This window comes from Chrysoperla carnea, chromosome 1 (genome assembly GCF_905475395.1).
Source record: "Chrysoperla carnea chromosome 1, inChrCarn1.1, whole genome shotgun sequence".
Classification (NCBI taxonomy): Eukaryota; Metazoa; Arthropoda; class Insecta; order Neuroptera; family Chrysopidae; genus Chrysoperla; species Chrysoperla carnea.
The window spans coordinates 49,578,789-49,706,390 of NC_058337.1; the positions used below are offsets into that span (position 1 = coordinate 49,578,789).

Here is a 127,602-nt window from a genome sequence, read left to right on the forward strand (position 1 = left end):
GATTCACTCATCTCAGTTTAACTGACTTATACGTGTGTATTTTTTTCAACTAGTTATAAAATTACAGCCTATTATCTTTCATTTATTTCAGATATTAGAAAATATAAAAACGATGTAATAACGGAAATGATAATACCGAAATATTTAAGAAAACAACCTCAAATTGATGACGATTTTAGGAAAGTGAGCAAATTATTAAATAAAAAAAGTGTTAGCAATGAATATAATGATGATGATATTTTTAATAGATCATTTATTAGGACTCAATCTGAATGTAAGTCTTGTAATTCTATACCTACGCACGTTTTAAATGCAGTTTTTAATAAGTTAGAGATTTATTATTTTGCCAATAATCATGCATAATACGATTAACAGTAATATCTAACTAGCCAGCGACGAATTTAGGAATTTTTTGGTAGTAAGGACTAGAAAAATTGCCGCGTCCTGCATCGTATATGTGCCTATTTTTTTGTAACAAACTGCACCATATGTCATTATGCACAAGTATCATGAATTTGTTTTTAGTCTCGGCGTTTAAATCCTGAAGTCACTAATTCTTAATTTTTTTAAATTTATTAATTGAATTTCATTTTTTAGTACGTTTTTTAAGAAAGCAAATTATATTAAGCCGTAAATTCAAAACAAGAGTTTCACCAATCAAAAAATTTCCGACAACAATATTGTGGCATTTTACAAAATCAAAAAAGAAACGTGGAACGTACTCAAAGAAATTATCTAAAATTAATACGAATACCAATTATTCTGAAACATGTGACGGTGAGAAAAATTCCGAACAGCCTGAAATATGTGGCGGCGTAAAGAATTACGAAAAAACTGAAACATTTAACGCTGAGAAGGAATAACAGTCTAAAATAGCTTAAAAATGTACCTATTAGGTAATTATCAAATTTGTGTTTGAAGATTACCAGACTATTACAATAATTTGAAAACATCAAACAAATGAGATGTTTTGGAATTATAAGATGAACATATAATAAAAACTTATACTGAACAGAAGTTAAAAATGTCTCATTGAACAGTTAAACAGCTGTAAAACAAGAAATATTTTTTCAATAAATAAATAAAATTCGCAAAAATAATTATAACATGCGTAAAATTCCGAAAACATTTTCTTGTTTCACGCAGAAACTAAAAAATGGCAATATAAGTAGTCGTGGAGGTTCGAAATAAATAAATTTAGATTTACAGAATAACAAAGGCAGAAAATGGAAATTCGTAGAATTTTAGTCAATTTGGCAGATATCGTAAGGATGTGATTAATGTTAATTTAATAGATCTCAGTTGTCATGGTGCTTTGAAATTATTTGAGGAGTTACTGAGCACGCAAAACAAGTGAAACTTCAAACTATAATTTTGAAAAATCTTGAGTAATGAGGATAATACAAATTATAACTTATTACGATATTAGCTATTTCAGCGATTTGCGTATAATGTTTTCACAACAAATAGTTATATACGATACTAGTGAGATAACAGCGTTATTAACATACGTCTGTGAAATTTGCACAACGAGTGCTTAGCACGAGTTGGGCAATCGCAGATGTACGTGTTACAACGTTATCACACGTAAATGGTACAAAACTTTATCTGCGCCTCTAAAATGTGAAAATATACGATAATTATTATTTAAAATTTGTCATGGTCATTTAATTATTATTTAAACTTTGTCATGGCTTATTGAGAAAAATAGAAAATTAAAAAGTTAATAGTAACTGAATTCATTACTGCCCTAGTGCGGGAATGAATTCATGATCAAACTAGGGCGATAATGAACTATTTGTCCCACGCATACTGAGTGAGAAAAGTACTTCTTTTCTCACGGACATAGATTAACTCATTTAGAATCTCACAAATCCAAGAGAAATAAGTATCATTCGCCGTATAAAATAGCTAAAATCCCATCAACTGATCTGGGCAAATTTCAAGAATAACACGATTTATTTTAAACGAAATTTGAAAGGAACTTTAAAAAAACTGGGAATGGGAATTGATTATGGGAATACCAACTCCCATAATAGATAACTGCACTGGTCAATCGCTACTTTAACTCCTTTAAATGGTCAAATTTTTTCGTTCTTATATGTCACACTATGCCTTCGGGTCATCATTAATTTCATATTTTAGTGGACAAGAATTAAATTAACTTAAAAGAAACAGATGCGAAATGAGGAAATAATTATGCCAATGCATTACGTAACACACATTTCATGAGTATTTCCTTTAAATTTTATTTCATTTAAAAAAAATGTAAAAAAAAAAGTGAAAAAATTATTTAACTTTATGTTTTTAATATACTTATAATATTAATTTTCTCGGTTAGTTTATATTTTATTTATTATAATATTATTCTTTTAGATCTTTCTAGTAATAAGAGGGTCTTTGTGTTACAATTTTTTTACAACAAATTGACAATATGTATTCTATGTTTAACGTAAGTCTTTAGATGTACAATTTTAAACTTACACAAAATATCACAGTAATAAAAACAAAGCATAGACTTCAAAAATTTCGCATTTAATACATTTTTTCATTAATAAATCACAAGATTATCAATATTATTATGTGACTAGGTTCATATTTTACTTTCGTCATACTACCTACTTTGGATAAAACAGTGACGGGGTTCAGATAAAAAAAGGACAAGTCACACCAACGTTTAAATCAAAGATCCTTAGTTTCAACTTTTCAACAAATTTTTCTAGTAATTATTTTTAATTTTGACATAACGTGGATAATAACAAGTGAAATTTACAAAATATAAAAAACTCCCAACAAAATCGGTTTTTTCTGTGTAGCTCTTTCAGAATTGGACCGATTTTCTTAAAAATAGCTAGAAACACTTTCGATTAAATTAATTATCTTAAAAAAAATCGGTTCACCCGTTTAGGAGCGACGATACCACAGACTGGCATTCCCTCACACACACACACAAACTTAACACTCCTCTTTTTGCGTCTGGGGTTTAAAACTGAACCGTCGTGTGAATACTCATATTTTAAACAATAAGCTATAGTAGACGTAGTTAAATTCAAAGTTATGCAGAAAATGAACAAAGATTCCATGATAAATATTATTCATATTATTTCCCTGCTTCGTTTAAATATGATTGCAGAAATGAATCAAACCATACTTTGTTTAATGATATATGTCTCACTATTGATTATGTGACCTTATTTAAATCAAGTTAAAACATTCCATGCTATCAAAATAATTTAAGATGTAATCTCATGATGACGGTCGAAGCTGTCTTTGAGCGTCAAATTAGGGTTCCGCCATCAACCTGAAATAATAGAGTTATTCCCAGCGTCAAATTGCCAGAATGAGCGACAAAAAATTTATTAATATCGAAACGGGATATCTCGAGATATGCATACTAAAAATAACCCCTAACCTCATTTTTAATAAAACGCATGGTAATGATAAGCATACAGGAGAGTTTCATTGTTTTAAATTAAAATTGTATGCAATAATTTACTTTTATGTCTATTCGATAGCTCAATATAAATTTATTAAGCAAGTACTGGCGGTGCAAAGTTTTTTCCAGTAGGCACCACGGTTCTAATTGACCGCGTAACCTGACTTGACGTTCAAACTAAGCGTCAAGTGCCAGCATGAAAATAGACCATTACAGCATGAAAATATAAAGCAGCCTCGATCTGACGCTGGTTGCGCTCGTTGAATTAAACGCTTGTGTGACTTCGGGCTTACAAGAGTAAACTACAACAAAAATAGATATGTTTAAATGAAATTAACTTCATTACTAATTTTTATTTTTAAGACTTGTTTTGCCCAAAACAGCCACCATCTTATAACATTAACAAAATAATTATTGAAATATAATAAATTACATATTCAGTATATGAGCATTTATACATAGTCTTAAAACAATCCATAGTCCAATAGTCTTAAAATAATCGTCCAATTTGGCATATTCTTGTTATATCGTATCAATGTTATAAAATTATTTTATAGTACGAGCACAATAACTGAAATATATTAATGTTGTAGATAATTATACTTATGACTTTCCACGAAAACGCCTTTTCTTAAGGCCTTCTTTAAATCATGTGTAATGAATTATTTTGCCTCATATTCATATTCATAGTGAATAAATTACATTTTTTTTATAAAAATTGATATAAACTGCACCTTTTAAAAGTGTAGCATTCCAAATACGAAGCGAACCGCTCATGCCCGCTGCACTAAGTATTTTTTCTTAAGGTTTAGGACTGTGACTCACATATTAACTGTGGTACTGTGATCGTACTATTTTGACAAAATAATGTGTGAATACAATTAAATTATTATTTGAGCCACTTGTTCCAATATGTTCAATTTAAGTACCAAGTATTTTATGACTAGATAATGTGACTTAACCATAGAGGTCTATTATTTAACAAATAGTTTTCATTATAGAAATATCACATAATTCCAAATGAAACTTCTTTAGTTCAAAGTTAAAGCTAACTAGAAGCATGAAATTTTAGTAAAATTATCTTAAATGTATTTTCAATTAAAATTGAACAGAATCACCAAGAAGATAGCTTAGGTCATAAATGAATCGGATTGACCTTCAATAACAAAAAATTGATTGAGACGAATTTACTTTGTATTGAATTTAATTCGTTTTACTCGAGTATAGTCTTAACTACAGAAGTTTCACTTAATTAATTTCGTAGCAGAATAATAAAAATTATTATCCTGCGTAATATACAATTTTTAGAATAGATGTTAACGACCAATTTTAGCACTAACCTTGCAAATAATGATTGAATATTGAAATATGGTAGGGTTGTCTTTTAAACCAGTTATCTGGTAACTGTTCTCAAAATTTGTAAGATTTAGGCTAAGATTTCTCTTTAAAAATGGAAAAATCATTTATACCCCTCAAGCTGCCGCTTTTGAAAGTTGTATACCTTTTTTAAAGTTTATACCTTTTTTAATATTCTAAATTTCTGAAAAAAAAAAATTAACAAAAGTTGTTAGAAATATTGTTTTCAACAATTTTTGTTGTGCCCATTTTTCATAAAGGAGCCATACGACGGCTATCCCTTTTATAATCCATTAAAATTTCGTATTGATTAGGTCGATACTTCATACTTGCAAAATCCATTTTAAATGTAAAATGAGAAACAATTTTTAAATTTTTTCAAAAAATTAATTATTTGAGACAATTGTTTCAAGATTGCAATATCTTCTATATGAGAAAATTATAAATGTAGATAAATAATTTTTAAGAAAACTTAAAAATTGTTTTTTATTTTACCATTAATATTTTATTTGACTTCGATCGTATTTAAAACTTAGTCATTTTTGCGACAATTTTACCGTAATAGTTGATGTCGCTAATAATTGAACTATTATGAAATGCACGAACAATATTTTCTTAAGTCTGGAAACGTGTCAAATATACAATTAGCTTGTGAACCGTATTTATTGATACGACTGATATCACTTAAATTCACATGGTATGTACCGTTACGATAATGTGTAATACTTGCTTCATATATACCATTATTTGGCAACATTAGTACTTTAATTTGATATAGATGAGATGATATGTTAACTTTTCCCGATAAATCAGCAACAAAACCATCATAATCAGCGCTTCGTTGAAATTTTAGCATATTATCGTTAGGTGATAGTTTTGTCACCCATACAATTTTATTTACATATAACTGATGGCATAAATGACGAACATGTGATGTATAATTATTTATTTTTTGTGCAAGTGAATTGGCTAATTCTTTTGCTAATTGTGTTTGTGTTGAAATTGTATCCCAATTTAGACATGTACACCAATGTGGTTCAATATATGCATCAGCACAGCTGCGTTGTTCAGGAATCTGAAATTAAAAAATTTTAAAAAAGGTATCAAGGGTTTAATTGTGTTTGATTGTTTCATTAAAAGTTTGTTAAATCATTTCGGCGATTTTCAACTTACTTTATTAAATAACGATATCGAACGTTGATTCAAATCCCCGCTTCCAAAATTATTATCCCAGTTTAGAAGATGTTTTATGGTTGGAAATATATCATATGGAGTTGTTAAACGATCAACATTTTTTTTCAAATTGTTATAAGCTACTTTATATTTTTTTCTAAACCATTTTGGTAGTGTTATTGAGAAGAAAGGTAAACGTTCCTCTTGTTTGCCTTGTATTGTGTCACGTATCTTTGCAAACCTAAAATTATGTGTAAGTTAACATATTGCTTTTATACGATATGCATGAAGTATCAAGCGTTTTCTTTCTTTCGAAGAATTCCTTTTCAATTATTTCACTTCTTTCTAATTTTTATAAAGATATAACCTCATGATGACGCTTGACGCCATAAACATATAAAGGGTTATATCTATGCTTTACGTTAGCTTTGAGTGTCAAATTAGGGTTCCACTCACAGTCATATAATATATACAAGCCATTTAACTTTTGATAAAACCATGGGTTACTTAATGAAAATGTTTTAGTTCCATTACTAAACACTAGACAGCGCCACATATTGATAATAATAATATGGCAGTGGTTTTGAATAGACCTTTTCATCGATTTGCTTTTGTTTCGGACAGTTGTCAAAAAACTATTCAACCTAAGAAAGTTAAAATTATTTTATTTTTTTCAAGCAGCGCTTTTTGACAAGGGTCGAAGATATAAGATATGTCTTTACTTGATTGAAAACAGTCCAAAATAAAAAAGAATCATTTTGTAAACTAACTCGTACATGTATAAAGGAACATATGTTCCTGATGCATTTTATATAGAGTTAACACATATATATGACTGTGGTTCCACTTAGCTGAAATATAGAGTTATGTCCAGCGTCATCGTTAAACATATATACGTATTATATACATTATGCATATTAAATTAGGTCCTTAACCTCATTTATAATAAAGCATATGATCATAATAAATAAACAATTATATCTACAATGGCTGGTGAATATGATGATCCACAATGGCTGGTGAATATCAATTGTGGGTTTGTCAATTCCAACAAATAATTTGTGAAGTGCAAATAAAGCTCTATTCTATCTATTGCATAGTTGAATATAAACTTATTTAGCTAGTTCTGTCATAATCAATTCTGAGAATAAAAATTTGAACTACGTTTAACTTTTTAGGATGTGACGCCACTAAGTTTTATTTCCCAGGTGGCAGCACGGTCGAAACTGCCCACGTGACCTAATTTGACGCTCAAAGTCAGTATTAAGCGTCAGCATAAAAATCCACCTTAAGAAAGCGTAAATATAACGATTAGTAGTTGAAAAATGGTGTTATATAAATTAAACATCATTTGTGTTTTTGATATTTTTGGTACATTTCAATTTGTGTTTTTTGATAACAACAAAAATAAAAGGAAAACTTCGTTTGTGTCGGGCTACCGGTTATCGACTCGCCTTCTTCAGGGTACAGTTTTGCATGCATACCGTTTTATATTTTTATTACAAACCTGTGACCATGATCTGACATAAACATAAACATCGTGTTATTAAATACGCCAGAAGTGTTTAATCTTTGTAACCATTCTAAAACATCATCATCAGCAGCACCAATTAGATTACATGAATCGTGTGATAATTCCCCATGGAATCCAAATAAAAATTTGTTTTTACGTTTATATGCTTTAAAAAACTGAAAAAAAAACAACAACAAAAAATAGGTTATAATGATTTGATAATGATAATAATATATTATCAAGCAATATTTGTAGTAACACGTACATCTTCAATGTAATTTAATATTATTTTATGTCTGGGTTGTGCACCAATACAATATTTTGGTGAACTCTGTACAGTTTCTTCAGCAGCTAAATAATAAGGCCGCATGTAATGATGTGTTGGTTGTTTCTGAAATAAATGTAATTCGAATTTTAAATACAAACAAATATTTCAATTAACTTTGTTGAAGAATGTTTATGCAAAATTTAAAGTAGATTGGACAAAGGAATCACGTTGTCCCATACAAACTCTGCCCCCGTTTTTCACCCACTTAGGGGTAGAATATCAGAAAATCGTTTTCAATCGGATGCCTACGTCATACAAAGAACACACCCTCCAAATTTCAAGCCTACACTTTACAATCAACGGTTTAGGCTGGGCGTTGATCCGTCAGTCATTCACAGGACAAAGCATTTTATATGTATAGATTACGTAATTATAGTGAATATTCTTTGTACGATGTCGTACAGAATGTATTACAATATAATGTATTACCGTATCCTGTTGGCGCACCCAGTATATAATGAAGGGGAAATAGGACTTTCATGATGGAGCTCTGCTGCTTGCATTTTTTTTTTTTTTTTTGGTTATGCAATTTAGTTTAGGTTATATTTAGTTAATTTTTTATTACTGAAAAGGTATTTCGACTATCAAAATATTTGAAAAATATCAGATATTTTTTTGTTTTGTCTTCAGAGAGATATGTTACACGTCGTTAATATGGTGATACTTTTATGGCGGTTAAGGGTATTAATAAAAGAGTATCTAAGTTCGGATATTAATTATGAGTAATTAACTACTTATGTTGATGATTGCTATACTGTAGCCGAAAAAGTTATTTTGGCTTCAATTGTTATACAAGATGAATTACCTGAAATCCACGTAAACGATATGTAAAAATTCCAGTTGATGGGGTGTCCTCTAGATATGCAGTTGCATAGCCCAATTTCTCAAATTCTTTCCAAACAAATGGAAACACATCAACATATCCAGCACCTGAGATACGTTTCCTTACTTCTGGAAGTTCTAATTCATTTTGTCCCGTTAATATTGGTATGAGAGCTTGTGGTGTTCCATCGCCAACAATATTATAACCATTTAAAACTTGTGCATCCAAAACTTTTGTTAAATATTTATAAGTTTTGGGTAGCTTTCGTATAAACGTATTATGTGATAATGAATCAAAACCAAATATTAATATATCCAATGGTAAAACATTTTCAGGCAATGTTTGAGTTACACGTGACCGTAATGTTGCATCATGTCGTATTCCTGTTAAAACCGATCGCCAACGGGCACCACTTGTGGCAGTACATTGTACTCTAACCTAGTAATTAAAAAATCGGATGATTAAAAATTAAAATGTAAAATTTTTATGAAGGCTTCGCCCATCTTCAAAGTTTTGAACAAATTTAAAAATTTTAATTTCCGTGGATGATTTATAAGCTGGACTTATACTACCAAAGTAGGCTATGGTCATGAATGCATAGCTACGAATGCAGTTTGGCACCATGTCGTTAGGGATTTGTAATGTGTGAAGTAAGAAGAGCTCTTATGGACGACCTTATGTATATAACAAAGAAAGAGAGACAGGTATGTAGTGTGTGGGATGCGCGCGCAATCATACCATTTGATGTGTGTTGCTTCATGTGTATACCAGTGTAGTTTTTAGAAAACTTGGTGTAATAAAATATTTGAATATTCAATCCTTCAATGTGTGTTCATTCATTCGATGTGTTCTCTTTCTTTGATTTATGTATAAGAACGTCCATAAGAATTCTTCTTACTTTATATATTACAAATGCCTAACGGGATGGTTTCCAAACTGTATAATACTATAGCTAAACTATTTCACTAATTGGATTTAATTCTAAATGTTCAGAAAAGTACTTACCACGTCACTTTCGGTTAATTGATATTGTGAACTGCTGTAGACTGTACGCCCATTAGTCAAGGAAAAATCATCTTCTCGTAAAACATCTGTAAACTGGCAATTAATTTCACCGAATTTCTTTTTTGCTTCTTCATTTATAATACAAAAGGATCCCTAAAATAAATGTTAATTTTAGAGGATGTGTAACACCTGTAACAGTAATGTCAAAGGAGTTGCCTACCCAAAATAAATTCTTACCTGAACGAGGACCCAATCGGGATAGGCTGAATTACAATTAATTGGTGGTATGTCCCAAAAGAATTTATTCATTTCAATTGAATTGACAGGTAAATTTGGATGTTTACATGATTTTCCACTGCTTTGCCGTTTTATAGCCTTTTCCATTTCTTCTCTAAAAGATCAATAGTAAATCATAGACATTAAAATTTAATTTATCATGTTATCTTTTGTATTATACACCACTGCATGATCATTACTTTCACCTATAATTTTAAACAAAATGCATGCAAAATATAACGAACGAAATCTATTGACATATTCGTATACATGAGACAAGAATCGTAAAACCCCTGTTGCCATATTGCAAGTTGTTGTATTTACCCCCTCTCTCTTTTGGGGGTTATGGAGATTACATTGCCATTTTTTATTTGACCGACCTATAATTTTTATAATTATCTATATTACTCAACTTAAAAGTAGTTTTTTCAAAATTGAGATATTACACTCCAAATATTAAAAATACTTTAATTATTATTGCCCGCTACTTCTAAACACTAGAAACTTGCAAATGTGATGAAAGGAAATGGTTCAACTCCGGGTAGGTTATTTAATATTCTATAGGCTAAAAACCATAGACATATTATCTATGCTCAAACAATTAAGGTAGTACGAGCGTCAAGGCAAGTTTAGACATGTGGTTGAAATTATTTGTACCTTATTTTCAACTTTGATGATGAGTTTTGTTATAACTTCATAAATGTAGACGAAAAATAAGAATACATTTTTTCGATATCTTCCCTGGTTTTCGAAATATCAAAAGCAACATAAATTTTAAATTTTCGATATTTTGAAAATTACTCCAGATATCGAAAAATTTTATTCTTACTTTTCGTATTATATTGTCAGTTTATAACATAATTCATCATCAAAATTGAAAATATATATTTTTTTAAATTGGTGTCCTCACTACCGTGCTCATACATCCTTAATTAGTCGGGCACAACGGGTTTCTTTTATTTTCATTAATTTATTCAGGTTTTAACTATAATTTAAATAGTTTTTTTTTAAATTCCACCGACTAGTTTTGAAGAAATCTATGAAAACATATCGTCCATCTACTGTTTTCCCATAAGGCCAATGTTAAATATGTCTGCTTTTGCAATTATTTATATATTTAAATAATCGGACAAACTCTCATCCCCTCCCGTAAGTTTTTCGAAATTGCTTTAGATTTAGTCCAACTTCATATAAAGAAAAATCAAACCTTTTATTTGAAATTTCCCTTGCGCTCGTACATACTTAAATTCACAAATAGATGACCTTACTTAATAATGATCGTGCAATGTGGTGTAATATCTGTTTTCACTTACAATGTGGCAGCTCTATCAACAATTAATATATTTTTCATACGGATAATTGCAATTAATAAATAGATACCAGAGACAATTAATATCAACGTAAAAATTTTTCTAATATTGCCCATTCTTCTAATCTTCATTATTATATTGATACATATTTTAATCAATTCATCTGTAAAATTTGGATACGTTAGAAACAATACTATTTACTATTAGAATAGTAGTAAAACTATAGTAAATTTTAGGAACTAAAAACAATAATTTAACCAAGTGAAAATAAACAATTGGCTGGGTTAATTGTTGAAATCCCCTGTGTAGACGTTGAATATCACTGCTTGCATTATTTTTTACCAATTTATTAGATTTAAAATTTATAAAATAAATAAAAAAATTATATAGGATATATTGGGGGTCTTGCGGCAGTTCCATATTTTTAAATTAAATTCAAATAAGGAAATGTTTGGAACAACATATAAAACTAATATATTATTATTAAGAAAAACGTTTAGAAATATTTATTTCTTCTTCAAGATACAATGCGTAAGAACAGGTAGAACAAGTGAAAACAAACAATTGACTGAGTTAATGGTTGAAATACCATGTATAGACAGTGTTGATTACTCTATCACATTACACATACATACATGTCACACATATATAATTAATATCCCCATATAATACATACTATACAATTTGCGCTCTCACGGTTAAACAGTGATGTTAACGAAAAAATGTTTCAAGCAAAAGTTGTTTATTTTTTTATAAGGAACATTTTTTACATTTAAGACCCAATTGACCTATGTTGCTCATTTAGGAGCTTGACCTCACTTTTTACGTCCTCAGCACGCTATAAAAATTTCAGCTTGTTATGTCTTTTCGTTTTTGAGTAATCGTGATGACAGACGGAAAGACAGACGACAGGCAGACAACCGGAAATGAACTAATTAGGTGATTTTATGAACACCTATACAAAAATTTTGTTCATAGTATTAATATTTTTAAGCGTTACAAACTTGGGACTACACTTAGTATACCTTAGTATATTTCATATACATGGTATAAAAATAAATAATAATAGATATCAAATAATTACTTAAATAATTAATAATCTCTTTCTCTATTTCTATCTCTATATATTATAAATGTGAAAGTAAGCATGTTTGTTTGTTTATTTGTTACGCTTTCACGCTAAAACTAGCGAATGGTTTTTAATAAAACTGTACAGCAATATAACTCATACATCAGTATAACACATGAGATATAATTTATAAAGATATATTAATAAAAAATTATTTTAATTTTACATTACCATAAATTACAGATTTCTGTAAAAATAGTCAAAATAAAATATTTCACGGCCATCTTTTCTGATATACTCAATGAATAATTACAACTATTATACATTTTGATGATTAGGATTCCAAATTATTAATTTATCTTATTCAGTCCAGAAATATTTTTTAGCTGTTTGGTATTTGGTTATATTTGTTTCCCATGATATTTGCTTAAATTAGTTTCCCATGGTATTTTCTTATATTTGTTTCCCAAGATGCTCTCGAACGAGTATAAATGAGGCGCGCACAACTTTATAGTCGCTTACAAGTTGTGAACATAGCAGATGTGCAATGCGTATTGCATGAAAAAATTTCCGAGAACTTATGACCTTTTTTATGGACTCCAAATTTAAGTATTTATTCAGTACTTAAGACAATGTTTAGGCCCATTTGGGTAACAATAAGTACCATCTTCTTAATGCTTTTAAACTGATGGATTAAGACACTTATCATTTTCCCGCCCACCACATAAGAATATTAATATAATATTATTACACTGTGATATCATTAATATTTTTCCAATAAGCAGTCAATGAAACTTCTAATCAATATTCCGCCTGAATGCCATTGTCCTTGTGAAATAAACATCATTATAAAACAATATTTATAACTTCTAACAAAATATGATTTGATAAAGTTTAATTTAATCTCAGTAATATTTTGTAATAAGTCACAAACCAACCAACCGTACTTCATATGACTTGTAAACATGTTTCAACGTATCTCTAAACCGGTGTACCCTATTGTTTAAATGCAATAAAAAACGAATGAGCACTGTTTTAGGAAGGTCAACACATTTATTGTAATAATTCAAATGTGCAGATGTTGACTTATTTATAAAATATAAATTATCCGGGGAATTTACTTGATCTAATACTAAAACTTACCTCCCCTTTTTATAACAATGGAATTTAATATATATATTTAACAATTACACCCAGAAAAAAATTTAAAATTGAGTTTAACAAAAATATGTTTTAAAATATGTACTTATGAAATATAGAGGTATTAAATATTTATACAAATATTTAATTTTAGAAATTATTAAATACACATACTTTTAAGTTATTATTGTGTAGGTATATACATTATATACCAGTGTATTTAAATCAAGTTTATTAAAACACACGAATTATTGATTTCAATGTTTATTGTTTATATTTCATTTTCGCCATTACTGGTTTACAAACATGGTACACACATTTACTTTAATGTTTTTTTTATGTCTTTGTTACTTCGCCATATTACTGTACAAAAAACCAACGTATCGCAAATAAAATACACATAGAATAGATATGTCGTACTATACACACACTTGCCAAGCCGGTGTGTTTATGATGTTTTTAATGGAGCGCCATTGTATTTACTTCACACATATGCAACAGCGTGGCGCCACATATTTGAAATTAAATTTGCTAAACATTTTTTTTACTGATTTATCTACTCTGACTAATAGAAATATTTTAAACTGTGATAAAATAGAATAATTTCTATGAAAAATTACTGTAATTGAACAATTTGTTATGATTAATTATGTTTGTTTATATTATTATTACTACAATCTGTCTATTTCCCGTTCGTCTGTTTATTTACCGTTTTAAATTTTATATTTGAAAATTAACGTACTTCCCGATGATATAAAGAGCTGAAAATCGCTGGATAAATATAAATCAAAATCGAATAATGATATAATGTTTATTTTGTTAAGAAATATTATAGTAAAAACCAAAAAAGAGTGAAAATCGTCTTTGCGACGACACGACACCTATTAGGCACCATTGGAATAGTACGGCATGGTGATTTCCGTGAATAACAGAAAGAAAATGATTATTGATTAACAAAGACATTTGTAAACCGTTCTACCATTGTTAATCATTACTCTCCAACGACCATCATTTTCCTTTCAACAACTACGTAATGCGACATTTGGACAAATTTTTTTAAGTTTGCAATTTTGACTCAATGTTACAGGATATACAAATTCTGAAGAACTTCCGTTGGAAAATACTTGAAATCGATGTTTTTATACCCACACACAATAATGTTTCTAAACAGCGAATATGTTTTTCTATTTTTTTAAAATGATTGGTTTTATATTCAGATGATTTTTTAAAAAGTATCCACTATTGTATTTCGAGAACGGAATGGAAAATTCTCGAAAACACGTATCGGTTTATACTTAGTGGGGATAAACATGCATTATTTACCTTTTTTATACAGGCAGGTCTTAATGAGAGCGCAAATTGTATAGTATGTATTAAATGGGAATATCAGTTACGTATGTATGATATGTATGTGTGTAATGTGACAGCGTAATCAACACTGTCTATACATGGTATTTCAACAATTAACTCAGTCAATTCTTTTTCACTTGTTTAGTTTTAAATTAAAAATTTAAATAAAAACTACTTTTTAAGGAACAAGCCTTTGTGGTGCTAAAAAGTAAAACATAATTTTCACTATGAGCAGCCTTTACAGTTATTGAAATACGAGTATTCATAGGATAAACTATTATGGAGGCGTTTAGCGGTTTCCATAATTACTGAACAGTAATTAAGCTTTTTGCATTCTCAATGCAGCGGGTCAGCGATTAGAGATTATGTAAAACATGTACAGTTGTACTTATACCCTGTATTTATGTAATATATATCAAGGTATACTAAGTTTAGGCCCTAGTTTGTTATACCTGTATCGGATATTATTTATCAAGGTATACTAAGCTTAAGCTTCAGTTGTTATACTCTGTGTATATGTAATATATATATCAAGGTATACCAAGGTTTTATACTCTGTATACACCACGGTGACCGCTCATTAGAAAATTCTGGAGAGCCAGACATAATAGAAAACTGAAAATTGGTATTCCACCATAACTGCTTGGGATAAATACGCCTAAAATATTTTCAGATTTGTGACAGATCCGGTTATACCGAAAGTTGACCCTAAAATCGTTGCGTTGTTTCAAATAGAATGCCCTATTTATTTTTACATAATTCGCTTAAGTCAATAATTTTGAGCATCTTTTGTAATAAAGTGACCCTCCTTTATCGTTAAAGTGTTCGAGATAAACGATATATTTTAAAAATTTTGTAAAAAGGCTGTAACTTCCACATCAAATTGACAAATGTCGGAGTTATTTCGGTAAATAAGAAAATTTTGTTAATTTTTTAATTCGAAGTGCACTTTTATGTTCGATCTTCGAAGCGTATTACCTATGGTTGGCATACTATCCTTTTGTTTTTTCTATTTAATCGTTTAAAAATGGAATACGAGAACCAAATAAATTTATTTTTTATGCATAGAAAGTATGAAATAATTATTAATATAACATGCAGGATGTTTAATGACCGCATCTTGATTAAATATCTAAAGCTTGAAATATTTTAGTCAACTTTATGTACACGATGTTCGATTTACATATAGGCATGTAACTATCACGAGTATGGCAGAGTTCATGCGTTAAGCAATGCAGCTAAGTGAGAGGTATTATAGGTGTTGTATGAAATTGCACTGTATAGTTGACTGTACAGTGACTTGTATAGTTGTATCGTGGCTTTGATGTCCTTTAAGGTACACGGCAGTTCTTCTGTTGCGTGTCTGCAGAGATTGGGAGTTTCAACACATGTAAATAATACCTCTCACTTAGATGTATTGCTTAACGCATGTATTCTGTCATACTCGTGATATTTATATGCCTAGATGTAAATCGAACATCATGTATATTAAATCTGCTAAAATCAGCTAGATTCTGAAAATGTGCGTTTTTCATGAAAACATATAAAGTTAGCATAGATAGGAAAGTTTATGGTATTTGATAGTTAACAGTTACAATTTAAATTTGCTGTTGAGATAAACACTAAGTCGTATTTAAGTTAAAAAAGCTATTCTCGTTTAAAACTTCTTTCTTTAGTCATAATTTTGTATTTATAAATATATACAGAATTTTCGATTTCATCTAGGGATAAAATTATCACGAGTTTGACAGAATACATTCGTTAAGCAATGCAACTAAGTGAGAGGTATTATGTACATGTTTGAAGCTTCGATATGCGTTGAGATTGTTTTAAGACGCTTGGAGAGTGGGAGTTTCTTAGTTGAATAGATGAACTACAACAGATAAGCCACGATATAAGTCACTTTTGCAATTTCATGTAACACCTATAATACCTCTTACTTAGATGCATTGCTTAACGCATGTACTCTGTCATACAAGTGATATTTATATGCCTAGATGTAAATCGAACATTCTGTATACCCAATCAAAATAAATTCTATTATCAATTTTCACATGAGCGGATTCACTTGGAGAGGGTTTGCCTAGAAATAATTTCGGTAATGATTATACACAAGTAAAGTAGAGAAAATAAATTATCAAATAGTTTAAAAAATTGAATAAAATTAACTTGTATCAAAAGGTGAATACTCAACTAAGATAAGACTCCGGACCTCCTAAGTCCTTTTTATATGCATCCGTGATTACTATGAAATTCTATTTTACGGGATTCTGACCACCACTAATTAAATAAGTATTTCGAAAATAGAAACGTACTTATACTACTTAAGGTACTACGAGCGCCAGTTTAGACTTGTGTTTGGAATTATTTGTACCTTATTTTCAACTTTAAAGATGAATTTTGTTATAACTTTAGGAATGTAGAAGAAAAATAAGCATAACATTTTTCGATATCTGGCCTGGTGTTCGAAGTATTGAAAGCAAAATAATTAAACAAAATTTAAACTATACTTATTCCAGGTATCGAAAAATTTTATTCGTACTTTTTGTCTTATATTGTCAAGTTATAACATAATTTACTATCAAAATTGAAAATATATATTTTTTTAAATTTGTGTCCTCACTACCGTGCTCATACATAATTAATTAGTCGGGCACAACGGGTTTTTTTTGTTTGCAATAATTTATTAAGGTTTTAACTTTAATTTAAATAGTTTTTTTTTTTAATTGCCACCTACTAGTGTTTTGGAGAAATCTATGAAAAATATCATCCCAATAAGACCAATGTTAAATATGACTACTTTTGAAGTCATTTATTTATTTAAATAATCAGGCAATCCCTCCCGCCCCCCTACAATTTTCAGAATTGATATATACTTAGTCCAACCTCATATAAAAAAAAAACCAAGCCTTTTATTCAAAATTGCATTGGCGCTCGTACATCCTTAATAAATTAGAATATTTGGAAGACTCGAGTAGCGTATATTAAGTATTTAATAAGTACTATACACATTGTAATTCATCATACTGTTGTTTAAAATTAATTGACAAAAACATTTTTATATTAAGATGATCTTGCCCATTACTACAATACAAAAAATAACACCCACTCCTGGATTTTATAATTGCATCTTATTATCCAGAATGTAAAATACTTATTTTATTTCTTACGAACAGTTTGAGGATTCTTATAGGCGGTATAAGTTCTAGTAATCGTTAACAAAATTTCTAACGTTCATAACAAATTATATAAGAAATAGAATTGAGTTACTTAAATAAAAGAATGAAAGCCAATTGTTGTTATTTAATATTGTTTATTATTTCTGTTACGATTTTTTATTTAGTGAGTGCTACAGCTACTGATAATGAAAATCATACCGACAATAATTATTGTTTAGATTTAAAACCACAAACATCATTAGACATGGATCAAGTAAGTTTTAAACTGATTGTTATAAATTAAATATATTGGCAAGTTGATAAAGCCGAGCAAAGTTTCATAATAGGTGCAACGATAATTCGTAAACAAATTTTCATTCGGAAAATGTGGATTAAGAGCTGGCCGAGCGAAAATCTGGTCCTCTTTTTTTTTTTTTTAAATTGTTAACTTTTCTCCTTTCTGACCCAAATGTTTCTGAAAGTGCTTTTTCTTAACAATTGAAGTGTACAATTGGAGTTTCAAAAAAATTATGAAAAAAAATTTAACACGTCAGGTACTTACCCAAAATATTTATTTCTTTAGTTTTACAAGAAAATCCTACGACAATGTTAAAACGAGTGAAATTTTAGGAATTCATAAATAAAGCTATTATAAACCCGAGAAAAAAAATTCGGCCAAATCTGTCGAAAAGTGATTTCATGCTGGTACTACCTTAAGCAATATAAGTTAAATTAAATTTTTTTTCTTGAATCAGCTACAAAAAATAGGTAGAATAAACACAATAACGAAAATAAATATTATGTGAATTATCAAATTGACAGATTTCATCTTGTTAAATTTATATTATTATAATATTGTTAATATAATATTTATTATTATTATTATTATTAAATATTCTGAACGTGAACATGACTTAACGAAATTTTGTCCGCATCGAGCGCTATGATCGTTTCAGTTGATCTGATCGACTATATGGTGTGCTCTCTGCCAATACAACTCCTCCGCATAAATATTTTATCTCTGTACTTTTACAAAAACTTTCTTAATATTCAAGAAACGTGTAATATTAACAGTTATATTAATTGAAAAGCTTTTTTTCTCGTTCGATTCGATATGTATTTGCTAACCAAACGATTTTGCGTCTTCAAGCTATATTTAATCTATAGAATACGTATATTCGAATAGCTCTTAAAATATGGGTACTAAAAAGATTTTTAGAGAATTGATTTAATGAAATCGAAACAGTCGTTTCAAATTTTCTAAAGATTTAACAAGAAATAACAGGATAATATTGTAATTATAATCCAACTATTTTAGCTAATGGGCATGTGGAATGGTGTTGAAATTATTCAACATCAACATCGTGATTATCATCAAATAGTTTCGGAACGTATTTGTCCAGTCATATTAATATCAGATTCTGCCAACGCTGAAACACCAAGTCCATATGATTATAGTGGAGGATATACAGATTATGCATACTCGAATAGTCATAATTTGCGACGTGGACGTAATCGTGGTTTTCGTCGTCAGTATTGGCGTAATATGAGTTTATTGTGGGATGAAGGATCCTTCACTGTTGAATATTTATTGCGTTATGATCAACATAAACCTGGTCTATGGATTAGTTCCGGGCCACAAAATAGTGAGTATACCTAATATTTTTTGAAAGAAAAAAAATTGTTTGTTCGATCTCTTTCTGTTTGCGAAATTATTAACCAAAGAGCCCTCTACAAAATACAAGACTATAAAATAATACATGAGTAAAAATAGAGTCTTTCTGATGAAAATCGTCCAAGTTACCTACAGTGACTTGCAAAACGATAATCCTGAAAAATAAGATCTACTAATGTCTTTAATATGTGTACACCCATCAATTCTGTGATGTATTGTTGGGAGGATCTTTAAAATTGGAAGCATAATTTTTCTGTGACATTTATCCTCGATCGAGTATTTCCAGAAAACATGGAAGCGTTTATCTCACGAAGTGCTTTAATGAAGACGTTAATCACAGAAAATCTTTAATTGAATTTTTGAAGATGTAACTTTATAGTTTAATGGAAAAAGCTATTCCTTAGTTTTCTTCTTTTCTGTACAAAGTGAAGCAAGTATTTTGAGTAAAAAAATTCGGTGTTGAATTTTGATCGAATGTATTTAATTTCAATATCCCTGAATTAAATTCGACTACTTTACTACGGTGTGTTTAGCCATATAATGTTGAAATTATGCTCGATAAAATAGTGATCTCCACCAAAAGAAACTGTGCAAATCATTTTAAATTTGTTGACTATTTTATTATTTTAACATTCATTTGATTGAGTAACATTTTTGGTGAACCACACTGTGATTAATTACGTTTTAACATTTTCTGCATCCTCTGTGAAAATTTGTTTATTCTATGTGGCTCCTACGTGACCAATTTTCAAGAGACGCTTGCTTGATATTTATTGTAATGGTATAGTAAAATGTACAGAATACGGAAATATGAATAAATGATGGTTAATTAAACGTTATGAATAAATTAAGGAGGTCATTTGTATATTTGATCTTATTATACAAAAAAAAAAAAAAAGAAATAATAATAATAATAATAAAATTAAGCAGACATAGTAAGAATAATCCAATAAAACATTAATCATATTATTTTAAAAGAAGAATAATTTAAGACTAAAAAAAATTACGTATTAATTCAATTATTACAATCTGTATCTGGGAATGAATATAAAAGACATAATATAAATATATATCTAATTGTTAAGCACATTGCCTGTGTATCTAAACAATGCACTGGTAGAAGGAATTTATCAAACCAGAAATTTCTGACTTCTGAATATACTCTATTCTACTTCTATTTTATTAATATGCAGTGTGTCGCATTTAAGATGAAGACACTCTCATACTTTCGTCATTTATAGGAATATCGATTTAAAAATTTGCACAGTCATACAGGGGGATGGGTCACATTTTTTAAGATACATAACCGAAACCTGAACCTTAAACTCAGCCTAATACAAATAGACAAATAGGGCAAATTCTTAAAATTTTGCCTAGCGCCAGAGATGGTTAGAGATATCGAAAAAAATTATTCGAAAATGTTGCTTAGAATATTTTTTTATGTCCATATACCGATTTTCATGACAAAATTTGCATTTATAATTTTTTCATTATTTTGTTCTGAACTCAAAATGATTACAAGTTTATTAAAATATTTGAATACATAACACATAACACTATTAAATTATCAATTTGTCGAGTTTTTACATTCCATAGTAATAAAATTAAAAAATAAACTTGTAATAATTTTGAGTAAAGACCAAAATAATGTAAAAATTAAAAATGCGAATTTTGTCATGTAAAACTGCCTCTAGTGATATATTTCATTTATAATATATATTTCATTTATATAATACTAACTGACCATATCACGCGTTGCTGTGGCTCAGTTTTGAAATTGGATCACGGCGGCATCTATACCATTTTATAATGTCCATACTATTTTATCTTAAACACCTACAATGGGGAATTTTAGGGGAATATCTAAATTATGATATACCGGGTGTCAAAAATCTGCGGTAGTTTAGTGGATAACACTTATTTTTCACTAAGATCTTACAAACATGATTACATATATAAATACTCTCATGAACTTGTAAATATTATACAATTATAAACAATATCATACATATAACAAACATCCCACCTTTTGAATAACAAGCTCACGACTTAAATAGTGTAAGTGTGAAGGGCGGTGAACATTATTTTTGCCCGACGCGGAAAAATAGCTAGATTTTTTATGATCCCATATTTTTTTATTTGATACTAAAACATTAAAACATGCAATTCAATAGATCTGGCTTGTAAGTTGAGAAACTTTTTACTGATATTGAAATCTACTTCAGCACTCCCAAATGTCCGCCCAAAATTTTTTTTTCTTACTCAAAATTTATGTTTGTCTACAGACACTTCTATAAAAATAAAAAATAAAAACAATAATTAAGTGGCTAGGAAATATCATATAACACCCGTAAAATTTTAACACATAATAAAATTAAGAACATTCTCATTTGAATAAATTGAATTACTTAATTTAATGTGTCTTACTTATGATTGAGTAATAAAAATGTGGGCTTTTTTTGAAGAGATAATATAACTTCACAACTTCATGAATTAGGTACTTATTTATAAATGACTCATTTTTTAATTGGAAAAGGAAAGCAAACTGTGTTAAAAAATATCGAGTAGCACATGAAGATTAATAATCATAAATTTAAAAAAATCGATTTATGTAAAGATAAACCACTTTATTGATCACAATCGCTTCATACATTTAACTTTTAAATTACCGATTCATTTAAAAAAAATAATGTTTAAGGATGTATGAGCATGGTAGTGGGGGCACAAATTTAAAAATAGATATTTTCAATTTTGATGATAAATTTATATTATTACTTGATGATATAAGACGAAAAGTAAGAATAAAATTCTTCGATATCTGGCTTAATTTTCAAAATATCGAAAATTGAAAATTTTGTTTAATTATTTAGCTTTCACCAAGACACATATCGAAAAATTTTATTCTTATTTTTCGTCTACATTCATGAAGTTATAACAAAATTCATCATCAAAGTTGAAAATAAGATAAAAATAATTTCAACCCTTAATCTACCCTGCTCTTACATCCCTTATATGGACGGTGACACTTAGTTTTTTTCTTTTCTAATTCATTGCTAATATGTTTACTTTCTATTAAAAAGTTTTTTTTAAATTTGTTTTCATTCATTCCAAATGAAAATTATCAAAAACTTCCAAAATATGTCGTTTTTTGAGATTCCTCCATAAGAGCCAATGTATTTTATATCGATTTTTAATGACTTTTTTCTTAAAAATTTGCACGGATACCTAAGCTGAAATTTTAACCACATATTCTTTGAGTAAAAGACTACCTACAAACAAATTTTAAGCCTTTAAATCAAACATTGTTGTCATGCTCATACATCCTTAAGATCATTTACTGAGTATAAAAGCACAAAATGCTGACAGAACCCGCTGGAGCTTCAGGTACCATCTGTAAAAAATTTTTTTTGCCGATATTTTAGAAACTATGTACTTTAGGGCAAAAGTCACGGAGACTCTTATTGTAGAAAATAAAATTTCGTATCTTTTGTTTCCCATAAACGTTTTTGTAAATCTTACCAATTGCGATAACTGTTATATAAATATTGGATTAATCAGTAAAATGCATCCCTCCAGTTTAAAGATCAATTTATCCTGCACAACTTTTATTGGAAACTTTTTCTAATGTCCATCTTATTTGAGCTATAGAGCATTTAATGTTGGACTATCGGTTTCAAGGTCTTAAATTTGAAGGTATGCATCGAGTATAATGGTATAAATTCAACAAATAAATTAGAAATAATATCCCAATTATTGATCAAAAATCTCCATACCTGCAATAGTAACGAAATTTTTAATAAAAAAATATTTAGTGCTCTGATTATTGGAGTAATTATTATTAATTATGTAAAAAAATTAGCGTTCGGGTTTACCGGACAGCTACCAAGAAATATTATAATAAAAATTATCAAAAGTTGTTAGCTTTGTTTGAGCAAAACGTCTCTTACAGCCAGGCAGGAAGGCACCGAAGTTTCATGTAATATCCTCTGTTTATGTAGAACGGAACACTAAAAGTATCTAATTAATAGAAATTGTCTAAATATGATGGTAGACTTATTATAATTACATATCTCAAATTACATGAAGAGAGAGAACTCTGTGTAATTTCACACAAATAAAATAATTAGGTTATTAGTAATATTTAAGTTTCTCTATTGTCTTGCATAAATTAATGAAATACAACCTTGAAATATCCTGGCTTATGTTTTCTTAATTTATTGCAATTAATTACTTCATTAATAATGTTGGTAATTATTTAAAAGTGGGGCCCCCCGAATAGTTCTTAAAATTTTTTCTAAACACGTAAAATACGGTAACACAATATTGAGCCCAGTGCAATCACCAAGGACCTGGGTTGTCAGAGCGACTTTAAATAAACCCAATAAAAAAAAATATTGAGTCGAAGGCCATTAGTCCAGCGTAAGATTGTGTCTCGGATTGCAACAATGCCATTTTTATTGATATTGAATCTCCGACGGGAATTACGAATATACTGCATTCGCCGAATCTCCACTTCGAGTAAAACAATAGTTTGCGAATATGCGTTGTTCTAACGTCAGAAAGATGAAAAGTCTTCTATGAAAATTCAAAAAGAAATACTTTTGAGTTAGAGAACCCATTTCAACAAACCGCTTAACCCTTACTTTTTTAACAGCTAAGTAATTTCAGATTTGGTTAGTTTGGTCCACCCTGTATAATAATGATAGTGGTTAAATAAAATAATAAAAATTTTTTTTTAGGTTCATCATTAATGGACAAAAAATTCAATTCATTTACCGGGCATGTACAAGTATTGAAAGCAGTTGGTACACATTTAGTATTAACATTTTGTCATATTTTACCAAATAATGAATTATTTACTGTTGTATTATCACGAACATTAGAATTAAATCAACAAGATCTTTTGAGTATACATAATTTATTAACTCGACGACATTTAAATAATTATCATATACAAAAAGTATGCGGTAATAATGCAATAAGTAATCAATATAATTATCATTTAATATTTGTTACATTAAGCATTTTATTTTTATTTAACATGAAAAAGCATTAATGTTAACAAGTCCACATTTTTATATTGTAAGTTTTTTTTTTTTAAATTTTAAAAAGTAGCTAGATTAATTTTTACTACATTCGTTGTCAAGCGGCTAACGTTGAAAGAAACAAATTGAGTTTTTTTCTTTATTTCAGCTACAAGTCAACATTTACAAAATTACATTTAATCAAACTTTAAACATAATTGAATATGGAGTTCCGCAAGGTAAGATCTTAAAACCTTTCCGTTAGATTGTATGCACATTTATTATGCCGATATATTTATTATAGCCTATAGGTAATAAATTTGAAGGGCCCATTCCTCGTTGTTTTACCCACATCGTCAAGTGTACTTTGTTCTTCTGCACTTAAATATTTTAAATTTTAATAATAATAGCCCGGTATTGAAGGATAATGTTTGGCTGGCAAAGTTGGAAAAATTTGGAAAAAAAAAATATTTTATGCAAAATTACCTAAGGAATTTGGGTAAAATGTCTTAGCTTCGATTAAACATCGGCTTCATTTTTTATTTAACAGTTTATAAAAAAGTGAACATTTTTATTCAGATTTTCGCATATATCTTATCTTCTCTTCTAGAGATCGTAGAGTACTGCGCAATTGAGAATTTAAAAAAAAAAATATTCTTTGAATGAGGATTTTGATGCTGTATATTGCGATCAATTTCATGCAAAACTGACTGAGATATTTGTATTTAAAGTTGCAAAATTGTTTTTATCGGTTAAGCGGGTTAAAAAATTAATCATTTTCAATAAATTTTTTAAATAATCGAAATATAGAGTACATCTGAATTTTTAAGACCTACTAAGTGGTTCAAAAAAGTCTCGAAAGATTTCAAATATTTTTTTATAAATTATTTGAAAAAAAGTAGTTATTATTTTGCAACGGAACCTGATTCATTTTGTTAGACATCCAAAGAAGTATTGTAAGGCAATTACTTTGAAATTTGGAGTCAAGAAATTGCTTTTGTAGTTTTTTACAATTAAATGGTTATTAACAATTAAATTTCTGAAGAAAAATGTTCACATTTTTATAAATTGTTAAATAAACAAAAGAAGCCGATGCCTGATTAAACCAAAACTATTTTTCCCGAATTTCTAAGAAGATTTTGCATAAAATAATTTTTTTCCATATTTTTCCACATTTGTTTGGGGACTATAATGATACTATGAAGATAGCAAATATAACTTGACAAAAAAACTTATAATAATTAAAATGTGGATATAATTTGTCTGATTCGATACAAGTATTAAGTTATTTATAATTAAAACAAAAAATATACATAATTTATTAATTTTCCTTATTTTAAGTTTAAATGTGAGATTAAAAATGATGTCAAAAAATAAGTTTGTTAAAATATGTAAATTATGTGGATAAATTTTTACAATAAAGAAATAAAACAAATTTCGATCCTATTATTTTCCTAAGTAGTAGACCGTGGGACATCACGGTTTTCTTTTTTAAAATAATGAATACATAATTTAAACTTTTTAAGTGACTCCTTTTTGACGAGTCTACCAAACTTTCTTCTATGATTTTTTTCGAAGTGTTGCGTTTTCAATTGAGCATGATCGAAATATACCGTATACATGAGGTTATCTTTCTTGACGAATGCATGGGAGGCCAGCCATAAATTACGTCTACGATTTCTTAAACCACCCTCCTCCTTGTCAAAGATGGTCACACTTTTGGAGTTCCCTTCTCATTGGTGTGACGTCACATTTCATAATTTAATTAAAATAATACAATAGTTAAAAATCTTTTATGATTTATTTATAAATTCATATCTTTATTATGGGTTAGTTTTTACATATAAATTATGCGTATGTATTATAAATTTTAATTATGAAAATATTTAAAAATATTGTTCCTTTAGGTTCTGGCTAAAAATTATTGGTCGGCCGGATTTTTTCTTGATGAACATAATATTTCGCACAAAATTCTATACGAGATTGATCCAAATTTGTGAATAAATGGAAATTTCATAATACAAAATTTATTTAAAATATTTCCGGCCAATCAAATCCATGCCGACCAAGCAAATCTTGTTCGTCTAAGTGTTAACGTTACTTTTATTTTTTATTAAAAATATTAGAATGCGTAATCACGGAGGTTTCAGGATTGGTGGCTCCAGGCCAACACAACAAAAGCGAAGGAGAAAATATTTTTCGAATTTCTTATTAAATTATCTTGTAAATGCATTAAAACTAAGTATGTTTTCGTTAAGAAAGAAAAACTCATGTAATCGGCATATTTTGATCATGCTCATTTGAAAACGCTGCACTTTAGAAAAAATCGTTGTGGAAACTTTGGTAGACTCGTCAAATGGAAGCCGCTCACAAGTTTCAAGTTTAGAAGCGCTGTTGAAGTTTAGAATTAAACCTACTTAGAATGTTCGTATACGCCGATTTCGATTTTCATAAAAAATATCAAATAAGGTATCAAAATTTTTTTAAATATTTTATTCCATGAGTGTCAAAACTTAAAATTCGTCACTGAATAATCAATAGCTATTAATGAGAGGCGTGAAAATTATACTATATTAAAATTATTTTATTTATGTTATTATTTATTAGACCGAAGTATTTATCATAATTTAAAGAGTACCATAATGAGATCGAATTAATAGTCTCAGTCATTTGAAGAAATTTCAGTTGATTGCGGAGAGTACAGTAGGATTGTCGCATGAAATATTTGTTTTCCTAACCATTTTATCTCATAAAATAATCAGAATTGGCCAGCCAGGAATTGTATCTCTTGTATTTGAGTCATCTGTTTTTCGAAGAAATGTTACTAATGAAAATGAAAAAAAAAAACTTTAAAATGAAAAAATATTTTACATAATGGTTTGAAAGTTTTATTATTTGGTTTACATTACATAACATTCATTTAACTAGTTTAGATTTTATTTTAGCCGCATTTCGTATATAATTTTAATAAATTAAGTGTAAATGCTCCATTGAGTTCTGAAACAAAATTTAAAATATTATTATTATTTTTTAAAGATATTAACATTTAAAAAAAGTTTTGTTTTTGCTGATAGAATGTTCCATTTTTGAAAGAAAATTTGCTTAGAAAAATTGCATGATTTGAAGGGGAAAAATCTTACCGCTTGTCATTTGTAGGCGGCTCAAGTGAAATAATGTTCAATTTCATTTTTTATTTTTAATGAATACGTATTCCCATTTGTATTAATTTTCAGTTTTCCATTGGAAACACATAAAAAATAAGAATTTATTTGTTTATAACTTTAAATCAACTAAAGTTTATCTAAACGATTGTTAATGTTAATTATCCTACAACTTCCAATTCATTATTAGCATCACTATGCTTAGTCAGCCCCGCTTCGTCGCTCGCTAAACACAAAATTCACTCCCATCTCTTGGTCAATTAGACGCCTTCCGCTTTTTGGCCTTACAGCCTCTTGGATTGGGCTTTCGGGCTCAAAGCTCGCTGTATTCGCGATAAATACTCAAAAGGTAGCGGCACACAGCGGTCTCTCATCAGCAAGTACTAAACATGGCAAATGTTGTTAAACTTCAGTGGGTAATAAATTAAATACTTTAATCTTTGAAATGATGTTGCGGATAAACTTATTGGGTAATTGATTTTTATTTATAAGATTTCCTCTAAGTCTCCAAGAGATACTAACATTTCTTATACTTGTTCATTAAAATTTGAAGAAATTGATATAAAACTTTCGAATTTATTACCCAAAGAAAACGAATCTACTAAAACAATGTGTTTTCTTTTAAAAAATGAATTTGACCTTCATTATATCTTTAAACCGTCCACTTAAAAAACACCGATATAGTTAATATGTTCTCCTATATTAATCACGCAACTTTTGCAAAGACAAATTTCTGGTTCGTTTCAAAAGGAACGTTCTGTACTTATCTTACTTTTGCATTTGTCTTTTAAATGGACAATATTCTGCGTATTCTTCCCAAGTACAACCATGGTCATCGCAACATTCAGCTGTTATTGATCGTTTGCGACGTCCACCATTTTCATTTCGCCGCCATCTTATAAAACGGCGAGCACGTACAGCACGTAACCATGGAAAACTTACTGAAAGCATTATATAATAAAAATATTGCCAAACAATTTATAACATGTTCTTAATTAAATTTTACAATCTGTTTCATCATATCCTTCCTGGACTTCTTCATCAGAAGAAAGTGACGATGATGATGACATGTCAGCAATATTGCGTCGAACTAAACGATAAATATCTTTTTCACAAGCCCAATACATATGACGCACTAATTCATGGCGGCATTTTGCGTGGCGTTCATCATGCCATAAATTTTTCCATTCAGATTCCGACCTATAACATTAAATTTTATACTATTATATTTTATTAAGTATAATCAAATGAGCACGATAACGTCATATTTAAGCTATAGGTCTGAAAAAACGCAGCAGAGAATTTGTCGGACCCTATAACCACTTGATAACATTAATAATTATTTAACAATAAAATATTTTGTCCGACAAAAATACTGCACTGATGAGCTTGACCTACAATCTCGATCAAGCCGTACTTAAGTATTTTTGCCTTTCAATACATACATAGTTTATTTTTACCCGACTGAGCAACGCAAAGAGGAGCGGTAAAGTGTTTCTCAGTCTATACATGTGTGTTCCTTTGTGGCACACTATAGGTTAAACACTCTGGTAGATTTTGATGATTTTTACGTCAATCAGTATGTCTTAACCTTGTGAGTGCTACTGAAGACATGACAGGAGTGAAAATTTTATATGGCGACTGCTAGACGCCATGTGTGTGTGTTCCTAATAGGCACACTAGAGATCAAACTCGTCAGCCGATTTTGACTATTCTGGCGTCAATCGATTTAAATTAACCTTTCGAGTGCTACTGAAGATATCGAAGTAATGAAAATTCAATATGGCGGTCACCAGAAGCCATATTGTGAAAAAAGAAAAAATGTAATTCGGCGAACTGTGTCAAGTGAGGTATAATGATACCCCACTTGACAAGCTAATCAATGGAAAGCTTAGCTAATCAATGGATTAGCTATATTAAAGAGTCGCAAATCGGCAAATCGAATAACATAATAATCATTAAAATCGGTTCATGCGTTTGGTCTCTGGAGCACCTCAAAGTACGAAACATACATATATAGGCTGAAAATGAAATTCGGCAATCAATGATTAGTTGGGTATTGTTGAACAGGTATTTGAAAATCCTAACTAAAAAGGGTAAAATAAAAAAAATTAATTAAAAAATCAAAAAACCCGACTGAGTTAAACAGAATCTGAAAAGAACAAAACAAGTCCAGCAGTTTACATAGCGACTTTAATAGTCGTGACTCATTATTGGGAACATTCGAGCCGGTGTAGATTTTAATGGGTCATGACCAGGACCGTAACGAGGGTACATAGCGCCGGTGGCAAGTATTTAGGTTACGACTTACGACTAGATGCTACGACTAGATATATATCGGGTTTGGCTCTAACGATTTCGATGAAAATTCGTATACTGATAATGGTATTTAACATAAGAGTAGAGGTTGTAATTAGAGAAGTTATAATACTTAATTGTACATTTAAGTATCAAATTAAAGTATTGATTTCTCTCTACGTTTCCGAGCAAAACATATTTTTAAGGAATTCATCACTCCCCTAAATGATACTGGGTTATTTCGCATAAACATTTTGCATTTAACTGATTAATCTCCAAAATCAGTGGATAATAAATAAAGTAAATAATACAAAGTAATAAAAAAAAATTGGATTAAACTTGTAGTTATTATTAATGAATTCGCTGATCATTAAAATTTATCAAAAAGAAGAATGTGGTGTCCTGGTTCCGGAATAACGATAATTAGTGATAGCTAACGAAAAACTGACATCACAGCTGAAAAGACTGACCCAAAAATAGTGGGTTTCAAAAAAAATTCCAATGAGATCGGATAAAATTTGCCTGTGTTATAAAAAAAACCGAATTTTTGAACTTAATGACGTCATCAGAATCTAAAAAAAATTAATTTTACTCTATCGTATCCAAACTTTATCCAATTTTAATAAACCGAGTATGTAATCCTACTAAATTTGGGTCATACTTTTCTTATTTGTGATCAAAATTAACCTAGCTCCAATAATTTTTAAGATTGTGGTGTCCTGGTTCCGGAATAACGATAATTAGTGATAGCTAACGAAAAACTGACATCACAGCTGAAAAGACTGACCCAAAAATAGTGGGTTTCAAAAAAAATTCCAATGAGATCGGATAAAATTTGCCTGTGTTATAAAAAAAAACCGAATTTTTGAACTTAATGACGTCATCAGAATCTAAAAAAAATTAATTTTACTCTATCGTATCCAAACTTTATCCAATTTTGATAAACCGAGTATGTAATCCTACTAAATTTGGGCCATACTTTTCTTATTTGTGATCAAAATTAACCTAGCTCTAATAATTTTTAAGAATGTGGTGTCCTGGTTCCGGAATAACGATAATTAGTGATAGCTAGCGAAAAACTGACATGACAGCTGAAAAGACTGACCCAAAAATAGTGGGTTTCAAAAAAAATTCCAATGAGATCGGATAAAATTTGCCTGTGTTATAAAAAAAACCGAATTTAAACAAAAAAATTAATTTTACTCTATCGTATCCAAACTTTATCCAATTTTGATAAACCGAGTATGTAATCCTACTAAATTTGGGCCATACTTTTCTTATTTGTGATCAAAATTAACCTAGCTCTTATAATTTTTAAGAATATGGTGTCCTGGTTCCGGAATAACGATAATTAGTGATAGCTAGCGAAAAACTGACATCACAGCTGAAAAGACTGACCCAAAAATAGTGGGTTTCAAAAAAAATTCCAATGAGATCGGATAAAATTTGCAAGTGTTATAAAAAAAACCGAATTTTTGAACTTAATGACGTCATCAGAATCTAAAAAAAATTAATTTTACTCTATCGTATCCAAACTTTATCCAATTTTGATAAACCGAGTATGTAATCCTACTAAATTTGGGCCATACTTTTCTTATTTGTGATCAAAATTAACCTAGCTCTAATAATTTTTAAGAATGTGGTGTCCTGGTTCCGGAATAACGATAATTAGTGATAGCTAGCGAAAAACTGACATCACAGCTGAAAAGACTGACCCAAAAATAGTGGGTTTCAAAAAAAATTCCAATGAGATCGGATAAAATTTGCCTGTGTTATAAAAAAAACCGAATTTTTGAACTTAATGACGTCATCAGAATCTAAAAAAAATTAATTTTACTCTATCGTATCCAAACTTTATCCAATTTTGATAAACCGAGTATGTAATCCTACTAAATTTGGGCCATACTTTTCTTATTTGTGATCAAAATTAACCTAGCTCTAATAATTTTTAAGAATGTGGTGTCCTGGTTCCGGAATAACGATAATTAGTGATAGCTAGCGAAAAACTGACATCACAGCTGAAAAGACTGACCCAAAAATAGTGGGTTTCAAAAAAAATTCCAATGAGATCGGATAAAATTTGCCTGTGTTATAAAAAAAACCGAATTTTTGAACTTAATGACGTCATCAGAATCTAAAAAAAATTAATTTTACTCTATCGTATCCAAACTTTATCCAATTTTGATAAACCGAGTATGTAATCCTACTAAATTTGGGCCATACTTTTCTTATTTGTGATCAAAATTAACCTAGCTCTAATAATTTTTAAGAATGTGGTGTCCTGGTTCCGGAATAACGATAATTAGTGATAGCTAGCGAAAAACTGACATGACAGCTGAAAAGACTGACCCAACTAGTGGGTTTCAAAAAAAATTCCAATGAGATCGGATAAAATTTGCCTGTGTTATAAAAAAAACCGAATTTAAACAAAAAAATTAATTTGACTCTATCGTATCCAAACTTTATCCAATTTTGATAAACCGAGTATGTAATCCTACTAAATTTGGGCCATACTTTTCTTATTTGTGATCAAAATTAACCTAGCTCTAATAATTTTTAAGAATGTGGTGTCCTGGTTCCGGAATAACGATAATTAGTGATAGCTAGCGAAAAACTGACATCACAGCTGAAAAGACTGACCCAAAAATAGTGGGTTTCAAAAAAAATTCCAATGAGATCGGATAAAATTTGCCTGTGTTATAAAAAAAACCGAATTTAAAAAAAAAAATTAATTTTACTCTACCGTATCCAAACTTTATCCAATTTTGATAAACCGAGTATGTAATCCTACTAAATTTGGGCCATACTTTTCTTATTTGTGATCAAAATTAACCTAGTTCTAATAATTTTTAAGAATGTGGTATCCTGGTTCCGGAATAACGATAATTAGTGATAGCTAGCGAAAAACTGACATGAGTTTATATTTAGCTATAATTTTTTTAATTGCTGAATTGTTTAATAATTATTAATGTTAAGTGGTAATAATTATTAATGTTAAGTTCGGTATTGTCCGACAAATTCTCTGCTGCGTTTACTCATATCGATTGTTTAAATATGACGTTATGGTGCTCATTAGAAAACGCAGAGCTTTCGAAAAAAATCTTAGAGAGAAGTTCGGTAAACTCTCCAAAAGGAAGTCACTCAAGAAGCTTCAAGTATGTGTTAATCATTTTACAAAGCACACCTTTTCTGTCCCACGGTCTATTATTGTTATAGGTGACAAGAGTTATGTTGGGTGCGTCGTTGTGGCCGGGACAATCAAATCGACGCCAGGGCTTCTAATGGATAATTTTGACTTCAAAGGTGGCTGCTATAGCTAATTTTCAATTCTTTACATGTAAATGGTATAGTAATGTTCAATTAAAATTATTAAAAAGTAACAATTAATTAAACTTGTTGCATTACAAATTGTGAAAATGAGAGATGTAATTGCATATATAAATTTTTTGAATGTTAATTACCATAATACGGATAGAGTAATAAATTAAAATGAATTTTTTGAGAGAGTGTTTGCGGAATTTTCCAAAAAAATCTTATTAAAATACAAAAATTTGGAATCATGTTTACTTCCAATATACAATAAATAATGCAGGTTAATAAGAATTTGGAAAACAAAACAAAACAGTTAATCTTTTTTTTTTCAAACACAACCTGTTGTGTTGCCTTTGGGTTCAAAAATTTTTTTTTCGTTGTTATTAAACCATTACACAAAGTTTTAATTTCAAAATAATAATATAATTATTATGTTGACATATTTTTGATATTTGATATGACAAATAATTAACATTTATTTTTTATATTTACTGTTTATTCTAGTGCCAATAAACAATAAACAAATGAATTAAGTTTATTTATAAACATATTCTAGTATCACTTTTAATATCAAAACAAATAAACCACGTGACTTTTTTCGGAGTAAGAAAGAAAGAAAAAGTTATATCATATTTTTAGGATGATGGATGGCATTATTTATCAGATAGATGGTTGATTTCTTAGAGTCTTGGCTAAATTTAAATTATCTATTTGTTTTATTATACTTTAAAGTTTGTTATCCGGTCAATTTAAACATCCGAAGATACAAAAATTTCCACCCGGCTGAAATTTGGTGGAATTGATCAAAACACTATCATAAATGAAATCTAAATATTCCTCATCGATCCGAGATGTATAAAAAAATTTACCAGGTAAAATTTTTCAACTTTTGAATCAATTTGAATTTGACTATAATGGCTATTCAGAAAAAATCATCTTATGAAAAAAATAATACACAAAACTGAGATAGAAAGCAGAAATTTTATTTTAAAGCTTTGTTAGCAAGATTGAATTTAATGATTAATATTTTTGTTGGAAAAATATTATCATAATAACTTGTTTTTATTGTTATAGCGTAAGGGACATTTAATATTGTGGTCCAAAAAGGCGAGCCGGATAAACTTCTATAATAACACAAAAAAAACAAATTAAATTTGCTGCTTAATTTTTAATAATGAAGCCGTGGTTGTCACTTCAATTTTCTAACGTAAATCGATTTTTTTGACTTCACGCTGACTCGGCTAACTAGGAACCTTTCCGATATAATACATATATGTCAATAAGAAAATCAGAAAAAAAAAATTAAATACGTTTTAACGGCACATTGGATTAAGAAACTTCTAAGGATGTGAATTTTTCAAATATTTGCATTTTAAAAAGTTTAGCAATTTTTATATGAAATATATCAAGCTAAATTAAATTCAGTCGCAAGTTTGTAACGCTAAGAAATATTGTTGCTACAAACAAAATTTTGATATATATTTGATATTTTGATATATGATCTGTTCGCCTGTCCAAAAACGAAATGAGATACAGAGCTAAAATTTTTATAACTTACTCAGGACGTAAAAAGTGAGTTGGAGTTCGTAAACGAGCAACATTGGTCAAGTGGGTTTTGGATCCGTATGACCCATTTTGTAAACCGTAAGATATGAAACAAAAGTTAATATATGGAAAAGTAAAAAATGGAACGAATGCGAATTTCTCTTGAAGGATATCCGTGGACACAGATACTGATATCTAATCATAATATAAACTCTTCTAATTAAAATATAACCCTATCCATTTTGTCCCGTTGATTAAAACTAAATATTGCTCTCAATCATTTATACAGGTGATTCAGAGAAAAATATGTTTTTCTATTTTTAAGACGAATTGAAATTTCGATTTTAGTCAATTATTATAAATAAAAGCTAATCTTTAAAAAGTATTTCTTCCTTAATTTTTTGTTCATAAAATATTTTTAAATATATTCACAAAAAAAAAATTAAATTTGTACAAACACATCGAAAGTTGATATTTAAATTATTTTTGAAAAAAATATTAAAAGTGGTTGATAAAAAAATTTTTTTTTATATTAAAATTATTATTTAAAAAAAATATATATATTCATATATATTATATTGTGCCCAACTAAGGTAAAACTAGAAACCAAAATTATTATTGATTATTGAAATTAGAGATATTATTGAAAAAAAAATCTAATATGTAATACAATTTCACTCTGTGATATATGATATTATTCGAAGAAAAAATTGTTAATGTGACAATCTTACGTTCAAGATTGAATAAATATTTAACTGCTTGATAAAATGTTTTCTAAACATGAATTACTTGAAAAATTAAATTTTAATTAAAGACTCAAACAAAATTTAAAAAAAAATACAAAATGCAATTAATATTATATAATTATGGTGGAAGTGCAATCAACATTCTTGAATGTACTGATTTGCGCTCCCACCCATATGAAGACATTTTCAAAACAGTAATCATAATGGGGCTAATAACTTCCACAAATCGCTTAACAGTATCAATAATATATAACAATATATAATTTAAAAAACAAATTTGATTAGTGCCAAGTATTACAGTAGAAAATTCAGAACAGTACAGAAAATAGCATATAAAAAAAATATAACTATAACACAGATTTTGCTTTTGACAAATATTTATTTATTTATTTTTTTAATTAAAAGAAAAAAATTAGTTTACCTGTCACGAAATTTCTTTTCAAGTGGATCTTCAACTTCATTAGATTTTAAAATATCAACAAGAAAACATAACATAACTGTTAAAGTGGAAATTGGTAATATCTTCATTTATATTTGTGAAATTGAAAATTTGAAATTTTTTTTAAATTAAAGTATTCTGCTGCGATTAAACTGTATAGAAAATTGAGAAAGAAATTCTAAATAAATGTAAATGAAATAATCATATTGCCTAGAGCTATGTTATTTTCTATTTCAAACTTTTTCATTTTTTTTATAAGCGCACGCGCTTACTTTTATTTTGTGGAGAAAAACTTTTAAAAAAGTAGATATATAGGATAGGGTGATTGTTCTTGTACCTATTTCCTAGTGGTTAATTTCTTATTTAATCGGAACATTAGTTTTCGTCAATAATATTCGAGGCTTAAAATATTCATTACATTTTACAATGATGTTAATGTCGAAACTAGCTACTCTCGAAGTTGTTAGTTTCGTTCCGGGAACCCATATACTTGCCCTTATTTAGGTCCCACTCACTTGACCCAAGAGAAGTGGTTAAAGCAGGAAATTGTAGGCTTAGAGGGGATAAATCTGATATGTTGATGTCTTTAAATTTTATAAATGCAAATTTATTTTGACATAAAGACATACAATATAGCCACATGCCTAGAATAAGTTTTTGTAAATTTTAGAAATTTTTCACTTTATATCCTACAATAAATCAATAAATTTGATTTTAATTTTTGCTTTTTTGTAGGAAGTATGAAAAGTATTTCAATCGTAGAGAATTACAATTTTCAGATTTCAACATTTTGAGATTCCAAATAATTACTTGGGTTCTTTTTCACAATATCTTAACCATCCAAATTTTTTCAAATGTTATAGTTCAAACCCAAAACTTTTTACCCAAAAAAATCTGCTCTACTCATGAGTAACATCTACTCACTTCAGAGTTTGATAAAGTAAATTATCAACTCTCCAAAAATCCAAATACCATCCTTCACGTTTCTAACTTAAAAATGACGCACTTATTTGCCTTTTAGGGGTGAATTTTCGAAAATTATTTCGATAATTTCATGTTTCTTTGATTATCAACAACCTGTCAGTTTGCCTATATAGTAGAGTTTTATTTAATTTTCTTATATTTGATATTTTTCGACGAGGGGGGCGAAAATTATCTCTCAAGAAATAGATTTCGCAGCAAAATTAGGAAAAAACGTGATCATCATTAAAAAAGTCAACTAGCGATTAATTTGATTTTTTTAAAAATTACTTTTGACAAATTACCGCAAAAAAAAAATTTTAAATTACAAATCTGTCACTATCAATTAAAAATTGTCGAAGCCGTTTTAATCTATGTTACTAATTCAATTTCTAAAAATCGAAATCGCTATATAGTTAGGTAGGTAAATTTACTTATTATGTTTTTAATTTGTCCGCTCCGAACAGATATTTTATTATTAAAAAAAAAAATAGATTGTAGCCTTATGTAATGATTTTTTGACACCCTGTAAATTTTTTACATTTTCTTGTCTCATTCTAAATAACATACAGATATTCAAGTTTTTATATTGTGGACTAATGTGGATGTCCATGTCAGTACTCACTTTTGACAAAAATGACAAAACAAGATTTGCATTACTTTATCTTCGTTTCGTAAAAATTTTTAAATAATTTAATAAGTATCGTTGTTATTTTGGTCTATTTACCATTTTTATTCTCTGTTTACATTTTAGCTAACTTCTAACAGTTTTGCAAAATATGCACACGGTATGCACAGTAAATTTTTCGAAAATAGTCGATTCTCGCATATAGCTGTAAAGTTTTTTTGAAATTTTCACAATTTGCAACTAAACAAAAGAATTGCTTTTTTACAAAAATTGAAAGTTGTAGTTGATTAAAAATTCTAAAGTCAAAACTCCGAATACCATAAAATCAATTAGTAGAAAATATGAAACAAGAAAATATTCTCATCTGAAATTGTTATGAGAACTAAAATAAATTATCATTACTGCCGGGGGATCTTTAAGATTAAAAAGTTTCTTAGAACGATCTCCCGACTTTAATGACGATTTTACTGATCGTAACAATTTCAGATTTGCAAATTTTTTTTTACAGCTTGATTTTGTAGTAGCGGGGGTTTTAGTTTTGGAACTTTATTATATTTAAATTAACTATCTTAAGAACCAATCGATTGATTTTTTTTTTTTTTTTTGTCATAGTTGAAGAGAGGTAGGATGCACCAATTTCAAAGTCGTGGTGGGTGGGGGTGAAGGGCTGAAACCTTAAATTTTCTAGGTATCAATTTTGAACTTCTCCGTCGATATATAAATCGACATGTTTTCACTCAAAAAAAGCGACCTTAAATAAAATAAATAAATAAATAATAATCATACCAGGTCAAGAATTATTAAGGGTGGATACTTTCCATCTTCTGTATAGTCTAGTTAAGAATCAATCAATCGATATCATTTTTTTATCATGATTGAAAAATTTCAAATGATGCACAGCAAGGAAGGGGGTGCTGTTTGAAATCTCAAAGTTGGGGTCTCTAGGGGTGAAAGGATGAAACATAAAATTCTGTAGCTACCAACTTCCCTCTCAATATCTAAATCGACGTGTTTCACTCAAAACAATAATCACATCAGTTATTGAGGGTGGATACTTTTGAAATGAACACACTGTATAGATATTTGTGCATGTATGTATATGTATCTTCATCTGTTCCCTCATAACTTCTAAATTACTTACCATAATTATATATATATGAACAGATGAAGATACATATACATACATGCACACATACCTTTTAAACACATATCCTCCCCGTAGTCGGGATAAAAATAAAATAATAGTCATACGCGATCAAATATACTTATAGTTTTGTAAGTTATAAAATAATAATATGGCCTACTTCAAGCCCACTAGTTGAACAAAGTTAGTTTAAGTCTTCCTTAATACTTTTCCTTTTTCTGTAGCTTTTATCTTTAGGGCACTTTTTAGGTTAGTAACGTAGATGATTTTTTTGCTAGAGCCGAGACTTAGGATCAGCGTACGAGTCAATACTATTGACTGGCAGGAACTGTTCACAGTTATAAAACCAAATATACCTATTATTTTAATCACCAAAACCATTAGCTTTCTCTAAGTCGACATATGTGATAGCAAAACCCTTCTAGAAAATACGCATTTGTTGGGAACTCGACATTCTCTTCGTTTTACTGAGATTTACAACTAGACTCACTTTACAGGTAATGTTTAGTTCGTTGAACATAATTTGTAAGCCTCCCGCATTTATTCAAACAACAACACGTTGTGCCGTTTGCATATCGTCAGCCTATTTCCAACTCAGAGAATTTTAATTACAAAATATTATAAACTTTAATTGAATATTGGTAACCCTGTTTTATTCCTCTATTTAATATATAAGTACATTTGACATATCATAGTATTTTTCGATTTTTAATGTCCATATAAAATAATAAAACTAAAACTATTTTGACGAGATAAGTTTTCAACTGCACATCCCATCTAACTTTTAAAATGTATGACATGTAGAAAGTCTTAAAGAAAATTTATATACTAGTCTGACATTGAAAGAGTCAATGCCTAGAAATAGCTAAGCTTAAGATATCTAAGGAAATTGTGCGGTGAAATAGAAAATAATGATATAGGTACTGCAGGGAGTTAAGTAAAACGCATACAAGTAAACACGTTCACTACCCAATCTTACAAGCACAATGAGGTACAGGTAGCAGGCACACTACATGAACTTCGCGAGGCAATGGAAGTTTATTGGTTGCGCCAATTCTTAAAGCTTAACATACCCAGAAAATTTAATGGATGAAAATCAGATGTTAATTAAGCTTAGATCATTAAAACTACGCAACGGATTTTGATTCGATTTTTTAATAGATAGTCCAATTCAAGAGGACGGTTTGTATGTATAATACATGCCTAATATAGTAGAAAAACTCTGATAATTTTAGAGGTTTCTAATGTGATGACGTAAATAAACACATTCTGTAGTATATTTAGTATCAGCATTGCAACCGTGCGAAACCGGGGCGGGTCGCTAGTTTATAATAAGTTTAAAGAGGATTTAGTTTTTAAGTGTATGACTATCAGTCTTAATACATTAGTAAATCAATTGCTACAAGTTTATTGGGTCACGTTTTTACTAAGAAAATAGGGATACTTACTTCAAGAGATATAAAATACATGCAAAACCTTGGTGGAGCAATTGACTACACTCGACCACAAGAAACTTTCTGACGCTCAAGTAAAATTGAAAGAAACTATCTATTTGTGTTTCTTAAACAAGTAATTAAAGAGTATAATATATTTATCTGATTGAAATAGTTTTTCCAGATAAGATTAGCAAGTCTATGACACCTACAATTGCATTTACCAATCATTTTACTTTGATTATAGTAATAAATATTTATTGAGAGTATTGTCTTGGGTATTGAAATGATGCTGTCATGTCATCTTCTTAGCAATAAAGTTTGTCGATACCTTATTGATAATACATCCTGTTAAAATAATAGCAAACGTTAACTTAATAAAAGTGATTTGACACTATATATGATTTCTTCTAGTTCTATCTACATAGATAGGTTCAAACCTACGTGATAATTTATATCTAGGTGATAGTTTTTTCTACAATTAAAAATAAATATTCTCTTACATGCACGTGTTGAGTAAAGTTACTACACATAGTATAACTGTTTAGAAAATTGATACAATTAACAATTATTTAATTAGTTTTTATTAATTAATTGAACTTCGCTATTTAATTTTTTGTCGCATTCTGTAAGTATACTGACTATGAGACAATACCATACTTGATTTTGGGGAAAATAACAAAAAAACGAAAGGTGTCGTGAGCAACCGGAAGGAACTTTGTTCCATTCTTTATAAATTATGTAGTATGGAATAACAAGCACAATGAAGGAATGGTAACAAAATTATCTTTTTTGTCATGTTTTGGTTTATCACGTTATGAAAATAGACATTTTATTAATAATTATTATTATTATACAACATATTATAAAATATGTTGGTAGGTATATTTAAATTATAGTTCTAGTCTATCTATTTTGTAAACAATGTTAAATTTTCATAACCGAGATACAGCAAACCAATACATGTAAAAAGTCGTAAATTTTTCGTATAATTCAATGCACTATTTTTTTACAATTTTAAAGTGCGAGATCACATTAAAATGGCTGCCCAAGTTTGTCGAAAACAGTTTTTTAGGTTTTTTTTTTTGAAAATTACGTTTTGTATCAAAAAAAGTTTTGAACAAAAAATGTATAACTTTTTATTTCGGATCGATCTAGCTGAGTGATTTTGTCCAAACTTTTCAATATTTTTCAAATTTGCAATTTGCTTTTTGGGCATATTAATGACTGATCTTTTCACTAAGCGTCGTTTACAAATTTTTTTTTTGAAAGAAATCCGGGCGTTTAAAAAAATGCAATTTTTAACAGTTTTTTTTTTTTTTTTTTTTTTCAATAAATTTTTTATTTGAAAATTAGGATAGATCGATCCGAATTATCATATTATTATCTTTGAAAGAAATGAATTTCTAACACTGATAATGCGAAAATCTCAATTGTAAACAACCTCCTCTGTGAAGCCGCCTAAAAACGAAATTCCCTAAAACAAAGTAGTGGAGGCCTCCTGACCACTAATTATTTTTCAAATAAAATGAATATTTAAATTTCGATAATTTTAAATTAATGTATGCACGATAATTATCAATAATTTTACGCTATTGGGCTTATAATCATCAACTATCCGGTTTAATAAAAGTTGTGTTAGACGTTATGGCTGAATATATTCAGACCGCTGCGCTAGTTGAACGGCACCGATTAGTAAAAAGGTTAGGCAGTTAATTGAACAGCTAATTAAGCTAGTTTACTGCGACGTATACATACAGCCGAAAACAAGTATTACTGAAATCAGTAAGAAAAACATTTAGCTGCTTTATCCCTGGGATAAAACCAGATAAAACAAAATAATTTGGTACATAAAAAATACGAAAAAATTACATGACTAGTAAATATAATTGATTTGTTTAAAAATTGGATAACACCAATTGTTATTATTATATTATAATCACGAAAAAATTAGAGAAGTGGAATCGAACGCCCAATCTCCGAGGCTGCGGACAAGTAATACTCTGCCTTTGGGATTCTCGATCAAGATGGGTTGTAAATAGCAACTGCTTATCAGGGCTATTTAACATATTTAACTTTTCAGACTGGAGTGAATAAATATGTATAAATTGTCGCTATTGTGGGGACTGCTCTTTTAAGGACCCCCCGGGGCCCCTGTAGCTCAAACTTGTTTCGCCATTGCATATTCTAGTAAAAATCATTTTCTGTGTTATCATCTGAGTAGGCGTTTACTTCGTTTATATTATCAAATCATTATATTACATAATTTTATTTTCGTTTATCAATACACACTTTCTTTTATATACTATATGTATACTTTTCAATATCCCATAATAATTTCAATGTTACAAAGTTGTAAAAGTTGTAAAATGATAGGTAGGCAGGTAAAAAAGATTTTTCTCAGATTTTAATCCAGAAAATTGAAAAGGTGGTAGATCCCAAAAAGAAAATGTTATATGAGTTTGTACGCTTTCAAGCTTCGTTTTTGAGATACAGTTAGTTAAAGTTAAAAATAGGTCAGCGGCCAATGCTTTTTTAAAAGTTTCTTAATAATATTGGATGGAGTAATTAAATATGGGATGGGGTATTGGATGGGGTAAGCTTATCTAAGAGTACGCGGGAGATAAGAACACGCAGTGAAGCTAGTGACCAAACAGTTTACGATTTGAAGCTTACTTCAATTGTGCTTAGACCAGATAACAGTATAAAAGTCCGTCTCGAAAAAAATAGAAAAAGCAGTAAAACGGAGAAGTTACGCAAGTCTGAAGTTTTTGTGCAATTTGTTATTTCTCGAAAGTGTATTGTATTTCAAATAAAATGATTATTGTTTTCGTATGATGCACTACTAGGCGGCAGCAGCAAAAGGCGGCAGCAGATGTATAGGAGTAGGCTCGAACTCTTATACGACCTTATGCTATGTGTATAATGTAAGTGAAGTTCGTCTAGTAGTTCTAAGGCACTTCTAGATGTGCTAGATAGAATCGCTTGAAACCTACAGGAAAACTTCCATTTTTTTATTGCATCCCTCAAGAAAATATTAAAACACTCTCCAAAATTACATTTTTGAGTTCTATTTATGCTAGAAAAGAAGAAGAAGAAGACTAGATTGAGTGTTCGGGGGTGTAAAACTTGATGGTATGAGATATGAACCGCATATATAGGGATTGGTGGATTAATTTGCTATTTATGTGTATATTAATGTACACGTACTCTCATCGACCCCCTTGCGTATTCTTATACACCTTTATGTGTAAGAGTTTGCAAGTTTCATTTAATGATATTTGTTTTTGAACCTTGTGAAACTTAAGTGCGTACTCTTATGCCAGCATACCCTGCAACTTTATCTCTCTCGAGTTTTCTGGCTTTCTTGTCTAGAAACAGTAGTTTTCCATCTTGATTTTGTTCGCTAAATTTTCATAGGCTGCTCATTTTTTTACAAGCTTTTATTTAGTTTCACCTGTCCCGTTGTTTGTCTGTAACTAAATCTTGCAAGTCTGTAACTAAATCTTTCCAATTGCCAATGTATGTGGTAAGTTTGTGGCGTCCTGATTTTCCCATCGCTTCCACCATATTTGATACAATTATATACATTTTTTTTAGTTTTAAATTAAAAATTTTAATAAATAATACTTTTTAAGGGACAAGCTTTTATTGCAATAAGAAATAGAAAGTAATTTTATCTATGAGTCACACATACCTGACTATAATAATTATTTGGCATGTGGAGTAGATGAGGCGTTCCGATTCATTTTTGACTCATAGATAAAATTATTTTCTACTTGTTAGTACAATAAAAGGTTGTCCCTTAAAAAGTATTTTTTATTAAATTGTTTTTAACAGTGAAATAAATCGTCCTCGTCAATCGAAAATTGAACGTAGTGTATTACACATTCTAACTATTTGCTGCACTAACAATCACATATATATATCTACTCCTAATAGAAAATAATATTATACCCAACGGTGTAATTCTTGACCATATAAATATCAAAATATTTGTTGTACCACAAATTGATAAACATTTGTACACAAATTGTTTCATAGAAACTAAACGATATTTTACATACATTATTTTTGTTGTCAACATCCCTTTTTCAATGACGTTCTTATGTTCGAAATCCTGTATCGATAAAATTTAATTAGTGAGTTTTATTAGTGATTGACAGTTCTTATTATTTTTCGATCGGCTTATATTGTGTTTTGTGGGTATGACTTTTAGAATCTGCATGTTTTGCAACGATTTTTCTACCAATATAATTTGTGCTTTTTTACTCTTCTTTTTCTCAAAAACTGTATAACTATCCGATTTAATAACATAATCATTGGACGGAAGTTGCTTCATAATCGGCCATATGTTGTATTATTGGTATTGTCCAAAGAACTGTAATTCCAATAACTATTTTGGTTTAACTGCTGTAAATAAGTAGTTACATTTGCCAAACTTATTTGTGTTAGCAACCTGCGGATTGCAATACAAGTAGAAAATGGTAAAGAAAATATATTCCTCATTTTCACTTATATAAACCCAAAATATGATAGGAGCGAGGCAATGGGTTTATTGGGAGACTTGATTTTGGAAGTGCAACTCAGAAATTCGGATCCAAAAATAATAATAAGCGGGGATTTTAATGCACACATAGGATCACTCAATGACTTTGCAGACGAATTTGACAGCAAGATCTTTGAAAACTCTCTTATCTATTCGCATAGGCGGACATAATTAGAAACCGTTAACCAAAGAGGCAGAATGTTAGTCAGTTTCTTTGAGAATTCGGCCTTTTATGTCATTAATGGGCGTAGTAAAAGTGATCACCCTGCACATTGTACCTATGTCAGTAATTCGGGAAGAAGTATTGTCGATTTGGTTTGGGTGAATGACATGGCAATAGGGGATATTCTTGATTTTAAAATACTCGATTATATATTATCGTCAGATCATTTGCCAAGCCTTTTAACAATTAGAAACTACTTAAACAAAGAACCTTTTACGAATAAATCCGTAGATTATAAGCCAGAAAAATTGAAATGGGTGAATGAACATAAAGAAAAATTTGTAGAACAGCTAAACTTATCGACAATAAATGACTTGGATACGCTTTCGGTTTCAGATATGAACAATGCTATAATACATAATATAAAACTGGCTGCTAAAAATTCAAATTTATGTAATAGAAGTAGTAATAATAAAATTAAAATTCAGAAAAATCCTTGGTACAATGAAGTTTGTCTAGCAAAGAAAAATGAGGTTCAAGTATCTTTCTAAAAATATTAAAAATCAGGTTACTGCGAAGAAGGACGTCTAGAATACATAAAAATAAAGGCTGAATATAACTCGTTGTTGAAAACCCAAAAAAAAGCATACTTAAGCGATTTACAAACTAAAATATCTAACATACACAATGCAACCGAATTTTGGACGATTATAAACAAATTTCGAGGCAAATGGGGGACAACACATAACTCTATTCCCGCCGCGGAATGGGAAACATTTTTTAAAAATTTTCATAGGCAAACAGATATTAATTTAACTGTTGAAATTCCGACAAGAACAGACGACTATTTAGACCAAAACATAACACTAACAGAACTTAATACAATAATACACAATTGTAAAATTGGGAAGGCTGCTGGGCCTGACCAGATAACAAACGAATTTTTAAAGAATCTCACTAATAATTGGCTAAAAAAGATATTAATTTTATTCAATGAAACTCTAAATAAGGAAACTACTCCTGATTCATGGTCGGACTCGAGAATGAGCCTATTGTTCAAAAAAGGAAATAGAGACGACCCTAATAATTATAGGGAAATTTCACTTATGAACCATATTGCTAAATTATTTACAACTGTCATAGCAAACCGCATACAACATTGGGCTGAATGCAGAGGTGTCCTACAGGAATGTCAGTTTGGGTTTAGGAGGGGAAGGGGGTGCCAAGACGCAATATTCACGCTTAGCAGCATAGTAAATATAAATATAAGGCATAGTAAGAGCAAAGTTTATGCCACATTTGTCGATTTTCAGAAAGCATTTGACTCAGTACCACACTCTCTACTCTGGGAAAAACTATATAAGATCGGGATAAGTAGTAAAATTATAAATACGATGAGAAATTTCTACCGAAAAGCTAACTTTACTCTATCTCTGAATGGTGATAAAAGTGAAAAAATAAATATTAGTGAAGGAGTACTTCAAGGAGACTCTCTATCACCATTGGTATTTAATCTATTTATCAACGATTTAGAACAGTTTATGGCTAACAACGGGATCAGAGGTGTGAGAGTAGGTAAAATTGATGTTTTGCTAATTCTATATGCCGACGATTTGGTTTTGCTAGCTGACAGTCCAGGCATGGCTCAAAGAGCACTCAATAAACTCCAGCTCTATTGTTTGGAGAATGAACTTGATATAAACATCGAAAAGACGAAAATGTTAATATTTAGAAAAGGGGGCAAGTTAAAAACGTCATTATTCAAAATTAACGACAAAATTATTGATATCGTGTCAGAATATTGCTATCTTGGCGTTTAATTCTCTTCCTCGGGATTGTTCATTAAAGCTGCTGACTATGCTGTTAATAGAGCCGTGACAGCTATACATAGAATCAAGAATATAATGGTTAAATCCAAAATGCAACCCTGGGATGCCCGAATTCAGCTATTTGACAGTGTAGTGTCAACTACATTGCTATATGGGGCTGAGAGCTGGTGTTTACGATATCTCCGAAATATAGAAAGGGTCCAAGGAATATTTTTCAAAACTGTACTTGGTTGGCCACAAAATACTCCAAACTATATCATTCGATGGGAAACTGGGTGGGGTAATATTGCAGTAGAAGCATTAAAAAGGGTTTTAAGCTGGTGGGAAAGAATTTGGAAACTAGATGCCAATAGACTACCAAGAATATGTTACAATCAATTAATGTCACTTGATATAAATGGGGGTATGGATTGCAAATACAATTGGGTTACTCAGTTACAAGAGATACTTCGGGATCTTGGTTGTATAAACACATGGAATGAACAACGGGCACAAAGTATTAAAGAAAACAGCGAAATCATTCTTTCCAATTATCAAAGAGAACTTTCCAACATGGATAAAAATCTAATTTTGAACTCCAGTTACAGCCCTATATAGCAGTATATTTTGAACGACTCTGTAAAATACCTTAAAATGAATTTAAATTTTAGTAAGATAAAGCTAGTTAGCCAAATCAGAGACTCAGGGAAGCAAATCGTTAAAATTCATGCAAATGGCTGTATATATAAATGGAAACAAGAAGAACTCTGTATTATTTGTAATTATAAAAAGCCTGAAACACTTATACATTTTCTTTTGGAATGCCCGATTTATAAATCGATGAGAAACCACTTTATTGGCAAGTATTTAAATTCAAATTTTAACTACGAGAATAATTTCATGGTCTTGCTGTCAAGTTTGTCCCCAGGAAAAATAAATGATATTTTCCACTTTGTAAATGGCGGTCTTAAATTGAGGAGCTTTTGTTTAAACGAATAATTGCACTGTTTGCTGCATTTCATACATTTTGGAAATAACTCAATGTAGAAAGAATTTTCTAATTATTCGATTTAATTTTTGTTTTTATTCGAATAATATTTTTATACTTAGTCTAAGATTTAACTTTAAGCTTCAATTTATAATTAATAATGCATTTAATTTAATTTTTTACTTTATATATACTTTTTTTTTTCTCTCTCTCTTGTATTATTGTTAAAAGCATTGTTTAATATTAGTATAGAGAATTTGCCAACCGCTGTAAGCTTTATTGCAAATACGGTTACATTTATTATTATTATTATTAAATAAATGTAGTATGACGTCTTCTATTGAAAATATATTAAGAATCAACTAGTTGACAACAAGTTTAAAATAAATAAAAATCGTTTTGAACGACAACTCAGAAACAAAATCGAGATAACCACAAAAGAGAGCTTAGTTAAATTTGAAATTTTATTAAACACATTTGAAAAAATCGAAAAAATTCCAAAATTTTTTGAGAGATTCCATTCTATCTTCGAGCTACCGACTGTGTTCTTATTTTTGGGAACTTTGCCAGTTATTTTTTAAATATTTATACTTAAAATAGTTTACCTTTCTTTTTGAGAAGGATCAATTGTCTAATTGTTACTCTCTGGTTCCAAGCTTGGTTTGAAAATATTTTTGGATATTTTTGTACATTGGATATGGGACAGAGGATATAAAAAATTAAGAAAATGGCCTTGATACAATAAATAACAATTAACAAGTTTTTTTTACACCATTATTTATTAAAACTTTCAATTAAGTTTTAATTAATTAATAACATTTCTTTGTCAATGTTTTCTTTATGAATTATTATGTTTTGTTTTTTTTTTTTTTTACTTTACACAAAATTATAAGCTTACATTTTACAAAAAAATATTTACCTAGGCATTTATATTATTTATTTATAAACACATGTAATGTTCAAAAAAAGTGATTTCGTTACAATTTTATTATTTTTATTAATATACCAGTTAAAAAAAATTGACTATAAAAAGGGTCGGAAATTTATTTACAAAAATCTTTTGTTTAACAGCTTATCTCGCCATAAAATATATACAAAACTGCAGGGCACATTTATCAATTTTTTTTCAGTTTTGTATTATTTTATCGTTGATATAAACGGCCATCAAAGCAATCAATTTTCTCGGGCCATTTTTCGGACTGTAAGTACCGGTGTATAATAAATACAATTTTTGAGCTAACCAGTAACTCAAGCCTACATTGAATTTTGAGGGCAAGTAACGAAATTTGGTATAGCTATGCATTTGACTCCAGTTTTCGTTGCACGAGATGTTACCACTACCTTACGACCATGGCGGGTTAAAATTTGATTGTAAATATCTAGGAAAATGTCCAAAAAGTTATTTCATGTATGAATTACGTCACACCATTTTCCCTCCCTCTTCTATGCTCCATTTTCATTAAATCTCTGGCTCGGGATATCACACTGTGATACTTTCCCTATCATTATTACAAGCCTTAAATCAATGTTTATTTTTACATCAATCCATATAACTAAACAGGAAAATAAACTTTTTTTTCATTTGTCAACAGAGTAGTGCACCAATTTGTGAAATTGCCATATTTACCCCCCCCCCCAATCTTCTTGTTATATTTATCTTTCTTGTTATATTTATCACAAAGACTCACGCTTAATGCGAGAAGCTATATGATGGGATGGCCCCTTTTTAGTCTAAACACTATTTTTCTCAGGAACCGAGTAATGAGCAAAATTGAAGAATTGAAGTTTTTGTGTGTATAGCTTCCATCGTCAGCGCCAAATTAACCAGAGGGTTAGTAGAGTCTGTAGCTGCGAGCCCCGCAGGCAAAACAAAACTAGTGAACAGTAATAGAAATACTTAGTGACAATTAAGTTCTGTTTAACGTGTTCTGTTCTCGTTTCCAAAGTAAATATTTTATTATGTTATTTAAAATTAAAAATAATTTTTTGGCCCTTGAGAGGGCCTCTTCCCTTCAAGTCCCAAACTCCACCAAGGCTCAATCCTGCGCCGCCCATCGTGAAGTTTATGCAGAAATTATCGAAACATCACTTATTAATTTTATGCCTGCCCTATTTATTCCTGTAATCCTCAATCCAGTAATTAAGTTATAAAAATTTTAGGGATATTCTGTTTTTTTTTTTAGAGGGATGGATGCACTTTTATCCTTCATAAATGCTGATATCAATATATTTTTAATACACATCTGGAGTATTATCGAAGTTTTTATCAAATTTTTAAATCGCTTTGTTCGAAAACTAAAAGGAGTTTGACATAACTATGGTGTCGTATATCTCCCACTATATTCACCTTATAGACTTCTAAAGAAAAGTTACTAGTAATAGAAATAAAAATAATCGAATTGTTATCAAAAATAGCACATCTTTAGAATAATACATGTATATACCATCTGCAATCAGAAAGACTTGCCATACTTCGAAAAAATTACAACCTTGTAAGTATTAAAAATGAGAAATAAGTTTGCAGTTTTAGAAATGCACATTTTTTTTATAAAAAAGAAAAGCGGTAGGCATTTTACACACGTAGATAAATAAGGACTGTTTTACTGTGTAGTAGTGATTTGGCGGATAACGTTACAATATATAGATATTTTAAATTTCGCAAATAGATTAAGAACGTCCGTATAAACGGTCCGTATCCGAATTCTCGGATCTACATTTTTCCTGATCCATTACGACAGTAACATATATTAGTGCTTATATTATGTATTCAGCCTGGTTGTGTGATTGTAAGTTCATAATAACATGCATGATTAGTCTTTCTGATAGCACCTTGTATATATATCACATTGCATTAAATCACATATAATTATACAATACCAATAAGTTTATATTCCTTTAAAAAGACAATTATTGCGTAAGCATACTCAAGCGAAGAAAGTATTACGTGTTTCGAGGCTTCAAAACGTACTACTTTCAACTAACCACTATTTAATCATCGTTCTCATCCGTGGTAGCTGTATAATGGTATTGCGTTGGTTTCAAAGCTAAAGGTCCACGATGCGATTCAGAGAGGATGTGAATTCTTTATGATCCACAGTACGTATTAGTGATAGGATTTATTGATTAAGATACTCAGGGCCCGATATAACTATTTTGCCGCTCCGGGCAAAAATAATATTTGCCGCATAACGCACATAACATATACAGCAGGTTGTCTTTAAGTAGACGTATGCTTGAAACTCGATAAAATACTTGATAAATTTTGAGGTTCAATTAAAATCTCACCCTGATTCATAACTGACAAACATCAGACGAACGCTTTAAATTACAAAGTTCTTCTTTATAAACCATTTTGCCGCTCCGGTTTCCCGACTCACCCCCCCCCCTGGATCAGGCCTTGAACATACTTTATAACCTTTATGTGTGTGTCTTTATAAAAACGAGGTTAAACCATTTTTTATTGAGAATATTCTTAGAAATACTGCGTTTTGTTTTTCCATGAAAAATTTTTAATTTCGTCATAAGTTTAAAATTTAAGAATGTTTAGGTTATTTATTATTTATTCCTGACCACGTGAAAGAAATTAAACGCAATATTTTTAAGATTTTTTTTTAAGTTTAAATTTAAGGTAGCAATTACAACTATATACGTACTATGAACTAAGTATTAATATTATTTCCAAACACATTTTAAAAAGAAAGTTTTACAAAATTGATAATAAAATTTATTTGAAAATAAGGTGATAATTTTTTTTTTTTTTTTTTGTAGTATAAATTTCCGGTACGAAGGAAATTTAAGTTAAAAATTATTTACATATTAATTATTTTAACACACATTTATTATTAAATAAAATCAGTTCCAAGTTTATTTACTAAATTTTTTAATTACATAAAAAACTAAAAATATCATTAGGATATAGGCATAAAAAGAATTCTACCGTATTTTTTTTTCCACAATTTCTCTACTTTTACATAATTCTCCTTTTAAATGGAACATTTTTTTTTGCAGTATTATACTTTAATTACAATGTTCTGCTAATTAATTATCATTTACAAAAAATCCTACTGTAATATTTTTCTACTCCATTATATTTCTACTTTCAGAGATTTGTACTTTTATCTTTTAATAATAATATTTCTACTTTCAACAATTTAAACTTTTAAATATTCCTAATTTTAAGGAGTTGCAATATTGTATAATTCAATTCTACAATTTATCACTGTGAAACAAAAATTCCTAAAATATTCATTCTGGCCAGGAACGGATATGAATATCCACTATTTTGTTGTGCACCGTTATAATTTCAGCACAAAAATATAAAATTTTGGGGTTAAGATTAATTGAAAAATTAACGCTAGATTTATAAAACGAAGAATTGCCTGCCCAAAATATATGAACACCAAAATATATGATTTTTTTTGTAAAACATTGTAGAAATAGATTTGATAGAAATATACATCTTTGAAAGTAGAATTATTTTCGAATAGAAAGCACGAAGTGTAGAAACAATGAATGATCTATTTTATTATTTATAATTCTTAAAAAGTACAAATATATCAGAGTAGAATTATTGAAACGTAGTTTTAAACAAGTAGAAAAATTGTGGCGTTGAAAAACTTTGGAATAGAAAAATCTCTTTTTGTTTCAGGATATATGACAATTACATGTTTATATAATCATATCATTCCTAATTGGTCCAAATGAATTAGATCATTCTGCAAATTTTACATTGGTCGAGTATTCTGGTCGTTTGAATGAGTCAATTAAATGTGTTATAGCAGGGATGGCGTATACATAACACGTGTGCCAAGCTTGCACGCAAAATTTTTCCAGCACATTAAAAAATTTAATACAGAATAAAAATAAACAATATACAAAACAACAATTGGAATATCTACTATTGTTTTTTTCGAAATGATTTTATGGCGATTTGGTAACATAAGTATCATCTACAAGAGTTATTATTGAGCATGCTTTTTGATAATTCTGTACGAATTTTGACTTTGAAGAAAAGTTACAAATGATAATAGTTCATAACGGACAACGTGCGGTATTCGATTCGACCCGTCGCATCGAGTTCAATAGTTTAAGTGTTTCAAAAATATCAACTTATAGGGTAGAAAAGTTGTTCACGGAAAAAACGAAAAAGAATCTGAAAACACATTTCTACTATCAAGCTACCTTTTATGAAAAATAATTTTGTCTTCTTATAAAATTGTAAGACATCGTAAGATTAAAATGGTAAGACGATAAATTGTTGTAAATTTTATTTTCTACAACTTATAAAAATTTTTATTTTAGTAATAATCGAGAAATTCTCAAAAAAAAAAATCTACAGTTAATGAAGTTCACGAATTTGTCATCAAATTGAACTTTTCTCTTAGAAATTACTAACTCGACCAAGTAAAAAGAATTCAAAAGAATGATTCTCATCCGATGACATAAACAGTAAAAACTTTCTGTATAAATAATAGACTCCAATACAACATATTTCAATAAATATTTATATAAAACAATATTTGTTTCAATTAAAATTTTAAAAAATCTCACTAAAATAAATTTTACATACTAGTATTAAATAGCCTGTACAATAGTACAGCATTAAATATGATGTAGGTAACACAAGTAGCCGATAAGTTTTAAGTGAAGATATTTTCCAGACATTTTCCAAATATACAAACGGAATTTTATTTTCGTTGTATTTTCATTAACTAATAATGATTATTATTATACTTAACATTTATATTTGTTATATAATATTTAATCAGTTTTTTACAAATTACAAGAATACTATTTATCATATTAAAAAAAGTTTACAATTACAAGAATACTATTTATCAAATTAGAAAAATCGTTAGAGATAGAACAAAAGTTTAAATGTAAAAGTTAATCCTTATAAAAAAATTAACAACTTTTATTTAAATCATTCTTTCGTAAACATCACTGTTTACCCGTGAGGGCACAACTTTGGAAAAAAAATTCGATGTTCATTTTCTCCAAAACTATAAAAAAAGTGTGTTGAACATTTTTAGGCTAACTAGTGGTTTTGTGAAACATTCTAGAAAAACAAAAAAGAATTCCAGAAAATACTTTCGAAAATTTTTAAATTTTTGAAAGTATTTTGGAGACCTCCTCAAGGGTAAAAAGGGATGTTTAGAAAAAAATATTTCAAACAAAAATTGTTTATTTTTTTATAAGAAATAACTTTTACATTTAAACTTTTATTCTATCTTTAACGGTTTACAAGATGGATATTTTATCATTTGATTGAGAGAGAGCAAAAAAACTAAATTTTAAAATTGGCATATCTCGGCCAATTTTGAAGCTAGAAAGTCGAAAAAAAAAAACAAAAATACGTACAATTAAAGAAGCTAGAACTTGACCTTTTTTATTTGATACATAGTTTTTTTGTAATTTTTAAAAAACTGATTTAAACCCACAACTACCCTCCAAAAAAAGTGATTAGGCTCGCCTCTGAGAGGTCGACTTTTTTTTACGAAGTTTTTACAACCTAATAAGCAACTGAGGAAAATTTTAAAGATGCATTAATTTTTTCTTTATTACTATGATATTTTATTTCATTTTGTTGTGTTATTCGATTAAAAATAATGGCAAAAAATAATGACTTTATATCAGCTAGTATTTTATTAATGACTGTTACTTTTTAACTTCCCGCTAAGAAAATAGAGAAGTTATTGTTTTCACCCCGTTTTGCCAAAATCGAGTTTTCATCAGATCTCGACGTTTTAAGGTGTCAGGAAGCTTCCCTGACTACTTCCGCGAGGGTGTCTGTATGGCTGTATGTATGTATGAGTGTGCTCGTGTGTGTGTGTGTGTGTGTGTGTGTGTGTGTGTGTGTGTGTGTGTGTGTGTGTGTGTGTGTGTGTGTGTGTGTGTGTGTGTGTGTGGATGTATGTAAACCTCTCATAACTTTTGAACGGCTTGTCCGATTTGATCGGTTGGTGGCATTCGAAAGGGCTTGACCAAACTTAGATTTTGAAGCCTATTTGGACCGATTCGAACCGATAGATTTCGAGAAATCTCAAAAAAACAGCAAAAAAAAAATTTTTTTAAAGTGGTTTTTTTTGAATAACTTTTAAACGGCTGTATCGATCAATTCCAAAAACTAATCAGCTCTCAACATCAAAAAACCACGTCCCGGTAAAAATCGGTTGATTCGTTCGTGAGTTATCGTTGACGAAAGAAAACCCAAAAAAGCGTTTTTTCGGAATAACCTCAAAATTTTTTGTTCTATCAATTGAAACTTAAAGATTCTTCATGAAGCTTCAAAGACTGCGTCGAATGTCACCAACCGCGTGAAAATCGGTTTATTCATTCTAAAGTTATCGCGATACTTAGCGGGAAGTTACAGGGATGACCTGCAGGGTCAACCGTTTTCCAAATTTTTATATTTAAAAACAGCTTTTTTAGTTTGGACATGTTTTATGAAAATCGGTAAAACCCCCGACACAAAAAGAGAGGTGTTATAAGTTTGGGTGTTTATTTGTACCGATTTGAATGCAGTTTTTATTTATTATTATTATTATTATTTTTTTTTAAAGGTAATTTGATCGAGAGTGTTGTTAGCTATGTTTGAAAAAAATGTGAGTGGAGGTTCTTTGATCATTTCTTCGTTTTTCACTTCTGTAAAGTATAAACGCTTCCATAGTCGTTCAGCTTGAATAGTGAGAATAATTACATCATATTTAACGCTGTATTATTTCACATGTAAAAAGCACATTTTTTATGACGCCAGCATCGAACACCCAATTAATTTCAAATTAATTTGTGCTATTTATATTAATTTTTTTTTTTTTAGAAATAATTTCTCTTCATAACCATATAAAATAATTTTTTAAAATCATAACCCTGTGTTTTTTTACAATTAAATAATTCGGTTTATTTCTGTCTTAATAATTTAATTCACTAAAAATACCTAGTTTTTGTTACATCTTGCATTTCATGATAAGCCCGACTTGATATATCATGAATCGGATGTGGATTTAATTCAACTGGTGAAACTGTACCTATTTCATAAGATTTTGTCACCATCTAAAAATAAATTCAAAAATTATAGAAAATAATGATAATTATAAAATTTTTTATTTTATTTTTTAGGTCGAGTCACATATTTGGCAAATATCACACAATCATCAGTTGACATGTAATATTCGAATTCTGACATCAATGAATAATCAAAAGTTTAAAAGTGTTTAAGCTACTACAAGGTGAATGAATTCTTCGGAGACCATAGCATTGTAAATGTGGAATAAAGTCGGATCATATTTGGTTTGTGTAAATTTCGAACAACTTGACTACGTGTGTACCGTTTGGAAAATATTGGTTGAATGTTTTCAGCACAGGAAATGTGACCAGGTTGTTTCCTATTTGGTATATATTTTTATACCAAATATACCGCCGATTCATATAATAGCAGTAGTAAAGTACTGCTTATCTCACGTATACTCAATGTCAGAAAAAATGCTAGTTTTAAAACATTCTAAGTGTTACTATTATAACATAACATATGATGAGTACGCTTAGAATGTTTTAACTGTAGCATTTTTTCTGACAGTGAGTATACATATATAAAAATAATAAACATGAGTGCCAAACATTCGTCATGTGAAAAACGTCTGATTAATATTTCATATAATGTCCGCTTGATGTTTTCCACATAGCGAACACTAGCCACATATATGGCTCGACCTGTATATAATGAAAATTAGCTTCGAAACATAAAAAGCACATGTAAACTTTTAAGCATTTTTGTTAGTTAAGTTAGGCAAAATGCTGTATAGATGCTTTATTTAATGTTAATTAAAAAATGATTTTTTTTTGTTATTTTTAAGTATTTCAAACATTTGTATTGCATGATTAAATATTATACAGTAGCAAAATAATTTAAAAACACATAACATGCAAATTCGAAAACATTAAACAATAAAATTTGGTAATATGAATTAATAAATGCAAACAAGTCAATGATATTGTTGGAAGAATTGAAGAGAAACCTTTTCGAATGATTGTTTTTTTTTATTAAATGCTATTTTTGAATAACTAAATGATTTTTAATTTAATAATAGATTTAGTAGCATTAAAGACACATGTGAAGGCACCCTAACTAACAGGAAGGGAGAATTTCAGGTAATTTGTATTTGAATGTTATCAATATCAATTGTTGTTTTTAATTCTGCATCCAAAATGAAATTATACAAGATAGAAATACAGAATATATTGGGGAAAAAATTTGCGATTAGAAACCAAATATTTCATGATTTGTGGCCAAGCAAGGTAAGCAGGGAATATCATACCGTTATCGTTTTACAGCCAAAAATATTTGTATGTAATCTTCTAAGGTTTCGCCCTGACTATTCCGTAGGCAGAGATTCTATGCTAACTAGTGTGCGGTCTACAATATATTTAGAGTTGATTTTTAGGCAACGGCTTCAATTTGTCTGTGTAAGAAATAAATTTTTTTGCAGTAAAAGCAAATTTTCAAAAGTTAATTGAACTAATTACTCATCGAATTTCATAAATTTTTTGTCAAATATAAGATGCAATGTAAGAAAATTATACAATATATGTCACTAACACGTTATCGGATCAAAAACAAAATCACCCGTATTCCGATAGCAAATACAGCATAAATGATGAACCTAAACTGAATTTTTGAAAAGAAGCGAAATGATATGTATTTTATTAATGAACTGAATAATTTTTATGCTTGCAGGGAAGTGAGTTTGCAAAATATATATTCGATTACATTCGTATTCCAAAAATTAGAATTACTTTATATAAGTCAAAGTCCCTCATAAAAGATACTTTTAATAGCTTCTGTTATCTCAACTCATTATACCCCTTAACATATGCGGGCGAGACTGTATACTTCAATAGAAAGAATCGAAAAAATTATACGAAGTCGCGATTTGAACCCAGGTCTTCCAGATATCCGGTCTAGGACGTAACTAACTCCGTTACTCCTGTTCTATGGGAGTGACTCAAATTATATGTAGCGTCTTTAGAGTGACTCAAATTATATGTAGCGTCTTTAGAGTGACTCAAATTATATGTAGCCACTTTTTTTACAGTAAGAAATCTTTCTCAGGATATTAATGTAAATATACTTTGCAAACTCAACTCTGTAGCGCCTACACTAATATGAATATTGTGCATGATTAATAAATTTATTATACAAATTGATTAATTTATTTTGATTATTTACTTGATATTAAAAAGTGATTATACTTTTTGACATCGCATTGGGGACTTGTTTACATTTCTACAAATTTTTTTACAAGGCACACAAAACACAGTTGATGATGAAGACCCCTGATGATGTGAGTGACCACGACGTTTTCGTTTTCGACATCGACATGGACGCCCACGTCCCTTAATATGATTTTTTTTCTTTTTCTTTTTTCTGACCTTATCTTTTTTATCAAAATTTGTTGATAATGATGATGACGATGGTGTTGTTGTGATTTGTGTTGCATTTAGCTTTTTCACTAAAATTGGTGTACTATCATTTTGATAATTTATTATTGATTTTGGTAATGGTGGATGATGATACGTAGATGTAATACTCGCTGGTGGATTTTCTGGAATAGGTTCATCTCTCAAATCTTCATCGCTATTACTGTAATAAAAAACAAAACATTTATTTTCATGGAATTAATAATAACAAAAACTAGCAGAATTCATCGTCATAGCTGCAGAATACAAAATAAACTCAATTGCCGGGAACCAAATAATTGTCATTACATTAAAATATTTGTCATTGCATTAACCAGATTTTATAAAAAAATAAATAAATTTTAAAAATCAAAAGACAGTATATTGTGCCAATTTATTAGATAAAATTTAGCAAATTAATGTTTTGTAAATAGAAGTCGTTAATGACCTCGATGTTAAAAAGCGACTTTAAATAAATAAATAATAATAATAATAAAAGACAGTACAAAAAGTAAATTTTAAAGAAAACAAACAATTGAAAACTCATTTTCACCTTGATATCTTTTATTAAGTAATTTTATAAGCACCTATACTAAAATTTTGTTCGTAGCATCTATATTTATAAGCGTTACAAACTTGGTACTAAACTTGGTATACCTTGATATTACATATATACATGGTATAAAAATCAAATTGCGTAAAAATTGAACTTTAAATAAAAACTTAAAAGGACACTAAAAAAATTTAAATAAAAGTTTTTTTCTTCATACTTAGTGTTATAAGCGGTTTAGATTCCCTTGTAAATTAAATATAAAATTTTAAAAATTCATTGAACAGTAGGTACTGAGATATATTTACTGCTATGAGAAAAAGTATTTATTTTCTCCACATTCGCTTTTTTTTTTCGATTGGAATTAGAAAATAATTTTTTAACTCAGGTTTTAAAAGTACATATTTTTTATATTTTTGTGTTTTAATAATTTAATCTCTATGCCTATCCAAGTTCCAATCTTTTAATTTAAGTTTCAAGAGTCAGGAACAACAATTAAAAATTTCGTTCTTAACTGAGTTGATTAGTTATAAATACAAATTTCAATACACAAGTATAAAACATATTGCCTATGTTTATAATAGAAGAAATAATAATATTGAAATTCTATCTACGATAATACCGCAAAGGTCTAAAAAATCAACGTCTTTTGTATCAACCACTCCACGTTAAGAAATTCAACAAAAAGCTTCATTTATATAATAATAATAATAATAATGGGGTTTAACCTACGTTTCAAAGTAGTGTTTCTTCAGTATTTTCTAACCGAGAACGGAAACAATCATAATTTATAAATCGACTCAGATTTTTAAAAACTCGATTTTTAAAAATATAGCTTGAAAATGGTAGCAATGTTTTGAATTTCTCAAAATTTTTTAGCAATATATTTTCTATGGTTCTAAATATACATGGTTTTTGACAACAAGCAGCGATATTGCAAGAAGGTAAAGCAATTTTAAGTAAACAACAGGGTAACAGGGATGACGATATTGGAACAAGTCAGGGGAAATTCTCCCTTCTCCCTTGTATCTGAATTTTTGATTGATCTATTATTACCAAAATACTATTGGATTTATGAAAATGTTATGCCGAGATTTCTAACTTGCTCTTCTTTAAACCATTTCACTCTCTTAAAAATTCTAAGAAAGCATTCTAAGGAAAATGTAGACTATGTAAATCGTAATAAAATTATCCCTACGTAAACCATTAACTGCTGTTTTCTCTAGAATTAGTGTCTTCCTTCAATTTGAACTTCATGTAAAGATCGGATTGAGTGTGGTATATAAAGTAGATGATAAACGTTGGTAATGTCAGTGTAAAGTTTTATAAAACAATTTTACAAACAATTTTCCCTAAAACTAAGGAATAAATAACTAAGGTCTCTGGTAGTCTGGTATAGTAACAATTATTATTTAATTCGCCATCATGTAGTTATGCCAAATTCAACCTAGTAAGTTTTAATGAATGCGATATACATAAATTTAATCACGTACAAATTTCATGCTTTTAAAGTTACTTGTTTTTTGCATTACATTCATATTGAAAAGAAAAGTTTGTAGTATTCAAAACAAAAGAAAGAAAAAAAATCCACCTATGGCAAGCATTTTGATAAAACGAGTAAAACAATAAAATGTGGTAAAGTGTGAATTTGACTACCCCATTGAAAATGCCTTGCATTTTACAAATAGGCTACAAGCCCATGATAAAATTTTAGGGTGAAATGGCCCACCAGGAAATCTGTTGAAAAAGATGCTGCTATTTGTGAAAGTAAGTTTAAGCACCGTGGCGGCAATTTTGCGCGGTACAGGAGTGTAGAAGAAAATATGAATGTCACACTCCTTGGTATTTCACCCCTGCACCAGCAAATATGTGTGGCGTTGCTGGATACTAACTCTGCATAAGTTATGAAGGCCATCTCCTCTTAGCAAAGTTTTATATGTAATCTCAATGGCGATACCCACGTATGACGTCACTGGTGGATATCTTCCTCTTTGTTTAATTAGGAATTTTAAACGTTAATATCTTTCATACTAGTAAAGTTGTTTAAAAACTAACATCACTTTTCTATCCATGAAGTGAGAATTCTGAAGTGATAAAAAACATTTAGTCCGATCCCCTATCTTTAGGGGATCCTACTGCAAATTAACACACTACCAAGAAGGTGCAAGATATTTGAGCAACGTGGGTAGAGACAGAAGACATATTATATCCAATTTTCGCGTACATCGTTTTAAATGGAACTTCAAAAGGATGAATGCTGAACGTGTGTGTGTTTTATGTGGCAGGCTGGGCTGGCAAGTGTAAAGCATTTATGTTGAAGGATTGTGAGGGTACAGCTAGATTTGTAAAAGATAATGTCAACGAAGTCAGACTGTTTTCAGCATTATGCATACTGAATGAGTATGATGGAGAAATTTTACCCGTCATAATAGAAAACTTAAAATATATCTTCGACAGAAGGCAAGCTTTTCTTTAAAATTGCCCACGTCGTTATTATTTTTTACTTAAAAATTGAATTTATTAGATGCATGGAGAATTATTATACCATGTATATGAAATATATCAAGTTTAGTCCCAAGTTAACGCTTAAAAATATTGATGCTATGAACAAAATTTTGGTATAGGTGTTCATAAAATCACCTAATTAGTCCATTTCCGGTTGTCTGTCTGTCGTCTGTCTGTCTGTCCGTCTGTTATCACAATTACTCAAAAACGAAAAGAGATATCAAGCTGAAATTTTTATAGCGCGCAGAGGACGTAAAAAGTGAGGTTAGGTTCTGAGTTTCCAACATAGGTCAATTGAGTCTTGTAAACCGTTAGAGATAGGACAAAAGTTTAAATGGAAAAAAGTTTCTTAAAAAAGATTAAACAACTTTTGTTTGAAACATTTTTTCGTAAACATCACTATTTACCTGTGAGGGCACAAATCAGGCGCAAATTGTATAGTATATATTATATGGGTATATCAGTTATATGTGTGTGACAAGTATGTATGTGTAATGTGACAGAGTAATCAACACTGTCTAAACAGAATATTTCAAGAATTAACTCAGTCAATTGTTTGTTTTTACTTGTTTTTAATTTATTTTTTTAAAATTATATTCATAATTAATAAGATATTAAAAAAATTTGCAAAAACTGTTCGATTCCAAGACAAATTAGCTTGTGACATGTGTTAAAATTTCGAATTAATATACTTTATATAATATAATTTTATAATTAGTTTAACACACTGGATTTGCGTCGCACCCAAAATAATACAATATTATACTGCATATTATAATACTACTATTATGATTTATTTAGAATTATTATTTATCAATTCTAATAATTTATGAATTAATTAATAGGTAATTAAAAGTGTATCAATTAATTTTATTTATTATAGATAATTAGTTATTGATAAATTAAACTTCATTTTTCAAATAACATATAAGTTGTATGATGTACAACTCATACATCAATATTCGAAATAAAATAATTTTTTTAAAATTCTATTTTAGTGTAAGGTGCATAGACTTCTCCACTATAAGGATAGTTTCACCCAAGGCCTATCAAGGTTCTATCAAGGCAAAATCTCAAAATAAGTAAAACATCTAAAAAAAGAAAGGAACTTGAACTTTAAGGATCCTTCATTAGAAGTAATATAGATAGAAATTAGATACTTATCGATTAGTAATTAGTAGTACTCCCACCTTAAATTTATTTACAACTAATCGGATTATAATTAAATGATAAACTAAATTATATTAGCTGTACAAAATTAAAATGAATTATGCAATATTTTCAGTACTGCTACACATTGAAGAAATAAACATGTGCGAACACAGATATCAATAGATTATTATAACTTGGTTTATTATATTTAATAAATGTATATAATATATTTAATTCAGGTTATTGGGTCATTATTATTATCTTATATTAAATATGTATAACATTTAACTAACTGGTGTTAGGCAGCTTCACCACCTGCATTTATTGCAAGTGCAATTTTTTATCTCAGAAACAATCAAATATGGTAATTTTGAAATTCGATTTTTTTACTAATAATCTGTAATTTATTAGTAACCATATACCTACCTATTATAAAAATAGTCAATTACTTATTTTATGATTTTACTAGAGTGATACCCACCCACTTCGCTAGGTTTAAAAGTAAAGATTGATAAAGATTGCTCTTGCTTATCCCTTTTCTATAACACTCGAAATAATTGTGGGGATTGGTTTACACAGATAAAATATATTATTTTTTTAAATGTACTATAGTCGTAATTATTCATTGAACATATCAGAAAAGATGGCCGTGAAATATTTTATATAGACTATTTTGCAGGTCTCTAAGTTAATAAATATGTCAAGGTAGTTAGATTCTCTATGATATACCTTTTTTTTTATTATCAACATTAACAACAGAAACAGTAATAGTTGCATTTGTAAAAACTATTTTTTTTTTCTAAATTATAAATTAAATATTAATTATGATTGCGTAATGATTATTTCTTACTATCCTAAAGCTTACCATATATGTAGAGATCCCTAATGGTATTTAAAATTGAAAAACAGTTGAGAAATATTTTCCGTAACTTATGTGACCAATTGTAAACCCTTTTAATGTTAAAGCAATCTCCTAATATTCAGCTTTAGCTCTCCATTTGTGCAAGCTTGGGGCATGTAAATCTGTACATATATGGTAAGCTTTAAGATAGTTAGAAATAATCATTACGCAATCATAATTAATATTTAATTTATAATTTAGCAACAAAAAATAGTTTTTACAAATGCAACTATTACTGTTTCTGTTGTTAATGTTGATAATAAAAAAAAAAGAAATGATATATCATAGAGAATTTTACTACCTTGACATTTTTATTAACTTAGAGACCTGCAGTTCTAGTTACTCTTCCCCACGTTTACATCTTAATAAAAACAAGTGAAAACAAACAATTGACTGAGTCAACTGTGAAATACCCTGTATAGAATTTATGGAATGTCATTGCTTGTATTATTTTTTAATAATTAGAAGAGTTTAAAAAACCAATTATTGGGGCCTATCGACCGCCACATATTTGGTTTTCAAAAATTATCGAAAGTATTTTTAAAAAATTTTTTCGTTGCTCGAGAATTTTTTTCAAGACATTAGTTGAAACTACATGCAAATTTTCAACTCGAACCAACGTTGCTCGTTTACGAACTCAAACTCACTTTTTACACCCTGAGCACGCTTTAAAAATTTCATGTTAAAATCTCTTTTCGTTTTTGAGTTATGATTTCGGACGGACAGACTAACGAACAACCAAAATATTTTTGTGGGCCTCAGTTTGTTGGTAAGAAAAACACTATAAATGATTACACAAAAACCTCTATTCCCATTTTGCATTATTCCCAATTAAAATTTCGGATGATTCAGTTAGTGAATCATTGATTCTTTTAGTGAACCATTTAATCATTTAAAGATTCATTGATTCATTGAATAATTGATTCATCTTGTTTTGACTTCTTCGATATAGCTCTTACTTGCTTTGGGATTTTCAAATGGTTTGTTATAAAGAAATATTTTTATTTACAAATTTAGAACCCCCGTTACATCATTTTAGGGGTTAAATTTTCAAAAATCCATTCTTAGAGATTGCCTATGTTATAACAATGTACTAAATGTCAGGCCAAGCCCTTCAGTAGTTTGAGCTATGTAGTTGATAGATCAGTCATTCTCATATTTATAGAAAATAGATAAAATTACTTACTTACCTCCGTATATCACAGTATGTTCGTAATGTTCGCCATCCACATGGTTTATGGCAACATTCATCAACAATTTTCATTTCAGAATGTTGTTGTGATACTTGACTATCATCTGATTGATAACTATTATAAATATTAAAATGTCGATTTGTAAAATAATTATTGTTATTGTTATTGTCATAATATGTTGCACTATCACGTCCATGTATTGATGGTGGAGGTGGTGGAACATCATCTGAATAACCATTATATTGTCCTTTACATACAATTTTAATTATTTTTGGTATTTCTTCACCACAATATCGACGATATTCAATTGGTGTTTGTGACGATTTATTTATACATGTTATTAATAATACTATTATTATTAATTGTATTGATAATGTTATTATTGATTTATTATTTTGTATATTATTATTATTAACGTTATTTAAATTAATTAATTTCACTAATTTCATCGTTTTCGTCATTTCTTGTTACTATACTTTAATGAGTATCTGAAACAAATTTGAAAACAATTTATTAATATTTATTTTTTCTAGCAAATAACGCATATCCTGTGGTTATTTTAAAAATATATTATTTAAAAAATTAAAAATACATACAAATATTATAAAACACACATAAACACACCCATTGAAGTTAAATTATTCCACCCTGGTTAATTATATCAAATCTCTATCAATTAAAATTTATTCAAAATTCATATGCCCAAAAAGTGAATGTCATCAAAAAATGTTTATTTTATTTAAATATAAATAAAACATAGAAAAAAATATGTTGAAACAATTACAAGTGCGAAAAATTGTCTTACTTAAGAAGCATTAAGGAAAATTGAAAAAATTACAATTTTTATCAGAACTTCGATTTGTCTTTATAAAAGACATCACAATATTTCTAAACCAGCTTGATAGGTTATACATGTAGTTTCAAACATCAATTTCTCGATAATTTTTCTTATAGAAAAATATGAAAAACAGCATAATGTGAGCTATTATTGCATAATTTTTTAGTTGCAACCCAAATTTCTGGTAATGTACTGTTTCATCGGTTTTATTTTTTTAACAAAAATTGAATAAAAAGAAGAAAAAACATTTCTTTAGGAAAATGAAGGTCAGAGCGCCACAGAGACTCTTTCGGCTTTCGAATGGTGAGCGGTAGACTTCTGTGTGATGATTATTCCAGAAGAATTTAAAGTTATAAGGCTCGTACGATATCGCAGAATAGCTTTTCTAGAGAAGAACAAGCTTGCCAATGGTAATATCGGTTTTCATGCTAGATAATTATTGCATTGGCGTTCACTTTTTAATATTAAAAAAAATAAATAGCAAAATTTTTAACACTATTTCAAATTTCGGCGCAAAGCAATATAGAATTATAATTACTTTTGAGAATTTTCAAAAAGTTGAAAATGCACGTTTCCAGTTGAGCTATATCCGGTCAAAATTCTGTAGTGAAGAGAGTATAAAAGGTTTGTATTTCAGACTGTTGTTAGTCGGCGAACTACTACTTTTAAATAATATGTAAAAATCTAATAAATCAATTCAAACGAGGGTTTCAAAAAAAACGCTAAATTCTAAACAAATTATTTGCTCGCAAAAACTATTTTTTTGAAAAAAAAAAAACTTTGATGGGTAGGGTTGTATAAAAATCCGTCATTTTTCAATCTACTACTTAACAGACCTTAAAACTTCTATAAATAACATGGGCAATATTTTATTTTAACAAATTATTTGCTCGCAAAAACTATTATTTTTTTTTGGAAAAAAAAACTTTGATGTTTGGGTTTGTATGAAAATCTGTCATTTTTGAATCCACTACTTAACCGATTTTTAAACTTCAGCAAATAACATGGGCTATATATTATTTTCTAAAAAATTAGAGTTCCACAAAAAAAAATTAAAACCCAAAAAACTTTTAAATTATGGACAAAAGGGGAGACAATTGAGGGCAGGGGAAGTGAAGACTATAGCGCGGTAGTCTTTGTTTTTAAAGTTGAAATTTTCCTGTGAACACGACATTCATTGATTATTTGGCGGTTCGAAGTTCGCCGGGTTAAGCTTTGTATTACATACGAACCACACTTTAGTTAAACGAAGTAATGCGTGTATTATACGTACGTAGAAGAGTGCAATTTTCATTTCAATTATTATTCGCGAAATCATTATTTCACAAAATTTACAAAGTACCTATTTAATCAAATACCACGTAAACATTCGTATTAATGAGAGTGCATTCATTATACAATAAGTCAAAAAAATTAAAAAAGTTTTTGTAAAAATTTCAAAAACTCAAGTTCCAAAGATTTATTTCTATTTATTCCAGTATATTATTAAAACTTAAAATAGAATTTTTTTTTACATAAATTTAAAATTATTTCTTTACAAAATATAATAATACAATAAAAAAATACAAATGATGCAAATATTTTTTTTAATTTAAGTACTCAGATAAACTGTACATTTAAGCACCAAAAAAATTCTTTGTTTTCTGGGTTTTTACTTTACATTAAAAAAAATTATGTTTGGGTTTTTTGAAACTCCGTGATGTTTACTTTTATCGATTTTTAAAAACGAAATTGGCTTCTGCAGTGATATCTTCTCTTCAAAATTTTTTATCCATAATACATTGTTAAAAGTAGATAAAAATTATACCAATTTGCAATATTTTTTACTTTTTTATTTTTAAATATTTTGACATTTTATATTTTTCTATTAAGACCCAACCCAGCCAATTTTTTTTCCTGATCTGGACTTACTGCAATAGCTTATACCAATGGATTATTTAATTTATACATTTTATTAAATGTCCGCAAATGATGGGTTTGAAAGCTATACCATCTTTTATACAATCAAAATCCGATCGTTTCAAGAATATTTTGCGTCTTCAAGATATTTATTATAAATTACAATATTTTGAACAACATTCAAGATATTCAAGAAGTTTCCAAAGATGGGATCAAATTTTAAAACGCCAAAAGTATGGTCGAAATCTGGACAAAGTTTTATTGGTATATCGACAAATTACTAAATTATATATTTTCGACAAATTACTAAAACTACTACCCAAATCATTTAATTAAGAACACTTTTTCAGTTATTCTACTTGATTAGTATATGTATGTACAAATAAAGGATTTTTTTCCCAGTTTTCAAACAAAGCTTTTGTGCCAAAATTTTAACGCAACCAAAGAAACTTAATGTATATCTTGAATGTTGTCTAATATATAGCTCCTAAACGGATGAACCGATTTTTATTTTGTTTTTTCTTTTTTTTTTTTTTTATTAAAGTTTTTTAAATTTTGTAAATTACACTTGTTAAACTTATTAATTTAATTGTATTCTTTAATTTATGGAAACATATGGAAATGAATTTTCCGTGTGTTACTATGAAGCAATGACCTCTAGTATCCAAGGAAAGAAAGTTTAGTGGAGACATCTGCCTTAAAATTTATATTCGCTACCATGTACGCTAGTTTGTAACAACAAAGCTCGTGCAGTCTATAGAATGTTAAGATAAAAATTTTAGCACAATTAAGGTTAAACGAGTTCAATCTTCATGTAAAAATTTTAAAAAATATTTTTGGTATAAAGAATCGCACCATAGCTCTCTCTCTGCATTTGTATTTGATCACTTAAATCTTATATCAATGTACCTATAGGGGGCGTCGAGATAATGTTTTCAAATTCTCATATGTGGTTCGGAAGTGAAAATAGATTAAACTTTCCATAATTTTATTTGTATTTTCCAATAAAAATAAAATAAAATGCATAGCTTATGAACTGGGCCCAATTTTTTGCGAATTAATTATATCGAGTCAAAATAAGTAAAAAAATCTTTAAAAGTTTTTTTTACCATAACAAGAAAGAGCTATAAATTATTGTTTTTAATTTTGACTAAATATTATCAGCAAAATTGAATCTGTTATAAGGAAAATTGTAAAAAATCCTTCTATCAGATTGACTACATTCAGACGAATAAATCGGGCGTTAACATGCAGTCGAATACTGTATGCAGTTGAAGCTACGGCTGCATATATGCAATTTGTCTGGAAAAAGCTTCAGCTTTATATTTGCAGAGAAAACATTTCATATTTGTATTTTACAATTTTGAACGTAAATGAATGTAGGTATAAGAAAAAATGGACGAATGGACAATAATAACTAGGTTCTTTTTCGATAATGGTACTTATCGATATTTTTGAGTAATGAGTAAGCGATGGAAGATGAATAAAACTTGACTAATGAATGAAAGCTTTATCTTTTTATGATGTTTCATTTTCAAAATTTTTGGCGATTTGTATCTGATTGATACGTGTCTTATATCAAAAGGTCGATCGCCCATTATTAGAAATCCGTGTAAGAAGTAAACAAGTAATTTTCAAGCGGTGTTTGAAAGGTATTAAGTTATTCGACTTTCAAATGGCAACCCTCAAACAACTTTCAAATTTGTCCAGTCACACAACTGTGGGAGAAAAACTGCGACTTTTTACGTGGACTTACATTGATTTAAAAAGAAGTCGTTTTAATAGTTTTTTTTGTACGTTTGAGACGACATATTCTCTGGCACGTGGCAGTAATTAAAACGGAGACAGCCCTGAATACTGATAGAAGTATCTTTATACCACTGAAATGGTTTCTGGATGGTCAAATGGTAAAGTGGTTACGCGTTGGTCCGACGAATGCTAAATGTTCCAGGGAATTAAAAAGACGACTCCCCAATAACGGTCATTATGCAGCGGATATTTGAGCGGGGCCTTTGAAAACACCTAAGCGAGTCACAAATTGGCCCAAATACAGAGACATAGTACTTTAAGGATAATAGCTCAAGTACTCGCCAGTGTACCATCAATCGAATTGCTAATCCAAGTACGGCAAGAGATATATAAAAAGTTACATAGCAATGACAGTACCAATCAGGAAAATTGGGTGACAAAATCCGAGATCAAGAATAACACAATATTAAGATTAATGAAGAGTGGCAAACTAGATGGGACACGGGCACAAAGGAACAAAAGATAGATAGGCACAACGCTTCATCCCCGATGTCACGCAGTCACATAACAGTATAAACGTAAACTTGATCTCACGGTACACCATCTAACGCAAGCCTTAACCGGTCATGGTTTTTTAACCATGAATATCTAGAGCGATTTAGAAACTAGACGAAACAGCTTACTACCACTGTCGACACTATATCGACGATGCGCACCATACCATTTTCGATGGCACAACGGCGGAAAAAGACTTGGGTACTTAGCCAAAGTTATTAAAAAAAAGACCACCTTAACAAGAAAAACATAGTTCCGTTGATGCTGATGAATGAGACAAATGTTCGTAAGTGTACAAAAAAAGTCGAAGCGAATTTTTCAAAACACAGAATGTTTGTCTTAAAGAACACTTTTGAAATAAGTCATTTGAATCCCTTCGTTTTATTAAAAAATCGTAGCCACTGTCCTGCCTAAAAGGGCTGAGTGAGCAGTATTACGTTAAACGATTCGTATTAAAATCCAGTTGAACTTATAAAAATTTAAGCCCTTCATATTTAGTCTTATGAACGTAATTTAATGGTTGCCTAACTTTTGTCTGGTAACTTTTGTCTTAAGTCTGGTAACTTTTTCTCATCACTGTATGATAATAATAATCAGTGTATGATAATAATCTTTATATTATACATTATTATTTCAAAGATAAACAGATGATAATAGTACTTATATTATAAATTATCAATTCGATTGATTATTATTAAATAAACAAGGTAATTTGAATCAAAAACAGTAGCCATATTTTAGTAAATCAACCATAAAGATGTTAACAATCTTAACAAAATAAATAAAAAAACAACCATGGTATACAATATCTTTGACTTCTATATGAATTATTTAGGCATGAAACCAAAAGATAATAATATATGATTAGGTATACTATAAATAAATAATACATAAATTATATAAATAACTACAATATTATAAACGAGTAATCTGTTTTTGCTATGTGCTAAAGACAAAGTTTTGACTATTAAGATGGGTTTTTTTTTACTGTTCTTTGAAATAATTTTGTGATTGAGAATTTTTAATTTAACGACTAGAAGAAACTGATATTAAGTTTTTTTTTAATTTTAGCAGCTTGCAAAATGGACGTTTGCTTGTTTTTCTTAGCCAGATGCTCAAATGCAAAAACAAAACAAAAAATGAAAAACACCTAAAATTTGGAAACACACTGTTTTTAACACGCTTATATTAGCTTCACCTGTATGTATGAATGTATGTATGTATGTTTGTATGTTCGTATGTAACTCTCTAATATCATACCCCCATGCATAGGACATCATCAGTTATATACATTTATTATACTACCGATAACCATACTATACATGTATACTTAGAACAAGCAACAATCGTGTTTTTTAGTTTTTTTAAACTATATTCTTATTTTATTTAACATGTCTTGAAAAGCGGGAGAGTGATCAAAAATATTTCGCTACAAAATGCAAAGGATTCAAAGAAGGCGGTTTTAGTTTTCGAACGATAAGAAAAAAATTTCAGTGCGATAATTATTTCGAAAGATTTTATTGAAGTGTCAATTATAAATCCAGAAGTATCAAAAAGCTCGAATGACAATTTTATATAGCTTAGTTACAAGAAAACAAGAAAAATAAACAAAAGTTCGATGTAATTTTTAAATTTTTGGTACGAATGTAATTTTTAAAATTTTGGTACGCATTCTAAACTTAATTTACAAGGGATAAAATTAAACAAAGATATATATATATATATATAGGTTAGGGACGTCATTGCCCGATATCACCTCAGGGATACATATAAAATACACACGAAACTTTGTTTTGCTAAACGAAGGTGGGCAACAATCTTTGATTGCTTATATCTTCTTTGTTTTATAAACAATACTTATTTTACTTTCAAATTTTGTCATTACTACTACCCCCGAAAATTTGATATGAGTTTCAAAGCTGTACGGCTTTTCGTTGTCAAGTTTGAAGCGATTTTGTAAGAGGTGATTCAATATATACATTAATTAATTTAAAAAACGTAAAATTCTTTCAAATACTTAAAAAATTGTGTCATATTTTTGACAGAATTGGGTAAAGTTGAATTGAAGGGATGTATACCTTTTTTAATGTATATAAGTTTTATAAACCTATGCAACTTAACTAAAATTATACGGTTTAGAAAGATTTTTATATCTCGACAAAAAATCATTTGGCCATAAAACGCAAATTAGAGGGTGAAGGGAATAGTACTCCCTATAACGATTATAATAGATTTCATAAAAGAAGCGCGACAAGCCTTGAGCGATAAGAAAAATATTGAACTTTTTTTCCTTTTACAAATAATCTTGAATTCTCAATTGCAATTACAATACTTCGAACTTTAGAGTAAAATCAGCCCTCAAAGAGTCCAAAAAGACCAAGGATAACAAATTTGCATGGCTTCGAAGAATGTGTATTTTTAACGAAACAAAAAGTATTACGTTTTTATATTTACGGAGTGTTAATTTGTATATCTGATTATTTACTTCTTAGATCCATTTTAATTATTATTTAAGCTGCATTTAATAAAAATTTACCTATGACCAAAAATAAAAAAGTGGCACTTCTACACTAGATGTTACATGAGAGTAGAGGGAGTACCTAGCCTGCAGAAGGTACTGCCTCATTAGATCAAAAGGTTTGGAATTCGTGTTCGATGGCGCGGACATCAGCTAGTTAAATATAAAAACTTGTACTATGAATTTGACTTTCAATAACTGTTTTAGGAATAGTTTAACTTCAACTACTATAATTTTTAGTTAATTATTATCTATTTTTATATTAAATAAGAAAACATAGTATTTCAAATTTAGCCTTCATAAAAAAAATTTAGAAATTAATAATAATAATTTTATTATTTAATTATATAGTGCTCACTACTTACTATAACTATATACGCGGAACGGCGGTTGAATATCGGCTGCCCGTTCAATTCAGTGTTCGGTAATAACATTATTAGAAGTATAGGTACATAAATAATATTTGTAATTATATTGGAGATTAAGACTATGCATTACAAAGTGTCGCACAAAAATGCTATACCTACATAGAAAAATTACTCAAAACTATGATTAATGATATTTGTATAAGATGTCCCGTATCATTAACAAAATATCTTCGTTATTTATCGTTTTTAGTTTAAGCAAGTATGAGCAAAGTAGCAATTTGCAGTAAAGGCTTTCAATATTTCATGTATAATCTATATATATAAGAATGGAAAAGAACGCCCTCTAAAGGGCTAAAGAGGCGATGTGTGTTTTGTATATGAGAACTCTATGTTAATAATTTTATTGACAAATATAGATCAACGTATGTTGTATTGTAACTAAGGTTTTTTTTATATACAATATTTACAATATCTGTATATATAAAAATAAATTGCTGTGCGTTAGTCTCGCTAAAACTCAAAAACGGCTGGACCGATTTTGATGATATTTTGTGTGTGTGTTCAAGGGGATTCGAGGATGGTTTAGATTCACCATTAGGTCCGCTACAATTGTTTTTGAGGGTTCCGCAACAAAGAAACTAAATTTCATTAAATGGTGGGAGCGCATATAAATGATATATTTCATTATTATTGCAACTTACTGTATACTATGCATTTTTATTAGTATTGAGGTGTTGTTTAATATTAAAATTACTTTTTTATTACAAATAACTTTGTACTATGCATTTTTAGCAGCGAGCTCCATTACTAAAGACTCCAGATAGGCCGAAGGTTGATGGGTTGGGGTTTAGCGGGATAGAAAAGAGGTAATAGATAAGAGTAAAATTTGGGTTTAGTTGGCCTGTTGGGATGAGCGAACGGGTGGGCTTAGCGGGCATAGCGGGCAGCTAAACATAGTATAGATATTAATGAATTGAAGTTAGGTTTCTACAGGACAACGTCTGTCGGGTCCGCTAGTTTACAATATAATTATTCTTCTAACAAGCGGTATGATATAAATGCTTCTTTATTAATCAAAAATCTGAAACCATTTTTTATCGTTGTACTAAATATTTGAAACAGTGGTTATGAAGCTAAATGCTTAAAGTTACAACCGGCAAAATAGTCGAGAGCAAACTAGTTTTAAAGGAAAAGTAGTATAAAAATTTTTTTTACAAAATCAATTTTCTTAGAAAGATTGTTTGATTTATAGAACTACTAATAGTTACAGTTTTATAAAATATCTAATTAATTTGTTCATTCTTCTCATGAACACTATGTTCCTATTAATATTTTAAGTATTAAAATTGCCAGCCAATTTCTGTTCATAAAAATAAATATTACACATCTGCAAGTTGATGACATTATTTTCATTGAAACTTATAACAAGCTCAGTATTAAATTTATTATATTTCGTATATTGCATGTATTTATTCTGGAAATATTTAATACAACTAACTATTGATTTAAAATTCGAAGAGCTAATTCACTGATACAGAATGTAGTACCCTCCAAAGGCCATAACCACAAAGATTTGTTGTTTCTCGATTCTCAACCACAAGATCAATTACCTCTACGAGAGTTAAATATTGTAGAAAATAGTACTTCAACTACTTAAATTTTATCCACATCGAGGATAATATGTTGTTGGAATAATAGTAATATTCCAATATGATGATATCATGGAATCCAATAGATCTTGCATAAGATCAATGAGAAACTCAATCACCAGGTTGTTATAGCATATAAAATTTCTTTAATTTTATTTTTATTGCAGGATAACATAAAATTAAATATTGTGGTTGCAAATATTTATATGTAACTTTGTTTATTTTTTGCTTTTAGCGCAATAGATTAACTTGCATGTTCGTATATTAGCATGTATATACATCAGTATACACCTATACGGCGCCACCGGTCTGCCGCAGGTTTGATCTCTATATTATTATTATACAGATTTGAAAAAAATAAACAAATAATTATTAAAATATAGTAGGTGTAGATGTAGTACCTAGAGTGAATTTTACTAGATATTTACTGGACTGCATTTGTATTGAAATGAGAATATTTTATCAGGATGCCAACAGGCTGAAGACTAGTTGTCAATGTGACTTTGTTTTCAAACAAACTATAAATAAATTTTTTTTTGCGAAAAAAGTACAACTTTGTAATTCTTTGACTGGTATTTATAAGCTGACAATTGTATATTGTTTTACAAACCATACTCAACGTAAATTATTGGTTGTTGAGAAGTAAGTTGTTATACCATATTCCAATTCGAAGCAAAACGTTAAATTTTGAGGAAATAAAGTTTCAAATACTCTAAGTCCATATACTATGAATCTAAAAACATAATGTACCCTTGAAACATGGTCATAAGTATGTATTAAAATTTACAATTATTTTCTGGGGTTTTATGGGTTTCCAAGTATAGGTAACTGAAATATAAGAGGAAAAACGTAATTTTATTTACCCTGAGTCATTAAAAATTCCAGTTGAAGGTGTTGTTGGACGCTCAGAATAATCAATTTAAGAGAAAAATAGGGTTTTCAAAGTAATCAATCACATCAGTGGCGGATTTACTGGGTAGGCAAGGTAGACAGCTTCCTAAAGCGGCAGATTTCAAGGGAGGCGAATTTTTATCGCTTACACTAGATATATTGCTTTTTGGGTTGTAGAAAATAGAACTTGTTATACACGAACGAGTAACGAGCCTGATACATTTTTTAATTGCTAGGAACGAACTTATTTCTTTTTTTCTAACAAGATTCAATTTTTTGTTTGATTTGTCAGTCAACCAAGAGTACAAAGCACTTGGTAGTAGAGTGAAACGAATGAAAATCTATGATGACGAAACAAAAACAGGAGAATATCCATTTCATTTCTTATCCATTTCAAAGCTTATCTTAATTGCAAATAACAAAACTCGAAGCAGCTGACCCCAAGCGAAAATTTTCCAAAAAAATTATCTCGATACAGTTTTCCCAAATGTTGCCATTGAATATAGAATGTTTCTCTGCATGGCTGTCACGAATTGCAGTAGTGAGAAATCGTTTTCTTGTTTGAAGTGGATCAAAAATTATTTGAGGGTAACCATATGTCAAACTTGCTAAAATCCTCTGGCCATATTATCTATAGAAGCGGGAATTCTCAGAGAAGTATAAGGTGAGTCACGGCGGTTGGGAAGAAGGGCGACAATTTCACATCTGCCTATAGCGGCGAAGTGTCTTAATCCACCCCAGAATCACATACATTATGTGACGTTGTTCCCTAGAGGAACTCCAGTATGAACCGGCTAGCAGCCGAGCTTGTTAAGGCTTCTTAACTTGCTTTGACTACTAGCTGAGAGGTAGCGGGCTAGAGAGTTAGCGGAATTCAGGCAGCGCAGTGTGAACAAAAACGTGTTGAAGAGAGAGATGTTAGGTACAATCAGTGAGAATGATTCTAGGTACATTAAGGTGCCAACCATGATACATTATTATGTTGTTTAATATATAAGTTATTTAAATACAGTATTGAGGAATATCACTATGCTATAAACATAAACAGTGACTATATTCATTGTGAAATTTGTTAAGTGCTTTGCTTTAAAATGTTCATTTTGATTCTAGGTACTACAACTTCCCCTAATAATAATCGTAATATCTATTTCACACAATATGTATTGGTCATTATGTGACCAAATCATTGTACCTATACATACCTATCTGTATACCTACCTACTTGTATTTCTAAAAATATAAATAATTATTTTAAAAATAAAAAAAGTTAAAATTACATAATTTTTTTATAACTTATTTATATATTAACTTGTTTCATTTAACTTCTTGGAAATCAATCTCATGATTCCTTGAAGTTAATACACACTAAACTCGTGATTAATACACGCTAGTCAAATATAGACACTTTTCCAGTGCAAGTTTTTATGTCCATCAAGTATTTTATTCGGCTTGATTCGAATGAAGGAATATGTTAAAAAAAATAAAAAGTTTATCATCGATTAAATATTATCAATTTTTAGCGAATTATAAATGTAATTATAGTATTAAATGAGCTATAAAAATTTAACCATTCAAAATGTAAGTATCAAAATTGTTGAGAATATGTCTAAAAAATTAAGCTCCAAATGAAAATAAACAAGTTAATTGTTGAAATACCATGTATAAACAGTGATGATTACGCTATCGTTTATTTTTGTACGACCTGTGAGTAAAGAAAGATAGCTACTCTTAGATAGCTACAGTCGTGTATATATAACAATACTGTGGTGCCACTGCCACACACACATAACTGATATTCCCATATTATACATACCATATAATGTGTTAACCTAATTTACACCCTCACGGATAAACAGTGATGTTTACGAAAAAAGCAAAAGCTGTTAATTTTTTTTTATAAATAACATCTTTGAGATTTATACTTTTGTTCCATTTCTAACGGTTTACAAGATGGATCCTAAAACCTGTTCGTAGCATCAATATTTTGAAGCGTTATAAATATATTTCAAAGTATACCTACTAAGTTTAGTCGGAAGTTTGTAACGCTTCAAAATATTGATGGTTTTAGGACCCATCTTGTAAACCGTTAGAAATGGAACAAAAGTTTAAATCTAAAAGATGTTCTTTATAAAAAAAAAGTATATATATATATAGATATATGGTATAAAAAGGTACTTCTACACTAACATTATAATTTTTTATTTTTTGTTTGTTTGTAATGAATAAACTACTGGATCGATTTTAAAAATTCTTCCTCCAATATAAAAAAGCTACATTATCAGCGAGTGACATGTACTCGCAACTAATTAAGGCCCGCTCCAAAAAAATAAAACCCATAACATTGTTATCCTAAAGAAGTGTAAGTGAAGGCAAAGGAAGTGAAGATTATAACGGCAGTCTTTGTTTTAAAGTTTAAATAGCCCAGCGAAGGTGTAAATTAAACATTTGGACTATATATAGTATCAACAAAGGCAACAAATTGGAAATATTTTCATTGTTGGTATTACTATTTTATGTAAAGACTAGCAATAGCCCGACAGCCCATGACAGTCCCATGCATAACACTCTCAATATATGTTGCTTTTATTATGAAACCAGATTATTTTGCTTTCTTTATAAATTGTAGCCTTTGTATTGTACAGTTTTCGAAACTGTCGAACGAAGCCGGTGGGTAACTACTAGATCTCCTTAAAATAAAATGTAAAATGTAGTTTAAATCAAAAGCATTAAGGAGTATTAATATCAATTTCAATGTAAATCACCCCTAAAATAACATTGAACTTCTTTAGGCGATGAGTTTCAACAAAATACGAAACACGTCTTCCATCAATTCTGTTTAAAAATGTTCACTTAAAATTTGAAGTAGATTGGAACAAGGAATCATGTTGGCCCTTACAAATTTTGACCTGCTCTTTCACCCCCTTGAGGGTAAAATTTCGCGAAATCCTTTCTTAAGGGATACGTACGCTATACAAAGAACATGCCGTCCATGTTTCAGGTCTCTACGATCCGTCAATCAGTCAGTCAGGACAAACCATTTTATATGTATAGATTTCAAAGAATAATGCGAACTCCAATAAGAAATTGAAAGCTTGATGTTCTTTAAAGAAATTATAGTTAGTTGAATGATAAATTTTAATAGTTGGGAAATATTATTTTCTGAGATATTCTGATATATTATAATATTTTTTACAATTTAAGAGAGAGTAGCAAGATTATTTTCGGGAGGACTCATACACGGCACTTAAGACTGGTATCAATTTTATAATCTTAACCAAGTGCAGAAAAATTTTTAATCATTCATTGTATGATAAAGCAATAATATGCTGTATATTATCCCCAACTCTTCCAAAAAAATTCTACTAAAAAACAAGACAAAATACTCAATAACTAATCTTAACTAAATAGTGCGACGTAGTAACACTATATGAATCAAACTTAAAATTATAAATAATAAATAAAAAAATACCTCTTTTTAATTATGACAATATTTTAAAATCATATGATGTTAAATATTAATGGTAAAAAAAAATCTTTCAGGGCAAAGAACGGATTATTAATTGAATCATTAATTTTTTATGTCAATATAAATGGGATTCTGAGAATAATTACTTACGTGGAAACTTCATGGTAATTACAATAATATTTATTTTTAAATTATTTTGATATATTTTTCTTATCCTTTATTTTATTAGAATTAGATTTCTTGCATAATACTCGCTCACTGATTAAAAGGTGACTTAATTTCATTTGAGTCTTAAGACGTTAAAATATGAAATATGAATTACGGAAGAAAATTTTACACGGTACCAAAACTATTGGAATACAAATGAAAAAACAATTGTTATATAGGTTGCACTTTATTTGATACATATCCGTAAATAAAATCTAAAAAGAACCTTGATTTGATAATTATTTGAACAGAAAATATAGGAAATATTTTTTTAGATTATTTTGTGTACCTACAACAAAAGACCTTGAATACAGTTTCTAAAGATTATTAACAGGACATTACACTTTAATATAAGCGAAAAAAAAGATTTTTGAGGATCTAGTGATCGAAAGTAGGTATATACGACGGTGTCTATAAGTACTTAGTTATAAGTTGGTGAATTGGAGCATAATTTTCTGGATTAATTTGCTTTATGCATATAACTAGATTAATTTTTATTTTCACTTTCACAGTCGGACTCATGTTTTTATACTTATAAATAATTTTCTTGTCGGAATTGGAGATGTTGGCACTTGTTGAAGGTGTAAAAATTGATTTGAACACCTTTCTCTTTCCTATTACATTTATTTGAACTTACCTTTTAAAGAATGAAAACGTTCATTATAAGCGTTAAAATAGCACCCAATACGTTAAATCTTCTTTAAAGCATGTTAGTTAGATTTTCCAAACTTTTGAGATAATTTTTGCTTATGTGGGCTACTTTTTTTAGAAATATTTCGAGAGAGCTGATGACAGCGACTTTTCAAGCTTTCATCAATTTCATATAGTATAGGATAGATAGAGGCTTATAAATATTAAATTTGTTAAAATCAGATTGCATCTGGAAAATTGCGTTTTCCGTGAAAACGTAAACAGTTAGCTATAGGAAATATTGATGGTATTTGATAAAAAATTAAATTTTACATCTGCTGTTGACATTAAATACGAGGTGCTCTATTTAAGATAAACAAGTTTTTTCCGTGTAAAACTTGTAATTCTTTGGTAATAATTTTGGGACAACCTGTATACGTAATTCTATTATTCCGATTATGATAAAAAAACTCAATCGATTAGCAGACTCCAAATTAAAATTTGTTCGACATGGAAACATGCTTCGAGAATTTATTCGTTAAAATTGCTACTATAATTTTTCAAAAACCGTGAATTTTGAGTGAGGTAAACCTTAATGAAACTCTTTTATTTTGACCATAGAACCTAAAAATAAAATAATATACAGGATGTTCTATTTTAAAATATATAACTTTGATATTTTCCTGTTTTCCGGACACCCTGCACATTATGAAAATAATGTTAAAATGTTCGACCAAAAAGACTCCATCTATCCCAGTAGAAAATTTTCTTAAAATCAAGCAGTTTAGCCTTAAACTTTCTTGACAAATAACGTTAATAATTTTGTATATAATGAAATCCATCTAACCAACTCTATTATGGCATTACTGTGTTACGATCTATACAAAATTTCATCCCCTATTTCACCCCCTTCAGGTTTCATTTTCGCACAAATAGCTTATGCCTTTCGCCAAGATTCCATCTATTTCTATACCCGAATTCATTATCAATTGGTACAGCGGTTTAGGCGTGAAAACGTAACAGACAAACAGAGTTACATGATAAAGATCCATACCACCATGCCGAACTGTAAGCGCACGTAGGCGGGGTCTAGTCATAGGTCGTGGCATACTTTGTTCTGGCGCTGTCTTTCTCTTGAACGAGAGAGAAAACAATGTTTACATAATTGAAATTGTTTTCAATCACTTTGAATTGATTGAAAACAAAAGACAAAAAAATTGAAAATAAATGACAGCCTGATACGCAGTACAAAATACGCAACGACCGAGGACTAGACCTCGCCAAGGTAGGTGCCTTTTTTTCTGCTACTCTCTCCATTCGAGTTTCACGTCCTTGTTATATAAGTTCGTGATACATACTTATCTTCATGATTACCATATTTAAAAACAGACTTTATTCAAGTTACTACTTAATAACCGCTACAGTATGTAAGTTTTTTTTTTCTATTTGATAAACGACTGTATAGTGTTCACGTGTGCTACTCTACAGGTGCTTGTTAATCACTCTAAACAATTTATCTTATAATTTGACGTCATTAATATCTGTTAATGATAGTAAATTATTGTGTATAATAAACGCACAGTAAATATATATTTAAAACCAACGTAAAATAAAAAAATAAATTACTTGTTTACAAATTATGTTATCATTAATTAAAAAGTAAACGATTTCATTTGACGTATTAATATTTTGTTTACTCTGAAACTTTCCTAGAAAATTTTGTCATACCTACTCGCTGAGCTTTTCCTCTCGTTGTTACGTAATTAGGCCAGTCTATTCTAAAATATTCGAAAACTTTATGAGGATTCTCATAAGAAACCAATACATAAGGAAGAAATTAACAATACCATTTTTTGTGTAAGTTAAGACGCAATTCCACTGAGGCAACTTTTAGGCAACATGTAGTATGCTGCATTACTGCATGCTACACACATTCTTTCAATAGAAGGAACCATTGACTTTAGACTAAGCATCGCTCATCGCATACCTTTCCGTACAGTGAGTAGCGTGCCAACATCTGAGGTAATTGCTTAGATCAGCTAGGAACATCAGTATTTGAATTCATATATATTTATGGCATAACTCTAAAACTAATGTAGGTACATAAAATTTAAAGTTGTTGGACGAAAATTAAAAACGTTATAAAAACTCTCCAATTTGAAAAACTTACTTTGCTTCTAATATAAAGGTTTCGATAATATTTTCTACCAAATTTTTTCTTACAAGAAAAGCCTTCAAAGTAAAAGGAAAATGAATGTTCTTTGAAGGTTTCTCCCCTTTAGGTGGAAACATCTTTTTGGACAAAAATTCCCCATTTATATGCCATACCATTTCCAATTCTTTATTAAAAAATTATTTTCCTAATACTACTTTTTTCTTAAAAATTTCGATTTTAAATTATTTTTTCCTAAAATTCCTTAAAAAATAAAAAATCTTATTTAATTACAAAAATTTTAAAATCTTAATGTAGTTCACACGTTAAACTCATGTCCATAAAAAGATGCTCTTATAATCGTGCACTATTTTTGACAACAGTGTACAATATTAAAACATTATATCTATACATAAACTCAATACACATACACAACTGTATAAACGACTCCGCACTATTAAATAGTAAAAATGGCTTTCTGTAACACTTTTTCTAACCCACCCTAAAATGTTCTTTGGATCATTCTTATCGAAAGCTCTCACGGTACAAAAATTTTTAACGAGTATTTTTCGAGCTAAAAATCCTCTTACTCGATAAAAATTTTTGTACCGTGAGAGCTTTTGATAAAAATGATCCAAAGAACATTTTAGGGTGGGTTAGAAAAAGTTTCATAGAAAGCCATTTTGCTACCTAATATTGCGGGGTCCTTTATAATTTTTTTTTTTTTTTTTGCTTTCTTTTCTCTATTTTTTTAACAAAATTAAATACAGAATAAAAATCATTTTACGAGCAAACTACCTTAATTAAAATCACATCTATTTTTGTGCATACTTAAATAATATTATTATCAAGTTTTTCCGGAAAAAAGCTGAATAAAAAATTTGTTTTCAAAATTTTCCATTTTTCTAGTTAAACAATTTGTTTAATCACTTTTTCCTCAAGAGCCCATTTTAGTAAAAAAATTACCGACCATACTTTTTGTTAACAAGTTCTAATTAGACAAAGCAGCCAGGTATACTTTAATACAGTATCGAGTTAACAAACTAAAAATGATGTGCATGAAATGTAAACGGAAATGAAAGTGAAAGGAAATATATAAACATTCCGCTATGAATGAAAATGCATAGAAGATAAGATTTAAAAAATAAGTAATTGTCCTTGTTGTCCAAATTTGCTTAACGCCTTATGAATAAATTCATCATCCTCTTCTGCCATTTTCCTATAAACATTTAACACAGATTATGTGCGTAAGCATTGATCGCTTGTTTATTCACACATTTCCCATCGTGCAAAACATTGACAGTAACTCTACCGCTGCCCATAATAAAATATATTAAGATATCAATTACTATAATAAATTTTATAGAGTTCATATTCCTTTTCTTTGGATGTATGAGCACGGTAGTGGGGGCACAAATTTAAAAAGTATATATTTCTAATTTTGATGATAAATTATATTATAATAATATATTATAATATTCAGCTTTCGATATTTCGAAAACAAAGGCACATATCGAAAATTTTTTTCTTATTTTTATTCTATTATTTCTTTATTTTTCAACCCTAAATCTACCCTGCTCTTACCTACATCCCTTATATGGACGGTGACACTTAGTTTTTTTCTTTTCTAATTCATTGCTAATATGTTTACTTTCTATTAAAAAGTTTTTTCATACATTCCAAGTGAAAATTATCAAAAATTTTCAAAATATGTCGTTTTTTGAGATTCCTCCTAAGGGCCAATGTATTTTACATTAATTTTCAATGACTTTTTTCTTAAAAATTTGCATGGATACCTATTCTGAAATTTAAACCAATTATTGTATGAGTAAAAATCTGCCTATAAATAAATTTTGAGCCTTTAAATCAAACATTGTTGTCATGCTCATACATCCTTAATATACAAATGAAGGAAAAAACGACTTTCGAGAAAATTGGAAAGTTTTAGTTACTTTAACCGCAAGTCTAAAACCATTATAAGTTTTATCGCAAATTTAATGTTTTCTAAAAACATTTTTACATGAATTCTAAGAATCATATCGTAATAAATCCAGCCATATTTTACTATACATATTTATATATTATTGTTTTAAAAACAGACGCATACAGTACATTTCTATGCGTCTGGTTCCTATAAACGTAAATATCAATAAATTTAATAGTTATTTACGATACTAGTGGGATAACAGCATTATTAATTTACCCGTGAGAAATTTGTTACGAGTGCGTAGCACGAGTAAGGCAATCGCAGAAGAAAGTAAATAATGCGTTATCGAACGTACATCGTACTTAATAATTGTAAAAAAAATTCGTAGCGCGGGAGCTGCGTTATCTAAAGGAATTCCCTCAAAAGTAGGACATTAAAAATGTTACTGTAGTAACTTGTTGTTAGTTTACATTTTGACAATAATTTGAATTCATTATCGCACTAGGGCCGTCATGAACTATTTTTCCCACGCAGACTAAGTGAAAAAAAGTAGTTATCTCTTATCTCACGGGCGTTTATAAATGTATTTTTATTCTATGGCACTACAAATTATTATTTTACCCATATTTTCATCGAGAATCAAATGATTTAAAATTATCTTACAGACCGTAACATAATAAAATTAAAATGAGTTTTTGGATGACACAACTGCGGCGCATTCGTTTATCGATTTGGGTAATTGGTTAGTCTGATTTGGTATACTGGAAACATTTAAGATACCTAATAAAATGTTACTGAAGCTTTATTCATATTGAATTCAATCGCCTCAAGCCATTTTCTTATACAAATATCATTAATGAGCGAACGAAAAAAAAATCTGCATCGAATTGTTTCAATTTTATTTTCACAAGTACCTACCTCTTTAAATAAAATATTTAAAATTATGTAGATGATACATGAGATTATTATAAAAAAATATTAAATTGAAAAAAAATTTGAAAATAACTTTATATAACTGCCTTCGACCCTTCTATATCTTTTTTACTTCACTCATGTCATGAAATAATTTAATTAAATAATAATTTTAAAGTAATAACCTAAGTGGCCTCTGTTACAGACCGATGAATCTGAACAACGGAGGTAAAACCCTACTGATAACAATAATATTAAATGTAGAGAAATTATTGATTTAATCTACGTTACAAAAAAAATGTATTATGTAAATATTTGATTTACTACATGATTGTATGATTACGTTATCAAACCTGGTGAATTATATGATGCAATAAAAATATATTTTTTCTTTCTAAATTTTTTTCTTTTTCTTTGTAAATTATTCGATTTACAGCCGTGCATTTACAGCGTTATTAGCCGTGGACCGCAACTCGTTGGACGGCTTCATCTTTCTTCGAAATTAATGTAACGAATGATTGAATATACAAAACTACATAGAAGAACAAACTGTGTCTTCTGCCCTAGACACTCTGATTCTTAGTTTCTCACAATGAATATTACATTTAGTGTTTGAAGTTTCATAATGGCCTTTTTGGCTATTAAACTGTTAACATCTCGAAAACTGATTTTAACAGATTTTGCGTTACACAGTTAGCTATATAGGAAAGTTGATGGTATTTGATAGTTAAAATTTACAATTTAGATTTGCTATTGACACAGTTATTATCGTTTTAATTACAATTAAAACTTGTAATTATTAGGCATAATTTTGGGACAACCTGTACCTATAAAATACAGAATATTTCGAAAACCGTGAAGTTATAGTGAAGGTAAACTTTTATGAAAACACCTTTATTTTGATCGTAGAACCTGAAAGTGAAATTTAAAATAATACAACTTTGATACATTCCGCGTTTCCAGACATCCTATATATTACGAAAATAATTTTAAAATGTATAGCCAGTAACCCTGCATCTATTCTTCAAAAAAAATTTGTTGAAATAAAGTCGATTAGCTATAATCTTCCCTTCTTAAAAAATTGATCCTTCTTAGTCAACTACAGAAAACTGTACTAACATGTGTAAAAATAGTGAAAACTGAACCTGGAATATTAGGTAACTATATTTATAGAAAAACGTAATAAAACATTTGCTGTGAATTTTTATACCATGTAATATGCAAGGTATACTAAGTTTAGTCCCAAATTTGTAACGCCTAAAAATATTAATGCTATGAAGAAAATTTTGGTATAGGTGTTTATAAAATCACCTAATTAGTCCATTTTCGGTTGTCTGCCTCAGTACGTAAAGAGTGAGGTCAAGTTCGTAAATGAGCAACATAGGTCAACTGGGTCTCGACCTATGACCTGGGTCTAGACAAGATGGGTCCTACGGATCCATCTTTTAAACCGTTAGAGATAGAACAAAAATTTAAATGTAAAAAATCTTTCAAACAACTTTTATTTGAAACATTTTTTCGTAAACATTACCCGTGAGGGCGCAAATTAGGCGTAAATTTTATAGTATGTATGGGGATATTAGTTAAATTTTATAGTGTAATGTGATAGAGTTATCAACACTCAATGCATGGTATTTCAACAATTAACTCAGTCAATTGTTTTGTTTTCACTTGTTTAATTGTAAAACTGTATTTATAAAAAAATATTTAATTGTAAATTGTAAACTGATAAACAACAAATATTTATAAAGAAATGTACCAGTTCTAAATTTTAAAATTGTAAAATATATCAGTGTTACTAAGAATTGTCCTAGAATTCATCTGGATACTTTAATTGCATTGAATCCAAATACCGTTTCAATAATATTTGGTAATATGATAGAGAGATGAATTTTAAAATCTGCACTACACGATTTGATGAAAACTCCTGATTATAACACAAACTCAATACTGCCTGATAAGATGAAAAATTTATATGTGAGCCACCGATGTCGAGGTCAACCTGTTCAGATTTTATATAATGCCGGTTTATTATACTTTCATTGTGTTTTAATTGTGTAAATAACTGCATTTATTTATTGCATTTTATGAAATCAAATTGATCATTTATCAAATTTTAATTTGCCTAAAGCCCTTTTTGATGCATTTTCCCAAAAATTCAATTCTCTAATCGATTGTTTGTTATTTTACTCCGTAATCCGAAAGCAACATCGACTCCAAAAATAACAATAATTTTAACTCCATTATATTATCATTATTTGTTTACTTTTTAGTGCATTTTAATTTGTTTTGGAAAAATTTTTCTTTTGAAGTCGGTTTTCTTTTTGTTAAAAGTTTTTTTTATTTTGTGATTTTTAGTGAATCTGAAGTACACTAACTAATTTGTCACTAAAAAAAGAATCATCGAAGTGATATTGAGTTATTAGTCCTCTTGTCGAGCATACTTAATGAAAATTTAAGACTTTTATGATTTTCTCATGGATGGCGTTGTCAAAACTAGACCAAAATGAAATGGGACCAAATGGGAAGCACCAGCTTTCAAACAGATAAAGAATCATCAAAATCGGTTCACCCAGTCAAAAGTTCTGCGGTAACAAACATAAAAAAAAAAAAAATACAGTCGAATTGATAACCTCCTCCGTTTTTGTTTGAAGTCGGTTAATAAATTATAACATTGTAAAATATCAAATATCAACTCTCGCATTTTTTTAATATTACTTCTTACTTTCTAAACTGCTTATTTGTTTATATTTTGACGTCATCACTACTAAAATGATTTTCTTATGGAACTATTTTGATTAATTCATTAATTTGAGAACGGAAAATACCTCTACTCAAATATAATAATTATAATCCATTTGTATTTACTAAATAAGCGGTTTTTAATTTATTATTAATATTTATTTAATTATTTACTTTTAAATTATATTATTAACTATTATCATAATTTTAATAATAAATAAACTATTTGAAGCGATTTATAGTTTTATGCTACGACAGAAAAAGAATTACACTTTTTATTTTTCTAAGCAAATATATTTCTGCTTTACAAGAATAAGAAATACGAAATGGAAGATTTAAAAACACAAGATATATATTTTTCAAAACAAATAACTCGTTTTCAAAACAAATAATTTTCGTTAGGTCAATCTTCAGTTAGAACAATTCGTTCAATTCCGACGTCTGCTAAGAACCTTCGGCCAAAGCTTCGGCTTCGGCCTGAATTCAGGCCGAAGTCGAATGTTTGACCGAAGGTGGTTTTTATGGCCGAATGTGGCCGAAGCCGAAGCTTCGGTCGGACACTAAAAATAACACAAATTTGGTTACTTTTAAGTATCTTTTCTGAACCTAAGCATGCGCAATAAAGATTCCCTTAGGGTTTTTATTGCATGAAATGCCGTAGAATAGGTTTGCAGGACTTAGTTATGGTTATAGATAAATACATGAGAAACTATGCTTTACTTAGCTACATGATTACACTATTTAGTAGCCAAATTCAACCTTAACCTTCACTTATGTACATATTTAATACAAGTATATAATAATATATACAGGAAATTCTTAATTATTTAAGCTATTTCAAAACCCAATACACGTGTAAAATTGAAAACAATCAAAAATTTTATTTATCAATTAATCAGCAGTTTATACATATTTTGTTATAAAATTCATATCGATTTTCTGTAGAGTTTATGAAAACTCAAATATCAATGTCAAAATGTTTACTAAAACTTGCTCTTACACTAAAACAACGCTGACATCGATTGTTAATTTCTCATAAACCGTACAATATCGATATGAATCGATGTGAATATATTTAATATCGAAATACTTTAATTAAATATATACCTAATAATTATTTGAATATAAAAATCCATAATAATTAACTCTTAAAGATACAAAAATTCACTTAAATATAATAATAAACTTCTTTGAAATCGTTGCTGCTGTTATGTTTTAAAGAATGATCGTATTAAAGTCATAAGTGGTATACACATTATATTAATTGACAGTTCCAAATACTGAAATGATATTCAGAAGATCATAAAATTTTAAACTTGTTTATTAATTTACTTTATGTCTTTTAAATAGATATAGAATAATGAATCAAATCATTTGAGATTCTAGTTTTATTAATTTTTAAAGCAAGTAATCCGTAGTATACAGGCTGGTCCAAGTTATAACAGTAGTATTTCCATAAAATGACACACAACTTTCAAATAATGAAAAATTCTCCGTGTACTTATAGCGTAAATAACCTTCTTTACTAACACCCTGTGTCTAGAAACGATGCTTTCCTAGTTATAAGTGTATTGAGAAATTGTCATTACTTTAATGTCTACCATCTGATGATGGTATGTTAATATAATGATATTTTTGGGCCATCCTATATAATATGTTGTTGTACAATAGGTAACTTAGCTTACAGCAATAAAATAAAAAAAATTTGATAAATATTTAATAATTATATAACGTTTAATTAATAATAACTAATGAATTTTCATGTTATTAGGAACGACACGTTTTAAAATTATTAACGATGTAGAACACAGCTTGGGAGCAGCTTGGGAGATGTACGAAAAAAAAGGTCGATATGCCTGCGTCAAAATTAAAGTACCTGCATGAAAGCGTGCTCGTATTTCGGTATAAACACCAACAATTTTAATAATTCCGAAGATGCTTTTTCGGCAAAGCGTCGTGTTGAATGGACGAATTTCGTCTAGCTGTCTTCAAATGGAGGGGAGATTTACGTCTCAAAGTTTATCCCTACATGAGTTTCATGAATTTAGGCGGATAAAAATGCTCCCTATCTGCCTATGCTTCGCGATGCAGCCATGTCGATAAAATCTTAATTTCTATAAAAAGATTATTTCAAGTTTAATTTTTATAACACTCTCTTATTAGGGTTACGAAATCAAGTATCCGTGGAAAACTCGTTTGATAGATAAGTTGGTATGAGTAGGTGGTATTAAAAGTTCGAATCATCCATTTCACATAGATTTTTCCGAAGCTTCCGAGCTATAATATAGAGTCTTAAATAAGAAAAAATAACTTTGCCTCCTGTCTTCGTGAGAAGGCAAAATTACGTTTAACTTCAATAGTTTCTAAGATCGATACTGTATTTGATTGTAAAAACTGACTTTTTTAGGAAAAAATACTGATCACATGTTTTATACATTTAAAAAAAATCTAATCCAATCATCCCAAAGCGATAAAAATAAAATCACGGCAAAAAATTCTAATTGTGCTTAAATACGAGAACTTTTCAAACTATTGGGGATATGCAAGAAAACAAAAATTTTTATGGTTTTTCCGACAGAAAAATTTTCTTTAAAAGAATACGAAATATTGATGACTATTAGGTTTCACTATATTTAAATTGTGGTGCGGAGATTCCTGAAAGAAAATCTTCAAACGACTGAATATATTACCTTATTATGCCTTAGTTTAATTTATTACGTTGGTGTTATGCCTATGGTGGGGGGCTGTATATATTTAATTTCCTGTAATTTTTAAGAAAAATGATAAATCTTGATAGAATTTTGTGAGTTCATAGATATATTTATTGTGAGTTGATATAATGGTATTACACCAACAAACTTAATTATTTATTATTCGACCAGAAAGTATGCCGAACTTTCGCACGACTAATCTTTGTGTATTAGTTTGCTCATTATAAGGCTTGACCCTCCTCTTGACCCTCAAGTTAGAACTCGCAACATTTTATAAACATGATAACACACCTTATTATTATAAAAAGTTAAATTTTCAAGTTTGACATTTATTATCATCTGCAGGCAGTCATTAAAATCAATACCTACATACAATAAAGAGATATCATGATATGCTTGCTGTTGGTTGATTGATATACAACTTTATTGGCATTAATTATGAATTACAAGTAAAAATACATTGTTCTCTTTTATCGATTTTTTATTACCTACTATGATCATGATAAAGTAAAAATCATTGATTTTCGATTAATTTCTGTAGAAACTGGCTTATTGATGATTCTCGTAATAAAAAACCCACAAAACACGATGGTCGTATTAAAAAAATTTGAAAACTGGCAACTTCATCGTTAAAAACAAAGCTTTATTTCTATTTCTCTTCGACAAAAACTCACAATTTTACTTGTTCGTAAAATTGTCAGTTTTGTACGATATCTCGCGCAATGTCAATTGCTTATATAACTAGTTCTAAGCTAATTTGTTTGTTAAGAATTTGCGGCTTTCCATGAAAGCTTTCTCATTTCATACCCATACAAATCGATAAATACTTATTTAAGCTAGTATTTGTGCATGCAACAACAATTTTGCCTTAATATTTATAAATGTAATATCTCAACTCTCCGAAACATTGTAGCATGACGCAACCCAAAAAGACTTCCATGGCAGGGGTGTAACTACCGCCGTATCAGCCGTATCACAGAAGTCCCTAACCGGGCTACAGAGGTCTCTGGCGTGTGTCAGTAACAGTTGAGAGAAGTTTTTCAAAATTGAAACTGATAAAAAATTACCTAAGGACTTCGATGGGACAGGAACGGCTATCAGATTTGTCACTATTGTCTACAGAAACATAACTTTTAGAAAAAAACTGAAATCGTCTTCTGCTATAGATGATTTAATAAATCAATTTTCCGAAAAAAGGCAAGAAATGTGTATATTTAATTTGAATTGTATGGCTAGCTAAATTTCTAGGAGGAAGTGATAACTTATAATCAATAAATATTTAGCTTAATTTAATGCAACCTTTTTTGTTTCTTTTGTGAGAAATGTTTATCCTTCATTTGGGCCCCCAATTAATTTTGATACGGGGCCCTTCAAAAGGTAAGAGAACACCACTGTTCCATACAGAAACCGAAAATACAGACTATATTGCGTTTGAGTGTACCAATTATTAACAAAAAAACTTTTTTTTTAAATCAATCATCATCGTGAAGTAAATATTTTTAAATAACTCAATTTTCCAAAAAATTTGGCATAAATAAAATATCCATACGACTTTTTGTCAAAGGAAAAATTTGACTAAAAAAAGAATCTTCAATAAGCCAAATTGTTAAAAATAAATCCAAAAAGAATTTCCATTACTTACATACATAAAGTTGTTATAATAATATTATTTCTTATCGCACAATTTAGAATGATATCATATAGAAATTCACAGTGGCGGATTTAGGCTTGATGCCGCCCTAGGCTCGGTTTGATATGCCACCCTTTCGGCCGCTATTTATTTAGTTTTCGAAAATTTTCGAAAGTAGTTTCTAGAATTTTTTCCATTTTCGTTGAAGCTTCTTACAAATTTTCAACTGCCTATCTTATATAGTTTTGGAAAAAATGGACACCAAAGTTTTGTCCTAATTTGCGCCCTCACGGGTAAACAAATTCAATCATTAGATTTTTCAATACATTTTATTGAAAAAAATCGGATTGCTCATGAATTATTCCGCTTTTAAAACATTGAAGTTCCGAAAATTTTACCGCCAGTAAAATTGTGCCGTCCTAGCCCCGGGCCCATTAGACCTAAGCCTAAATTCAGCACTGGAAATTCGACATAATATAGAATTTCTATAAATAAAATCATTTAAACTTTATTTAGTTTCTTAAGATATTTTTTATCATAAAAACATGCTCATATATGTACACTATTTGTGACAACAGTCATATTACTGTACATAATACGTAGACTTAGTGTGTATACATATACTCAACACACACACACACACACACACTGAATATTTATAAGTTTATTATTGTTTTCCTTTTAATAAATCGTTTTTTAAAAAATTCCCATTTCTAAAGTTTCCCTAATTCTGTATTTTATTAAATATTAAGTTTTAACTCATTCCTAAAAATAGTTTTTCAGATATACACGAAACTTTTTTTTTCTTTACCGAGCCGTTACATCTTTATTATATGCATTTTAATTATAAATATTTCGCTTCATAATCGATTGCAAAATTGTTTCTTTTTCGAGAAATTCTAACTTAGCGGTTAATATTATAATTTCATCAAATTCTTAAGAAAAGTGGCCTTATGGTCAAACTACCATAAAACTTGTACATAGCCAAATGAATGTAGATTAACTGCGTGACTTTTGCTTAAAAGGTAAACAAACACCTGATCTCGGAGTGTAGATATCATATTGTGATCATGCCTGATTTTTTTCTGTTTAAAGAAGAAAATAATTTTTTGCATTGAATTCAAACTATAGTACATGGTTATTAGATTATCTACGATTGAGTAGAGAAAGCCATAAATTTATAATTTTAATAACAGTCATTGTTATAATAAAAATACTTTTTTTTCTTTTAATACAAAACAGGTAGGCAATAAATACATTGGCTATTAATAATAAAATTGTCAAGGTCATTAAAATATATTAGAGAGTTCTTCATGAAAATATGAATAAGTAGGTACAACATCTGCTCTTGTATTTGCAAACAATAATGGAGCATAAATAATGGTAAAAGTTAAATTTTGCCACAAAAAACTATTCACAATAAATACGCTCTTAATTATTTTTTTAAAAATCATTCAAACGAAAATATTAATTATAATTACACACTATACATACACATAAATAAACTCAATACTTATGCTTATGGACTGGCTTTTAACAACATTTGGTCTTTTCGAACAACAGAGAATCTTTTCAGATTTAAAAAAAATTGATCGATTTTTTTTGCATTTTTATACGATGTATATATGACATTTAAGAAGTATATTAAGTCCCAAGTTTGTAACGATTAAAAATATTGATGCTACAAAAAAAATTTTGATGTATGTGTGCATAAAAACACCTAATTAGTCCATTTTCGGTTATCTATCTGTCCGTCTGTCTGTCCGTAAGCACGATCACTCAAAAATAAAAAGAGATGTCAGGCTGAAACTTTTAAAGAGTGCTTAGCACGTAAAAAGTGAGTGCGAGTTTGTAAATGAGCAACATAGGTCAATTGAGCTTCATCTTGTAAACCGTTAGAGATAGAAAAAAAGTTTAAATGTAAAAAATGAGAGCGGTAGTTAGGTGCAAATTTTATAGTATATTAATATGGGAATATCAGTTGTGTGTGTGGCTATTTAAGAGTGGATATCTTTCTTTATTTACGTGACGTCAAGAAACCAACGATTGCGTCACCAATACTGTCTATACATGTTATTTCAACAATTAACTCAGTCAATTGATTGTTTTCACTTGTTGCATTCACTTGTTGTGTTTAGAATACACCCTAAAAATTATAAAGCAAAATTTGTATAATTTTTGAAGTTATAAAAAATATAAGTACAAAACAAAAAATTCTAATTTTCAGTGTGTTATTTAACGCGTGTAATATCAATCTTAGAACAATCTTCTTATCAGGAATTATTTGGCTTTATTATATGGTCCAAAAATCGGTTTATGGTAGATAAAAGTATAAATAAAATATTCACAAAACGCCCATTTTTTGACTAAAAAGTTAAATAAAACCCCCACACCAATTATTATAATAAAAGTGAAGATTTTATTTGTTTAAACGCGCTAATCTCTGGAAAAATTATTTTTACATCTGAAAGTCAGATTCATGTAAAACAACATGAACTTTATGTTATTACACAAAAAAATTAAAAATTAATCTACGAAAATTGCAATCAAGGTGTAAAAAATTTTCTTATAAAAGTCATTATAATGTGATTGTGATTCATGAAATTGTAAACAAAAAAGGGGATAGGTGAGGGCAAGAAAGTGAAGGATATAACTACAAATTCTTCTTTTTCTTTGAAAGCGAAGCGATCGGGTAACTACTAGTTGTCTTATATGCTAATGCCTACCATTAATAAAAGCATTTTTTTTATTATAAAAGATGACGATTTCCACTAATTTCCAATTATAATCCATGATATTAAGAACAGGGGGTTATAATATAGGTAATATTCATAACTGATAACTTGATAAGAGATAGATGGAAATTTTTATTATAGAGGTATACTTTTATAAAATAAGGACCAGCTATTGTGTAAACACAGTTTGTTTGCTGTTGTATAAAGAATAATTGTAAACGGTAAATTTTCCTCTGTTTACAACATATATAAATGTATCGGCTATAACAACATTGGTTATAGCGACATGTTGGCTGTAGCGAATAATATTAAATAGAATTATAGACCGGCAGATCGACTATAATGACCAACGCATACGCATACACATACGTTTTCAGTTAAAGTATATTGCGAACTATAATCTGGCCATCAACAAGTTAATAAAACAAGTTATCAAAAATCTTAGCATAACGTATTTTCACGTTTTTTGATTTTCCACTTTTGAAACATAAGAATGAAAACTGTTATTAAATTGACCCGTTGAAACATTTCGGTATATTGAGATTAAAAAATTTACATTTTAATAATCCTGTTGCTCCTGCACTGCTTAAATAATAAATCGTGAACCCGTAATGAAGCGAAAATTTTATGATTCTTTTTACCACACTTTTGAAAGGTTGAGGAACATCAAGATTATTATCTTCATATTTTTCTACAACTTTATTTGTGATAATAGTTTTTAGTCATATTTTTTCCAGTAATATAGAATATATAGAATTGTCCACTATATCGAAGAACAACGGGGAGAGGTAAGGGTGTGACTGTAATTGAAATCCACTTTATAACGGATGGTGGACTCATTTGTGCTTAGACTTAACATATATTTAATGGTGGCGGCAACGGGAAGATATTAGATATACTACCACTATAATGTAATCTTTAATTACCATGCGCTTCCATACCATGGTTATAACATATTTTTAATACTTTAGGAATAGAATGTGACCAAAAAATGTGGTATTATCAATTAAATACAAACCTATCTCGGTCCGTATTAAATAAGGTTTGATCCTTTGCAAACTTTAGTGGAACAGAATTAGTGAAATATGAATGTTATGGCTCTTTTTCAAGATATTGGTTTCGTACACACAGAAAACTGCATAAAACCAATGTGCACAAGTGACGTTCCTAAAAAATGACAGACAAAATACAACATGGATTTTCAACATTGAAAACATCTGTTGTCTACGTCTATTTTGCACACTGCAAACAAAAATAAAATAAATAAAAACAAGTGAAAATAAACAATTGACTGAGTTAATTGTTGAATACCCCGTATAGATAGTGTTGATGATCAGTGCTTGTATTATTTTTTTATAAATCAGAAGACTTTATAAAAGGAACACAATTATGTTTCACAAGACCACTAGTTGAAGCTACATGCAAACTTTCACCTCTCTATCTTTTATAGTTTAGGATAAAATGGACACCAAAGTTTTGTCCTAATTTGCTTCCTCGCGGGTAAGTACAGTAATGTTCACGAAAAAATGTTTCAAACAAAAGTTGCTTATTGTTTTATAAGGGACATTTTTTTAATTTAAACTTTTGTTTAATCTTGAAAAATTTCAGCTTAGCTTCTATTTTCGTTTTTAAGCTATCATGTTCACAGACAGACAGACAGACGCTTAGGGACACAACCGGAAATGGATTCTTTAGGTGATTTTATGAGTACATATACCAAAATTTTGTTCGTTTCATCAATACTTTTAAGCGTTACATACTTGGGACTAAACTTAGTATATCTTGATATATATTACATAAATACAGAGTATAATAATATGTTATAAATTAATTTAATTTAATTAAAATTACTTAAAACTCATTAGATACAAGAGGACATTGTCAACTTTATCAAAAGTTCACACTGTCGGAACCGTCTAGAATCATTTGTTTCGCAAATACAGCAAATACCATTAAAATAGAAAAAAACTAAATTTCTTATATCTATATGAATTAAGGTAGTACGAGCGCCAAGGCAAATTTAGACTTGTGGTTGAAATTATCTGTACCTTATTTTTAAATTTGATGATGAGTTTTATTATAATTTCATGAATGTAGACGCTAAATAAAAATGCAATTTTTCGATATCTGTCTAGGTTTTCGAAATATGAAAGCTTAATAATTAAACAAAATTTTCGATTCGATATTTTGAAAATGACTCCAGATATCGAAAAATTTTATTCTTACTTTTCGTCTTATATTATCAAGTTATAACATTATTCGCCATCAAAATTGAAAAAATATATTCTCTTTAATAAAAAAATATCTCCATACCTGTGAAAATACGAAAAACTTATAAGCCTTTTTAAGGAAAATAATGAATGGATTGAGACGGTTCATGCTCTTGAACGTTACTATTGAACATTAAATATCTTAATTTGCATGCGTGCATAGCTACAATAAACTATTTTTTACAGAAATATAAAACTCCATTTTTGGCCATTTCAAATTTCGAAACGAATAGTTTTAGAGGGTTTCGCCCATTTGGAATTTTGATTAGGATGGCAATATCTTCCTGTATCTAGTGTTTCAAAAATTTCAACCAAAAGACAAATCCAGTGGTATATGTGCGAGGTCCTTTAATACAAAATAATTTTTTTTTAACTGAAAGAGTTAAATTAGATTTGGTTCATATAAATCACCATCAAAAGAAAACCATCAAACGCAACTTTGTAGAAAATGTGAAGAAATAAAATTTTAATGCGAATCTCTTATTCTTAGAATTCTCTACAATTTTAAGTATCATAAAATTTGTATTATTTATTACATGATACATCATCTTATAAATTAAATATTAAATATTTATCTTAAGTATTACAAAATTTTCTTAGAAATTGTCGTAAAATAGTAATTTAAATGTAATACAAAGAATTAATATATTTTTATCAAAAGTCTGTCAATATTATCATACAGTTGCGGCTACGAGAATTGCGGTCAAATTCTTAATAATTTTAAGTATAGTAACAAAAAGAATATACAGACGATTAAATTAACAAGTAAATATATTTATCATCTAAATTTTATAGAGAAAAAAGATAATAGAAAAAAATTTCTTTTATATTTGATGAAATTAAAATGAACTAATTAAGGCTCTAAGAATAAATTGCATTTGAAAAATTGTAGTCTAAACGAGAGCTGTAGATTTAGGGTAGAATTGAAGGAGCGTCATTTAAATAACACTTCTTTTTAAAGTTTGAACACAAAATCAAAGGCCTGGATAAAAAACGGGCGTTAAGACTAACCAACCGGTATTGTTACATTCTCTTTAGCAAAAAATTTCTGGGTTTCAATATTAACATGACTAAGTATATATTTTTCGCATATTAACATGAACTACAGTTTGTAAGTTGGCATAATTTTAAACCTGCCAAAAGTCTGCTTTGATGCATCTTTTTGGGTATTAAATTGCAAAATTCGCGAATTTTTCGCAATATTCTAGGTCTACACTTTGTTACATCTATTTTCATGGTGTTACAAGTGTTACATCTATTTTCATAGTGTTACAAGTGTTGCATCTATTTTCATGGTGTTACATCTATCTCCTATTATTATCTATTATTTCAGATATTAAGGATGCCTCTTCAGCGCGCAAATATTCAAAATTGTTTTTACTTACATTTTAATGATGAATAATTGCGGTTTAAATATTCATAGAATTTTACTAGAATATACTTGTAAATTACTAATAATTATAAGATAGACCACACATTGTTGTAAAACACCGTAGAAATATAAAAGAAAATCACAAAAAATTTGGCACTAATTTTTGAAAGAAAAAAAAAACAAAACAAAACAAGAACTACCAACTTATGAACTGCACAAAAACACACACTCATGAAAATTTATTGAAAACAGAAAAGAAAAAACAAACACCCGCAATTTTTTTTAAATAAACAATTTTAATTCAAATATACGTCATGTCTTCAGTGTGCTGCACACTTCACAGTTGTAGTAGTGGACATGTTGAGAGCGACTAACAAAATGTCGGAGAAACATTTAAGTACCTGTCATTTTATAAACTTACAAATGTTTTTAAGTATAGTTTATTGCATTACATACTACACCAATAATACAACAAACTATACTTATTATGTGTTCAGTAAGAATTACTTAATAACCATGGTCTTATACTGTGAAGTATGATATTCATCAGTTCTCTGCGTCTGCAATAGTACAATTTTATAAGTCAGTCATCGTCATCGTCATCGGTAACAACAGCATCATTCAATAGTACCAAATAGTACTTTACTTAAGTCGCATTGGTATAAGTACTTCGCACATGACTGTGTACTTCAAATATAGCCTTGTTGGCACCATCTGACTTTTCTCAAACATTTTTAGAAATATAATATTGGCAAAAGTCTAATGGAAAACATTAAAGTAAGTATTTCTTATTTTAAATTTGGAATACAAATGTCTATATCATTTGTATAACAGATAGCGTTTACACTCCTTATTAAAAATTGATACTGATAATATTTTGTATTTTGATACTGAACCCTAATCATATGTACAAAGTACTACTAAACCCTTTCAACATTAATATACATGTGTCGTATCCTTTACACTTTACAGGATCAATTTTTTACTTAGAGTAAGAGGCGGATTTCTTTTTCCGCTCTTACGCCACGGCTAATTCTGTTGCCTTTTTAGGCTTTATAAATTTGCCTGCGACCCTTTTTTCGTATGGTGGCCTTTCTTCTAAAAGCTTGTTCGCATCGTTCACCTTTGTTTTTATTGTTTCCTTCATTCAAAAAATTATACTGTCTTAATTTTAAAAAATAAAAAAAATTTAGTTTGGGAAGATTCTTGATATCGTTTATCAAGATTTTTTCAATCTTGATTAAAATAATTACATGCACAAATGCAAGCACAAAGATTATCTGCATTAGAGTTAGTCCGGCCAGGTTTAAATCAAAAAGTAAATACAATTTTTTTTTTTTTTTGTTTTCAAAAGTATAACTTTTCTATATGGGTTGAAATATTACCTTGTGTTGAAAAATTTTAATAGAAACTTAATTTTTTTTATAATGTTTGGTATGATCGATGTATTGTTTTCTAACTTCAAAATTTTAATCAATGGCTAGTCGATCATTTCTATCTCGATATGGTTCTCCCGGTTAAGAAGAGAAAAGTAAAGATGGCGCATGATAGACTATGATATTTAACTATGGTTCTATGGTAGAAAATAAAACGAAAGGCTGTTCTTAAGATCTCAGAAAGTAGTCAGAATGGAGAAGAGCCAATACTTTGCTATTCAGATATTGAAAATGAGCAAGACAATTGTGCTGGGTGTGGGGAAAACTATTACACTAACCAACTTATTGAGAACTAGTTGCAATGTGTCATTTGTTCTTTTGTCAATATGTATTCAAAGTGTAGCCAAAAGAAGAAAAGAGAAGAGAAGCGGGAAAATAAAAAAAGGGTACAGTAAAGTATTAGCCATCATCTTCCTACTATCATGCTCCTCTCTCTCGGACATCTCGGGGCACATGGCCAGTCGAGATTTATGGTTAATAGCTTTTTAAAATATGGCTGGGCTTACTATTTAATTCTCCCAAAGTATACGGAACAGATAGCGAAACCTGAAATCAATGGGTAGTCCCTAACTAGCATTGCTTTTATAAATAATAAAATTTAGGTATCCTAAGTAATCTGTCTTAGAGAAAGTTGAAATCAAATTTTAACATTTTGTTCTTTAATTACTAATACTCCTATAAAACATGTATAGTAATGAACATAAACAAGATTATTTATTATTATTTTTGTATTTGTGAATCACTTTTACATTCACTCGTCTGCATTAAATCAATCGCCAAAATTACACTGCTCTTTCTGCAGCAGAGAGCTGCGAGCTGCGTCTTGATTTCAATTTGCGCGCTATAAAATCTTAAGCGCGAGAGAGATACAAGTGCACCCCTTCACTAACCCCTATCGGGAACGAAAATACACAGCAAAGATTTTATTTTAGTGACCGTTTGAATAAACCCTTAAGGCATCGTTTTCCAAATTTGTTTTTGTCTTGTCAATAAATTTAGTGTTTATTCTCCTCTATTCTTTTCCTGTGACCACTGAGCAGGCACAAGCCACTTAAAACTGGGTCTCCCATCCTTGACCTATTTCACGTCTTAACATGCCGTAACTCTAGCTAAATGCTATTTCTGGGATAGTTAAACCAATTTTGATTACGTCGCATACCACTGGGAAAAACAGGGTGGGTGCGGGCAAACAAATGTGTTTATTCAACAATGAATTCATTTAAAACCGCATCACACCGCATTTAGTAGGGGTAGGGCGTTCAATTACCCACAAGTGATAATATGTTGTCAGTTAATGATTCAGTAAACTTCTTATTTCCAGGGCTGCCACAAAAAGGCGCACCAAAAAAAGCTACTAAAGCGCTGATCTTTTCATACACCAAGACGCTGAGAAGCTTAATTATGAGTACCTAAATATTGTACGCTATAAAAATGCTATACACATGAAGAGGAGCGTGTGATCAGGTCCTCTACAAATTTAGTCAGCATGCGGTAATTGAAAGCAGAAAGAAAACGTAACAAATGACGGGAACCTCATAAAGGAGTGGTCGTCGGACCAAATTTGCTCACCACCCTTAAAAGTTTCAAGGATCAGCCTTGCTTATTTCATAGAAAACATAACTTTTTTGTATATTCTTTAAATATTTCTAAATTTTACAGAGAGTATCGACATTATCGAAACTCCGTATCGAAATTCTCAAAAATCAGAAATTTGTTTTCGAATAATTTTGAAGATGTTAACACTAGGGTGTTAAGATGTATAAAGAGGGTGTTAAAGATGTTATATGGAGATATTTATATATCTCTATAAGTTAACATTAGTTTCAGATCTAAACTTTTAATAAATTAGCATTCATCTTGAATAACAGGAAATACCTAAGCATCATTTAAACTGAGGTATTTTCAGATAAAATAATAATGTAGTAAAACAATTGAAGAATTGAAAGTCTAAATTCTACTAAAACGATGATATTTAACAACATGAAGGTTATAATCAATTAACCAATTAAAATTATAAATTTAAATTTATTCACAGGAATTAAAAGATTTATTTATGTATAATTGACCTAAATAATTGTGCAAAAGAAATCAAAGGCAAGGCGGTAATAATTAAATAACTTATCACAATCAGTAAACCCATCCTCAAAATACGCCATTTATATTGCAATTTAAAATGATAATAAAAATAACATTTTTTTTAAGTAGGTTAAATTTAATACGATGCACTTTATCATAATAAAAATAATATAATTAAAATCTATATCGTATGCACGTAGGGGAAACTTTTGTAGAAGTTAAAGTGTACAGTGTGTTATATAACTTTTGTACAGGACAAGACGAAATAGTTAAGATATAGTTTTTCATATAAAGAATCCAAACGGAAGAAATTGGGGAAATATCCAGAGATGGCAGAAAGTTACATTTCTTACATTTTACGTAAGTTTTCATCTATAACCTTTTTTTTCTATAACTTGTAATAACTTTTCATCTATAACTTGTAGATATGTAAGAAAAACTACCTTGTTATTAAAACTACCTTGAAATATTCACAAATTTAGATTAAAAACTCCCGCTTTTATTGCTTTCGTATAGTCACGTACAAAAATAATTTTTAAGTAATTGAGAGTTTCTCTTAAATCAGCCTGTATTGGAGCACAACGTCCCAAAATTAATTATAATAATAAACACGATAATATACTTATTTTATGTATATATATATATATATATATATATATATATATATATATATATATATATATATATATATATATATATATATATATATATATATTTTATCTATATAAATAAACTTTTAGCATAGACCAGAATCAAAACTTTTAGAATATATCTTTTACAAAAGGTCAGAATCACAAGAGAATGATTCTTATTTTTGGTAACTTCTTATTATTGTTCATAGATGCTTTTGAAAATTTGATTTTTCTTAATTTATGGCTGTTCTTTTGAGTTTTCCTTCCTGAAATTATTACGAAAATATCAAAAAATTATACGAATCGGCCAAGCCGTTTGTGAGCCTTATCCGAACAGTTATAATCAAGAAGTTATAATCAAGAAGTTATAATCAAGAAGTTATAATCAAAAAGTTATAATCAAATAAATTTTTGATGAAACAAAGTTTATTACCGGGCCCGCAAAGTTTATTTATTTGAAATTGAAAAATAAATGTTAGCTATACTATTTTAATATCAATTATTTTATTTTTATTAAATAAAAGCTAATTTAAAAAAAATAAACATCAGAGCTATAATTATAAACAAAAATAATAATATTTAAAGTAGATTAATGTAATTTTTCAGGTATGCTAACGTAATTTTCGACCAAGCCACACTGGCAATACTGGAAATCTTCTCTGTAAAAAATAAATAGGAAAATGAATAGCCGGAATAGAAAATGAGTAATAAAATCCAGATCCAAATAGGTTCACTTGCCCCGCAAATCATAATATAATGTGTTTAAAAAAAGATTCTAAAACGCCCAGTGGGTTTTGGAACACATCTTTAATTGGTTGACGAGAATATCCCTTGTTGGATCCAAGAGTTTGCAGTTAAATGGAGCTTGTCTGGCACGATAATATTCAAAAGACTTGAATGTAGTTGATATTTGCTAAGAACTTGCCGCATTTAGAGATCTTGTAATTGGAATTTACGAAAATTAAGTGCATTCGACCTGTTACATCAGTGAAAGCATGGGTTGCAAAAAGTGTTTCCTAGTGTTAATACAGCGGACATTTTCAACTACATCTACAATTTGTGAGCACAGCTTCAGCAAACTGAAAATAATTAAATCGGCTTTCAACAATGAGCCAACGTCTATCTGTCCCCTGATCCTAATCATTAACTATAAAAATAACTCTGAGACGGACTTAGATAAGCTAATAAATTCTTTCGCAGAAACGAATTTTTACAAATCGATAGAACACAATAGACATACTAAAAAAATTTATAACGCATTTTCTGTATATTTTTTCTTCTACTCTTTAAAAATAACAGGATTTGAATCTTACGTAAATTTAAAATAAAAAACTACAAAATGTTTGCTTTTTTAGTTTCTATGACGTTCAGACAAAAAATAAATAAATTGAGAATTTATATGTGAATTTGAAGAATGTGAATATTTTTTAAGCATAACTACATAATAAAAGGTTCGATAAATATAATCCGGTTTTAAATCACCGTTTTAAAAATCTCTCATGTTCCAAACACAAATATGTAACAAAAAACCCTTTGAGAAAATTTTATCATACGAGGTTGTTGCCTTGTCTATTTCCATCAACGGACCATACGTAATAAAGAATATTTATTGATTTACATCGAAAAGAGAGTTTTTTTCGATTTATAATGTTTGACGTAATTTAAGATGTGTTTTTGCATCTGGTTTAAATAAGTTTTTATTTATTTACAATATTTTAAACCACTTTTTTTTATTGTATGTAAAAAACAAAATGACACACATGTTTAAACAATAATAAAATTTACATTAAAAATAAGTAAGTATTCATATTATTAAAAATAAATCTCGTAAATAGATATTTAGAATATAATGAATCACTACTAAAATGAGAGGCGGATAGTACCCTATTTTCTGAATTATAGAATTATTATAATGCTACATATTTTGAATTTTTGTAAGATGGCACCTACAAGGTTATTCCTTGATCAACGGAGAGGCAAAGCATTTAGTTTAATATGACATTTAAGAAAATGTCTGGAAAGCTTCGTATTAAAGCAAAATTATAATGCATTGCACATAGCTGCAGCACACCAAAGGTTGTGGGCTCGATTCTAGCCGAGAATTGAATAGTTCTCAATTTAAATATTGATGCAGATTAAGAAAATTTCTAACAATAATTAGAAAAACTCATTGCGCTTGCAAGGAGATTTTCCTGACCCCAGGGCGGACATCGTCCTTGGCTCCGTGTCACAGCAAATAACATAGTTTTTACATAATTTAGTTTAAAGAATCTAACTTCCCAAAATGTAACCCCCTAAAAAATTTTTTTAAAAAACTTCCTTTCTCCAAAATTTTCCCTCCTCAAAGTCTCCCCCAAAAAAATGCATCCCCAAAACTACCCCGCCACAATATTCTCCCAAACACAATTTACCCTTCCCCTGAAAATTACTCCCCCATTCATCCCTCCCCAACCAACCAACCTCTCTACATTCGCTACCAAAAATTAACTTTATTTCTGTTCGACTGGTGAAAATCCCACCTTTCTAGCATAGAATTTAAAAACGTAATTTTGGAGGTTTTTCCGATTTTCCGGGGGTAGCAATGAAAAAGTAGAAGTTTTTCGATTTTGATATAATATTATATAGAATCGATACCAAGCATTACTGTTAATTTCAATTCTAAAAATGGTTTGAATTTACCAATTTTTATTTTTTGGTTCGAATGGTTCTAATCTTTTCTATGATTTTCAAAGTTTGTGTTAGCTAGCAACGACTTTAGTAGGTGAAGAAATAGGCTAGGCTAGTGAATTAAATTATTTGTATTTTTTAATCGATTTTAATTTTAATTTCACTTTTTGTCATCTCATATTTGGTTCAGAAATTCGAAAAAAAAATGTATCGATATTCCTTATTTCCTGTTTGATATGTTTTTTTTGCTGAAATGCTACGGTCAGATGTGTTTGATAGCTATTTTTTAGTAATTGAGCATCTTCTAAATATGAAAACTTTATAAAAGCTGATTCTATTTGTGAATGTACTCTCGAAAGAAATTCCCTACCTCATCAAATATACAACAATACGAAGGTATTTTATTAAAATTTACTGCTGGTGTGGCCAAACACGCAATTATGTTCTGATCGACCAACTGTTTTCCAACAAAATAAAATGATACTAAATTTTAATTTAAAGGCCAAAAGTTTGACCAGTGTGCAAAAACATGAACAAAAACGTTTTATATAAAGACATTTTGTTTATTTATTGATATTCTTTTTACTCGACTGTCATTATTTTAAGATTTTTTATCTAGGACAAATATATTTCATGGCAGGCAAGAAAACAACGATTGTTTTAATCAATGAACATGTTTTTATGCAAAACATCTTTTGTTAAGACGTGTTATATAACGGTGTCTTGCAAACTGTTGCTGCATTATTTTTTTAATTTTTACCTGCACATCTCACAAATTGATCTCTTGTAGGTTGCTCCGGACACTCTTAATTAACTTTAGAAAATTCCTAGGCGACACTTCATTTGTTTCATTTGAGTGAAGAAAAGTTCACTCCAGTGATGGTGTCGTTTGAAAAGTTTACTATTATATTCACATAGAATGTATATTCTAATTTCTTCTTTTTTATGATAAAATCTTCAGAGATCGTTGCCTGTAAGATTGATTTTGTGCATATGCTTATTGAGTTTACAATGTCCAGTAAGTACCCTCAAATTCTTTTTCCCCAGATGCAAATGCTCTGAAGCCTTTTTCATCAGCACTTTTTTATAAAAGCTTTTAATAATAAGTGTTTTCGCAGAAGTAGTTGACCTCCATTCCTTTATTTTTATTGTGCTTTTCGGTATTCCGGAAAATGAATCCGGGCTACTTAATGGAATTATTACATGCGCCCGTTTTATCTAATTTAACGTCTTGGTTCCAATCGTTTCTTGATTGTCCGGGCATCCAGCTAATAATTACTTTATGTTTACCCAGATTATTTAGGAATTTGACTCAAAACACCTTTGGAGTTTATTTCAACAGCTCGATACATTGTAAATTTTCGTGCTTAAATGTTTGATTAACTTTACACAATGGTACACGGCCAAACATTGCATTGGAAATACATATTAGTTGAATTGTAAAACAATTTTACAATTTAATTTCTAACCTTGTCCTTGCAATAAAATCACGTTCTACACACAGCCACACAAAATCACCACAAGCCGCGCGAGCACATGATGTGGGAGGTTTTTTTATAAAATTAATTACCATTTGTCCCAGGGCCAACTATTATAATACATTATTGTAAGTTTATAAGCGCACTTTAAACAAAAGATGCAAATTTTATTAGTCATAAAACAATACACAAAGCTGATTTTAATGAAGAAATATTACGGTTCATTATTATTATAATTTTAAATGTCAAATAATACAATTGATATTTATTAATTAATTACATTTGGTTTTATTAAATTTTTCTAATTTTTTACATGCAAAAATGATTTTAAATCGATAATAGTAGGGTGCGACGATTTCATATTGACCAAGTCGAAATAAAACAAAATGAAGACTACAAATTTTTCGAATTTCAAAATATTATTTAAATTTGAAATTAAATATGAACAAGTGAAAACAAACAATTGACTAAGTTAATTGTTGAAATACCATGTAAGGACAGTGTTGATCACGCAATCGTTTGTTTTTTTACGTCATATAAGTAGAGAAAGATAGCCAAACATACATACATACACACTTAACTGACTTTTCCATATAATACAAACCATATAATTTCCGCCTAATTTGCGCCCTTACGGGTAAACAGTGATGTTTACGAAAAAATGTTTCAAACAAAAGTTGTTTATTTCTTATGAGGAACATTTTTTACATTTAAACTTCTTCCTTATTTCTAACGGTTTTCAAAATACAAGACCCAATTGACCTATGTTGCTCATTTACGAACTCGACCTCACTTTTAATGTCCTAAGTACGCTATAAAAATTTCAGCTTGAAATCTTTTTTTCGTTTTTGAGCTATCGGGTTGACAGACAGACGGACAGATAGACAGGCAGACGGACAGACAACCGAAAATGTACAAATTAGGTGATTTTATGAACATCTATACCAAAATTTTGTTCGTAGTGACAATATTTTTAAGCGTTACTAACTTGGGACTAAACTTAGTATACCTGGATATATTTCATATATATGGTATAACAATCGATATTATTTAGGATAAAGGGGTGCAGGAGTTCATCTTTTCGCAATTTCATACAATATAAAAACGACGCTAAGTGTAGAAATGAGTATTATTTATTGATAATTTAGCGATCAATCTAAAAATATCTAATATTTAAAAGTCTTATCACTTAAAATTGTCACATTTGTAGTTACCGCAACCAATATAGCCTGTACACTTTTTGTGCCATCAGTTTTTGCATGAAATGCACTCAATCGTTCTTTATTAAGCTCCATACACATTTATCTGGACAAGCCCATTCTTTTGTTGTTCTTTTTTTCTTGGAACTATTTTTCTTAAATTTGTTTTTCGTTGTTCATCGTATCTTCCTCTTTCAGTAACATTTTGTGTCATGAACCACTTAATTTAACACATTTATTTTGAGGGTCCAACTTGGTTATGTTTATAAAATGCTGTGTCAAAGTGCTCGTTTATTAAGCGCACTTCCTTTATTATAATGGTGGAAGCGTCGGGAAACCAAAGAAGTACATACTTAATGAGAATTCACTCGAGGTCAGAAAAATAATTCTTAAAGGGAATTTACTCGAGGGCTAAGCAATAGGCTTTTGTCCGCTAAGAATAAATCGGTTGGATAAAAATGTATGATTAATCATGATATGTAGATACCATAACACAAAATTAATTTTTATGAAATATAAGGATTAGGTACTATTATTTTTATAAAATAATTTTACGAAAGCTGTGTAAACAACATTACATTTAAATAGAACGAAGCAGGTTATTTGATTACAACTACTTAAATTTGCATACACAAAAATGATTGTATGCCAAGTTGTGATATCATTCAATTGGTTTTTGAAAATGCAAAAAACATAATGCAAATAGTTTTTTTTTTTTAATAATTCTTTTTTGGTGTAAATCAGATATTAATATAATGTATAAACCAATTTTTCAAATTTAGGACAAAAGCCTATTAGTTGGTGCAACAAATATTCAAGAAATTTTTTGCCTTTCTTGTGTATAAGTACATTTACTTATTGAATTTATACTTTGAACATAAACAAATTATTGATTCACGTTTAGTCTTTTCGAAACGGACTATCTATGGTTGTGGAAAATCTTTTCATTATACATGCTGGTTTCTTATGAAAAGTTTACAGACAAAATAAAATTTTCCTAAAGTTTTCCAGACTGAATATTCAAAAAATTTTTTAACTAAACCTGACAGGGCATTACACTTGGTTACATACAAAACCATGGGAAGATTTTTTTGGTATGCGGTATAATAAATGAAGTTTAACTCCTTGATTTAAGGTTATATGCTAAAATTACATATACCTCTGTACTAACTCTATATTCAATAGAAAAAAAATTTTTAAAAACAAATGCTACGCCTACAGTGGCGTTCCACCCGAACAGATTCAAAGCTCTGTAGAATCTTTTATTAATTGCTAGGTCGCATATTTGGATTTAGACTAAGGGTGTCCAAACCTACGCGCATTTTTTTGTTTTTTCTCATGGCCCAAAATTGGGCCCACGGCAGCTCCAAAAACATTTTGATCAATATGTCCGATTTTAAATGAGATAAAAAAAAATCAACCAGGGGCAAAAGTTGGGCCGTGGTCTACTCTTACAACCTGTAAAATTTGGCCAAACTTGAAAAGTCCAACCTCGAATATTTACCACTTTTTCCAGGCCCGAATTTTATTATTTTATATAAATACATATAGTGCTCGTGGAAAATTTTAATGTGTTATTTTAATACATATGGGACTCGTGGTTTTTAATCATTGTTATATTGTACTTATTTTAAATTTTACAGGCTATAATTCTTAAAGTCAAGATAATTTTAATATTATTATCTTATTGATAAATATCTTATATTTATGTGGACTAATAAAATATTAAATTAGGCTAAGGGTACTTACAAGGTTTGTATTTTATTAGATTACACCTAACATTTAAACAGTATATAATACTGATATGTTAATTTATTAACCGGAATTTTAGAGAAACAAATGAAAACAAACAATTGACTGAATTAATTGTTGAAATACCCTGTATAAAAAGTGTTGAATGTTAGCGCTCGCATTATTAGCCATACTTGAATTACTTGAACGAAGTCTAAATAAAGATTCATGATTAAAGAAAAATATTTCCAGTTTCCAAATTTAATTATTCTCTTTATTTCTTTTAATTATTTTATTTTTTTTAAGAAATTCAATTTTTTAACAACTGCAATAATTATAGAAAATTAATAAACTTGAATTTATTTTAAGAAAGAAAAAAATGAATTTATTTACAATTAATTAAAACTAAGATTAATCTTACTTAAGTGGTGAATAAACCAATACAATAAAAATGTTATTCAATGAAATTAAAAAAAAAAAGTTGTATAAGTTAAACAAAAGACATGATTATTTCATTACAAATTAATATTAATTAATAAATATTTATTACGCATTAAATATTATATTTATATAAAATAAATTTTAATTTATCAAAATCATAATGCAATACTCTATAAGAAACCCCGCAGTGTTGACAGGAAAATGGCTTTCGGTTCAAGTTCTTAAAACCTACCAGAAAATATTTGTTGTATCATCCTGATCAAATGTTCTCATGGCTATGAAAAACTTTAACAACTACTTTTGGAATAAGTGAATTTAAATTGTCAGTGAAGTATTATTCCCATGTATGTTTAATAGGCCTTTTCATCATATCATAAGCGCAAGTGCAGAGTTTATTTTTTCGTACTGACAGCAATAAGTAGGACTAAGAAAGAAGATATTTGTTATTCATTTTATCACATTGGTTATAAATCATTTAGTACGAAACAAATGTGAATCGTGATTTTAAAATGAAAAGCCTTATTGTGTGCACATGATATCTGCAGCAATCTTATGTTTTACAATAGTTGTATATATCATTCATATGGTTCCAAATGTATGCTAATACTCAAAATATACATCGGAGATGTTATGAATCTAAAGAATAACGAATACTTGAATATCTCAAAATAAAAACCGAATATCTGATATTAAAGTTTCAAGTATAGTTTCGAATAGTAGTAGGTACCTTCCAAATTATAATATAGAAATAATTCAAACCTTAGTCTTTTAATTATACAATCTCTGAAAAATCTAACATCCGTAACTGAAGCTATCCAAAACTGTCGAATACTCCGAAATAATTTTATATCTGGGAAATAATTTTATATATTTCACCTCGGAATCTAACGAAATAAGCTAATTTTTTGTACCTTTATTTTGATAGTAAAACCTTTATTTTGATAGTACAAATTTTGTCTCAAAAGTCACAAATGATAACGCGTTCGCGTCATTAGATATTCAAGGTGAAAGGTATCGAAAATCAGTTTTTTATAAAGATCTCGTTTCTTTTGCGTTCAATCGTATTAGCATTTATTATAAAAGTTGTAGAGGGTAAAATTTCTGAGCGACACGTACTTTAGTGCAGGGTCGATATTTATAAATAACAAATGAAAACAAACAATTGACTGAGTTAATTGTTGAAATACCATGCATAGTCAGTGTTGATTTCTTTATCACATTACACATACAAACATGTGACACATACATACCTGATAATCAAGTATAGTACATATTATAAAATTTCCGCCAAATTGGCGCCCTCACGGGTAAACAGTGATGTTTACGAAAAAAAGTTTTAGGCAAAAGTTGTTTAATTTTTGATAAGAAACATTTTTTACATTTAAGCTTTTGTTCTATCTCTAACGGTTTACAAGATGGATCCTACGGACCCAAGACCCAATTGACCTATGATGCTTATTTACGAACTTGACCTCACTTTTTACGTCCTGAGTACGCTGTGAAAATTTCATCTCGATATCTTTTTTCGTTTTTGAGTTATCGTGTCCACAGACGGACGGACGGACGGACGGACAACCGGAAATGGACTAATTAGGTGATTTTATGAACACCTATGACAAAATTTTTTTCCTAGCATCATTATTTTTATTAATTTTAAGCGTTACAAACTTGGGACTAAACTTAATATACTATGTAAGTATGTATATTTCATATATACATGGTATAACAAACTTGGGACTAAACTTAATATACTATGTATATTTCATATATACATGGTATAAAAGGTATAAAATAAATGTTTAAATAGTATTTATTCGATAATTAAGTGAAAAAACCGCATAATAGACAGGGACAATCGTGAATCCTTATCTATTATGCTGTTTTTTTTCTTAATTATTCATTAAATACTACTTAAATAATTACCTATTTAATACCTTATATTTATAAATATTAACCCTACACTAAGGTACGTATCGCTGGGATAATATTTGTCTGAAAATAATATTTGTCTGATAATACCAAAATTTTGTAGTAGCATTATAACTTCTAACCATTGCAAAGTTAGAAATGATATATTTTATACATAGGGTATACAAATTGAGTCGAATTTAAAGCCTAATTGTTTTTCGTCGGTTAAAAATACCACTCGTCAGTTATTGGAGTATTATATAAAAAATTAAATAATTCCCATTGCATACTTAGGTGTGTGTCAATTACAACAAAGTGGCGCTATAAGAGAACATAGCTAAGATACTTTGATGTACAGTAAACAGTGAACAACCAGAAGCAGAATTAGAAATTCTGGTTTTATCTTTTCTTTCTGACAAGTTTCATAAATATATCGTTGATTAAGTGAATAATAAATAATATCTTATTGTAATTTGCATAAGTTTATTTTATAAGATTTGATTGTCATTTGTTTTACAAGCATATTGTTTTTATAAATTGATAGAACTTGATGTTTGTCTTTTGTTATTGGCATAATAATAATAAATGAATACAGATTGGAAATATGTCAAATCATTAATTGATTTAGAATTATAATATGTGCACATATATTAGTGCCACTGAGCGTTCAAATTACTTCAAAACGGAATATTCTTAATAAAAAACAAGTGAAAACAAACAGTTGACAGAGTTAATTGTCAAAATACCATGTACAGACAGTGTTGATGACGCAATCGTTCGTTTTTTGACGTCACATGAATAAAGAAAGTATATAATTTTACGTGGAAGTAAACGACGCTAGTTTTGTATATCTATTTATTCACTCCTTATATCCTTTTCAATTATTATTTCAAGTTGTATTTGACCACAGACCAAATGTAAAAGACTGAGACCTTTACACAGGATTCTAGAGTATACAAGGGTACAAACTAATGGCACAAAAATACTTTCTTCCTCAAAAGAATTTGCATCAGCAAGTATCACATAAATATAAGTATACTGCCAATTATTATTGAGTGATATTAAATAAATATATATTGATATAATTATATATAAATTTATATAATACAAAATATTTACAGGGTAATTTTATAAAAAGTATCCACTTTAATATTTGGAAATCGAAACGGAAGATCCGAAGACAGAAAAGCACGCATCTTACATTCTAAAAGTTATGAAAATATGGTATTTACACATGGCCATTTTCATAGTCAAACAGAGATCAACTTTATGGCTAATACGGCTAAGAATTACAGGAAAAGTCCAAAATTTTAGAATTTTTGGAATGCACATGCTGTGAATCAAATTGTGACATATAACCTATCTTGATCAAAATCGTCTAAGTTTCCAGAACGATGGGGATTTCGATCTACCCTCAGAAAAGTCATTCTTTGCAGCCGTCGTTCCATTGGATTGGATTGCAATGCAATTTTCTAGTACCAAACTTATGAAGTATTAGTATAATTATTAATTTTTGTTTTTATTCACTTTTAATCATGTATACGATATTTATAAGAAGTCCGGGTTCGAGTCCTGGTTCGAGCGTATTTTTTTCAATTCTCTTTAATTATTAGTATAATATTTCTTTAATTGGTTTTATATAATCAAGTTCAATTGAATATTGAAAGAAATTACGTAAAATGCGGCAATCAAATTAAATAATTATCTAATTATAGCACAGTAATTAATATTAATATTTTGTATTTCGTGACAGGAAAATTAGATATTTTTTTAATACGTCAATTTCAAGAAAGATTGGCCAGTTTGTTGCTACTGTCCATAGAATGTGATGTGCTCAAATACGTAGACTTTAAACAACTATAATTGGCATTTTAGCTTATATGAAAACTAGAAGGGTATTTTTACAATATTTATTCTATTCGTTTATTCTGATTGCAAAGAAATAAAAGCAATTGTTAAATAATTTAGAATGTTGCTTGGCACCTCGGAGACCAATTTTGACGCAATACTCGTGTTGAGCGACCCCAAAAACCCTCGAATAACAAGTTGGAATCATTTTCATCGCTATTAACCGAATTGTGAATTTAGTATATTTATACAGTTAATTTAAAATGCAATTATAAAATGCATATTATTTATGCAAATTGTATATTTTTAATTTCTTATAAATCAATTTAGGTCACAAAATTTCTTGACGCTCTAAATTTTTCGAACTTTATTGCTTCGTTTCTGCGACTAAATATAGGTTATATGGACAGACCTAATTAATGCGAAACTGGGAAGTTTGTGTGGGATCATTTGCAGTGTTTTGTATTATTATTTTAATTTTAAAAAGTGTCTTTCTTATTGAATGACCCGTTGTAATAATATACATTTATAATTTTACTTACAAATAGAATAGTAGAAATTAATTTTAATTATTATTGATACAAATTCCATAAATTTTTTGTAATAATAATATTAAAAGTACACTATTTATATGTTTTATAGTGCTAGTGCTAGTAGTATTAATACCTGTATTTAATAATGTGTTTGATATCTGATATTCATGCGACTTAGATCAATTTGTAAATAAATGAAATACCATTCAATTTTAATATACATATTATAATAGGGAAAGGCGTAGTACCTTGAATTAACAGCAACATCTGTAATTGCTATTTTTAATGGCTCAGGCTGAATGAGATTTCTTTTTCCCCACTTATACTTCGCTTGCCTATACTTAAAAACCCATAAAAATTTAAAGTTATGTTTAAGCTGGAATATGTTGCTACAACTTACACTGTTGTTACAACATCTTTACCCCATCTGTATTCTGATAAAACCCTCCTTTCAGTATCAATGTAGTCGAGTAAACATCAATATCTGTCGAGAAAGTAGAGAATAATTCAACAGGTACATTTGACTAGGTACAACATGTTATCCTGTTATTGCATACCTAGTCTAGCTTAAATCGGTTTAAAACTCAAAAACTCGAAATTTATTTTAACAATTATACAGCGTTCAGCCACGTTGTTCCTAGAAATTAGTATAATTTATGGTAAAATTTTGTACGCAAATAATTATTCCGTAGGACCCATCTTGTAAACCGTTAGAGATAAGAACAAACGTTTAAATGTAAAAAATGTTCCTTATAAAAAAATAAACAAGTTTTGTTTGAAATATTTTTTTTTTGTAAATATCACTGTTTAGTACAGGTTATTTATGAAATATCAGGGTCGAGTATCTAATTTTTTTCAAAGCATTCTGATTAAGATGCAACACGTCTCAGTTTGTTTGTACTTTAATTTAGAAAAAAGCCATATTTTTATAATTTGCCCCACGTCCCCCTTTCCCATAAAATAGTAAAGATATTGTAAACTGCGCTCAACTGTCACATAAAATATTAGGAATTAATATTAAATTAGTAAATAAATTTATCAATGTTTTATAAGTATATTAGTTACATGTGTACTTTTGGTTAGGAATTTCCACATTTTTTGAGTTCAGATTTGGATTCAGCGACGCCAAAAGCCCCCCGACATAGACTGTTAATCTATTTTTTACTATTTGCAATATTTTAACCATTTTCGGGGGATTTACAATAAATGGGGTGTCGTTGGGCAAATTCTAAAAGTATGGCTTTTGTTTTAAATTAAATTAGGAACAAAATGAGCCATGATATATCTTAATCAGACTATTCTCAAAACAATTATCACTGAATAAGTATACAACAAACTCAACCACTAATTAAAATTCGAATCAAATTTTCTTAATTGTCACTTCAGGATCCCTATGTGTACAATGTACATAACATAAACTACAGATAGAAGCGCAGGGCATTTGAACCTAATAATACAAGCAACATATCCCATTTAATTTATTGACGCTCCCACCATATTTTTGAATTCTTGGCCTACGTATACCAATGATCGTATACCAAATATATTTTTCATTTCACTATTAAAAATATCTGCAACAGTTACAGTAATAAATAAGCACATGAGATTTCAAAAGATTGAAAGCTGAATATTTTGATTCTGTATTCATTACAGTCTAGGTGTACAATTTTGTAGCAATTTCTTATTAATTTTTTATTTTCTTTAAAATATAATCCAATAAAAATTTTAAAAGGAGTGGACTCTCTAATAACCTTGATTACCTTGCATTATACAATACATGAAAAAAACGTATTTTTATGTAATTTAAGTAGATAAATATTCTCGTATAACCAAAAAAAATGTATGTATATATATAAATATTTAGCCTATCTGAGCTTTTACGCTAAAATATTAAGTGAAATATTAAATAATTGCCTACATGTGAGTCTGTAAATCTATAATTTAGTTTAAACTGAATGGAATCAGTTACAAAATTCTTTTGAAAAAGTAGAAAGAACGTTTACGAATTGGAACAAAAATCCCGTATATGAAAACAAGTAACCGTCAAACCGTTTGAACCTTTTTTGCTTAGCTCGGTAAATTTTATTGGTTATAATTGGTGTAACATTTGGCAAAAAGCATTTAAGATAATTACGACCTTTTATTGAAAATAATTTATTGAAATCTATTAGAAGTCATTGTCATTTTGAATGTCGGAAATGAATTGGATTATCTAAATATCAGTCTTACGGAACAGCATTTCTAAAAATTTTTGTTTGAAAGTTTTTTTTTTTAATGTTTATTTAAAAAGTTATAGGATATTAAAAAAGTGATAAAATATTTTTCGGGTTTTTTTTCTCTACAGAAGGTATCAAAAGTCAAGAATACCAGAAATGTTGAGTAAAGAAAGTACAATTCAAAGACTTCAAAAAGTGTTCGATTTCACGCAACTTTGAGTATTGTTTTTGTTTTTGAGTATTTATCGGTCGTTTCTGTCCGTCTGTCTGCCAACATAACTCAAAAAGAAGAGATATCACGCTAAAATTTTTTCAGCGTGCTAAGGACGTAAAACGTGAGGTCAAGTTCGTAAATGAGCAACATAGGTCAATTGGGTCTTGGGTCCGTAGGACTCATAAAAATGTAAACCGTTAGAGATAGAACAAAAGTTTAAATGTAAAATATATTCCTTATAAAAAAATAACCAACTTTTGATTGAGACTTTTTTTCGTAAGCATCACTGTTTACCCGTGAGGGCGCAAATTAGGCGTAAATTGTATAGTGTGTATTATATGGGAATATCAGTTATATATGTGTGACATGTATGTATGTGAAATGTGATAGAAAATTCAACAATGTCTATACATGGTATTTCAACAGTTAACTCAGCCAATTGTTTGTTTTCACTTGTTTTAAATAAGTTTTTGTCAACATATTTCCCCATTTTCAGACTTTTTAAACGCAGTGTATATTATTTACAAGATATTTAATCTGTGTATATTAAAAGTTTATACCTATATATAAAATACGATAATTTATTTAAAGATGATGATTTCATACATTCTTAGAAGTGCATTAATTTTTTATAATTGACATTTATTTATTTGATTAAAATGTGCATTTAACATCTTACTCTTTTTAGAATTCATACCTAAAGAATCCAAACTAAAACTTTTTGATGTGGTTATTTAGAGCAGGCACTAGATAAAGCGACCCAAATAAAGCTACTCGAGTTTTTGGATAATTTTACGTTAAAAAGGTGCATTGTGATTTTTTCCTAAAGTTTCCTATTTTCAAAGCTGAAAATTAATGCAAATTAATTACATTTTTGAGGTTTTTGAATTCTTAAAATCATCTTTGAACATCTTTTATAATGTTCTGAAATATAATTACAGATTGTTTGAATCTAAAGCCTCAATTTTCAATTGTTAAAAATTGTTTTATAGGTCATTTTCTTGAACCTCAATCAGCCAAGAAAAACGGCTCAGCGGCCGTATTTTTAATATAATTTTATGTACAACTCTTAAATTAGTCTATCCTCAAAAGAATGTTATGAAAACATTTTTGCAAAAATACAATATTCCTAGAAATTTGATAACCACAATGACACACTTTTTTTTTAAACAGGCAAATAATTTTTTTATACCATGTATATATGAAATATACATAGTATATTAAGTTTAGTCCCAAGTTTGTAACGCTTAAAAATAATGATGCTAGGAAAAAAATTTTGTCATAGGTGTTCATAAAATCACCTAATTAGTCCATTTCCGGTTGTCCGTCCGACCGTCCGTCCGTCCGTCTGTGGACACGATAACTCAAAAACGAAAAAAGATATCGAGCTGAAACTCAGTTTTACAGTGTACTCAGGACGTAAAAAGTGAGGTCAAGTTCGTAAATGAGCATCATAGGTCAATTGGGTCTTGGGTCCGTAGGACCCATCTTGTAAACTGTTAGAGATAGAACAAAAGTTTAAATGTAAAACATGTTTCTTATCAAAAATTAAACAACTTTTGTTTGAAACATTTTTTCGTAAACATCACTGTTTACCCGTGAGGGCGCCAATTAGGCGGAAATTTTATAATATGTACTATTCTTGATTATCAGTTATGTATGTGTCACATGTTTGTATGTGTAATGTGATAAAGATATCAACACTGACTATGCATGGTATTTCAACAATTAACTCAGTCAATTGTTTATTTTCACTTGTTATAAATGATAATAAGAATATATTCGCCTTCAAGAATCATCTACTTTATAAATTAATATTAATAAGAACCATAAATCATCATCTTCATAAATATTGGCAAAATGATCAGCCCTACAGAAAAGTTATCGAAATGAAAATTGAAAGAAATAATAAGATGTTGGCAGAAAAAAGTAGTATTAAGTAAACAGAATCGAAATACAATTTTTTTAATCATTATTTTTTCATAATAATTATTGTTTTACTTGTATAAATAAATAACTGCAACTATAAAAAAATAGTGATATTTTTCTTAAGTTACGATAACAAACCAGCTTTAGGTAATTAGGCCAATCAACGAGAAAAAAAAATCGGTCTAACAGTTTCTACCCTTAAAAAACCATTCGTGTGGACCTTTATATGCGGTCTCAAGAGAGTATTGTTTTTAAATTTGTAGTTTCTCAAAAAAATCTTTTTTTGGCCTGAAAATGGGTTTGTAAAGATTTTTTGTATCTCTGAATACGAATCCGGGGCCAGTTTTCCAACTAGGCCAATTTTTTAACTGTATGTAAGAAACGTATAAACAAATAACATGTCATTTTTTCGTAAAATTTCATGATTTTTAATCGGTTTAACTTTCTTTCTCCGTTTAACAATATTTGGGTATTGCATGGTACTTAAATTAAATGTTTAATCCATTAGTTTTTAAAGTAAGATGCCGTAGAGTTTTCTATTTTCATTACTATCCGAGATATAAGCGAAAATATCTATTTTTCCGGTTTTCTCCCGAAACTTTTATTCTAATTAATATTTTTGAAAAATTCTTTCAAGGGGCTAATTTTAGAGAATAATATTAACCGTTTTCATGGCTTAAAAAAATCATTGCCTAGCATGATTGGTAGCGGTATAAACAATTAAATTGCCCATAAAAAGTTACTGCACCATATTTGGAAAAAACGACCTTGATTTTCGGACTCCGCCTCAAAAATTACGCCGAAAACCTAAGGTCGTATTCGTAAACCTTCTTCGGCCACGAAAACCGGCTCTGCGGCCGTATTATAAGTATTACACATAAAATAGCTCAAATATTACCCAAATTTTTTCAAAATGTGCCCTATTTTATAATTTTAATACAAAATACGCTTTATATTTCGATTGAAATAAACTTTTAAATTGTAAGCAAACTATTGATTGCACGAAAAAATATTTCAAACAAAAATTGTGTTAAAGAAATACAAAAAATCTGTTTGTTGAATTTTGAAGTGCAGCCTACGCATATGAGGATGTATAAAAGAAAATTTTTAACTTGTCTCGGATAATTCTCTATCGTTTGGTGAAATATGCATCGGATAAGCCGTTTAACCGTGATGCGAGGACGTACAGACAGACAGATAACAACTAACTGAGTTTTATTTTTCACATTCATATGAGATAACCCTTAAAAGTCTTCCTGGCCAGTTTAGTTTCTTTAATCGTAGTGCCGTAGTTGAAGTGGGGCCGCTACAACCTTCAATGCACGCGGGCACTCAAACATCTAGCGGCAGACCTGCGTGATATTAATTTTATCATATTATCAGCTGGCATAAAGTTACTTTATTAATTTATATTTTTAGATTAGTATCAGATCCAGCCTGTAAATAAACTAAAATCGTTGACCTATCATATTTTAATTTTAATTATTATTTTATATCAATTAGTGTTTATAAACAATTCAATTAGTTTTTAGAATTACTCATAAATTTCCAAAAATAAAAAATTAAAGTCGCAAAAATTGTTTGGGTTATCAAGCCATTTCCAAATCTAAATGTAAATAAATATATTAGTGTTTCTAACAAATATGTACAAAATTTTCAATATGAAATTATTCAAATTGAAAAAAAATATCTTATAAGAACTTATAGTCGTGTGCCAAGTTCTTCTAAGAATTAATCTGAAGGACTCTGTATCAGCTACTGTTATGTACGAAAATAATCAAATGATTTTTGATGACCCCAAAGTAAACATTATTTATGAACTATGATTTGTTTTCGTTCTGAAGGAAGTGCCTGGCATTTTGAGATAAAATCGAAATTGTATACTAAACAAAAATATTACTTTTAATTAAATTCATTTAAAAAAATTGAAGGACAAATAAATGTTCAATAATTCATGTTATAAATATTCAAGTAGCCAACTGGCTTAAAAGTAGGCGCCATCAGACTTAAGAAAATGGAATTACATTAAATAAAATAACTGATTGCAAAAATTATTCTTCGTCCCCTCAGATATGTTGCTTGAAATTATGAAATGGAATCTTCTTTAGGGGTATTACTGTACAGCAAACGTTTGATAACGCTTAAAAAGTTTCTCCCAAGTTTGAAACACTTAAAAATATTGATGCCACGGCCAAAATTTTGGTATAGGTATTTCTAAAATCCATTTTCGGTTGTCCTTCGGAATGTCTATCTGTCCGCCCGCCCGTCTGTCAATACGATAAATCAAAAACGAAAAGAGATATCAATTTGAAATTTTATGTCTTGCTAAGGACGTAAAAGTGAGGTCGAGTTATATGAGCCCATCTTCTAAGCCGTTAGAAATAGAACAAGATTAAATGTAAAAAATATTCCTTATAAAGAAATCAACAACTTTTGTTAGAAACATTATACAGTATGTATACAGACTTTGTTTATATTTTAAATTTATACGTTACATATATTATGTATATGTTTGTTTGTCTATATTATACATTATATCCACTGAAGAAGTGAAAGGAAAGATACTCTTTTTACATTGTGTGTAAGATCTTTCTTTACTTACATAATAATCAACACTCTCTATACATGGTATTTCAACAATTAACTCAGTCAATGGTTTGTGTTCACTTGATAGGTCTGGTATTGTGAATTACAAATTGTATTCGTCGACTAATGGATCATCAATATGACTGTTAATATAGGCATCACAAAGAAGAAAGGTGGGGGCACTTTTGTACACATGCCCTTCAATAATCCTCAATTTGAAAACACAGCCAAAAATGAACAAAATAGTATAAAAATTGCCCTTCCTATGAAAATCCAAAGGAATTTATAACAATTGCTCTCCATATCTCGGTGGGCCCCCTAAGCAGTGCTTTAGGGTTAAGCAAAGTACTGATAATGTCTATCAATAGAAAACCAAGAATCACAAAAACGACCTATCTTCTTCAAGACTGAATGATATAAATACATTCGTCAAAAAAGATTATAATAGCTGATATTTCGATTATCCCGTTTCCCTTAAAAAGTTTCGGCTGCATAACTACGCCTCGCAGATATATGCGTTCACCTCATAATCTTCTATGATACAAAAAGATTTTTTTTTTAAATTTATTACTTTATTGTTGGGAGAATGTAATTGCTATACTCGTTAAATAAATTATCAGAAACATTTTTGTGTCTATGACCCGTGTGATATCATCGCGTGTAAATGCATAAAATATTGACATTGAAATTTAAAAAAATTGCAAAATTTCGATCCTGTTTAAAAATATTGTTACTACAGAGATTTGTGTATTTGTAATTGGAAATAGATAAATTTAAATGTCCGCATGACGATAAATTGGCGATAATTCTTGATTTTGAAATGTTCATAACTGCGACCTTAAAAATTTTTTGAATTCTTTAATTATTATTTTTATAGATATTTATAAATTATATAATATTATTTCAAATTATTAGTTGATGATATCAGGAAGTTTCAGGAAAATTTTTCTATATTTCTTTACTTTTCTATATTGTTAATAGCCCGTCGTCGAATGAATTTCTAAAGACGGCGTAAGGAATGTATTTACATCATGCACACCCGCGAATAATTTTATTTGTTCTATTTCTTCCTACATTTACAGTATTGATTAACCCCATGGCAGCTCTTGCCTTATACAGCTTTTAAGAAAATTTTTATACCATGCATATATGTAATATGCAAGGTATACTAAGTTTAGTCTCAAGTTTGTAGAGCTTAAAAATATTGATGCTACGACAAAAATTTTGGTATAGGTGTTCATATATATTACTTAATTCTCTAGTCTGTCCGTCTCTCCGTCTGTCCGACTGTCTGTCTGCCTGTCTGTCTGCCAACACGATAACTCAAAAACGAAAAGAGATATCAAGATGAAATTTTTACAGCGTACTCAGGACGTAAACAGTGAGGTCGAGTTCGTAAATGAGCAACATAGGTCAATTGGGTCTTGGGTCCGCAGGACCCATCTTGTAAACCGTTAGAGATAGAACAAAAGTTAAAATGTAAAAAATGTTTCTTATAAAAAACAAAACAACTTTTGTTTGATACATTTTTTCGTAAACATCACTGTATGTATTATATGGCAATATCAGTTATATTAGTTATGTATGTGTGGCATGTATGTATGTGTAATGTGATAGAGTAATCAACACTGTTTATGCATAGTATTTCAACAATTAACTCAGTCAATTGTTTGTTATCACTTGTTTTAATTTAGAAAGCCTTATTTCACTTGTTAGAAAGAAATAGATATTAATATAATCACTAGGAAGCTGAAACCGAGGCTATTGAACTCGAATAATCATAATTGTAGTTGACTTTTTTATGGTATTTTAAGAATTTCCAACTTTAGACCACGTTTTCGAGAAATTAATTATTTGAAAGAGCAAACGGTGTATATTGACAGATGCAATTACGAAATTACAAACATAAATTGTTCAGTTCACAAAAGTTCTGAAATTTTATTTTGTCTAGAAATAAATACATCCTGGCAGAAATAATACATATAAAAAAGATACTTCAGACATCAATAAAATGAACAAGGAAGATTGTAAAAAGAAGATTAATTATAGTTCAAGAGTTCAAGTTTGTGTAAATATCACTAACCTAAGCAAAATGATGCAAGCATTCGTTTTCAACCTGCCCAAGTTTATACTTTCATCATTATACTTTCTAAAAACCATAAACTAGCGTGGCTTTGTTACCTATGGACGTTCGTACCGAAGTTTCCGTGAATATAAGTTTGTTCTTTGTTAGCTAACATAATCTGATAATTATTTTAAAAACTAAGTAATAAGTATATAAAAACAATGGAGTTCAAATTACCATAGTTGCTACCTTAAACTCGGTTAGATTACGTCATTTAGATAATGGTTGTAGTTATTTGTGGTAGTACTAACCATCCTGGGACGTATAGACACTACCTCTCAATTACTAAAAATTCAATAAATAAAAATTGCTACCCCGATATATTTTGTTTTCCCGATAATTAAAGGATGCAGATCTTTTTCTAAGTTCATTGAACTTACACAAATTAATTTACAAAAAGGTACAAGAATGGTCCAAGCGATGCGGGAAGTTACATATTCATATTTGCTCTTTTTTATACTTTGAGCGTAAGTAATGCATTACGTTTAACTTCTTCCTAATTTATTCGTGAGTAGTATTGGCACTCACACCAGAAAAACGGCGGAAAATGAAGAAAATTTCAGAATATTCAGTGAAGTGTACCGATGGTTTGTAAGGTTTAACAAACATGACAAAATGTCCTAGGAAATTAAACTTACCTGGACATACCAAATTGTGGAGAAATGAAACTTAAATACTTAAAATAAATTTTTTTCTGTAACAAATGGCGATACATTTATGTGTATCACCTCATATGGACGAGAATACAGACAGAGAGAAGTAAACGTATTCTTTGAAAGGCTAATACTTATATTTAAAACTAGCTCGGCCCGTGGGGAATTCCACATTGCGGTACCCGTGGCTAAAAACAGGTTGAAGAAATAATATATAAGTAATAAATGTAAATAGTAATTTACTTTTTTCTTTTTATAGGCAATTTTATTACATATATGGTATACAAATTATATACTGAATAAAATTAAATTTTAATATTATTTCTCAAGCCTGTTTTTTCTAAGCGATACATTTTTAGGCCGTTAAATTTTCGTCAGAGTTGCACCATAAGCTTTAAAATGAGGGGTAAATTATGGGAATTGATAAAGAAATGAGGAAGATCTCACGATGTTATAGAAATAAACAGGCTAGAGAAATAATATATTAAAAATAATTGTATGATCATTATTAGATTAACATCAAAATATTTGAATGACATTCCTAAATATAAAATGTTTTTATTGTTATTGAGTAAAACACCTACTCAGTATTTCAATTAAATGTGTTATCTGGTTTTATTTCGTTAGACAAATCCAAATAAAATTTATTCAAATATTAATTCAAATTCTGCAATTCATAAACCAAGTATTAACAACCCGAAATTTTTTGAAATACTTATCATTTTGTATCAAAAATAAAAAAATTATGCAAGATCATTCCAAAAGTAGAGGCATAAAGGAAAATGTACAGAATTTTAATTACGTATTGGTTCCAATTCAACACCTTCCGCAATGAGGTCTTGGTCTTCCTCTTAAAAAATAGATGGTGTCTTGCTTCAAATCTAATAACTTTTTAAGAAATTTAGAACTTATAATGAAACTTTTTATCATAACCTTTCGTAAGCAATTTCAACAAGGCAAGATTGGAACAGATCAAGACCTGGTAAAAGCTAGATTAAAAATTTTTTGACCTAAAGCTAATTATTAAAGAAAAGGCCGAATATATGAAAGTTTGTAAATATCGCCGTTAAAGAAGATCGAAGATTTGAAGACTCTAAAGCTATGCGTTTCTGATCCAGTATAAAGAATTACGCAAAGACCTTAGAGTGATAGGAGGATTAAACCACAGGTTGCCCGAGCAATTAATCTAATATTAAAAGTAATAATCTGGTAATGACTCGATAAGTAGACTTGTGATTTAAAACTAGCAAGTTTAACTCCGCCGGTGTAAATCTACCATTGTCTTACCGCCCGTTCTATTTTCACCGCCTCCTAGTCTTAATCGACCTACAATCATTATATTTACTAAAATAATCAAATTAAACTAAATTTAATTTGTTTATCATAAACAAATTTTTAAATTTCAATTAGTATTATAAAATAATCCATACTATTGATGAAAAATTCTGAGCTAAAAAACAATTAGTAATGAAGAACGCCTTTAAAAGAGTCATTTAGATTTCTAGTTTCTTTTAGTCACTTAGAATCTAGCCACATAAAATTGATTAATAAGCCGGAAGTGAATATAAAGAATTGGATGGTGTAATACGGCAAGGCACCAAAGTAAGATGGAACATAATGTGGGTTTCCCATTATGTTCCATTGTGAAACATATTATCTTGGCTACAATCTTCAGATCTCTTCTTATTTCACCTAATCTTATGTAATAAAGTAAACAATTGTTCTAGATGCTTCCTAAACCTAAAATATATTAATTAAAAAGCTTAAAATGTACTACAACAAGATTTACGTTAAAGTAGTTAGGGTAAATTAAAATATAAAATAATAAAAACTTACCTTAGGAATAAATCACTTTCTTACAAATAAAAAATAAATTATAATAAAAAATATTTCACAGCCCAACAAATAAACTTTATTTAAAACATTAAAGTGTATTTTGTAATTTTTTTTGATTAAAAACTAGTGTTACCTACTACCTATGTGATTATACAAACATAATATAAAACTAATATCTTAAATATGTTAACTGTATCACAGTCCAATGTATAATGGCACTGTTAATTTAACGTTAATCAATAATTATTTATTTTATTATTTTATACATAATATTTCTTGTATTGTTTATACCAATGTTTCATATAAATGTTAATATACTTAAGTGCAATATACAGTATGCACTAAAAAACAATGCCACAATGATAAAATTAATTTGGGATAGTATATCCGTAAAAACCACATTCCTGTATAACGCAATTAAATTTTAGGTAGATGTAACCGTTCTTTTGAGTATAGGGTTATTTACACTAATCGTAAAATCAAGTTCAAAAGATCAAAGGAAATAATTAAATATCTAAAATCAAATTCCTTTAATATAATTAATAATATTAAATTCACTGCAAATATCAATCAAAACGTATTTACATCAATGCACGCAGAACCACCTGTAAAGACACAAGTTTTACAGGTAATTATGCATTCAGATGTACATAGATTATAATAAGCTAAAGAAATAAACATTACTGTGTCAGTATATGTTCTAAAGCTATCATAATAGAGTTTTTATTTTAGCTATGAAAGAAACACGTATCTAATTTAAATAATTTACATATAATTTTATCGCATTTATATCAATATACTTTTTATTTTGTTACTAAAAAAGCTTGATTTTACCTTGCATATTTTGTTATTAAACATTCATTCTTATTTGAGATATTTTCTCCAATATACTATAATTCACATAATTGTCAATGGCATTTTATTTAATTTTTCAAAACCATATTCAAGTTCAAAAAAATGTAGTCCCAAGTTTGTAACGTTTAAAAATATTGAAGCTACGAATAAAATTTTGGTATAGGTGTTCATAAAATCACCTAATTACTTAATTTCCGGTTGTCTGTCTATCTGTCTGTCGTCTGTCCGTCTTTCATCACGATAGCTCAAAACTATAAACAAAAAATTTGACGGCGTGCTCAGGACGCGAAAAGAGAGGCCGAGTTCGAAAATGAGCAACATAGGTCAATTGGGTCTTGGGTCTGTAGAACCCATCTTGTAAACCATAAGAGATAGAACAAAAGTAAAAAATATTCCTTATAAAAAAATAAACAACTTTTGTTTGAAACATTTTTTTGTAAACATCATTGTTTACCCACGAGGGCGCAATTCAGATGCGAATTTTCTAGTATGTATTTATATAGGAATATCAGTTATGAATATGTGGCTATCTAAAAGTGGATATTTTTCTGTACTTACGTGTCGTCAAAAAAGAAACGATTGCGTCATCAACACTGTCTATACGTCTTTACATGGTATTTCAATAATTAACTCAGTCAATTGTTTGTTTTCACTTGTTAAACATAAATAATAAAGCTCACAACAATTAATTAAATAAATAATAACAACTAGATGATCCGTTCCAAATGTTCACCTCGGCAAGTAGTCACCACCAAATGTGCACCTTTTGTACGGGTATCCCCAAAGCAGGCACACGGCCCTAAAATAATAATTTTTATCTTTCTTATTTATCTTCACTAGAGGGAAAACTAATATTCAAAATAGCACTACATTCATTAAAATTGATGAAGTATTAAGAGCAAGTATTACCGGAAAAAACACCTTTGAGAAATTATAGGTATAGAGAGATAATAATTTTTAAAAACGGAAAGTCTCCTAGCAAGAAATTCGACAATTATTTCCATTTATCTATTTTTATACCCTGTATATATGAAATATATATCAAGATAAACTAATTTTCGATCCAAGTTTGTAACGCTTAAAAATATTGATGCTACGAACAAATTTTTGGTATAGGTGTTCATAAAATCACCTATAAGTAGTCAACCGGTTGTTTTTTATATTTCAATAATTTATTAAGGTTTTAACTTTAATTTAAATAGTTTTTTTTTTATTTCCACACTATATTTTAGGAGAAATCTGTGTAAACATATCATCCATTTACCGTTTTCCCATAAGACCAATATGTAAAATATGCCTAATTTTGAAGTCATTTATTTATTTAAATAATCGGGAAACACCCGTGAAATTTTCAACTTCAAAAAAATCAAGCCTTTTATCCAAAATTGCTCTGATGCTCGGACATTCTTAATTAAAAAACGCTTTTAAAAATTTGTCAGAAAACGCTTGCCA

General features: G+C 29.1%; 5 protein-coding genes across 8 annotated transcripts in view; 2 read left to right on the forward strand and 3 right to left on the reverse strand.

The window, feature by feature from the left end:
• LOC123305471 overlaps positions 1–863 on the forward strand; it is a 4,474-nt gene extending 3,611 nt beyond the window's left edge. The window contains exons 4-5 of the mRNA XM_044887193.1: positions 92–274; positions 598–863. Coding sequence (XP_044743128.1) covers positions 92–274; positions 598–863 — 449 coding nt within the window. The remainder of the gene's footprint in view (positions 1–91; positions 275–597) is intronic.
• Positions 864–5,354: 4,491 nt separating this feature from the next.
• LOC123306119 lies at positions 5,355–13,854 on the reverse strand. Its single transcript, XM_044888002.1, has 9 exons — positions 13,604–13,854; positions 11,224–11,383; positions 9,872–10,025; positions 9,635–9,787; positions 8,612–9,067; positions 7,744–7,869; positions 7,473–7,654; positions 5,966–6,206; positions 5,355–5,867 (listed from the first exon to the last, which is right to left on the reverse strand). The coding sequence occupies exons 2-9, from the start codon at positions 11,349–11,351 to the stop codon at positions 5,382–5,384; spliced, it is 1,926 nt and encodes a 641-aa protein (XP_044743937.1). The 5' UTR covers positions 11,352–11,383; positions 13,604–13,854; the 3' UTR covers positions 5,355–5,381.
• Positions 13,855–17,966: 4,112 nt separating this feature from the next.
• Positions 17,967–25,393, forward strand: LOC123306132. Of its 2 annotated transcripts, XM_044888022.1 has the most exons (4): positions 17,967–18,211; positions 19,256–19,583; positions 24,352–24,694; positions 24,806–25,393. In XM_044888022.1, exons 1-3 carry the CDS (start codon positions 18,062–18,064, stop codon positions 24,666–24,668), a joined length of 795 nt encoding a protein of 264 aa, XP_044743957.1. In that variant the 5' UTR covers positions 17,967–18,061; the 3' UTR covers positions 24,669–24,694; positions 24,806–25,393. The 2 variants fall into 2 exon arrangements, with proteins under 2 accessions (XP_044743957.1, XP_044743955.1); XM_044888020.1 differs by having other exon boundaries at positions 24,352–25,393.
• Positions 25,394–28,565: 3,172 nt separating this feature from the next.
• On the reverse strand, positions 28,566–36,207 carry LOC123305479 (probable insulin-like peptide 7). The gene is made up of 3 exons (XM_044887206.1): positions 36,120–36,207; positions 28,804–28,997; positions 28,566–28,738 (listed from the first exon to the last, which is right to left on the reverse strand). The coding sequence occupies exons 1-3, from the start codon at positions 36,191–36,193 to the stop codon at positions 28,566–28,568; spliced, it is 441 nt and encodes a 146-aa protein (XP_044743141.1). The 5' UTR covers positions 36,194–36,207.
• Positions 36,208–55,685: 19,478 nt separating this feature from the next.
• On the reverse strand, positions 55,686–98,196 carry LOC123306128 (serine/threonine-protein kinase pakD-like). 3 transcript variants are annotated; one of them, XM_044888017.1, is made up of 4 exons: positions 97,801–98,196; positions 64,564–65,054; positions 58,239–58,449; positions 55,686–55,862 (listed from the first exon to the last, which is right to left on the reverse strand). In XM_044888017.1, the coding sequence occupies exons 2-4, from the start codon at positions 65,025–65,027 to the stop codon at positions 55,737–55,739; spliced, it is 801 nt and encodes a 266-aa protein (XP_044743952.1). In that variant the 5' UTR covers positions 65,028–65,054; positions 97,801–98,196; the 3' UTR covers positions 55,686–55,736. The 3 variants fall into 3 exon arrangements, with proteins under 3 accessions (XP_044743952.1, XP_044743950.1, XP_044743951.1); XM_044888015.1 differs by having other exon boundaries at positions 58,059–58,449; positions 97,801–98,195; XM_044888016.1 differs by having other exon boundaries at positions 55,729–55,862; positions 58,036–58,449; positions 97,801–98,194.
• Positions 98,197–127,602: the final 29,406 nt, after the last annotated feature.

Bases quoted from the DNA above. Each gene is read 5' to 3' on its own strand.
- LOC123306128 (XM_044888015.1), bottom strand. From the start codon at position 65,027: ATGACGAAAACGATGAAATTAGTGAAATTAATTAATTTAAATAACGTT. The intron at 58,450-64,563 runs GTAAGTAAGTAA...TTTTTATTACAG, and splicing joins ACATACTGTGATATACGGAG to TAATAGCGATGAAGATTTGA. The intron at 55,863-58,058 runs GTATAATCACTT...ATTTATTTTTAG, and splicing joins CCCCAATGCGATGTCAAAAA to ATGGTGACAAAATCTTATGA.
- LOC123306119 (XM_044888002.1), bottom strand. From the start codon at position 11,351: ATGAAGATTAGAAGAATGGGCAATATTAGAAAAATTTTTACGTTGATA. The intron at 10,026-11,223 runs GTAAGTGAAAAC...TTGATCTTTTAG, and splicing joins GTTGATAGAGCTGCCACATT to AGAAGAAATGGAAAAGGCTA. The intron at 7,870-8,611 runs GTAATTCATCTT...CATTTATTTCAG, and splicing joins ATCGTTTACGTGGATTTCAG to AAACAACCAACACATCATTA.
- LOC123306132 (XM_044888020.1), top strand. From the start codon at position 18,062: ATGAAAGCCAATTGTTGTTATTTAATATTGTTTATTATTTCTGTTACG. The intron at 18,212-19,255 runs GTAAGTTTTAAA...CAACTATTTTAG, and splicing joins CATCATTAGACATGGATCAA to CTAATGGGCATGTGGAATGG. The intron at 19,584-24,351 runs GTGAGTATACCT...ATTTTTTTTTAG, and splicing joins TAGTTCCGGGCCACAAAATA to GTTCATCATTAATGGACAAA.
- LOC123305479 (XM_044887206.1), bottom strand. From the start codon at position 36,193: ATGTTATGTTTTCTTGTTGATATTTTAAAATCTAATGAAGTTGAAGAT. The intron at 28,998-36,119 runs GTAAACTAATTT...TTAATGTTATAG, and splicing joins GAAAAGAAATTTCGTGACAG to GTCGGAATCTGAATGGAAAA. The intron at 28,739-28,803 runs GTAAAATTTAAT...TAATGCTTTCAG, and splicing joins AGGATATGATGAAACAGATT to TAAGTTTTCCATGGTTACGT.